At 44.2% G+C, this 121,896-nt stretch overlaps 1 protein-coding gene and 3 non-coding genes across 7 annotated transcripts; 1 reads left to right on the top strand and 3 right to left on the bottom strand.

The window, feature by feature from the left end:
* Nucleotides 1–3,283: 3,283 nt before the first annotated feature.
* Nucleotides 3,284–3,390, bottom strand: LOC143273663 (U6 spliceosomal RNA). Its single transcript, XR_013051845.1, has one exon. It is a non-coding gene; the product is annotated as a U6 spliceosomal RNA (small nuclear RNA).
* Nucleotides 3,391–13,786: 10,396 nt separating this feature from the next.
* LOC143273115 (transmembrane protein 184C-like) lies at nucleotides 13,787–106,094 on the bottom strand. Of its 4 annotated transcripts, none has more exons than XM_076571481.1 (10): nucleotides 63,313–63,584; nucleotides 53,061–53,191; nucleotides 52,933–52,969; nucleotides 50,668–50,873; nucleotides 49,463–49,537; nucleotides 48,619–48,712; nucleotides 46,391–46,503; nucleotides 43,658–43,757; nucleotides 43,065–43,236; nucleotides 13,787–17,478 (listed from the first exon to the last, which is right to left on the bottom strand). In XM_076571481.1, the coding sequence occupies exons 1-10, from the start codon at nucleotides 63,439–63,441 to the stop codon at nucleotides 17,435–17,437; spliced, it is 1,101 nt and encodes a 366-aa protein (XP_076427596.1). In that variant the 5' UTR covers nucleotides 63,442–63,584; the 3' UTR covers nucleotides 13,787–17,434. The 4 variants fall into 4 exon arrangements, with proteins under 4 accessions (XP_076427596.1, XP_076427594.1, XP_076427595.1 ...); XM_076571479.1 differs by lacking the exons at nucleotides 13,787–17,478; nucleotides 63,313–63,584 and adding exons at nucleotides 24,591–42,594; nucleotides 105,958–106,094; XM_076571480.1 differs by lacking the exon at nucleotides 13,787–17,478 and adding an exon at nucleotides 24,591–24,802 and having other exon boundaries at nucleotides 63,313–63,578.
* Nucleotides 71,420–71,524, bottom strand: LOC143273654 (U6 spliceosomal RNA). Its single transcript, XR_013051836.1, has one exon. It is a non-coding gene; the product is annotated as a U6 spliceosomal RNA (small nuclear RNA).
* Nucleotides 99,528–99,633, top strand: LOC143273651 (U6 spliceosomal RNA). Its single transcript, XR_013051833.1, has one exon. It is a non-coding gene; the product is annotated as a U6 spliceosomal RNA (small nuclear RNA).
* Nucleotides 106,095–121,896: the final 15,802 nt, after the last annotated feature.

Genomic DNA, 121,896 nt, shown 5'->3' with positions numbered 1-121,896 from the left:
GTTCCAGTTAATCAACTGTCTCACTTATCCAGAGGGCCTGATCCAGTTGGGGGCTCCTCTGCTATTGGTTCATAGTTCATGTGCTTCCACTAGTTTGGCTATTTGTCCCTGTGCTTTTTCCAATCTTGGTCTTAACAATTCTCACTCATACAATCCCTCCTCTTTCTCGCTGATTGGATTCCTGGAGCTCCACCTGGGGCCTGGCCGTGGATATCCAGAATATATAAAGAACTCAAGAAATTAGACATCAAAATGCCTAACAGTCCAATTAAGAAATGGGCTATAGAGCTAAGCAGAGAATTCTCAACAGAGGAAGCTCAAATGGCTGAATGACATTTAAGGAATTGCTCAACATCCCTAATCATCAGGGAAATGAAAATCAAAATGGCTCTGAGATACCATCTTACACCTGTCAGAATGGCTAAGATAAAAAACACTGAAGACAGCTTATGCTGGAGAGGATGTGGAGCAAGGGGGAACTCACCTCCACTGTTGGTGGGAATGCAAGCTTGTACAGCCACTTTGGAAATCAACATGGCACTTTCTTAGAAAATTGGAAATCAATCTCCCCCAAGACCCAGCTGTACCACTCTTGGGCATATACCCAAGGAATGTTCAATCATACCATAAGGGCACATGCCCAGCTATGTTCATAGCAGCATTGTTTTTAATAACCACAACCTGGAAACAACCTAGATGCCCTTCAACTGAAGAATGGATAAAGAAAATGTGGTACATATACACAATGGAGTACTACTCAGCAGAGAAAAACAATGACATCATGAGGTTTGCAGGCAAATGGATGGATCTAGAAAAAGTCATCCTGAGTAAGGTAACTCAGACTCAGAAAGACAAACATGGTATGTACTCACTCATAGGAGGATACTAGATGTAAAACAAAGGATGACTAGACTCCTACTCACAACTCCAGGGAGGCTACCTAGAAAACAGGACCCTAAGAAAGACACAGGGATAGCCCAATGACAGAGAAATGGATGAGATCTACATGAACAACCTGGACATGAGTGGGGGTAATGAAGGGCAAAGGTCAAGGGAAAGAGAGCTTAGGGGAGCGGGAGATCCCAGCTGGATCAAGAACAGAGAGGGAGAACATGGAATAAGAGACCATGATAAATGAAGACCACATGAGAATAGGAAGAAGCAAAGTGCTAGAGAGGTCCCCAGAAATCCACAAAGATACCGCCACAATAGACTACTGGCAATGGTTGAGAGAAAGCCCAAACTGACCTACTCTGGTGATAGGATGGCCAAACACCCTAACTGTTGTGCTAAAACTCTCATCCAATGACTGATGGTTGCACTTCCTGTTTTTATTTTTTATTAGGTAATATCATTTTCTTCTTGGATCTCTGAGGGAGTTGAAGATTAGTTAGTTAGAGTGGAAGATTAGATAGTTATAGTTAAATTTAGATAGTTATAGCTTTCCTTGTTAAGAATTTTAGAAAAGAAACTCACTAAAGAGTTAAGTGTATAAATTTGAAAGACATTATAAGATAGTTCTGTTAGTAATATAAGTTAGGATAGAAAGTGAATCACATACATTTTGGACTTACCAAAATAGGATAGATAATGGAATTATTTTCTCTGAATTTGTCAAATGCAAATGGACTAGACATTGTTTAGGTATTTATTGCTTATATATATATATGTGGTATATAGTTATTGTACTTTTGTATATAGTTTTTCTTATATTAGTTATAACTTTTTTCCTTTTATTAAAATAGAAAAGGGGACATATGGTGATATTTTATTTGTACTGAAATGTGATTTTATTTGTATGTTAATAAATAAAGTTGCCTGGGGTGCACACCTTTAATCCAGATCACATGACAGACAGATTTCTGTGTGTTCAAGGATACAGCCAGCATGGAGACACAACACCTTTAATCTCAATACCAACCATAGAAGACCTGGAGATCTGTATAGACAGGTAGTAATGAGGAGGTCATGTGGTTGGGTTTACAACCAATAAGAAAGCAGAACAGAAAGTCAATAAAAAGACAGACACACAGGAAGTAGCTTTCTTGCTGAGGGGAAGGACAGCAGCAGCAGGAAGGGTAAGAAGGCAGTTTTTTAAGTCTCAGCTCTCAGCTGCTGCTCTGACCTCTTGGGCTTTTAACTCTGCATTTGGCTCTGTGTTTCTTATTTAATAAGACTGTTCATCTACAAACCCAAGCTTGAGCTTGCAATAAAGGCTCTTTGCTTTTGTATATGACCTCAGACTCCTGGTGGTCCTTGGGGTGTGTGTGTGTGGTGGTATTGTGTTCCCCAAAATATTGTGTACTCTAATAAATTTATCTGGGGTCAGAGAACAGACAGCCACTAAATACAAAGGCTAGAAAATGGTGGCACTCACACCTTTAATCCTAGTATTCCAGAGAGAGAAATCCCTCTGGATCTCTGTGAGTTCAAGGCCACATTGGAAATAGCCAAGCATGGTGACTCACACCTTTAATCCCAGAAAGCCAGCCTTTAATCCCAGGGAGTGGTGGTAGAAAGCAGAAAAATATATAAGGCGTGAGGACCAGAAACTAGGAGATTTTGGCTGGTTAAGCATTTGGCTGGTTAAGCATTTGGCCTGGTTAAGCTTCAGGCTTTTGAGAAGTAATTCAGCTGAGACCCATTCCGGATGAGGACTCAGAGGCCTCCAGTCTGAGGAGACAAGACCAGCTGAGGATCCGGCGAGGTGAGATAGATGTGGCTTGTTCTGTGTCTCTGATCTACCAGCATGGACCCCAATAACTGGCCTCGGGTTTGATTTTATTAATAAGAACTTTTAAGATTCCTGCTACAGGGGTGTCTCATGATACAGGCATAACAAGCCTCCTTGGGTTCCGATGAGAACATAGGCCACATTTGGGCACATTGCACCAAGCTATGACAACCCGTAATACCCCTGCTTTAAGTGAACCGCTGGACGAGGACAAACCGCGGCATCTGGGCCAGCCCATCCACTATCACTGGATGGGCATAAGCAGCAAAGGCGTTGCTTGGAGACGGCCAAGCTGCGGAGAAAGCACTTTTGGTTGTGGAAGAAGCCCACACTGTTGCTATTCGTCCTTTGAAAAGCTGCTCTCAGCTCACTGCTGGGTCCTGATAGAAGTGAAGCGTCCCACCTGGGGACAGTAAGTGACTAGGCAGCCTGAGCCACCAAAAACCAGCTACTGTCACTAAACCGTAACACTGGGCACACTCGCCAACACTCCATCATAAAACAGCAGCAATTAGACAACCCCGGCAGGACCAGAAGCATTCTTTTTATTTTAATATGGAACGCTCCATGAGTTTGTGTGTTATCCTTGTGCAGGGGCCATGCTAATCTTCTCTGTATCATCCCAGTTGTAGTAAATGTAGGGCTGAAGTGAGCACCAGAACGTACTCTTAAACACACAAGCAAGTATGTAGACTCGGGGCTTGTTGGGAATTGATACAGATTCAGAAATACTCCAGCTTAAAATATCAGTCACTACAGGCTTTTTACGTACAAGTTGGAAGAGAAAAAAGCAATAGCTGAGGAACATGCACCATAGCTGTTCCAACCCTCCAGGTTGACTGCTTCAGGAACTTGGAACCCCCAGAGGATGCATGGTCATTTGTGATACGGTTACTCTCCATCCCTGTGCAGCTCCAGGTCACATGGCTGCAGTGTCCCCAAACATCCTGCTCTTCCCTTGAAAGATTGCACTTTCACGTGCCCTTTGCAGTGGGGACTGCCCTGTGCTTCAGGCCATGGGATCTGAGGTGAATGACAGGTGCTACTTTCAGGCTAAAGTATTTCCTCGATGGTGTATGTATTCAAACCTCTGTCAGGGTTTGAACTGGAAATGCCAGTTTGGAATGTTTGCCCCTCACTGGTGGTGCTGTTGATTGGGAACCTGTGGAGCCTGTAGGAAATAGAGCCTCTCTGGTAGAAACAGGTCATAAGCGAGGACCTTTGGAGGTTATACCTGCTGCTGGTCTCTGCCCTGCACCCTGTGTCTCCACCACATACTTCTGATGCCATCAGCTAAGCTGTTCTAACATGCCTTCTGTGCCCCCGATGGATGGAAACACTCAGAACCATGAACCAAGCCTTTCCTCCCTGGAGTCAATTCCTTCAGGCTTTGTGGTCACAGCAATGTGAAACCCTGAAAGATCCTCCCGGCACTCTCTTCCCGCACTCCAGGAAGCCATGCTAACTAAACAGCTGGTTCCGCACTGAAAGCAGCCAAGCCCTGACATCAACTTCACATAATATAGAGGAAAGAATTTATTTTATTTTTTATGTGCGTTGGTACGTTGTCTGCAGGAATGTCTGTGCCTGCTGTCCATGGAGGACAGAAGAGGGCACTGGATTCCATGAATCTGGAGTTAGGAATGGATGTGAGCTGCCATGTCATTACTGGGAGCAAACCCAGGTCCTCTGGAAGAGCAATCAGTGTTAACTCCATCTCCCCAGCCCTGGAGGAAAGAACTTAAAGACTAGGAAGAGAGAGACACGGGAGTGAATTTTTCATGTGTTACTAACCTAGGCGTCAAGTTCTGACCTTATTTCTGCAAATGGAGTCTGAGAAAAGCATTGGTAAAAGAAGTGCTGTGGCCTTCACACTGCTTTAGAGGTCATTTCCTGTGACGTGGCTGCTACTGGAGAGCAGTGTAATGACTATAGGCTCTCTAATCATGGAGAGCAATGTAATGAGTATAGGCTCTCTAATCAATGAAGGCCGGAGGACAGACACAGAAAAAACCAACGAGAGACACTTCATGGCCCAGAGTATCTAGAGGGAAAGTGGTTACAGTTGTATAGGGCAGCAGGCCTGATACAAATGACCCAACTTCAGGATGGAAACTAATCAAAGGATGCCATTGGCTGGCAAGGGCTGTGAAGGGCATGAGATAAGACTCCGTGTGCAAGCTGCTGTAGTTTGAGTGATGAATGTCTCCCAAAGGCCCCTATGTTGAAAGGCTTGGTCTCTAGGATGGTGCTACGGGGCAGTGGTGGTAGGTCCTGAGGACCCGGGGGGCCTGCTCTCAAATGGGCCCCTTCCTGTTATTGTTTGCTCCTTGGCCATGGGATCAGCTGTTTTCTGTGCCCTGTGCATCCTGCTGTGGTTTTATCAGCAGTGTCAGAGGCCTCTGTTATGTAGTGGAATCTACGGGTCCACTCCATCAGCCTTGTCATTTGTGAGCTAAGATATGCTCTTTCTTCTTATTAGTTAGTTATCTGGGGATTTGTTATAGTGACAGGAGGCTGACCGACACTTAACTTAGCAGTTTAGCCTCCTACAATCCATAGGTGTTAGCAGAAGACATGAAACACAGGCCACGTTTACTCATAAGACAGCAGTCAGAATGAACAGGAGCGGCTTGCATTAGCTCCCCATGTCTTTCAAGTCCCAAAGGCCATGTGAAGAGGCCACTTGTATGCTTCAGGTACAGTGGGCATAGCTGAGAAACTCCAAGCTTAGAACTTCCAGTCTTCTCTGGTGAACCACGAGCTAACCTGACCAACCATGTCCTGGAGGGAGACATTGTCTTCTCTTACAGGTTAGGAAAATCTGTGCTCCCTGCCCAAGGCTGTCTATAAACACCCCTGAAAAAATACTCTAGAATAAAAGCTGATAGAACCCAGGTAACATTGTCCTGGGAATTGCCTCCCAATAAGAATTAAACTAGCCTAACTGGACATATAACCCAAGTAGTAAAACTAGGACTAAAACTAACTGTAAATCATTTTCAACAGTAATTATACCCCTATCCCAGTGTTACACCAATATGTGTCCCTAACCCTAACCATATCAACTTTAAATTTAATGTTCACATGGCTCCATTTTAAGTTTGTATCTAACCCTATTTCTAACACCAGCTCTAAGTTTACTCTAAGTCTAGAACTCACCATAACTAAAATCCTAGCACTAATACTAAAGAAACAAATTAAAAAAAGAATTAAACTAAAAAACCAGACTTACTTGCTTCTTCTCTCTCTTCCCCCCCCCCCTCTCTCTCTCTCTCTCTCTCACACACACACACACACACACACACACACACACACACACACACACTACAGTGGGTGGATAGAAGACCAACTCAGGTCAATCTGGCAAAGTTACTTGTTTGTTCCCTATTCCTCAAGACAGCGCATAAACCAAGAGTCATTTTAATAAAAGTGAGGCCGTATAACTTTAAAGAAGAGTTGAGAGATAGCATCAAAGTCTGTACCCCTTAGGCTTGTCAAGGAAACCATTAACAGAGTAAAGAGAAATAGTCACACTTCTTGTTACTGTCCAACAACTGTTTTTTTTTTAAAGATTTATTTATTTATTATGTATGCAGCATGTATGACTGCAGGTCAGAAGAGGGCACCAGATGTCATTACAGATGGTTGTGAGCTACCATGTGGTTTCTGGGAATTGAACTCAGGATCTCTGGAAGAGCAGTCAGTGCTCTTAACCTCTGAGCCATCTCTCCAGCCCAAGATTTATTTATTTATTATGTACATAGAAGAGGGCACCAGATGTCATTACAGATGGTTGTGAGCCATCATGTAATTGCTGGGAATTGAACTCAGGACTTCTAGAAGAGCAGTCAGTGCTCTTAACCTCTGAGTCATCTCTCCAGCCCCAACAACTGCTTTTGAATGGACACTAATTGTCCCACAACCTGAAACATGATTTCTGACTATTTCATTTAGGATTCCAGCTAAAAACACATGATAAATTAGATCAACTGAATAGAGGAGAGTTCCGTGGAGGGAGTATTTACAAAAGGTGTCAGCAAGGAACACAGAAGCCATTTGGGACAGTTGTGCAATGTGTCACTAGAATGTGGAGTTAGACAGGCAGTGTGCAAGGCCATCTGAAGACAGGCAGTGTGCAAGGCCATCTGAAGAGAGGCTGTGTGCAAGGCCATCTGAAGAAGGCTGTGTGCAAGGCCATCTGAAGACAGGCAGTGTGCAAGGCCATCTGAAGACAGGCTGTGTGCAAGGCCATCTGAAGACAGGCTGTGTGCAAGGCCATCTGAAGACAGGCTGTGTGCAAGGCCATCTGAAGAGAGGCTGTGTGCAAGGCCATCTGAAGACAGGCAGTGTGCAAGGCCATCTGAAGACAGGCAGTGTGCAAGGCCATCTGGAGACAGGCAGTGTGCAAGGCCATCTGATGAGAGGCTGTGTGTGCAAGGCCATCTGAAGACAGGCTGTGTGCAAGGCCATCTGAAGACAGGCTGTGTGCAAGGCCATCTGAAGTCAGGCAGTGTGCAAGGTGATCTGAAGACAGGCTGTGTGCAAGGCCATCTGAAGACAGGCTGTGTGCAAGGCCAACTGGAGACAGGCTGTGTGCAAGGCCATCTGAACAGAGAGTATTGACCTGTTCCCAGACACACCCACCAGTGGAGTGGAAACAGGTCATTCTCTGGTCTTTTCCACCCATTCTAGCTCTCTGCTGGTGAGATCTAGTAGAATCCAGAGGACAAGGGAACCTGCTGATGGGCCTGGAGCATGGGAGAGAAGAGTGGGTTTGGCATGTCAAATGGTAGGAACTCAGCCCAGCACAGCAAAGCCAGGAGTATTAGAAGGAATCCTTAACCTCCAATATTCTGACTCCCCACCACTTCCATTACTGGCTAACTTCTTTAAATCTACTATTATGGGGAGGAATGAACTAGAAGTCAGGTGTTTGGGACAGAATTCTGCCTACATTTATACTATACAGTATTATTTACTTTTATTCCACACCTGTATAAATATTAATGTTTTACATTTTACTTGCTAGTGTCTTCTGAAATTGGTTGATGCACTACCATCCTTATTCCCATTTTATACAGAGAGAATATGTTCTGCTACAATTTTTTAAATATGCCCTCATTTGCATTGACTACTGAACCAACCCGATGCAGCCTTGACCCAACTATTTCAGCCATATTTATTTATTTATTTATTTATTTAATCTATCTATCTATCTATCTATCTATCTATCTATCTATCTATCTATCTATCTATCTATCTTAATGCTGAATGCCATTTATTGATGTTTTACAATCTTGCATCTAAGCTGTTAAAGCCCAATATGCAGAATAGACAGACAAGGAACTTCCCCTTAAGCATTCAGGAGGGTGGAACCCAGCAGGGAATTAGCATAGGGGGGATATCAAGGTCAAGGTCAGCAAGCAAGGCAACAGTTACCCAAAACGGGGGCCAGGGCTCTACAGGTGCCCCCTTTTACTAATAAATGAGCTTCTGACTTAGGTTATGTGGGATGTCATCAGGTCACCTTACCCGTCATGGAGATGCCTGACCAGGCCACACAGGAACTCTGTCTTAGTTTGGTGAGCTCCCCCCATGGATTACCCGTCTCTGAATACTCATTATCATACAGGCTCAATCGTGTGTGAGCTGCAGAGTTAACTGCTACCAAAGATATCAAAGTGGTGCTGGGCTTGCAATCTGTGTTTTCAACACAGAAAAGACCAACAGAAGTCCTAACCCACCCATAGCCAGTAGGCTAAAGGCAACTGAGCCATTCACTTCCTTAACGAGCCTTACTGCAAATTGGAGTCCTTGGAAGATGGTATCCCAAAAGCAAATGGAACTTGAGTTCTGAATTTATAATTTTCAAAGCCAATTGAAATGTATATAACTATTGAATTAAATTTATCATGCCCAATAGAATGAAAGATTAACTAACTGTGGTAGCTACTTTTGCTGCCAGGGTCTCCACTGTGCTGGCTGTAGTAAGCTGTAGATATAAGCAACCGTCTTATTAAATAAGAAACACAGAACCAATGCAAAGAAGAAAGCCAAGAGATCAGAGCTAAGAGCCTTACCCACCTGCTGCAGCTAACCTTTTAAGCCAAGAGACCTCTCCGAAAAAGAGCTGCTTCCTGTCTGTTTGTGTTTATATAGTCTTTCTGTTCTGCCTTCTCATTGGTTGTAAAACCAACCACATGACCGCCTCGTCACTGCCTGTTGTACAGCCCTCCAGGTCTTCTATGGTATTGAGATTAAAGGCGTGTGTCTCCAATGCTGGCTGTATCCTTGAACACACAGAGATCTACCTAGCTCTGCCTACCAAGTGCTGGGATTAAAGGCATGCACCACCAACGCCCAGCTTTTGCTATGGCTCTAATAGCTCTGACCCCCGGGCAACTTTATTTATTAACATACAATTAAAATCACATTTCAGTACAAGTAAAATATCACCATAGTAAGCAATTATGAAATGGTAATCCCAGAAACAGTAGCAGTGGTGGCCGCCACTGTTATAACAGCAATAACAGCAATGTCAAATTCTCTTCTGGAATGTGTGGGCATCCACTGGCACGGACACAACTCTCAGAACACAAACCACCAAGGCCCATTTTTCTTGATCCCAGCACGACTTAAGCTGGCAGCTCTGCAAAAGAACAACTAAGAACCATAAAGAAAAAACAGGCAGCTCACAAGGAACATAACTAATGGCCTTTTTTTTTTTCAATTTAACTGAGCAATTTATTGAAGGCTTCACAAATAACTATAATATTCCTTGATCTGATTCACATCATTAAATGTTAATAAATGTTCTGATTAAGCATAAAAGAAGAGGAATGTAATGAAATGACATTGATTTACTGCTTATATATTCATTCGTTTAACTAGTAATTTAAAAAGCAATGTGTGTACACAAGGCTATGCACTAGGTTTAGGAGTGTGAAAGAAACTGTTATACTCTCATGAAATTTACATCGTAAAAAGAAGAAATGAACAAAAATACAATACAACTTAGATACATTCTCTATATATTCTCTACTAGGACTAAGATTCTATTAACAAATATAAAGCATGATAACAGTGTTCCAACAACCTGTTTGTATTCGTGGCAATAGTGGTAATTAGTGGTAATATTATATTGTTAATCTAGGTAGATTTGAGTGGAGACATCATGAATGTATTTGAAAGATTGCTTTTAAGTTTTGAGAATCTTAGAGAAGTTCCTGTGTATATACACATATGCCAACAAACATGTCCTTATTCACACTCAAAATCAAATTACTGCTTATCAGTTTTTGAAATTGTAATCCTTCAGGGGACAAAAAAGGAAATGGACATCAAAAAACTACACATCAATAAATATACCAGGTGGATCTCTGCTCAAGTCATATCACCTGTCATACATTTATGAAATATAAAAATAGTTTTTTATTCACTTAAGGGAAAAGCTTTCTTTTTATTTTATTCTTAAAAAAATATGGGTGAGACCTACCAGAGTTTTATGTTGAGAAAAATCAGGCTTTAGAATCAGATTGGTGTGAAGACAAATCTTGGATCTCACACCTATACTTGTTACTCTTCTGTGTTGAAACCAAGGTTGGATAAAGCACAGGGACAAATAGCCAAATGAATGGAAACACCTGAACTATGAACCAAAGGCTGAGGGGCCCTCAACTGGATCAGACCTTCTGAATAGGTGAGACAGGTGATTGGCTTGATCTGTTTGGGAGGCATCTAGGCAGTGGTACCAGGTCCTGGGCTCACTGCATGAGATAGCTGTTTGAAACCTGGGACTTATACAGGGACACTTGGCTCAATCTGGGAGGAGGGGACTGGACCTGCCTGAACTGAGTCTATCAGGTCGATCTCAGTCCTCGGGGTTGGCCTTGATCTGGAGGTGGTGGGAAAGGAGGGTGGGCTGGGGGGAAGGGGAAGGGGGCATGGAAGGGAGAGAACAAGGAAATCTGTGGCTGTTATGTAGAACTGAATAGTATTGTAAAATAAAAGAAAAAAAATAAACAGGATAAAAAAAATGATAGTCTTCCTGCCTCTTCTAAAATACCTCAGATAACAATAAGCTACCAGAACTCACAAAGGTAAGATGTAAGTAAACTAGGTTTGGCACAGATCATTTGGGCTTCTTTATGTGGTAGAGTTTGCAGACACTTAGGAGGTCTTTTGTAAAAATACAACTGACAAAGTGTAAGGCCTGGTTGTCATAAGGAGCCACAATAGAGCTGAGAGTGAGAGTGCACTCAGGAGACTTGGCTCTCTGAGACAGAACCCACTAACACCAATTGGACTAAGCTGCTCCCAGAGAAACAGAGCCCAAGAGCACTGATTTGACCAAGAACTCCCAGTGGACCAAGACTATCAATTGGAACAAGAGAGGCACTCTCAGACACAGACACCACTTGTGCTGACCGAAGGAGAGATGAGTAGATGCCAGTGCAAAAATACAGGCAACAACATAAAGACCTATATGACACCATCAGACACTAGTGATTCTACACCTGCAAGACCTGAACATACCAACACAGAAGCAGAAGAAATCAATCTTAAAAATGACTTTAAGAAGATGATAGAGGCCCTTAAAGAGGAAATAAAAAACTTCCTTTAAAAGGAAATAAAAAACTCCCTTAAAGAGGAAATGAAAAATTTCCTTAAAGAAATGGAAGGAAAAGCAAACAAAAAATTGGAAGAAATCAAAGAAAGACAAGAAAAAGCAATTAAACAGATGGAGGAAACAGTTCAAGATTTGAAAATTGAAATCGAAACAATAAAGAAGATACAAACTGAGGGAATGCTGGAAATAGAAAATCTGATAAAACCAACAGGAACTATAGATGTAAGCATAACCAACCAAATGCAAGAGAGCGAACAGAGAATCTCTGACACTGACAACACGATAGAGAAAATAGATTCGTCAGTCCAAGAAAACACTAAAACCAAAAAGTCATAACACAAAATATCCAGAAAATTTGGGACACCATGAAAAGATCAAACTTAGGAATAATAGGGATAGAAGAAGGGGAAGAATACCAACTCAAAGACACAGAAAATATATTCAACAAAATCATAGAAGAAAACTTTCCTAACCTAAAGAAAGAAATACCTATGAAGATACAAGAAGCTTACAGAACACCAAAATAAGCTGGATCCAAAAACAAAGTCCCCTCGCCACATAATAGTCAAAACACTAAACATACAGAACAAAGAAAAATATTAAGAGCAACAAAGGAAAAAGACCAAGTAACATATAAAGGCAAACCCATCAGAATAACACCAGACTTCTCAAAGAGACTATGAAAGCTAGAAGATCATGGACAAATCTTATGCAGACACTAAGAGATCACAGATGCCAACCCAGACTATTATACCCAGCAAAACTCTCAATCACCATAGGCGGAGTAAACAAAATATTCCATGATAAAACCAGATTTAATAAATACCTGTCCACAAAGCCAGCCCTACAGAAAGCACTAGAAGGAAAAACCCAACCTAAGGAAATTAAATACACCCATGAAAACTCCAGCAATACATGATCCCACACCAACAAATACCAAAGAAGAGAAACTCAACACGACCACACAAAAAAAAAAATAATAACAGGAATTAACAATCGTTGGTCATTAATATCCATCAATATCAATGGTCTCAACTCACCTATAAAGAGACACAGGCTGGCAAAATGGATACAAAAATAGGATCCATCCATCTACTGCATACAAGAAGCACACCTAAAATTCAAAGACAGACACTACCTCAGAGTAAAAGGCTGGGCAAAGACTTTCCAATCAAATGGACTTAAGAAGCAAGCTGGTGTAGCTATCCTAATATCTAATAAAACAGACTTCAAACTAAAATCAATTGAAAGAGATCAGGAAGGACATTACATATTTATCACAGGAAAAATCCACCAAGATAAAATCTCAATTCTGAACATTTATGCCCCAAATACAAAGGCACCCATATTTGTAAAAGAAACATTACTAAAGCTTAAATTGCACATCAAACCCTACACCCTAGTAGTAAGAGATTTCAACACACCACTCTCACCAATGGACAGATCTACCAGACTGAAACTTAACAGATGTTATGACTTAATGGACTTAATAGCTATATACAGAACACTCCACCCTAACACAAAGAAATATACCTTCTTCTCAGCACCCCATGGAACCTTCTGGAAAATCAACCACATGCTTGGTCACAAAGCAAATCTCAACAGATACAAAAAATTGGAATAACATCCTGTATCTTATTAGACCACCATGTCTTAAAGTTAATTTTCAACAACAACAAAAATTATTGAAAGCCTACCATCTCATGGAAATTGAATAATGCTCCACTAAAACACCAATGGGTCAAGGAAGAAATAAAGAAAGAAATGAAAGATTTCCTAGAATTCAATGAAAATGAAAGTACAATATAATCAAACTTATGGGACATTATGAAGCAGTGCTAAGAGGAAAATTCATAGCACTAAATGTACACATAAAGAAGTTGGAGAAATCTCACACTAGTAACTTAACAGCACACCTGAAAGCTCTAGAACAAAAAGAAACAAACTCACACAGGAGGAATAGACACCAGGAAATAATAAAATTGAGGGTTGAAATCAATAAAATAGAAACAAAGACAATACAAAGAATCAATGAAACAGAATTGGTCTTTGAAAAAAATCAACAAGAAAGACAAACCCCTATCCAAATTAACCAAAAGGCAGAGACAGAGAGAGAGAGAGCACTCAAATTAACAAAATCAGAAAAGAAAAGGGAGACACAACAAAAGAAAATGAGAAAATCCAGAGAATCATCAGGTCATACTTCAAAAAACTGTACTCCACAAAATTGGAAAATCTGAAAGAAATGGACAATTTTCTGGATAGATCCCACATACCAAAATTAAATCAAGAACAGATAAATATTTAAAAAGACCAATAACCCCTAAGGAAATAGAAACAGTCATTAAAAGTCTCCCAAGCAAAAAAAAAAAAAAAGCCCAGAACCAGATGGTTTCAGTGCAGAATTCTACCTGATTTTCTTTTTTTTTTTTTTTCCAGAGCTGAGGACTGAACCAAGGGCCTTGCACTTGCTAGGCAAGCACTCTGCCACTGAGCTAAATCCCCAACCCCCAGATTTTCAAAGAAGAGCTACTTCCAATACTCTTCAAATTGTTCCACACAATAGAAAGAGAAGGAACACTACCAAACTCTTTTTATGAGGCTACAGTTACCCTGATACTCAAACCACACAAAGAAGCAACAAAGAAAGAAAATTATAGACCAGTCTCCCTCCTTAACATGGATGCAAAAATACTCAACAAAATATTGACAAAATGAATTGGAGGACTCCTATTGCAAATCACCCTCTGGAGCGATGGAAGGATCTTTCTACTGGCACTTGGAGGGGACCCAATCTGGTGTTGGTGTGGCCCGGGGTTCTGTTTATGTCTTTCCTCAGGACAATAAGGTTCCTCTTTGGATTCCTGTGAACTGAGTGTGCCCTGTGACTGCTGCTGAAGCCCAACATGGCAGAGACCTATTGGGCCTTCATGAAAAACTCTCCCCTTCTGATGCCAATGGGGATTGAGAGCCCAATATGGCCAGCTTTGGCAAGCATTAATGTAAGCCTAGGAACCGTAGCCATGTGGTTGGATTCTCCAGAAGGTAATGTATGGTAACTGCCTTTTCAAGTATGTTTGAGAATGTGTCACCCAGATACCTTGGAGATTAAGGATAACCCTGAAGGTCACTGACCTCCATTTGTTAACTGTAGCATGCCAACTAAGCCTTTTCATTTTCAAAATCCTCTTCAAGCTGGTGTAGTACCTACTTTTCAGGAGTGGCTCTGGGCAACATTTATTGGCCTCCTGAAATTTATTTAGCCCCCTTTGAAGATACCTTAAAATTTATAAGCCTAAATGTAGCCATTATAAGACCATTAGTTAAGGAGAGAGAAACAGGCAGAGCTGGCAGCCAGAGAGGATATATAGAAGGAGAAATCTGGGAGGAGAGAGATCTAGGAGCGAGAGGAGGAGGAGGAGGACATCAGGGGCCCACCACCTAGCTACACAGCCATCAATGGTGTAAGAGTAAAAGTAAGATTACAAAAATAGAGAAAGGTGAAATCCCAGAGGCAAAAGGCAGACAAGTTAATTTAAAGTTAAGAAAAGCTGGAAAGAAACAAGCCAAGCTAAAGCTAGGCATTCATAATTAAGAATAAACCTCCATGTGTGATTTATTTGGGAACTGGGTGGCAGGCCCCCAAATGGACAAAGAGTAAGAAAACAAATAACTTTAAACCACTTACGTTTTAAATTTTTTTTTTGACAGGGTTTCTCTGTGTAGCTTTGCGCCTTTCCTGGAGCTCACTTGGTAGCCCAGGCTGGCCTCGAACTCACAGAGATCAGCCTGGCTCTGCCTCCCCAGTGCTGGGATTAAAGGCCTGCACCACCACCGCCCGGCAATGTTTTAAAATTTTTAAACTTAATATATCGAACATTTGCCTGTATATATGTATACGTGCCACCTGTGTGCAGTAAAAGGGACCAATATCGGCTCAGGGTACCCCAAGACCAAGTTCTCAACACAAAGGAGACTTATTTGCCCCAGAGGAACAAAGGGTGGGGAATAAGAGACAAAGCCAGGAGAGAGAGGACAGGGAGAAGGGGAAGGGAAGCAGGGAGAGGGGAGGGGCATTTATCCCAAGGGGAACATAGGACCACCTCTGGATAGAGAGGAGGCAGATGTGTCCAGAGGCAATTGGTGGTTTATAAAGGTAAAGGGTGAAACCCCATGTTAGGATGAGGTGTTTAGTTTTAATTGGGCATGTTCATTAGGTGAGCCAAAGGGGGCTTTTGATTGCTGGACTTCAATACTTTGACAGCTGGAACTTGGTAGTCAGCCTCAGGGGCAGGAAGTGGCCAAATAAGGGAACAGACCTTGGTGACTAGTTTCAGGAATGTACTCTAACGGTTCTTAGCAAGGCAGAGGGAATGGGGAGAAGGGCAAGGCCTGCCAGAGCCATGCCTGCTATGCTCAGGCTGGCCAGTCTCTTCATGTAGGTGTATCTGAGGAGATCAGAAGAGCACATTGGATTCCTTGGAATTGGAGTTATAGCCAGTTGGAGCTGCTATCTGGGTGCTGGGGAGCTGATCCTGGATCTTCTGCAAGAGTAGCAAGTACTCTTCTTTTTTTTTTTTTCTTTCCCTTTGTGAAACAAGGTTTCTCTATGTAGCTTTGGCTGTCCTCAAACCGGGCTGGCCTTGAACTGAGAGATCTGCCTGCCTCTGCCTCCCTAGTGAGTGCTGGGATTAAAGATGTGCACCACCACCACCCAGCACAACAAGTACTCTTAACTACTGAACCATCTCTGCAGCTCCATAGCTGTTTTATTTACTTATTGTTGTTGTTACCAGGGACCAAATCCAGGGCCTTAAGCATCCTAGGAAAGAGTATTCAACCACTGAGCAATCTGTTAACCTAGAGAACTCTTGGTCCATTCATATTTCTAGGTATCTAGAATATCTGTCATATATATAATAGAATCTCCTTCATTATCCTTGTCTTCCTAGTAAACTGTTGTAGTTCAGTTTTGGATATTAACTCTTATGTGTAAAGTTTATCGTCTTGAGAAGTGGAAAGTCTGGGCCTGCCTTCTTTGCATAGTGCAATATCATGGAAAACAGATGCAGGAAGAGGAGACTGAGCTCGGTTGGCAGTGAGAGGCAATTGCTGCACTCCATCAACTGACCAAAGGTCAGGCTAGCTGTAGCCATAGAGATTGTCAGGAAGTGGCAGCTTTAAAGATAGTGGAGTTAGGATGTTTTATGATAAAACTTGGGGGACACAACGTATGTCTACTCGCCCCAGATCTCATGACAGACCAAAATATGGATACCATCGAAGTCCAGCTTAGTGAACCATTGAGTTTATTGGGGTTACTTACAGGGACAGAAATAACTTACAGACAGCTGTGTCATCCAAGCCCACCCCACCGTGGATGACAGTCGCAAAGCTGGACACTGAACACTGCACAGCCTGCTGGGAGCCCACCAGACGGGAGAGTATCCTTTCCCAGTGACTCTGCTCTAAACCTCTGCCAGGCAGCCTGGCTGGTTTCTGCTTGTTCCAGGCAGTTGGTGTGATCTCAAGAGTCTCCTTGCAGCTCAGCTTGTCTGAGTGACGCTCAGCACTATTATTGTTTATAATCATAACAATATTATGTAATATTTTTATATTGGGGCATAGTGAACCTGGTCTGTTTCAGGGACTTCCTGAAGCTATCTTGAGTTGTTTATCTTCTGTTTTAAGGAGCTTTTCTGCAGGATGGAATGTTTTAGTCTCAGAGGAAACTTATACAGCAGGGTAGCAGTAAATAGTGACTTTGTGGTTTGAGACTGAATGATATTTTTATAGCCTGTGAAGGGAATGTGGTGGGGCAGTTGAGAACATTTTGAACTTTTTAAAGATTGTTAAATTTCTGCCTACAGGATTCTGTGAGGATAGCAGCAAAATTCACGTTCCTCATTGAGTTTTAGTTCTAGTTCTTTGCTTATTGATTGAAGAGATGACTGGAGACCCAGTGCCTGACTGGTAGAGACAGCCAGAGTCTGAGGGCCAGAAAACAAGGTCTTAAGTAGACATATACATGTTGCATCATTAACACATACACGACAGTGCACTGTACACTAGGGCTGAATAAGAGGCCAAGGACACTCCTGGTGCGCAGCTCCTGCAAAACACAGATAGGAGAGAGGCCGCTAAGAGCAGATGTTTACAGAAAGATCACACTGCCTAGTTCTACATGTCATTATTATTATTTTCTGCATGTGCTTATTTGGTATCTCAGTCTCTGTTCTATTGCTGTGAAGAGTCACCATTACCAGGGCAACTCTTATAAGAGAAAGCATTTAATTGGGGTCTTGCCTACAGTTCAGTGGTCATCATGGTGGGGAGCATGGCAGCATACATGGCACTGGAGCAGTAACTTAGAGCTACATCCTGATCTGCAAGAAGGGAGGGAAGGAAGGGGTGTGGGAGAGACAGACAGACAGACACTGGTCTTGACTTGGCTTTTGAAACCCCAAAGCCCACCTGCAGTGACATGCTTCTCCAACAAGGCCACACCTCCTAATCCTCAAACAAGTGCCACTCCTTGGGGACTAAGCATTCAAATATATGAGACTACGGGGGCCGTTCTTATTCAAACCACCACATTTGGCAAACAGTCTTTATAAAAATTATCAATTTCAGGTCATCATTCATTTCCGCTATAGTTCCATTTGCTGGACTCTTCAGCTAGAGTTGTGTGTTCTTCATTATTGTTTACTAATTTGTACTTTTTTCCTTGTTTGTAAAGGAAACTTTTCAGTATACACTTTTCAAGTGGGCTGAAGAGCTTGATGCACTCAGTCGAATACAAGACTTACTTGGTTGGTATGAGCAGGCCTTGGAACTATTTCCTGATGATGAAGTGATTTGCAATAGTATGGGAGAGCATCTCTTCAGGTTTGTAGTGACTTAACTATTACTTGTTGAAGATTATTCTTTATCAATCCAAAGCAAGTATATGTTATGCATTAACTTACTTTGTTTGGTTTGAGATGAAGTGCTGTGGGATGGTCTGTATGTTAAATTTCTCTGATTGGTCAATAAATAAAACACTGACTGGCCAGTGGCCAGGCAGGAAGTATAGGCGGGACTAACAGAGAGGAGAATTGAGGGAACAGGAAGACAGAGAGACACTGCCAGCCACCGCCATGACAAGCAGCATGTGAAGATGCCAGTAAGCCACGAGCCACATGGCAAGGTATAGATTTATAGAAATGGGTGAATTTAAGATATAAGGACAGTTAGCAAGAAGCCTGCCACAGCCATACAGTTTGTAAGCAATATAAGTCTCTGTGTTGACTTGGTTGGTTCTGAGCAGCTGTGGGACTGGCAGGTGACAGAGATTTGTCCTGACTGTGGGCAAGGCAGGAAAACTCTAGCTACAATGGAGTCTTACCACCAGCTCAGTCTGGGCTGGAATTTGTGGGCTTACGTGATATCTCAGCCAGGTACTACATGTATACACCACTATGCCTGTAGATAGAGTAATTTAAATAGGGAAAGTTTATTGTACATAATTAACTATAACAGGATTGGAGGAATGAGTGATTAGTTGGTAATAAGGAGAACTCAAAAGAATATAGGAATAGTAAAGATGGCATGTAATTTAAAATTGGGTTTATTTTGTGTGTGCACATGTGGGTATGTGTGCATTTGTACATGTGTGTGGGTAATGTGCCATGATTTGCATGTGGATGTCAGAGGACAACTTTTGGGACCTGGTTCTCTCCTTCTGCCATGTAGACCTTGGGGACTGAACTAAGGTTTTCAGGCTTAGTGGCAGGAACCCTTACCTGCAGGGCTATGGCAGTTTTACAGTATGTTATTTAAGAGTCATACCCTTGGGACTGAGGAACTGTCTATCAAAGGGAGAGGTTTCTTTACTGGACTCAGATCCAGTCCTTGTTTGAAAAGGCACAGCTGTGGTTCACAGGATGCCTTGGCAGAAAACTGGTGCATCTGTTCTTTAGAACTTGCTAGAATTTTTCCTTTTGGGGCAACAGAGAAGGCCTAATGGGGAAGTATATATTTGGAGCATACTGTTAATGAAACTCCGCTGGGCGGAGTCCTAGGTAAGCTGCCACCACTGCTGCTGGCGCCATGCCCTGGGATGCTCTTGCCTCCCATGCACCCAGGGAGCCTGAGCACAGGGGACCAGAACACTTCCCTTCTGCGGTGTCTCCTGCACCTTGTACTGACCGGTGGCTGTTACAGGTCAGATATGCTTCCACATTGCAGGCAAAGTGGGTGCGTTTGGTCTTAAGTCAGGAACTTAAGTCCTGGCTGTCCTGGAACTCACTCTGTAGACCAGGCTGGCCTCCAACTCACAGAGATCTCCCTGTCTCTGTCTCCTGAGTGCTGGGATTAAAGGCACATGCCACCACCACCCAGCTTGATGCAACTATTAGTATTGTACTTTTTACTATGATTTTACTTATCAAAAGTTCAAGAAAACTGAGAAAAACTTGGGGTTATTGAAACTCTGAATAATGAATTTTAGAGTATTTTTTTTATATCAACATTTTTGTGGAATCTAGAAAGCCTATTGAGCAAACTTCTTCCTAGTTGTGTCTTAATTGTGTGGATGCTGAGCCGGGTGTGGTAGTACTGCCTTTAATCCCAGAACTTGGGAGGTAGAGGCAGGAGGAGTTCTGTGACTTTGAGGCCAGCTTGGTTTACACAGTGAGTTGCAGGACAGCCAATGCTATGTAGAGAGACCCCGTCTCAAAAAGCCAAAAGCAAAAAGCAAAACAAAACAAAACAAAATGTGTGGATGTCATTTTTTATTGAATGATTTGTTTTTAAACAAGTATGTTAGTTCATTCTTTCTTTTTATTTATTATTATGATGATGCTTATTACTGTTTTTCTTTTTTTGAGACAGGGTTTCTCTTTGTATTCCTGGCTGTCCTTGAACTCCCTCTGTAGACCAGGCTGGCCTTGAACTTACACATATCTGCCTGCCTCTGCCTCCTGAGTGCTGAAATTAAAGATGTGCACCGCCATACCCAGCTTCATTTATTATTATTTTTTTATCTTGATTTTTTTTCTTAGACCTTTTTGAGATAGTGTCTCACTATGTATCTTTGGCTGTCCTAGAACTTGCTATGTAGCTGGCCTTGAACTCACAGAGATTCACCTGCTTCTGCCTCCTGGGTGCTGGGATTAAAGATATGCTCCACAGGGGGCTGGAGATGGCTCAGAGGTTAAGAGCACTGGCTGCTCTTCCAAAGGTCTTGTGTTCAATTCCCAACAACCACATGGTGGCTCAGAACCATCTACAATGAGATCTGGTGCCCTTTTCTGGCCTAGAGGCAAATGAACAGGCAGAAAACTGTATCCATGATAAATAAATAAATCTTTTAAAGAAAAGGTGTGCTCCATCACTGCCTGGCCTAATTAGATTATTATTAATCTCTCTCTCTCTCTCTCTCTCTCTCTCTCTCTCTCTCTCTCTCTCTCTCTCTGTGTGTGTGTGTGTGTGTGTGTGTGTGTGTGTATACACGTGTGCATGTGCAAGCCAGAAGTTAACTCTCAGGAGTCACTTTTCTCCTTCCACTGTGGGTTCAGGGATTGAACTTGAGTTGTCAGACTTGAGTGGCAGATGCTTTACCCTTTGAGTCATCTTGCTCGCCCAGATCTTTAAATGCAGAAGAAATGATCATTGTATTGAGGAATGGAAGGAAGATCTCGTGTTTGAAGAGTCATAGTTTTGTTAACATTGGAAGTGTTCACAGTGGGTTCTTTTCTCTTGCAGCATGTTTGCTATAAAAGCTGGTGCGCACTCCGTGTACGCCTGCGAAGTGTCCAGGACCATTATACGAGCTCGCCTGTGATGTTGTGGCTGCAAACAAGATGGACACTGGGATTCAGCTCCTCCATATGAAGTCACTTGATATAGAGATTCCAAAACACATTCCTGAAAGGTGTGTTTATAACTCACCAGAAACATTAAGATGCATTTCCAGCTTCTTATGTTAAAAAAAGTATTAACATCCTCATTTTGTGGTACGGTTATCAGCCAGTTTAATAAGATATAGGATTTTATAATAATGTACTTTTTAAAAAGTATCTAAAGAACTCAAGAAAAATTGATACTGAGAAAGTTAACAAAAACCCTTCTTTAACACCTCACATAAACTCATGCTTTTTTGTCCATAAAAGTAGATAAACTTCCTGTAGGTCAGCAGTGTTAAGTAACTGTTTAAAGTGTAAACAGTTCACACTGAGCAGACATCACATTTTCATCACTATCCTTGATTAAAATGAAAGTTTAGAAGTGCCAGTTGACAAGAGTATCTTCCTGTGGCCTTCAGATACTGTATGTGCAGTCTGAGAAGCCTTATGTTTTCATCTGCATCTCACTGTGGGCAGGAGAGCAGTGGAAGATTAGAACTAGAAGGGATTTGAACGTCCTCTGGCCCATCATTTTTAAAGAGCTTTCCTTTTTAAAAAATTTTTTCAAGACAGGGTTTCCCTGTGAAACAGTCCTGGCTGTCCTAGAACTCACTCTGTAGACCAGGCTGGCCTTGAACTCACAGTCACAGAGATCCACCGCCCCCCGGCTGAACTTTCCCTTTCATAATGTAACACTTGTGTTGTAACTGCCTGTGCTGTCTGTCTTGTGGCTTACTTAAATGTAGTCTACATGTAAAGAAGTTTTTGGTACTCTATTGTTATTTGAACTCTGATTTTTAAGTCTTCTTCTAGTTTTAATAATGTGTGCATGGTACTTACACTTGTCAGTGGTGTTTGTTAGAGAAGAAGTTTATCATGTTAATGCAGGTGCATACTCACTTTATACAAAACAGAAACGTTGTCCTAAGTTGTCTTAGGAGCCTAAGATCACAGAATTTAAACACCAGGCACATAATTTTTCAGGTAGGGCTCCTCCTGGGTGCAGTTGGCTACCTGTTCTTTGTGTCCTCATGGGACCTTTCCTGTGTGTGACTTAATGCTAGTGTTGGTTCTTTCAGTAGGACACCAGTCCTGCTGGATTAGGACCTCACGTTGGTGACTTCATTAACCTTAATTGCCTCCTAAGGGCTCTGTCTCCAAGTATACGATTAGGGCTTCCACATAAGATTTGGACTGGCATGAAGCTAAGGTTACTGTAATGTGTATTTTCCTCACGGAGTGCTTTTGAAGCAGGTGAAATAGATATTTCAGTTCAGACTCCTACTTGTTCACTTTGACCATAAGCAAATTTCTGGACTAAGTTGTAGGACTAGACGATTGAGGTACTTTTCATATTCTAAGTGTATGCGGTTATAAATAGTGAATGTTTTCTGTCTGTAGATAGTTGGGTCTAGGTACCGTGGAGGATACCCAAGTCATCCCTACCTCTCAGATGCCTCCACATCTGGAGAGGAGCATAAGGGCTATTATGACAGTTTTGTACATCTTTAGATACAGAAGTGAACGGTGCCAGCAGTGAAAGCTAGAGAAGTTCAGAGAAGGGGAAATCTTTCTGAGAAGGAATGAATGAGGAAAGGAGCGGACCTCTGGGGTAGGTTTGTGGAGACTGGAGAAGGGGTAGGAGAGGCGTAGTCAGATACGTGTAATGTAGACGGTCAAGATGGAATTTTGGGAGGGAAGGTTCTTGTCAGCATTAAATGTTATTTGCATATCAAATCATAACTGGACTGGCAAGGTGGCTCACTGGGTAAAGACATTTGTTGCCAAGCCTCATGACCTGAGTTCAGTCCCTCAAAACCACAAGGTAGAAGGAGAGAACCATCTCAGACATCCACACGTGCATTATGGTACACCTGTACCCACAGAAATAGTGTGTACATGTATTCACACACAAAACAAACATGTTTTGTTTTTTTTTTTTAAAAAAGACAGCTGAAAAAATTCATTCCTGGTGGGGTGGTACACGCCTTTAATCCCAGTACTTGGGAGGCAGAGGCAGGAGGATCTCTGAGTTTGAGGCCAGCTTGGTCTACAGTGTGAGTTCCAGGACAGCCAGGAATACACAGAGAAACCCTGTCTCCAAAAAACAAAAACAAAACAAAAATTCATTTTGAGAAGGGTCATTGATGGTAGAGAATCTGGATGTATTCCCTCCTTGATTTGCTTTTGCCTTTTATAGTACAGGGTTCCATGTAGCCCAGGCTAGCTTCAAACCCACGATGTAGTCAAAGATTACCTTTAACTTCTGCCTGATCCTCTTGTCTCCACATCCCAAGTTCTGGTTGGGAGAAAAACATTTGTCTGGGGTGTTAGAAGCTCAATAGTTGATGTTAAGGGACTAGTAAAGATGTGGGTACCAATTACTCTTAAGGACTTAGGCAGGGAATGAGAGTCTGAGAAGGCAACCCTTTTATGCCTAGATTAAAGAAAGGGAGCTGATGAAGAAGAGAGGAGCCCAAGGGACACCTCAGGATTCAGGGGAAGATACTAAAATAAAATGTATCAGGAAAGTTTACATAGAGATTTTCTGTAACATGTTTGCCTTTTTTCTCTTGTCTTGACAGCTTTATATATAAATAGCATGTCATTTTACTTACATGTATCTTTAAAACATCATTCTATAGAGTGTCCCTAGTTGTAACAGAAACTGTCGATGCAGGTGTGTTTGGAGAAGGAATTGTGGAGAGTTTAATTCATGCATGGGAGCATTTACTTCTGCAACCAAAGGTAAGCTGCGTGAAAGCACTCAAATCTGATTAAGTATTTATTATTTCAAGAGGCCCGAGAATGTTCGCAAGACCGGAAATATATCAGAGTATGTCTGTGTACCTGAAAAGAAACAAGAGAAACCATTCAACAGCACAGAAACAAAACCAACACACTCCTGTAAGTCTATGTCCCATCTGCTTTATACTTTATGCAGTTCTTTAAGGAGATTGAAGTTCCTGGGAAGTTGGAACAGGAAGTAGGTTTTTCCCCCCACTTCTCACAGGGCAGACAGACCCTGGGTTACCTCCAAGCAGCTAGCCTAACATCCTAGCTCTGGTCTAGCCAGGCCTATCTAGTTGGCAGTGGGGATTCGGGCACAGAGTATTTTAATCTTTAGCCCTGGTGGTCCCCAGATGTGGCCAAGAGCCTTGCAAGGCAGAAAAGGCGCTCAGGGCAGGCCCTCACCCCAACCTTCACCAGTGATGCTGGGGTTCAGAACGGGGAAACCTCCATGTTCCAGGAAGGGAAAGTTTTCTCTAGATGAGGACTCTCACCATGCCTCCCCGCCCCAGCAAAGCCCTCAAACAGAGTCCAAGGACTGCTCCCCTGAGGTTCACCATCAGTCTTTAATGCTGTCACACTGCATAATGACAAGTCACACACTTTGGTCTCGTGTTGGCAGTGGCAACTTACAATGCATCGAATGTCAGAGCACCGGGCTAGCTTCAAAGAACAGACACCTTCACTCCCAAGGTCTGACTCCATCACAGCCCTGGACAGACAGCAGAGGTTGACAGCTTTCATCTGAGTGCACAGCAGCTTTGAATGGAATTATAAAAACATATTTACAGACGTTCTACAGTGCTCCTTTCATCAGAAGCAAAGACCCTTTCATATAAAGGGATTATATCTAGGGCTGTGCAAAATTCAAAAGGATTAGATCCTTTTGAGAGTTCAGAGTCCATTACACACACACAAAAATCACCTGGGCCTGAGAAGTCCCAGGTACGGCCAAGGACTACCTTTGGACCGACTAACAAATACTGTGGCCATAAGCCAGCCATCTGACTTCAACAGAGCCAGAGGTCCAGGGGATCTCCTGGCTGTCCAGGTCCCAAACCTAGAGGGAGGTGGCAGTGAGATTTGCTCACCTGTGGTCCTGCAACCAGGTATTGCTTGTGCTACTGAATTGGAGAGATTAAGCCAGTCATGACCACAAACCATTAGCCCAATGTCTCACTTTCAGCTCTGTTCACTGTGGCTGGTAAATGTTCTGTCACTATGTTACTGTTCTGTTCCACATGTTTAAGGGGACTGGGTCCCCCCAATGAACTGAGATAAGCAGGTAGCTCTTGCCAGGTGTGGCTTATGTATAGCAAGAGAAGTCATCTGTTAGACGGGACTGGTGAGGCCATTGTCTCAGTGCTGATGTACAGGACTTATGTCTCTGTCAGTGTTACTCATTTCTGCCTACTAATCTTCTTCGTTCTCCTGGAAGAGAAGGAGGGAAGGCATGTCAAGGGCCGCCTCCCTCCGTCTTGCTATGAGGCCTGCAACATGAATGGAGCTGGTCTTGGCCAGCAGGAGAAGCCTGCAGCCAGCCAGCAGCTCTCAGAGGGTGAGGGTGTGCATTCTTGGAGCAGAAAGGGCAGAGACAGAAGCTGCAGATGAAGTGGCAGGGAGTTCGTTCCTACTATTGGCAAGCTGATCAAACGTTGAAAAGAGAATCTGATGTTAATTGGTAATTACTAGAGTAAGAAAAGTTAACAATTTTTTTTTCAGTAACACTGGCAGCCAAGGATACACTCTGTACCTCCTTTCCTTTCTAAGCCAAGTTCTTCACTGTGATAACATCAAGGTCTCTTCTGCTGGCCAGCAACTTCCAACTTTAACCCACCTTAACCCTTCTCTGTCCTGATACTGCTTGAGAAAAAAAAATGTTCAATTACCAGCCTGCATACTCTGATGTTTTGGAAAAAATTATGCTTTTGCCTCCACAGGAAAAGAAAAAATACATGGATTCTGGTCATTTGAGTTCAATGGGTTACAAATACTTGTCATCATTTAAGAGAATTGATTACAAATTATTATTGATTAAGATAAGAAAAACTTCTGCTAATCTGAAATGTTTCACATTGATACAGGTTTTTAATATATTAATGCAAAAATAAGGTTTTTGTTATGATATATGCATATATCTACATGTTTCTATTCTTGTTTGAAATGTTATACCTATGCAATGTTCTAAACTGCTGAAAAGAAACCACAAGAAAAAGAACTTTGGTAGAAATTTGCATGTTGTTTGAAAAGCAAGAGAAGGTGAAAGATTGGAATAGTGGTAGGAAAGGGAAAAAGGAGTTTGTCTATGTCAGGCTGAACCAGAAGAGCAAACATAGGGAAGGGCCTGACCTGAAGGTACATGCTAAGTTGTACAAGGTCAGAGGGGATGTGAACTATGCTGAATGTGAAGGGAAACTGTAAGATATATGTGGGATTTAAACATAATGTTAATTCTGGTTTTCTTTATATTAAAAATAGCTGATGATTCTTCATTGAAAAATGTTTATGTTAAAAATGGAAATATATACATGTGTGTATATATGTGGACATGTATGTGATTTATGGGTATGAATGAAAGTTGGATCCAACTGTGTGTATGTGTGCATGTAACTATTGTTTAATTTTAAACAGCAACCACATGGCTTTCCTCCATCTTGGCTGGTGACCTCATCATGAAGTGGGCAGCCACATGGTTGGCAACAATCTTTAAATAAAGTTAAAGAATCTGTTCATTGTATCTCCTTTTAGACTAAGGAGGCAACAATCCTTAAATATTTTGGATTGGGATAGATTTCTATATGATATTTCATGTCATAAAAAATAAGCTTTAAGCTGGGCGGTGGTGGCACACGCCTTTAATCCCAGCACTCGGGAGGCAGAGGCAAGGAGGATCTCTGTGAGTTTGAGGCCAGCCTGGTCTACAAAGTGAGTTCCAGGAAAGGTACAAAACTACACAGAGAAACCCTGTGTCGAAAAACCAAAAAAAAAAAAAAAAAAAGGTTTAATAAGATAGGCTTAAAGCAATGTTTAATAAAATATTAAAGCTGCACCTCAATGCTTTTATACACAAGAATGCACCTTGCTCTGACAGGTAAACTTTGCAATTTAAGAGTCTCCCAAATGATAATGGTCTTAAAGACATGAAGTGATCATGAGAAACAGCTGAGGGTTATGGATCTTAACAGTTATGCCAGGTGTTGGCCATGAGAAGCATGAGTCACAGGAAAATGGAATGGGCTTGATTCTAGAAGATATTTTGGAAAGGAACCAAATGTAGTAAATGTTCCATTTACTAAACAACGAACTGGTGGGCTATTTCAAAATAATGGTTCTTGGGCAATTCCTTTTGCGTCCAATTGATAATCATTATCCTGCTGATCAACTATTACAGTTTGCTCAGATGCATTCTTTTACTTTTCCTAAAGTATTAGTATATACTCCAGTGAAAGATGCTGCTTTGGTTTTTACTGATGGTTCTTCTATTGGGAAAGCAGCTTATTAATGGTGATTAAAGGTGAAGGACATGTAGTTAAAACTATTCCTGATTCAGCTCAAGTTGTTGAGCTGTTGGTTTTTCAAGTTCTTAAAAAAGATAATTTATTTAATTTATATAGAGATAGTCAATATATTTATAGAGCTTTTCAAGCTATAGAAACATTCTTATATTAAAACTATTAATGAGCAATTAAGAATGTTATTTCAACAAATTCAGGATACCATTTATTTAAGAAAATTGCCATATTTTGTGGAACATATAAGAACACATTCAAATCTTCCTGGTCCATTGGTTAAAAAAAATGCTTTAGCTGATAAATTTATTCAGTTCATCGCTTTATCAGTTGATCGCTTTATCTGAAGTTGAGCTTGCTCAGTGATCACATGGCTTGCATCATCAGAATAGTAAAGCTTAAGAAAACAATTTGGTTTAACAAGAGGAACTGTTCACCAAATTGTTAAAGAAATGTGGTACATGTCCTCAATATTTGACTGTACCTCACTTTGGAGTAAATCCTCAAGGTCTTCTTCCTAATCATTTATGACATTTCGAATATAAAACAGGCATTCCTTATAATCCTCAAGGACAAGGTATTGTTGAGAGAGCTCGCAGCAGCCTCAAAATACATCTTCAAAAATTAAAGAAGGGGGAGTTATAACCCCAGTCACCACATAATGCTTTAAATCATGCCTTATTTGTTTTTTAATTTTTTAAAATGTGGATGCTGCTAGAAAATCTGTAGCTGATCAATTTTGGCATGAAGGCACCACCACAAAATTTGCTCAAGTTAAATGTAAAGATCCTTATACTGGCTTGTGGAAGGACCCCATCCCTGTTTAATATGGGGACAAGGGCATGTTTATGTTTTCTCACAGGATGAAAATGAAACTTGTTGGTTGCCTGAAAGATTGGTGTGGTGTATGGAGCAGAGAAATACTGATCCTGGTGTTGCTGATGACCATCCAGAGATGCCAGAGTGAAACCTATTGGGCCTATGTTCCTGATCCACCAATTTTACATCCTGCAACTTGGGAAGGAAAAGAAATTGTGGTTGCAATTAATGATACCAGGCTTTTAGATCCACCTGCCACCCAAGAGTTCCAGATTGCTCACAATTTTCTTGTTTTGGATATTGGTAAAGGTATTCCTGTATATTTTACAAAAAATATTACTTTGGAGGGATGTCTTGGATTGCTTCCTCAAGGTAAATGGATAAGTAATATTTCACCCCCTCAACAATTTCCTCCATGTACAAAAGAACTGCGAGAACCTAACAGAACTTTGTTATGGAGATGATGTACTGGCATTATTCCTTTAAAGTATAATATCACATGGACAGAAGTATATTCTTGATTGGTCTGGAAATCAGGACATTATAGTGACTCTTATACAGTGTCTACAGAAGAATCTTGGGACCAAGGATTGTCAGCTGGAATTTGGTATTCCAGTACTAGATCTCCACAAACATCTGTTTGGAAACTTGCTGCTGCCATGGGAACAGTTGCAGGACACTTCAGTCACTTTAAACCTGTTTGTTCTTTAAAAGGAACTATTTTAGCTTATGTCAAAATGCCCTATGTTCTTTTAGTTGGTGAAGCAAATATTTCTATAAATGGTTCTATGTTCAATGTATCATGTCTTAATTGTATTTTAACCAATTGTATGTCTCAAATGGATAACTGTATTCATGTAATGGTATAAAAATAACTTTCTTTTGTAATATTGTCAGTATATACGAGTGATCCATGGTTTGAGGATAAAAGGTTACAAGTGATTGAAGAAATCAAGAAAGCTTTAAGCAGACAGAAGCATATTGCTGCATTAGTTATAGCAGGAATTTCAGCTTTTGTTACTACTACAGTGGTTTCAGTGGCTTTGTCTCAATCCACTCAGACAGCAGGTTTTGTTCCCAAATAGCAGGGTTTGTTCACAAATTGTTTATGAATGTCTTTATGATATTAGAGATTTAAAGAGATATAGATGTGAAAATAGAACATAAATTGAATGCTTTTTAAGATGTGATACAGTTTCTGGGAGATGAGCTCCAAAGCCTGAAAACTAGAGTACATTTGAAATGTCATGCTAATTATGAATGGATTTGTGTTATATCTTCTGTGTATAATGAAAGTGCTATTGGATGGGAAAGAGTTATGGCACATCTTAAAAGGAATTTGGCATGATTCTAATGAATCCTTAGATTTGGCTAAATTACATCAAGAGATTTAGAGAAATGAAAAAGGCTAAATTGAATTTTGATGCAGTTAAAACAGCTGAAGATATTCTAGAACAATTCAAAAGGGCTATCCCTTCACGGTCATCATTTACTTCACTTTTAAGTAGTGTTGTAGCTATTGGAGCATGTAGTAGGCATAATCTGTTTGCCTATGATTCTTGCTCTGCCTGCAGGGCTACAACGGGTTCTTGACCACCCTAAGGAGGGAATGTAGGGACAGGAGATACAAAGGAAAATACATCAAGTCTGGATTCTGATCAAGGTGCCACTTTATTTTCTCCAGAAAGGTTTATATAGTTCCTGCAGGGTCGGGGGAGCAAGAAGCTGTCATCTGCATAAGGGGGGGCAAGCTAACAGGATGTTTTTATAGGATGTTTACAGGGTGAAAGGGTCAAGGGCTCTGACTCAATGTCCTGTTGCTAGACAACCTGACTGTAAGCTGATCTAGTTCCCTGTCTTATCGGGGGTCTGTATTTTTCCACTAACTAGAGATTCTGTCCTTGCCCCTGACAGATTCTCAAGCTGATTTTGAACTTGTTATGGAGACTGGGCTCAGAATTCCATGGAATAAAACTATGCACATTCCTCTGACTTAACACCAGATGCTGGTAGCCAAAGACGGGTAAGTTTTCTTTACTTCCTTTCAACCTAGGACAGGATGTGAATGATAGAATTCATGCTCACATGATGGGTAAGATTGGAGTGTGATAAGGAAACACCTAAGACAGGCACAGTCATCTGAGAGACTCAGCGGAGTCTTAAAATAAATAAAAAGGAATAGTGGGAGCCCACAACTGACTCAGTTTCCTAGTTTGAATCTGAAGTCTATTCTGAGTCAGTAGAGTTCAAGCTTGTGTGCTCCAGGGCTGTGAGAAAGTTTTGATTAGCCCACAGAGCCTCCTTGAAGGGCTGTGAGAAAGTCCTGATTATCCTACAAGAAGGAACACATTATCTAGCTAGATGCAGGCTGTCCATGCCAGCCAGAGGTATATTGAGATAGAAAATGAAACTGCCTGCTCCTTGATGCAAGGCAGGATAGACTGTTGCTGAATGCCTGTGCTGTGCATTGTTCTACCTCTGTCCTTCAAGACTGTATATAAGCTGGCTGTGAAATAAACTCGGGACTGTCTAGCATTGACCAGCAGACCTCTTGACTCTTTTCTGTCTTCTTCATTGTCTCTTCAATCCGCAAGGCTCTACCCAGCTACCCAGCTGACTGCCGGCAGGCCTGACAGATGTGCGTGAGCCACTGCCCACAATAGAGGGAACTGGGTCCCCCTGACTGAATTGAGATAAGCAGGTAGCTCCTGCCAGGTGGGGCTGCTGTACTGTAAGAGGGGCTCACTAGCTGCGAGTGAGGCCGTCATCTCAGTGCCGATGTTCCGGCACTGGATTGTCTGTGTGAATGTTATTTGTTTCTGTCTACTAGCCTCCCTCTTCTCCTGAAAGAGGAGAGAGAGGCACAGCGAGGGCCACCTCCCTCCCTCCCTAGCTCTCTTGCTATCAGGACTGCAGCAGCCACTCGCACAGAGGGTGTGCTCTAGGTACAGGCGGGCAGAGATGGGAGCTATGGGCAGGGGGATGGGGACTGCCTGCAATTGACAAAAACTGTGTGAACACTGAACAGAGAATCTGATTTTAGTCAGAGGAGTTAACAAAAACTTTTTTCAGGAACACTGGCAGCCAAGGACACACTCTATGCCTGGCTGCCAACCCCGCCCCCCTTCCTTCCTAAGCCAAGTTCTTCACTGTGATAAATTTAAGGTCTCTTCTGCCAGTCAGCAGCTATCCTTGTTAACTCCTCTCTGTCCTGATATTGCTTGAAAAGAAAAATATTAAATTAACAGTCAAAGATATATGGGTTTTGGTCATTTTGAGTTCAATGGGTTACAAGTACTTGCAATCACTTAAGAGAATTGGTTACAAATTATTGTTGGTTAAGATAAGGAGAAAAAAAAACCTGTGTCAAATTCCAAGTAAAGGATAGCTCAATGAATTAAATAAAAAAAGTTGTTTTAGGTTGTAATGTTTTTATAAGAATATAAAGGCTTGAGATATGAGGATAAAAGTTTGAATAAATGATGTTTTGATTTGAGGAAGCAGTTTAAGGTGTAAAAATTTGAAGCCTTAAGTATGTCATGCAGGTTTGAGTATATGATGTTTTGGGTCTGAGAAAGTAGTTTGAGGTGTACAAATGTGGAACTTTAAGTGTTAGAATTCTGCCCTCACTCCAGCTACACGACTGCACATGTGCCGTTCAGGGTCTGGCGTCTTATGTCATCAGTGGGCGCTGGTGACTATGTATGCACAGCATGGTCACACATTCTGTGCCTTAAAAGCCAGACGCAGACTCCACGCTCCCTCTGCTCTCTCTGCTCTGCTGCCCTCGCCCACCACCTCACCATCTTTCTCTCCTCTCTCCTCTCCCCCACTTCCTTCCAATAAAGCTCTCTGTAACTCTGCTAGTCATGGCCATGGCTTGTGACTTTTCCGTTGGTAACCAGCACCGCCACCAGTGCCGCACGCTGCCACCAGCACCGTTTATCATCCTGTCATTAAGTATTTTAAAGTTTAAGTAAGTTGTGAGGTTTGAGTATAAATAAAGTTTATGTAGGGTCTAAGATATAAATGTTTTAGATATAAGAATATAAGAAATGTTTTGGGAAGAAGGAAAGTATGTAAAATGCAAGATATAAAGATCTGAGGGTAAAGAGGCTTAAGTAATGATAAAAAAGTGACTTAAGGTGTATAAAAGAATGAAGCATGTTTCAGATTCTTTTTCTTGCTATTCTGCTGTTACATTGAGTCTCCAAAGATTCATAATTTTAAAAATGTCTGTCTACTCCATAGGTATGTGTGGGGACCTGCCCCACCGGGAACTTAGGTCACCTGTGAAGAAGTGGCCTGGAACCAAGGAAAGGCAAGTGCAGGCCGCTCGCCCATTTCCCAGCCTCCCTCTTACCCGGAGACACAGCGGGGAGTCAAGTCAAGCAAGAACTCGTTTATTGATGGGCAGTAAGCCTCTTTTCTACCAGAAAACCTCAGAACCCTAAGAGGGGGTGAAGGAACAAACCAATCATTTTAAAGGGCACCCTATTTACAAGTTGTTTATGCCCTGACATCATCTGTTTTTAGTATCTTATCTTAGCATAAATAACTTGAGCTAACTTTTTCTCACCATTGGTCTTTAATCTCCATACAAACAACCCAAGCTAACTTCCTTTTGTCATCCTTTGTATCTATTCTCTGTACAAACAGCTTAAACTAACTTCCTCTGGTACCATTTGTATCCACTCTCTGCGTAAACAGCTTAAAGCTTAAGCTCTATTTATCTGAATTTCTCTCAGCACCCTTTTTGCAGCCCATGTATGCCCCACAGGTATGGATAAAAATGTGGCCACGTGTATGTTTGATTTTGAATATATGAGTTTGCATGTCCTCTTTGTTAAGGAATACAAGTTAATGCTAGTCATCCGGCTATCCAGGTACTAGTTTAAAGCATGTACTGTTAATTCTTATTTAATTATAAGCTATTTAAATAAGAAAAAAACAGAACCTGAGAGGTACATTTGACTAATATATCTACAGATAACAAATTAGCATGGTTATTGTTACCAAACTTAGAGATGTTTTCAAGATTAGGCCTAGATTTTTTTGGCTCAGATATATTTAATAGATAATGATCCTCAAACCCATCAAAGATCTGGTGAATATGGTATTTAAATTATTTGATAAAAAGCTTACTATAACATACAGAGACTCCCAGCTCCCAGCAATCCCAGGATCTCCAAAGAAGATATGGAACAATGACAGGAAGGTGTCACCTGAATTGGTGATAACACCAACCACTGAGCAAGATGCCCCAGCTCAACACCTGCTGCCAGGGATCTGGCCCAGAATTCCCAAATGAGACACTGACAAGATAAGGTCAGTCTTTCCCAAGTTGCTCCTCCACAGGGAAAATTTCACGTCATGGGCCCAGCAGCCAAGGTTGATGCTGTCCTGACACCTGTCCTGCCAATGCTATGAACACTACAGGAGCCTGGGGTGATGGCGGTCTGGGTAATGGATAGCCTGTCATTTTTTAATAGATTTGGAAGTCTGCACTCAGGTACAATGTATCCTTCTCAGGTCTCTGATGGCACTGACGGGGCTAGCTGTAGCTCTGTCAGCTTAGCAACATCAGTCAGCCAGAGTCTTCCACAAGGTTGCAGCCACCTTATTAATTAATTGATCAATGCATTAATTAATTAAAGCTACTAAGTCTCTTAAAAAAGAGAGAGAGAAATAGGTTCTGAATATAGACTTATAGATGCATTTTTTCTTTAAATTTTTTTTAGAGCTTTATTAGGAGGGAAAGGGGAGAGAGGAGAGAGAAGAGAGAGAGAGAGAGAGAGAGAGAGAGAGAGAGAGAGAGAGAGAGAGAGCACACCAGGGAGAGAGAGCCGGGGAGAGACATAGAGAGAGATATAGAGAGATAGATGCTGTTTATTGGGCCAAAGACATATCAGTCCAATCTATACCTGTCTCTCTAGATAGAAAACACAATATAGATTTCAATGCAAATTGATAATACTACAAGTACTGAGACTATGAATCTGAATGTTCCAAATAAGTTCATGAATTTTAGCTCCTGATCCTAGTTTATATCTCTCAACAGGTTTCCACTTGGCTGACAGACACATCCAAGCATTGTTTCCTGGTGACAACCTACTCCAAATGATTGTGAGCCCTGAACTTGCTGAAAGCTGATATTAACCAATTCAGCCAATATACATGCCATCTCTTCAGCTGATCAATAAAACATTCCCTCCTTGCCTTTGACTAACATTCCAGCTTTCCAGGGCCCTGACAACAATGTCCCAATGTCAGCAGGAAGTAATTACAGAAGTGAAAACGTTGCCCTTGTCCCCCACCTGGAATGTTAGATCAAAAGGGAATTTCTTGTCATAGGGAGCCTGAGATAAAGTAATAACTGGTCCCCATTCTCATTTCCAAGTTCCTTCAGGATAAGGAACTGTCAGCCATCACAGGGCTTTTGGCCCTTGTGCTTCTGCTAATTACTGTTGGCTCTTATGTTACTGATGTCTTAACTAAGTGAAGATTCCTGTCTGGGTACCACTAAACTGAGGATACTAGAATCCAAATATCAACCCTTGAACCCACGACACACTTGCAGATGGCAACAACTGAATAAGGGGAGACTCACTTTGCCATTGATAATGGGAAAACTCTTAAGTCCTGATCCAATTAGTCTCTAAAATGATCTACTACTCTGGTGATAAAGTCTTTTACCAAAAAGAAACATCTCCAAGATTGGAGATTATATACCACTCAAGGGGGCAATGAAAGGACCAAGCAGATGCCATAGCAGGCTGTCAGTCTTCTCTCAGAGGTCAGGCCTCAATTTCAGTTTCCTGAGACTTGAGCAGCAGTTTCAGGGCCATGACATAGTCCTTGCAGTAGCTCCCTTTCTGCACGTACTCTGACTGCTCAAGGTTCAGTCAATTGTTTACTGTCTGAGACTCTTCACCAACTTAGAGCTATATGCATGGGTCAATGTGAACATGCCAGGCCAGCCAGCCTCCATGGCAGCTCAAGGACAGAGCCTGGAACTTGTCCAGGCCTGTCCCAAAAATGATAACTGTAACTCCTAACCAGTAAATTCAAAGATTACATACCCTCACCCAATCATATGAATCCAAGGCTTGTACCACCCTGCTTGCGGTTTTTCCCTTAAAAAACCCCTCACTCTGAGAGCTCAGGGCTATCCTCCTCTATTCTCTGTGTTGAGTGTTGGACACAGACCAAGCCTGGGCTTGCTTGTTATCAATAAACCCCTGTGTGTTTTGCATCAGATATTGGCTCTGTGGTGGCCTTGCTTGGGGGTCTCCCAATGTGGCCACAAGAAGGGGAGATACAAAGTATCAGGTAATATAACAGCCCAAGCTCTTAGGAGGCTGACACAGACCCCACAAACCAGTGGAGCCTGGGTGCTTTGAGAAAGAAAAAAAAAGAGTAGCTCTAGAACAACAAAACTGACAGGATAAATGTGGATAAAAAGGTAACAGCATAAGAGTTGTCTGTCCTGTTGACTGGATTCGGTCTCAAGTCTTGGCACGTTTTTCCTGGTTTCCAGAAGCCTGACATGCTCTTAGGTATTTCATGGCTAGGTCTTAGCTATTGGTCACAGTGCCCTGGGTGTCGTTCCCACCGCCCCCAAGGATCTCATTTGGAATGCTGTTCCTGCTTCTGGGCTTCCCTTTTGCAGGCTGGGTTACAGACACTGAGGTCTCAAGTCTAGTTAAGCCTCCAGGAGGCTGTTAGCCAATGTTGACCCTGCTGTTGTATATCCAGTGTCCAGCATGCTGTTTAGAGCCCAGCAGACTCTGGCTCTATCCTGGTCTCCAGGTCACTGAATCCAGTGAGTTTTTGTTCCAAAGACTTCCATAGTCTAGAAGTATTCTGCTGGCCAGGTTTTTAGTATGACTGACAGTTGATGAATTTCCTCAAGAGTATGGTTCACAGCATGTCTTGGGTTGCAGAGACCCAGAGGCAGCAGGGGCCTTAATTTGAGATAACCCCACAGCTGCTGATTGTGTCCAATCTGCACATTGTCCTGGGCAGGGGCTGCACTAAAATCGACAAGGAAGCGAGCCTTGATGTGGGACCTGGCTGGAGCCAAGTGCACAGCTCCCAGTGGAGACAGAGTGAAGGTCTATGGAGGGATGCAGTCCTGTGGTGTGGTGGCAGGAACATGAAGTGGCTTGTCGTATTATGTCCACAGTCAGGAAGGAGCAGACAGCACCTGCTGGCCATTTTTGTCTGCTTTATTGAAATGTTTGTTCAAGATTTTTCTAATTTGTAGCAGGGCTGCTCTATTACTGAGCTGTATGAGTTCTTTATAGGTATTAGCTCCTTTTAAGCTAGATATTGTTTGCAAGTCTTTTTCCCAGTAGGTAGGCTGCTGCTTGAGGTCACTGATATTTTTCCTTTGCTCTGCAGAAGCTTTAGATTGATATAGTTGTCCTATCCTTACGGGAGCTCTAGATATGGCAACTAAGACAGTGTAGGTGTTTTGTGTGGAAAGTATAAACAAGAAAAGTCCGTGTCCAGCACAACTGCCATCTCCCCAGGGCTTTGTGACCTAGGGCTGTGTGCATCAGTGGGTGCACAGGTGCCATCTGTTGTAGAATGTGGCAGATCAAGTCCTGCTCACTCATGTTTTGTTTTTGTGGGCTAAACTTATGGTGTGATCTTAATTTAATTTTCTTTTTAGAATATATTTACAACATTTCTCCATTTCCTTTTCTCCTTGCAAAGCCTCCCATATATCCCTCCCTGCTCTCCTTCAAATTCATGGCCTCTTTTCTCATTGTTATTGCATGGTTATAAGTATACCATATATATTCCTAGATATAGCCTGCCCAGTCTGTATAATGCTACCTGTATTTATGTTTTTAGGAGCTGAGCATTTGGCACTAGACAACTAATTATTATGCTTTTTCATGGAAAAGACCATCTCTCTGACGTCCAGCTTTCCTCAGTTGCCTATAGTTCTTTGTGTAGGGTTGAGGCCTGTGGGCTTTTCCCTTGGTATTGTCCTTGTTCAGCTCACATTTGGGCAGTCATGTTTGTGAGACTTTAGGGGGTGTAGCTTCTGACATTACTAGAAGACACAATCTCACAGCAAAGTCCCTGATCCTCTGGGTCTTACAATCTTCCGGTTCCATCTTCTGCAATGTTCCCTGAGCCTTAGGTGTGGGAGTGTTTTGTTGATGTGTCCACTGGGACTGGGCTCCACAACTCTGCATTTGGCAATGGTTTTCTGTAATGGTCTGTTGCAGATGTTTCCTTGATGAGGGGTAAAATCTACACTTATCTGTGAGTATAAGGACAGATGTTTATGGATTGTTGTTAGGGATTATGCTGGTTTAGTAAATTAGTGGTTGTAGATTCTCCTCCAGTAATCACTAGCACTAAGGAGTTAGCCAGGCTTCCAGTCCCAGGCAGGTTTCCTCTTGTCGAGCAGATCTTCAGTCGTTAGAGCTGTTGGTTACGGCCAAGGTGCGCATGCCGCTGTTGCGCTTTAGGGTCGTCACGGCATGCGCGTTGTTGACGTGGTTCTGCCATAGATGTGTAGGACTTTGGAAGCTTGCATGGTACCTTCTGGTGTGGTGTTCTGAAAGTCGCTGGCAAAGCCAATGGTTCAGGGGCTTCTCTTAGTTTAGTTACAGGCCTCACATTTGTGTGCCTTGCACAGTGAGTTGATTTTGGGGTCTGGCGTAAAATAAGGGTCTGGTTTCATTCTTTGGTATTGGAATCCAGACTTCTTGGGACAATTCACTGGGTGGAAGCTATTTTTTCTTAGTGCGCCCACTTGGTGCTCTTGTCAGCAATTATTCCGACTTTCCATTTTGTTCTACTTGTCTGGTTTTTGTTAGCATCCCACTTTTTTTCCTTTAAACATTTTTATTTATGTGTTTGGGTGTTTGGCCTGTATACAAGCCTGTGCACCAGTGTCATGCCTGGTGCCTGAGCTGGTCAGAAGAGGGCACTACGTTTCCCGAACTACAGTTACAGATAGAGTTACCATGTTGGTGCTAGAAGTCAATCTTGGGTCCTCTGGGAGAGCAGCCAGTGTACTTGACCACTGAGCAAACTCTCCAGCCCACCACCCTGTTGACCATTGTAGCTTTGTAACAATTTTTTCTTAAGACATGGGGTATTGATTTTTGACAAAGAAGCCAAAACTATACAATGGAAAAAAGAAAGTATCTTCAACAAATGGTGCTGGCATAACTGGATGTCAACATGTAAAAGATTGCAAATAGATCCATATCTGTCACCATGCACAAAACTCAAGTCCAGGTGGATCAAAGACCTCAACATAAATCCAGTTACACTGAACTTGATAGAAGAGAAAGTAGGAAGTACTCTTGAATGCATTGGCACAGGAGATCACTTCCTAAATATAACACCAGCAGCACAGACACTGAGCACAATAATTAATAAATGGGACCTCTTGAAACTGAGAAGCTTTTGTAGGGCAAAAGACATGGTCAATAAGACAAAAAGACAGCCTACAGAATAGGAAAAGACCTTCACCAACCTCACATCTGACAGAGGACTGATCTCCCAAGTATAGAAATAACTCAAGAAACTAGACATCAAAATACTGAACAGTCCAATTAAAAAATGGGCTAAAGAGCTAAACAGAGAATTCTCAAAAGAAGAATCACAAATAGCTGAAAGGCATTTAAAGAAATGCTCAACATCCTTAATCATCAGAGAAATGCATATCAAAACGACTCTGAGATATCACCTTACACCTGTCAGAATGGCTAAGATCAAAACTACTAATGACAGTCAATGTTGGAGAGGATGCGGAGCAAAAGGAACACTCCTCCACTGTTGGTGGGAATGCAAACTTGTATAACCACTGTGGAAATCAGTATGGTGGTTTCTCAGAAAATTGGGAATTGATCTACCTCAAGACCCAGCCATACCACTCTTGGGCATATACCCAAGGAATGCTCAATCATACCACAAAGATACATGCTCAACTATGTTCATAGCAGCACTATTTGTAATAGTGAGAACCTGGAAACAACCTAGAGATGATGCCCTTCAACTGAATAATGGATTAAGAAAATGTGGTACATATACACAATGGAGTACTACAGAGAAAAACAATGACAGCGTGAAATTTGCAGGCAAATGGATGGAACTAGAAAATATCATTCTGAGTGAGGTAACCCAAACCCAAAAGGACAAACATGGTATGTACTCACTCATAAGTGAATACTAGATATAAAGCAAAGAACGATTAGACTGCAACCCACAGAATCAGAGAGGCTATATAGCAGGGGGGACCCTAGAATGACTGTGGCTTATAATAAGTTTTGGTTTTACTCAGGCACTGGGCAAGCCTCAGTGAAACATTTCACTATTAGGATAAGAATTTATACTGTATCAAGCTGATAATAGGAAAAAATAAAAATGAAAAAAAAAACCCATATGTATTTTTAATTTAATTGTCACTCCATCCCTAAGAGGTATACATTATTTTGTTTCTTAACTTATAGATTTGAAAATCAAGGTTTGGAGACATTAAATAATTTGCTTAAGATTTCACAGGTTATTAAGTCAAGATTGGAATTTCCATGAGAAGACATGTTTGCTAATTTTCAAAAGACAGGTATATATTTTACCCTTGGACTAAAAGAAAGTAACTACTATGGTATGAGAGAAAACCAAAGGTTTATGTTTAGAGAAACTATTTGAGACTGAAAATAAGAAACTATCAGCAGGAACTAATTCATAATTTGGCATATTAGAACAAAACAATAGAATTGAAAGCTAAATCACATGGTATACCACCTTTCAATCTATTAAGGAAATAAAAATGAAATCAACCCAAGGTGCTACTGTATACCTAAAACTAGCAAAGATTTTTAAAATTTAATTCTTTGCTTTCACTACATGAGATCTGTCTAGACGATCAGATACTTTTATACAATAATAGCACTGTAAGAAATGTCTGGCCAGCTGTGGAACCTGCATGGGACTGGACTAGGCCCTCTGCATAAGTGAGACAGTTGTGTAGCTTGATCTGTTTGAGGGGCCCCTGGCAGTGGGATCAGGATCTATCCCTGGTGCATGAGCTGGCTTTCTGGAGTCCATTACCTATGGTGGGATGCCTTGCTCAGCCTTGCTGCAGGGGGGAGGGGCTTGGTCCTGTCTTAACTGAATGTACCAGGCTTTGCTGACTCCCCTTGAGAGCCCTTACCCTTTTGGAGGAGGGAATGGGAGTGGGAGGGAAAAGCTAGGGGGCAGAGTGGGAGGAGGGGAGAGAGGGCGATGTGTGGTTGGTATGTAAAATGAATAAAAAAGTTTCTTAAAAAAAAAGACATGGGGTATGTGTGTGTATTATGTTGCTCAGGATAATCTCAAACATCCTATGCTAGGATGACAGGCCACGAACCATGGCACCCAGCTTGTATTTCAAATCAGGAAATGCCATGTGTCCAATTTTCCTCAGAAGTGGTCTGGCCTTTTAAAAAAATATTTCTATATGAATTTTAGGACTGTTCTTTGCCTGAATCATGCCACTAGGATTCTGACGGCAGTTACATTGATCTATATGTTCCTGTTCGTAGTGTGGACATTCTGATAAGATTTATTCTGAGTCACAGGGTGTCCTTCCATTTAGCTTCATCTTCTGTTTCTTTGACCAATGTTTTGTTTTTTTGGTTTTGGCCTAGACCAGACTGGCCAGGAACTGCCCAAATCCCACCTGCCTCTGCTTCCTGAGTGCTGGGTTTAAATGTGTACACCGTTAAGTCTAGCTCAAAAATTTAAAAAAATGTGGACTTTTAATCAAGCAATTTTTGTTAAAGCGTTAAGAATTTATGTTTAAAGAGTAAGACACAGCCAGGTTGGTGGTGGTGCATGCTTTTAGTCTGATGGCACAAGCAGGCTGCTCTCTGTGAGTCAAGGCCAGCCTGGTCTACTGAGGGAGTTCCAGGACAGCCAGGGATTTACAAAGAAACCCTATCTCAAAAAAAAAAAAAAGAGTAAAAGAGTAAGATACGTAAGAGTTTCAGAAAATGGTATTGCATTTATCGAAAAACATGTAATTGAACTATAATTATGTAAACTTAAATCGCACATGATGATTATGATTAAATTAATCTTAATTTTGTATTTACATTTTCAGTCCAGATCATTACATTCATGCAGTGGTAAGAAGCTCTGATTTTTTTTTTTTTCAAATGTCCATCCTCTTGAGAAATGCAAGAGAGTTCAGCTGAAGTTGTTATTTACTGTTTGAATATATGATACTCTAACAGTTTAAGAAAACCAAAGCCTAGGAAATTTAAATGTTATTTGTGATATACAAAACACACAAATATATATATTAACATGTGTGTATTGGCATTTTATGTGTGTTTATTATATATAGTAGTTATATCTGTTTTTTGCCTGTCTTTGAATTTTTCCAACATTTTGAACTGTTCAGATCTTGAGCCTACACACAAAGAAGATTGTGGTAGCTTTAAGAGTCCATTGATGGGTTGGGGGCTCCTTCTGCTTTTCTGGGATATCAATAATGACATCTTCACATCGCTTGGCCTCAGAAAGTGTATCCTGTGAAGCAACTGTGTCTTCCAAGTCTTGATGTTGGCTTGTATCAGGAGGTTCCTGCTCTTCTGGGACATCAGTGACAATGTCTTCACATAACTTGGATGCAGCAGCTGCATTCTGTGATGTAATCGTGTGTCCAAAGCCCTGATATTGGTCCTGGGGCAAGTGAAGATGGCTTTGAACCTGCAGAAACTGCATCTTGTGACGACGAGGAAAGCAGACTTGTGTGTTCAGAATGTTCCGAGTCTTCAGGAAAACTTTTTTTTCTGATACCCTCACATTGTTCTCCCTTTAAGATAATATAAATTTATTAGCCAGGGGGCTCCTTCTGCTCTTCTGGGATATTAACCATTACATCTTCACATAGCTTGGCCTCAGAAAATGTATCCTGTGAAGTATCTGTGTCTTCTAAGTCTTGATGTTGGCCTGTATCAGGAGGTTCCTGCTCTTCTGGGACATCAATGACAATGTCTTCACATGACTTGGATGCAGCGGCTGCTTTCTGTGAAGTAATCATGTGTTCAAAGGCCTGATATTGGCCCAGGTGTGAGGATGGCTTTGAACCTGCAGAAACTGCATCTTTTGATGATGAGGAAAGCAGACCTGTGTGTTCAGTCTGCTTCGGGTCTTCAGGAAAACATTTTTTTTTCTGATACCCTCGCATTGTACTTCCTTTAAGATAACATAAATTTATTAGCCAAAAGTTATTTTTACCATTCTAAAAATAGTTCCTCTCTTTATTCTCCCCAGATTTGAAGAGCCTGTATCATGGTACTGCTTTAAGTATGTTCTTATTTCTTAAATTACTAGAGTAAATCTTATGTATTTGGGTTGGGGTGATACGGCAGTCTGCAAAGTGCTTGCCACACAAGAATGAGGACCTGAGTTCAGTCCTCAGCACAGGTCCCAAGCTGGGCAGCTTGCAGTCCTGTGCTAGCGACAGAGCTGGATCCTGGGGCCTTTGGACAGCGATCCCAGATCAATCTGTGAGCCCCAGGACAGTGAGAGGCCCTGTTCCAAACCCCAAGCTGAACAGCTCCTGAGGGACCACACCTGAGGTTCACCTCTGACCGTACCTGCACACGCAGACAACCCCCTATATATACACTCACACCAACAGAAGTTAGATAGCTGTTACTTACCCATGTGTATTATTTGGTCAGAAATATCATCTGTGATATCTGACACATCCCACATAGCCATGAAAGAGTCGAAGCACGAGCCTTCCTCGGCCTCTCGAATGTAGGGTTTGTAGGAGAAGAAATGGTAATGTGCAATGGCCACAAGGAACATTTCAAGGCAGATTATGAAATCCTACAATAGCCACAAAAATATCCATCATCTTTGGCTTTAAATCTAGTTTTTCAAAATGCTAACATTTTCAAAGTTACATAGGGTGTCAACTTTTAAAATATAATCCAGATTATATTCATTTTTCAACATTTTTTCCACTTCAAACATGACAAGCCAAGGTTTACATTTCTTTTGCCCTCCCTCAGTCAAATATTTCTTAATCTGTTCCTCGAGGACTGTAAGGAAACGTGCAGATATATGTGGACCAGGAATAAAACATTTACCAATCAGTACCTATGGGCCATTTCTCTAGGGTTCCCGCTCCTCTTCATGGAGTAAGCTAACAGTCTTGCCCATGGTTTGCACGATGCAGGTTTAGGACAACACTGTGTCAAACAGCTTAAACAGTAAAAGCCCTTGATTCATTGACAGCACTACTTACCTGCAGGCCCATGGCCACAGCTTCCGCGCTCTGCCATTCCCACGTACGCTTTTCAGAAATAACACCAACCTTCACCAACAGTGCTATAAGGACTGCTTGCCTGTATGTCAAGAAAAGGTAAAGGTCAGATCTAGATCATGAAATGACCAACTGTCTATGCAATTAGGGGCTCTGGAGGGGGCTCAGTGTGTAAAACACTTGCTGCACAAGTGTGAGGACCTGAGTTAGAGTCACAGAAGCCAGGGAAGGCTGGCATGGTGGTGCACATCTGTAAACCCGGAGCTCCTGCAGTGAGCCGAGAGGTGGGGTAAGAGAATCCTGGGAAGACTGCAGGCCGGCGAGCCTGATGTGTGCAGAGTGACAGTTAAGAGACCCCATCTCAAATGAAAGGCGAGGACCGATACCCAAAGCTGTCCTCATTTCCACATGCACACATGGCATGGACGTGTGCCACTCACACAATAAACACATGCATATCCTATACACAAAGAGATTAAAACGTGCACCTAAAAACAGTGAAGGCCTCAATGTACCCCAGGACCCACCACTGCTCTGCCTTCAGGGCATAGTCCCAAACAAGGTCTGCTTATATGAAATATACTCACCTTGCCTCATGAATTTATTCTACTAGCTTCATAAGATGAATTTCATTATGTATTCTCAGACCTTCATCATTTGGCTCATATATCATTTTTGCTTTGAAACTATGCACAAACAATTAGATTCTAAGTTCTAACAGCTTGTAAGTAAAGGGCTGGTACTCAAGTGTATTTACATGTGTAATTACTAGGATTTGATTGTATTATTCATTCATTCATTTAGATACAGGGTCTACCAATGGAACCCTAGTTTTTCTAGGACTTGCTATGCTGATTGACCTGGCCTTGATCTGGCAGCCTCTGCCTCCCAAGTGCTGAGATTAAAGGTATGTGCCACCATGCCTGGATAATTACTAGGACAAAAAATATTTATTTCTGGCTGTGTGTGTGCACACATGTAACATGTTGTGTGTGTGGAGGTCAGAGGCCAGCCTGCAGGAGTCATTTCTTTCCATCTACCTCGTGGGCTCTTTGATGGAACTCCAATCGTCAGGTTGGTGACGGCAAGCTTTTTTTTCCTGCTGGTCCATTTCACTGGCCCTATTAATTTCAGTTTTGATTTCTCTCCCTTTTTAAGCCTTACTTCTTATGATTAGTGTGGCAGGGTGCCAGAGGACAGGTTTGTGGAGTTGGTTCTCTACTTCCACCTATACAGAGGTCCTGGGGATTAAACTCAGTTCATTAGGCTTGCATAGCAAGTGCCTTTCCCCAGGGAGCTAGCCTGCCAGCCCACAGAGTATCTGCATTATAATGCCATCGAGTCCCAGAAGTCTCTGTAGCATATGATGTGTGCCTTCAACTGCTAATGATTACTTCTGGCAGTGCAATTTCATGAATTCCTTCTCCTCTGCCCTGCTGAATTGCTAAACTGGATCGGATTGTTTCTATAACTCTTAGTATCTATCCTGTCCTAACACCATGGCTAGTTTGCTGTTTGCTTTGTGACAGTGAGGACAGACAGTAGGGCAGTGGATACACCAGGCAGACACTGTGATGGATCTCCAGCCCTACCCTGTGTTTTAAAGGACACTCACTGATAAACATTTCCCTGTCCTTACATGTTTTCTCCCAAATTGATAGCTGTTTTAGTTATGACAGATTTTAGGTAATTTGTTCATTTTGAGACAGGGTCTCACTATGTAGCTGACTGGCCTCAAACTTGCTATGTAGACCCTGCTAGCCTTGAACTCAGAGAGAGTCACCTGCTTCTGCCTGCCCGGGGAGTGCTGGGATTAAAGGTATACACCACCACACCAACATCAAGATATTTAGGCTATCTCAAATTATCTTCATCTTTTAAATGTCACAGTGGCCATCTGACTACTTCTTTGATTGTTCAGATACAAGATAACACAATGTGGCAGAGGCTGGTCCACAACTTGCTTTATAGAGCAGGCTGTCCTCAAACTCACAATGTGAGATTCTCTTGCCTCACCCTGAATGCTGGGTTACAGGTATGTACCACCACACATGACTAAGATTATTTGTTTTTTATCTTTTTAAAACTATTTAATATTTATTTTAATGTGCATGCATTTTGCCTGAATGTGTGTATATGATGCATGTGCAGTATCTGCAGATACTAGAAGAGGGCATAACCTGGATCTGAAGTTACAGAAGGTTGGGAGCCACTAACCTTGTTGGTGTTGGGAACTAAACCCAGGTCCTCAGCAAGAGTAGCAAGTGCTCTTGTCCACTGAGCCATCTCTCCATCCCTGTTTCTGTAAATCTTACAAGACCTGAAGGGATGGCTTTTTAAAAAGATGTTCTTATGTGTGTCTGACTGCAAGTCTGTGCATGTGCTCACAGAGGCCAGAGGAGGACTTCAGACCCCTTGGAGCTAGAGTTCCATGAGGTTGTGGGCCGCCAGGCATGGGTGCTGGGGACCAAACTGTGGTCCTCTGGATATGCAGCACACTCTCTTAGCTGATGAGCCTCTCTCCAGCCCCAAAGGCATCTTCCTAGTTCAGGCTGGCCTTGAGTGGTAGTCCTGCCTCAGTCTCCCAAGAGCTGGGATTACAGACAGGCACCACTGAGCCTGGCATTGTATTCACCTTATTTAAAAAAACTCCCTTAACCAACAGTTTTATTGGCATTTATAAAATGAGGATATTTAAGAACAAGCAATACTTACCAGAACAATACGAAAGCTACAAGTTTGACACAAAGAAATTTGCCAACAGGTTTTATAGGGCTGAGCTCTTCCTTTAGCACTGTGTAAAACAGCAGGAGGCAGTACATGGCGAACTAGAAACAAAAGCAACATTCAACATTCTGCAGCAGGAAGACAGTGACAGAACCTTTCCTTAAAGCTGAAACCAGAGTCTACTGACGTTTTAGTGCTTTTAATATGTTGCTGAAGATGCATATATGTGAGATTTCTCAAGACAGGTACGTAACATTTTTCCTGAATATGTTTCTAAGTGTTCACATACTGGAACTCAAAGCAATAAACAAATGACATGAACGGAAGGTTTCCTTCAGTCAAAGAAAAAGGCAACACAAATTACCGCCACTTTTATAAAAACAGATTCTTATTATTAGCTAGTCTCTTGTGTAACATTCACACACACACACACACACACACACAGAGAGAGAGAGAGAGAGAGAGAGAGAGAGAGAGAGAGAGAGAGAGAGAGAGTTTATAAGGCAACACGTTAAATAAGTACAGTTTCAGCAAAACTGTGATCATGAAATCTGCATCACACAAACCATTTCCTTGAGAGCAGTGTGTAAGTCCAGCTGGCCTTACTTCTTAAAATAAATGCCCAAGTTTAGAGTCAGTTACAATAACCAACCAGCATTTCAACAGCAAGAAGCATTTCTGGAAGCTTACTTTCCCCATTAAAACCAGGAGATACTTTATGCTAATTTAAAATACTTCAGGATATGAGAGCAGTAAAGGAAGAACCGAGTTCAGACCTTGCACTGGAGCAGGGCCACCCAGGGTGCTTGTCACACACTCCCGGGCCCTGGGTTCTAGCTCTAGTACCACTAAAAACAAACAGACTCTTAGCACTGAGCCGTTTCTTTGTACATAGGAACTGTGACCCTCATGCTGGGATCTGACCCAGGGCTGTGTAATAGGCAAACACTCCAGGCGTATTCCACAGTCATAACCCAATTTTCTAACATCTGTCATGAACTAAAATGAAATTTTGTCCCCCAATATCTTTTTCAACTGAAAGTAGCTAACTTTTGTGTATGTTTCATAAGGTTTACTTTTAGTATCTGTCTAAATGCCAATGGGAGGACCAAACTGTGCCCACCGGGTTTAGAGTGTTTCCAGTCCTTTCTTATAATGGGCATTACATCCCAGAAGGCTAAAACACTTCTACCATTTCTTTAGACTACATTCCCAGAAAAAGACTGCTGGTCATGGAGATGAACATGAGAGAAAGCTCTGGAGACAGACCCCATTTATTTCCATTATAAACTTCCTTCCTTCCTTCCTTCCTTCCTTCCTTCCTTCCTTCCTTCCTTCCTTCCTTCCTTCCTTCCTTCCTTTTTTTTTTTTTGGTGTTTTGAGAAAGGGTTTCTCTGTGTAGCCCTGGCTGTCCTGGAACTCACTTTGTAGATCAGGCTGGCCTCAAACTCAGAGATCTGCCTGCCTCTGCTCCCCAAATTCTGGGATTAAAGGCATGCAATGCCATGCTTGGCTCCATCATAAACTTCTAATAATTTATGTATTAGAAGTGTTTGTTACTATACTGTAAAAAGCACTATCCAAAGACTTTAGATGAAATACACATCAGCTTAAGAGAGCCTTTCAGTGCCTAGAACAACACTCATTTTTTTTTTTGGGAAACAAAAGTCATTTTTAATTTTCCTTTAATTCTAAATATAGATCAGAGATTTAAATTCTTGCTGTTTTGTTTGTTTATTTTTTTGGTCTTTTGAGACAGGGTTTCTCTGTGTAGCCATGGCTGTCCTGGAAATCAATCTGTAGACCAGATGGCCTCAAACTCAGAGATCTGCCTGCCCCTGCCTCCCAATTAAGGTGTGAGCCTCCACCACCTGGTGAACTCTTCCATTTTTATTTAAACTCTCTCCTCTCATGCCAATTAGACTTTTCCCTCTTAATGAATAGGTCTATTGCATTGTTTTGTTTATTTAGAAGGCACACCATGCTTATCCTCACAAGGCTGTGTGGTCACAAGAGCAAACAGCTCTGCATGTAAGTCACCAAATCATTCATGAACATATTACTGTACTTCTATATTGTATAAAGGTATATATTAAAGCTGTTTCAAGTTCCATGTACAAATTAAAAGGTAATTTTTTCCTCAAGAAATAGTGTCTGATAATATTTAGCAACAGAAACAAATTTAGTACAATTGAGAAGAATGATGATTTACTTACCAGTTCTGACAAATTATTTATTATAACCAAGTAAGTCCTTGCATTGGAGAAACCAAATTTCCCTTCATCGTAGACACCAACCAATTCACATATCCTTAAAAATGGCAAGAATAAACTTTATGACTGACCAAGTAAACCAGTATCTTAATATGTACCCTTTAGAGACTTATTTTATGCATACAAATGTCTTACCTGCATGTATACGTGTGCACAATGTGCATGCAATGCCCTTGGCGACCAGAAGAGGGAACTGGATACTCTGGAACTAGATTTCACTAAACCTCTGCAAGAGTACCAAGTGCTCTTAACACTGAGTGCTCCACTGAGTGCTCTCCAGCCCTGAACACGTTCTTAAGGTGTAGTGGTAGCAACACTTAAAATTTAGAGTCTGTTTACTTTAGTAAAGCCTGTTTACTTCAGTAAGTCTGTTTATTTTAGTAAGCCTAATTTTGGTTTTTCTGATGTGTTGTACATTCTGCTCTCAAAGAATGTGAAAATCATGGCAATCCTTTGCATTGTTCATCATAATAGAGTCCGGCTTTTATATATGTATTTACACTATTAATCAACATTGTTCTTCTACTTGTTTTTTCCATTTAAGAACATCAACTGTTTTTTTTTTTTTTTAAGACAGGGCCCAGTCTGGCCTTAAACTCTCAATTCTCCTGCCTCTACCTTCAAGTGCTAGGATTATTTGCCATGAATCACTACACTTGTTTTCTGTCATGTTGAGAATTAAACCCAGGGCTTTGTGCATACAAGGCAAACACTCTTATCAACTGAGCTATATTCCCAGTTATGTATCATAAAGATTTAAAAAAAGCTAAAGGAAGGCCATACTTACAATGTTATAAGACTGATAATTGGTCTGATCACAGTGTACTGCAGCACTCCCAGTTTGCATCGAAAGAGCAGCATTCTGCAGAAGAAAGAGAACATAACATCTCAACTATTCAGTGGCATCAGAACATCGCAAAGCCTCCAAATTAAAATCACGTTGACAGCTGACACTAATTATATTGATTTCTGCCAATTTCATTCTCCTAAATGATAGTAGGGTAAGAATGTGGTGGCAACACGGAAATCTGAAGACCACTTTGAAATTATTTAGTAACTTTATCTCCTAAAGCCTCCCTTCAGCTCCACTATAGTGCAACACAGAACAGAAGGAACAGAAAAAGGTGCTGGGATCTTGGTCTTTTCCTGTTTCCCACTCTTGCCCTGATACACTGCAAATCAACAGGACCAAATGAACTGAGTCTGTGAGTCAAATAAAACCGATTATCTCAGGAGCTTTGCTGTTAGAACTGATAGTGATGGCTCTAACTAACACAGGAGAAAAACGGAGGCACAAATGAACTGTGAGCTTGTGCACACGCACGTGTATAAAGCATTGACATTTAGGATGCAGCTTCCTGGTGAATGTGTTTACAGAAAGATTTCCTGGGACAGGCAAACTACCCTGAGGGTGGGCGGCGATCCACAGGCTGGGGCCCTGGACTGAACACGAGGCAGTGAGCTGAGTTCTGGCTTTTCTCTCTGCTTCCTGACAGCAGATGGAGTATGACATCATGCACCTGCCACGTGCCTTTCCCACCATGAGGGACTGCACCCTCAACTGTGTTCCTAAGTTGCTTTTGTCAGTGACTTTGTCTCAACAGGGAGACGAGTACAAGACAATTAGCTGTATGATCACGTGCACAATCATTTAGGCTCCAGTTCCCAACTGAAAAAAAAATGCTGATTAAATATTTCCTAATACATTGATGAACTTTTCTATTGTGGTAAGCAATGTAAAAAAATAAAAAAAAAAAACCCTCTCAACATGTACATTGTAATAATGTATTTTATTATCTTTCAACATGTACATTGTAATAATGTATTTTATTATCTTTCAACATGTACATTGTAATAATGTATTTTATTATCTTTCAAACTGTATTATGTGCTACATAGGGTAAGAGCTCTGCCTACTGTCCCCGCCCCTTGCAGAGAGCTGACTGATATTTCAGACCCACACAGAGGCCCGTTAAAACCAAACACACTTACTCTCCCATCGCCCACGGCGGACAGCAGAAGAGTGGAATGAGATGCTGTTCCTGCTCTTTTGCTTCCAGGTATAACATTACATTTGGGATCCGAATTGTTAAATAATTGGTCAGGAAGATCATAAAGTTATAAATGGTGTAAGCTTCATAGCAGTCTCTGCAGGTATCGGCATAGATTCCAACTTGGGGGAATTTTAAGGCCAACCACTATGGAAAAGCACAGATGTTAAAGAGAAATGCTACTGATTCAGAAAATGCTACTGAAGGCATTTTTTCCTTTTTTCTTTCCAGATAGGGTCTATGTAACCTGGATGTCCTGGAACTTACTATGTCCAGCAGGCTGGCCTCCAACTTAAGTGTTCCACCTGAGTGATGGGATTAAAGGCATGCAACACCACACCTGGCTAAAGCCATTTTCTTTAGTTGTGTCTACTGTGGAAAGTGTTTTTTCCTTTTATTTTCTTTTTTTGGGGTGGGGTGGTGTACAAATAAAAGACAATAACTAAAAAGCATGATAGCGAACTATCAGCATCCTTATGAGAATCTGCATCTATGGGTTCAGCCAACCCTGGAGCAGAAATATTTGTAACAGCCCCTGACCCCAGGTCTGCATTCTGGAACTCATTATACAGACAAGGCTGGCCTTGAACTCACAGAGGTCCCCTTACCTGTGTATGACACTGATATTCTATCAGGTGTCATAAGCCATCTAGAGCTGACCGTAAGGACAGGGGAGACACACTAGTCCATATGCTGATGCTAACCATTCTATATAAGGGAACAGAGCATCAGCACATTTTGATGCCTGGGGTGGGAAAGTATTCTCTTGTGGCTACTTATTGAGGAGGGTAATTACAATATTTCATTATTTAAAAGATTAAGAGCCACTAATCTTAAATTTAAGCAACTGAGCAAAGAAAACAGCTACACATTAAAATGTCTGAAACAGGGCCGGAGAGATGGCTCAGGGGTTAAAAACACTGACTGCTCTTCCAGAGGTCCTGAGTTCAATTCCCAGCAACCACATAGTGGCTCACAACCATCTGTAATGAGATCTGGTCCCTCTTCTGGCCTGCAGGGATACATGCAGACATTACACTGAATATATAATAAATAAATATATATAATATATATTTAAAAAATGTCTGAAACATCTGCATTTTTCACTATATTATCTTCCTCACCAACACTAACAACATGTGAACTTGGCCAGTTGCAGTGGCGCACGTCTTTAATACCAACACTCGGGAGACAGAGGCAGGGGGCTCTCTGTGAGTTCGGGCCCAACCTGCTCTACATAGTGAGTTCCAGGACAGCCAGATCTACGTAGTGAGACCCTATCTCAAAAATATAAAGACAAATAATAAGTAAAAACAGAAAGAAAGAAAAAGCTGGGTTGTGATGGCGCACACACCTTTGATCCCAGCACTCAGGTGGCAGAGGCAGGTGGATCTCTGAGTTTGAGTCCAGCCTGGTCTCCAGGGTTAGTTCCAGGACAGCTAGGGCTACACAGAGAAACCCTGTCTCAAAAAAAAAACCCAAAAAACAAAAACAAAAACAAAAAAACCCACAAAAAACTATGAAAAATTTCACTATTAATCTCTTTTTAAAAGTCAATATTATGTGTTTATTACTTTATTAAGCTTTTTTTTTTTTCTTTCCGGAGACAGGGTGTAGTTTTGGTGCCTTTCCTGGATCTCACTCTGTAGACCAGGCTGGCCTCGAACTCACAGAGATCCACCTGGCTCTGCCTCCCGAGTGCTGGTATTAAAGGCGTGCACCACCACTGCCTGGCTATTAAGCATTCTTTAGTAAGCATAGTTGTGTCAGAAAAGAAGCAAGGTGGTGGTGGCACACGCCTTTAATCCCAGCACTCACTGGGGAGACAGAGGTAGGTGGGTCTCTGAGTATGAAGCCAGCCTGGTCTACAGTATGAGTTCCAGGACAGCCAGGGCTACATGGAAAAACCCTGTTTCAAAAAACCAGAAAAAAAAGGTGTCCTAAAACATTTTTTAAAAAGATTTATTTACTTTATTATTTTATGTGCATAAGTATTTTGTCTACTTGTATGCATATGTGCTATGTTCATGCCTGGTGCCTACAGAGATCAGAAATTGGATTCCCTGGGACTGGAGTTATAGTTGTGAGCTGCCATGTGGGTGCTGGGAATTGAACCTGGGTCCTCTAGAAGAGAAAAGTACTCCTTACCACTGAGCCATCTCTCCAGCCAAAGAATTCTTAACGAAATACAATAAAATATACTTACACTATCTAAACTGTATATTGGGACCATCCAAAGAATCCTACAGAAAGTAAAACATAAAAAACACTTAATATCATCTTTATGATTTAAGTCAGTCAATAGTAGTAATAGCAAATACATTAAGATTTGACCTCATAATAGGTTTTTGAAGTTCGGGTTGTGTGTAATGCATCATGTGTTGCAGAATCCCCCAGAAGGACACATGTACCGTCAACAGCATAAAGATACCAGCAATAAGCCATGCTTTAGCATGTATTCCAACCTTGAAAAACAAAAGAACACATTGGTTTAGATTCTGATATTAAAACTATAAAGATCAATATTTTTGTCTTAAATTTTCATTAGATTACTGATACTGCTTGGTATTTCCCAAATAATTAGTAGCAATTAAAAAAAGATTTACTTTTTAAAAAATTCTATGTATGTGTGTGTCTGTGTGTGAATATGTGCTTGTGTGAGTGTGGGTACCTGCTGAGGTCAGAAGAGGGTGCTAGATTTTTGGGGCTGGAGTTACAGAGTGTGGTAGCACACACCTTTAGTCCCAGTAACTTGAGAGGCAGAAGGGTCTCTGTGAGCTCCAGGACAGCCTGACAAAAGAACCCTCCTCCTCATCCTTCTCCTCAAAGACAAACAAAAAGAACATTTGCATAGTATCTCTGCCCATTCCTAGTGTGTTATTTGCTTTCTGTATCCGATTCTCGTTTGCTGTTTATGAGCTAAAATTTTGAGGAAATGCCCCAGTTAAGCCTCTAACCTTGAACACAAAAACAAAACCTTTCTTTGATCTTCTCAGTCCCCTCTACCTATTGTGCTATCATTTCTCGGCTCCTTCGGAGTCAAAATCTTCAAAACTCATATATTCTCCGGATTCTAAGTTTTCACCACACATTCGTACTTCAACAATTCTGTTCTGGGTTTGGTCCTCCCAGCTCCAGTAATCACTAAGCTCCCACTGACCTTTCTCCTTGTGAAGAGTGATAGGCAGGTTGGCAACAGTGCACACTATTCAGAATGTCCCCTCGAGACCCTCCTCCCGGGCATTCACTTCATTGGTTCCTTGTGAATTCCTGGGAAATGCTGGTGCCAGGTCCCTTGCTGCTCCTTCTGTGTGTCCTTGATCTCAAGCATTCTTTAACTGCGGACACTGTCTAAAGTCTGACCATTAGTACCTAGGTGTGCTCCCCTTTAGAGGTCGGAACTTAACCCCTATTGCAAACGGCCATATTTGGAGATAAGGCTGATGGGAAGTGACTTAGGTGAAATGAGGTCATAGTCTCATAGGGCTGGCGATCTCAAAATGAGATCGTTCAACCACCTGAGGATTCAGCAAGGGCATGGCCATCTGCAACCTGAGAGTACCTTCCCTAGACAGCAACCCTCTGGTCCCCATGATATCTGACTCCAAAATAGTTTTCAAGACTGAAAACACAAATTCCTGTTGAAGGCACTCAGTTCATGGTATACACATGTGCTTCTGTGTGTGTGTGTGTGTGTGTGTGTGTGTGTGTGTGTGTGTGTGTGTGTGCAGGTGTGCATGTGTGGAGGTCAGAGGTCAGCTCTGGGGAGTCAGCTCTCCTTCCAGCTTAGGAACCAGGGCGTCTCTTGTTTCTGCTGCTGTGCTGCAGAGTGGAGGCAGCTGGCTGGCGAGCTTCCAGGCAATTCCGTGTCCACCTCCCATCTTGCCATAGATGCCAGTCAGGTGGGTCACAGAGAGGGAACTCAAGTGGTCGGGTTTCCTGGTTATTGCTCCACCTGCTGAGCTGTCTCCACGGCCCTTTATTATGGCAGAGAGTAGATTAAACAAGACGTGTACCTGCAATTGAAACTGTTCTGAGGTCCAGACTTGCATATCCAAGTGCATTTTTTGACAGGCTCACCCGCACATCCTCCATTAAACATCCCTGTCAGAACTTGAGGGACTCAACTTGGGGAGTTAGCAGTTTACACTGCAGATTAGAATTGGTCTTAAAGGTTCATGGCACTTTCAAACTGTTATGCCCAGATTGTGACCCCCCAAAGAGTCCACCGTAGACCTTTGGATGTCCAGAATGCAACAGCAAGGTTTATTCTGCAGATACAAGTCTAGACAGGGGCTCATTCCTACACGCAATACAGTGAGGCAGGGAGGAGTGCCTCTTTCTTGGGGAAGTTAGTTTTTATAGGCAAAACCCATAAAATTTCTTAGAGGGGAGGGGGTTAGTACGGGTCCATCCTTGATTGGTCAAGTTTTTCCCGGGCCTGGACTTTATCTTATTTTAGCTTGTCTGTTTGCCTTGTCAGGAGTTTTACAACTTCTCTCCGGGGTCAGGTCTTGTTATCTCTGGAGAGGGGCATCTCGTGGTTAATTGGTTACCATCAGACATCCTGACTCTGTTCTTTTGTTCCTGGGGCTGGCGCCATCATTTCTGGGGACTTGAAACTGGCCTGGCCTAAATCACAGTCCCCAAAGCCCCCACTGAAGACCTTAGGTACAGAATGCAAAAGTAAGGTGTTTTCTAAGTTTACAAGTCTCCAGGGAGGCTCTTCCAAACCTCTCACTCACAGCAGGGAGGTGGGAAGGAGCTCTCCCCTTTCTTTGTGAGGCTAGTTCTTAAAGGCACAGACCATATAATTTATTTTAACCCGCCTCCCTTTTTAGTCTTTTGGTCGAATATCCTGACTGTTTTCCAAAGTCCCTGTAGCAGATACAGCCACCTGGGGAAAAGGGGTCTAAGTTCTTATCTACACTTAGGAATCCTGGTTTAAACCTCTCTTTGTCTGTAGGGGATAGAGTGGGGGATTTTACTGAGGTATCACATTTCCCCCCTTTCTTTGTTCCTAGAGGGGCTCAATCATGAGCCCCTAACTTGCTCTAATTTAAGAGATTCCCATGTCCTCACTTCGGGGTCTGCATATGACTCATATTTGGTGGTCCTGACTTGTGTATAACTCCGTTGTACCATGAGTTATATGCTGCCAAGCCTGTTTTATAAATTGTACTTGTCTGTTAAGGGTATAGGGCCTGAGTAAGATAATGAGGATCATAGTGGGCCCTATTAGACTTGCCTCTATGTTAGGGAGCTTTTTTTTTGACCCAGCATTTCAGCCTTATTGAAGAGGGAAAATGGACGAAGTGTTTTCTTCTGGAACTGCTTCAAGCTGGCACTGGGGCGCAGTTGTCGGGCATGGGGCAGAAAGCTGAAATGCTGGTCAAAGACTGGGCAAGGGGCATTTGTCAGAAGCATGTAGCTGCCTGACCCCATAGGGACAGGGAAGAATCATGTTAGCTGGGCTGGTCCATGTCAGCTTTTAGCAAGTCTGGAGCTCACAGTCGTCTGGAGCAATGCAGTCAGCAACTGAAGCTTGGAGGTGACTGCCAGCCAAATGGAGATCTGTTGAGACAAATTTAAACTAGAAACAGAAGTTAAAATTTATGAACTTATTTGGAACCCCTAGGTCCATATCTTTAGTAATGGGAAAAGCACTAGTCCCAAAACTATGAGAGAGGAAAATACTATCTTTAGGAATACTTATCTGGGGTCCTTCCGACCTCTGTGAAGTGGGTCTAGGTTTTATGACTCTTTTGATCCTTTGAGGCCTACTTACAAAATGACATAAAAGTTTTAGATACGTTAGTATTACTAATTTGTACTGAAATCTATATTGTAAACAAAGCAGGTAATGGGTATCTGTAAAACAGCAGAAGTGGACTCATACCTTTGAGTCCCAACAAGAACTACAGATTTGGGTTAAAAGCTTGTGCATTTTTCTTCTGTCCAGAAAGCCAGGTATAAATTGGACAGAGATTTTTGGCCTCATGAGAAGCACTTTTAGGTTTATATTTATATATATTTAGATGACATCTAAAACAAATTTAAAATGTTGAGCTTGTAACTGAACAATAAGTAGTCATTGCTCTACCAGCTCATCAGGGCTCCTAAATGTTAAGCTCTGAACCATAGAACAAGAGAGTAATCTGAAATATATTTTATCTTAAATCATTTTTTTTGAGATCATCAAAGCTTAGAAGTTTTTTTTTTTTATCGTAAAAGTGAACTAACAAGCTAGTTATCTCCTTGCAGAAGGATCTGATTGATGCTCCCATGCTGACAAAGTTGGAGCTAGCCTAGCCATCAGTACTATCAGAAATCTGAGAAGGATAATATCTGAGTGCAGACCAAGAAGCTTCCAATCCTATAAATTACAGGGACCAATCCCTACCCAGGTCTCTAGAGCGTTGGAGGCACCAGTCAGAACAGCATCAATCTTCTTTCACCATCCAGCCCATTACGATCCTGTTTCCTGACTTCAGCACCAGCAGTTCCATCACAAGCTTCCCATCAGTTCCTTTACCAGGCTCTAATGTGACCATCATTTTTTTATCAGGCTGGGGGATGCTTCGGAAGAGACAATGTTGCTCCCAGATGAACTGTCCAGTCAACTTGATATCTACATCTACCTGGCCAACCCTGGTGACATTATCTTTGATATGGTAGGGAAGACATTCAGATATCAAGGGGTCCTCATTTAGATTTACCAGGTAGGGAGTCTTTTACAGTACAGTACCATCCTCTCGGACAGCCATGCCCATCTTAGCCAGCAATGTTTCTCTCTCCATTCTGAGGGCTTTTGTCTTAGGAGGATTTTTTTTTTTAAGTCTCATTTATCTTGGCAATAATCTTTTTCGACTCCTGTAGCCTCTCTATGGCCTCCTCAGGCCCAATCTGGGGCTCAGCACTGGGGGAGAAGGAGGGCTCCAGCTCCCCATTGTGTGGAGGAGGAGACTAGGGTGAAGCTGGGGTGGGAGGAGATGATACCACTGACAGAGCATCTCCAGGACTGTTCTCTTTTACCTTTAGACCTCTTAGGGCAGAGGCTGAGAGTCCTTGAGTCATCAGCAGCTCCCAAAAATGCGCCACCTCCTTCTGCAGCTCTCGGGTAAGCCAGGCATTGGGGCATCTTGCCCTGTGGTCAGTGTAGCCATGATCCAGGCAGAGACGTTGTGGTGCCTTGTATGTAATCTTCTTTGGAGACCTTGGGTCACTGCTAGGATTGGAAGCCTGTCTGATATAATAAGCTTTTAGATCAACATTTAAATGCCATATTCTGCAGATCTCTGAAGTATGAGGGCTGTCCAAGTGTATCTGAATAGACAAACTTTGATTCTAGTTACTTGTTTCAAGCTCAACCCTGAAAACATATGCAAAGGACTGAGTAAATAAGTAAACATATCCCTGTAATATTATATCAGTATTTATTTATCCTGATTATAATTTTAAAAAAAAAACTCAATTATTTATGACTGACTATTTATGTTCTTTAATAGTCTACAAAAGTAGCCTAAAAACAATGCTTTTAAGTTGAAGCTCTTCTAGCATCAAATACAGGTTCAGTAAAGAAACCAAAATAAAATATCATTATATAACATTCTGAAGCCTGAACATACCTTGGGTAAGAAGAAACATTTTTTTAAAAACTGTTTTTAAAAGACTGAGATCTCTCAAATGTCTTTCACCATTGCAACTAGACTCTTTTTGGAACTCTAGTCCTGCCATACATTTGCAAATCTCAGCTGTTTCCTATGATTCCTTTATGTTGCAAAGTTTGGGTGCCAGAGCAAGGTATATTCCTGTATATAAAAGCATTGATGTGCAACTTTAATATTAATCAAATACCTTATTTATTAAACATATGTTTCCATCTATTTAAATTCTCTAGAAACTTGCTGTTGAACACTTGGTAAGGACATAAGTATTAGGTATTAACCCGAGTAGATCTTTATAACCTTAGTAAAAGATGGCTGCCAGCCACATGGCTGCCCATGAGGTCACCAGCCAAGATGAAGGGAGCCACGTGGTTGCTGTTTAAAGCTCGTTTTTTTTTTAAACAATAACTTGCACGCATACACACAGTTGGATCCAAGTTATATACATACATACATACAGTTAAAGCTTGCTTTCATTTTCAAGTCACATGCCTGTATACATACATACATAAGCAGTTTGCAGAATCATTAGCCATTTTTAAGATGAAAACAAATAAGAATTAACTTTTAAATTCAGTATTTGCAGGTATAAGAAACCATAACAAACAGTTTACATCACATCCCCTCTGACCTTCTACAACCTTCCATGTACCTTCAGTCCATTCCTTTGATCCCTCAAACATTTACGCTAGACAAATTTTATTTTTTTTTCCTTTAAAACAGAAACTCTTACCAAAGTCCTTCTTGTGATTTCCCTCAGTACTCTAGAATATATTGTAAAGTTGCAATATTTTAAACAAGAACAGAAATACATGCATATACCATAACAAGAAGAACTCTGAATTTGCATCAGCACTATACCATAAACAAGAAACTGTTAGTTAAACTTATAACATAGCCATGGTAGCTTATCAATCATAGGCAGTGACATTTTATTCTTGGAGCCAGACCTTTATAACTTATTTTAATAGCTTGCATTTTATATAAAATCTTTATATCTTAGACCCTATATAAACCTTATTTAAATCTTATAATTTATTTAAACTTTAAAGTTGAACTTTAAAGTTTTATATTTTTATATCTTTTAACTATTTATTTAGACCCAAAATATCATATATTTAAACCTCATGACATGTTTAAGCCTTTAAATTTTTATATCTTAAACTGTTTTTTTTAAATCAAAAATCATTTATTTAAACTTTTATCTTAACCAACAATAATTTGAAACCAATTTTTTAAATGATGGCAAGTATTTGTAACACATTGAACTCAAATGACCAAAACCCATGTAAATTTTTGTTTTTCCTGTGGAAACAAAAGCATAATTTTCCTAGTATCTTGAACTGGTAACCTTTTTTTTTTTTTTTTTTTTTTTTTTTTTTAAGCAAAACCAGGACAGAGAAGGGTTAACAAGAGAAATTCCTGGCTGGCAGAAGAAACCTTGAAGTTATCACAGTAAAGGAAGGGAGGGGGAACAGTGGTCATAAAGTATGTCCTTGGCTGCCAGTGTTCCTGAAAAAAAAGTTTTTGTTAACTCCTCTGACTAAAGTCAGATTCTCTGTTCAGTGTTCACACAGTTGTCAGTTGCAGGCAGCCATTGTCTTGTCCAGAGCAGGACATGAGAATCTTAGCCCGCCTGTACCGAGAGCACGCACCCCCACCCTCGTGAGAGCAGCCAGCTGCCTGCAGTCCTGATAGCAAGAGAGCTAGGGAGGGAGGGAGGTGAGTAGCAGAAACAGATGATCTTTACACAGACAATTCAAGTACCAGCACATCAGCACTGAGATGATGGTGGCCTCACTCACAGCAAGCAACCCCTCAATTGCGGCTCGCACATCCTTCTGGTGGGTTAGGCAAAGGTCTAGTGGAGAAGAAGGGGACTGTCCCATAGCGTCCGTCACAGTCAAGTCAACAATGAGAACAGTTAACACACTACATACAAGACCAAGGGCACACGAAAGAAAAACTTTGCCCCAACGAGACAACCAACAAAGCTCCAAGAACAATGACAGCCTGATGTGCTCTGTGGAGAGTGATCCTCCAGTCTCAATCACACCATAAACAATCCAGACTTGAGGATCTCTGTCCTTGATCAAACAGACATCAGGGGGCTTTCACATCCCTGTCAATCAGACATGTACCTTATTTCTTGGAAGAGAAACAGAGTGTAAAGTAACAATGACCATAATAAAACATACAAAAAACCCCACAAAATGGCTCTAACAATTTCCCGGGACAAAATACAAAGTGGCACTTTTTCCCACCATGGGGAAAGGTACCCAAAGATGCTCCTCTCCTAAGCACTCCCTGGAGGAGACTCCCAAAATCAAATGGTCACCTCTGAGGTGGCCCCAAATGGCTCGGGACTAGGGGGTCCCTTGCCCAAATGAGGGAATGAGACGTATCTCTTTCCCTCCCAGGATCACTGTCCGGACACGTCTGTCCCAGTGAGAGCCTGCAAAGTACAAATCGAGCCCGCAAAGTACAAATCCTTCAAAGTACAAATCAGTCGACCGGCGCAAAACATAACGAGACAAGACAGAGACAGAGACAAGACAGAGAGCGCTCTTACCGGTAGATGTCAATAAACCTCTGGACCCTTGAGGGTCCCGGTGGGGTCTCTGGGGTTTCCCGGCCAACGCACCAAATGTTATGCCCAGATTGTGACCCCCCAAAGAGTCCACCGTAGACCTTTGGATGTCCAGAATGCAACAGCAAGGTTTATTCTGCAGATACAAGTCTAGACAGGGACTCATTCCTACACCCAATACAGTGAGGCAGGGAGGAGTGCCTCTTTCTTGGGGAAGTTAGTTTTTATAGGCAAAACCCATAAAATTTCTTAGAGGGGAGGGGGTTAGTACGGGTCCATCCTTGATTGGTCAAGTTTTTCCCGGGCCTGGACTTTATCTTATTTTAGCTTGTCTGTTTGCCTTGTCAGGAGTTTTACAACTTCTCTCCGGGGTCAGGTCTTGTTATCTCTGGAGAGGGGCATCTCGTGGTTAATTGGTTACCATCAGACATCCTGACTCTGTTCTTTTGTTCCTGGGGCTGGCGCCATCATTTCTGGGGACTTGAAACTGGCCTGGCCTAAATCACAGTCCCCAAAGCCCCCACTGAAGACTTTAGGTACAGAATGCAAAAGTAAGGTGTTTTCTAAGTTTACAAGTCTCCAGGGAGGCTCTTCCAAACCTCTCACTCACAGCAGGGAGGTGGGAAGGAGCTCTCCCCTTTCTTTGTGAGGCTAGTTCTTAAAGACACAGACCATATAATTTATTTTAACCCGCCTCCCTTTTTAGTCTTTTGGTCGAATATCCTGACTGTTTTCCAAAGTCCCTGTAGCAGATACAGCCACCTGGGGAAAGGGGGTCTAAGTTCTTATCTACACTTAGGAATCCTGGTTTAAACCTCTCTTTGTCTGTAGGGGATAGAGTGGGGAATTTTACTGAGGTATCACAAAACTACGCTTGAAGCTCACAACTAAGAGAATACTAAGTGAATTAAGTACTCCAAGGAATATACTAAGTGAGGAAATTATATTTATATTACGATTGCTATACCTAAATTTGGGTGGATATATTTTAAATGGCAAAAAACTTAACAAATGAGAAATACTTAATGTTATATTATAAGAGTCTTAAATAACTATGTGGACTATAATAAGAAAAGCCAACAAAAGTTTAGTGAACAAAATGACCCTCCAGACACGTTTGGACATATTGTTTAACTAAAATATTTTCCACACTCAAAAGGGGGGGTCATGTACATGGTATGTCATAACTCTTCTAAAATAATAAAGTACTTTCCGGTTATTATTATTAATAATTCTAAGTTCATTTTATACATATATTACGGATATGTTAGGTATCCAGCTTGTAATACTTTAGTAATGTCACACGACGTCATGTTGTGACATCAACAAGTAACAAAAGGCAGCTGGAGAGATGACTCAGGTAAGGGGCTTGCCTCCAACACTGCACTGATCTCTTGAGCTCAGTCCTCACTCAGCACTCATGATGGAAGGAAAGAACAACTCCCCTAACTGGCCCGTGCTCTGACCTCCACAAGTGGGCCATCCCATGAATACACCAACACCAAATACATTAAAAAAAAAAAAGAAACAAATACACGAGGAACTTTTGTAAAACTTTTGTTTTGACTGAGGAGTAACTTCAAGGGGCTGAGGAGTAACTTCAAGGGGCGAATGTAGCTCAGTTGGTAGAATGCTTGCTTGCCTCAAGTGCTCAAAGCCCTGGGTTCCACCCTCAGTGTTGAATAAACAGAAGCCCTGAGAATGTGGAGGTTGGAGAACCATCCTAGGCTACAAAGCAAGTTCCAAAACAGCCTGGTCTACATGAGACTTTATCTCATTAAAGAAAGAAACAAAAGATGGAACTTCCAACATAAAAACAATTAGCAAAGTCCAACTAACGGGAATCTTTTCGTTCCAGGAAGCAGGCTAAAAGCTTATAAAATCCAGAACGTAGCTCTCAAGGTAGTTTATCTGATCTGGTCAAGCCCAGTATCTGCACAGCAGATGTGATTTCAAGAATAGTTTTTTTTTTTCTCTGTGTAGCTTTGCGCCTTTCCTGGAGCTCACTTGGTAGCCCAGGCTGGCCTCGAACTCACAGAGATCCGCCTGGCTCTGCTTCCCGAGTGCTGGGATTAAAGGCGTGCGCCACCAACGCCCGGCAAGAATAGTTTTCTGGGAACTGATGGGTACCGGCGAAGCATTCTAAGCAGCAACGTTAACTGTTTTTCTCCACCAGGTTCCACCTGCACTTGTAGCGGCAAAGTGAAATCAGACGGGTCTGTTTAATGTTCAGAGATGAAATGTTTTTCTGACCCCCCAAGCATTAAAGGCTGACAAAGGGATCCTGCCAAACAGACTAAGAAAGGGTAAAGGTGCTGGACCCTCTTACCTTCACATTGTGATATTTCAAAATACACAAGGTAACCAAGATCAGGATGCTAATTATATAAATGAGTATGACCAGGGGTTGGATCCATCGCCTCCAGTTTTTCCTGTTGCTCGGACAGGCCATTTTCATCAGTGAAAAATCACTGAACAGCCAAGAAAATGAACCAAATCAAGATTTTGACACTTTCTCTTCTTTAGCTGTTTTCTGTGAAGTCAGACCTCAGACCTTTATGATTGGGCAGCTACGGAGGAGGGCGTGACTGTAACCAAGGTTACTGAAGGGCGTGGTGGGAGGGATGCAGAGGAGGGTAGTGGAGGATTGTTGGCTTCCCTAATTTGGCTGGTCTTAGTGGATCATGAGGAGGATTCCGGAAGTTGTAGGGACTGGGGACGGTTCAGAAACACGTGCTGCATTCTTGAGACTTTGTTCCATCTAAAGGAAAGCCTTAGTGAGGGACAGAGCAGAACTTGAGACAGGCTTTTTTTCTGAAAAGGCTCCCTGGTTGTCTTTAAGGATGGAATTAGAAACTGGCTGGAAAAACACAGAATAGGAAACCTTTGCTTAGATTTCAGTCATTTGTTAAAGTTTAGAGCCCTCAGGAGGGGTTTCACTGCATAATTCTGAACCGAGTAGAAGAATCATTCTAAAACATTGCTTATTTGGAAGTAATTGCCAATATGAAATGTTCACATTTGGAACTTGTGTTAAAAAGTCCTACTCATTTAGAATTGAAAAGGTTGGCATTCTGACACCATATTCTGTGCACTCAAAGCTTTTAGCTGTATAGGTTTGCAGAGCAAACAAATGGCAAATGGGATCATAAGGTCTCTCTAAATCAAGGGAGCAAGCAAACATCTGTGTCTCAATTAGACACGTGAATATATATGGCCTCTATCATTTTCTGAAATCAAACACCGTCCTACGTTCTTTACCTACAAGGGTTAGTTTTATGTGGTGCTGTGTTATTCATTAAGCAGCACTGTTTACTACGAGAGAAAAGCCAGGAGGTATGACAAAACCCACCGTAGGAGTTTATTAGGAGAAGGAACAGAGGGGGATGTGCTTTAGGCCTATGGGAGGTTGTGTATGGAGAGAGAGGAAGAAGGAGAAGGGGGGAGGAGTCTGTGACCTGCTTTTTATGGATGCCCCCGCACGTGCACATATGGGCTTAGGAGCTGTGCCATGCATGCACATGGACTGCGTGATCACACTGTGTAAATTACACCGCCATGCAGCGCAGGGATTATGTAGGACATAAGGGGTGACTAAGCCTCTTGCTTGGCTGCTGAACATGTGTGGTCATGTAGCAACACTATAAGCTGATCTGCACAAAAGGACCGAGAGACAGGCAGTTTTCTGTTTCACAGATGAGAAGTTTCAAGTGATTGATTTGCCCAAACATTAGCTGTTTGCTCTGACCTTGGAGTCTGCTTGATGTTTAAATATTTGGTTTGTCATCATCTGCAACCAGGGAAATTCTGCCTTTTGGCCATGTGGGCAAAATGCTGTGGTCCCGAGTCTCCCAGAGACACAGATGGAATAGCGTATCCTTGTCACACTGTGACCCAGAGCCTGGAGACTGACTTCCACAATCTCTCCCCTATTCCTCCATGATCTCTATTTCGCAACTTTCCTTAAAGGGGCACTACAAATTTTGTTTGGTTGAAACTAAAATAGCTGGTTAGGGGGAATGCCTAATCATTAGTGAATACCTTGTGTATTGTTAAAGTTCTATAACCAAATGTCTTTACTGTTTACTTCTGGAAATGACAGTCTAACAGGGCTGTTTCTGTATGTTCAGCCACACACCCATTGCTGCCTACAGTCATCTTCCCCATTCTTTCTCATGGAAACCTTTTTAACATAATTTCTGAAATCTGTCTCAAATGCTCTAGCACCATACTTCATGTTTTGTTACAGCCATTAAATGTTTGTCTGTTTTCCTTAGACTGTGAGTTTCTCAAAAAGCTAAAATTCTTGAACCATTAAGAGCCATTATTGAAAATCAAGGCAATGAAGAGACAAAGGTGTCAGATGCAGATGTGACTGCATTTGTTTTTGAGCTGGAATTCATTTTTGGTGAAACTTCTAGACAGCAACAGAGAAATCAGAGATAGTGAGTTTTTCATTTGAATTTGCTCACTCATAAAGGCTCTGCTTTATATTGAAGATGTCCTTCCTTCCTTCCTTCCTTCCTTCCTTCCTTCCTTCCTTCCTTCCTTCCTTCCTTCCTTCTCTCTCCCTCCCTCCCTCCCTCCCTCCCTTCCTTTCTTTCTTCCTTCTTCTCTCCCTTCCTTCCTTTTTTAAATTTCTCCTTTTCATTCTTGACAGTCTCTCTGTGTAGTCCAGACTGGCCCAGAACTCACAGACACCCACCTGTTTCTGCTTCCTCAGGGCTAGGATTAAAAGTGTGTGCCACCATGCCCCACAGTTGATAGTCACTGATTTTAGAGCAAGATCTGCTGGCTTTACAGGGCTCTGCGATGAATCCAGAGAGAGAACAAGGGCCTGTAAAGCCAGGGCTGAGAATAAAGGCCTCAGCTGTGTCACTCGGTATGGAGAGGCTGGAGGCCCTGGCCCCTTGCTTTTGTTCTACTCTGGTTTCCATGAAATCTTCTAATTCTCACCTGAGTAGCTGCATCTTTGCCCTTGCCTAGCATGTTTGTAATGTAGAAGTTCTGATCCCCCATATCCTCAGGAAAGAAATATTACACACACACACACACACACACACACACACACACACACACACACACACACACACAGAGAGAGAGAGAGAGAGAGAGAGAGAGAGAGAGAGAGAGAGAGAGAGAGAGAGTCTGTGTTGGCTGTCCTGAAGTTTGCTCTGTAGACCAGGCTTGCCTTGAACAGAGATCTGGCTGCCTCTCCCTTCCAAGTGCTGGAATTCAAGGTGTGGAATTACACCCAGCAGTGATAGCAAAGATATCTAACTATTCTATTTCTTAGGTATGCATGCCCACACAGTTTAATTGTAGACATTTGTGTATTCTGTGACAGCTGTATCTGTTTTCAAAAATATTTAAGATATAAATTAAAATATCTCAGACACTTCTGTGAGCTCCAGCAGCCTGTGTTCTGTTGGCCCACACACTGGGAGCTGTAATCCTAGGTCAGTCGCCTGTGTTTCTGACCTGGATTTATGCTTCAACTTGGTCTTGATTTCTTCATTCCAGACACTATCCCCACATTCACAGTACTTATCTGAACAGTTTTTGATGGCTCCCTATGCTTTACAAGCTTTACTTTTCCAGTTTTTACTCTGGTTCACTGCCCTGGCACACAAACTTTTACCCTGGGTTTTGTTTGTTCCTTGGTTAAACCACTGAGATAAATATTTAAATGAATACTTGAATTTCCCTTGCCCTTATCTTCAAGGTGTGCTACTAGAGATACTGGATCCATGACTATCGGCTTCTCTAGTTTCCTCACAAGAAAACTGACAAAGTGCCTTCTCCTGCCCAGTAGATTTCTGTAATGAAGGTGATTAGCTGAGGATGGAGTACTGTGAAGGTGTAAACAACCTATTGTAGTAACAAATCACCTCATGTAAAAATTAGTACTCTCTAGATGAGCTTTCCAGCCTTCTTCCTTCCTTCCCTTCCTTTCTGCTCCTGTCCTCCCCCTCCCCTTCCCCTTCCCTCCTCTCTCCCTCTTTCTGGCTCTCTTGTATCCCAGGCTGACCTCAAACTTGCTACATATCCAAGATCCTTGAACTTCTGATCCTTCTCTATCTCCCAAGTCCTGGGGTTACGGGGCTGCAGCGCCAAGGGCAGTTCATGCAGTGCTGGGATTGCACCCGGTGCTTCATGTGTGCTGGACAACTGCTTTACCGACGGAGCACTTCCTACAGCTCAGTCTTTACTTATTTCCACCAGCGTTTTGTTTTCAGACCGATTTAAGTGACACTTGTCGAGCATCAAGGTGCAGGCTAAAAGAAGTGAAAATGAAACCCCTGACCCCCTGTGTGTGTGTGTCTTGAGATAGGGTCTCATTCTGCATCTCAGGCTGGCCCCAAGCTTTGTAATTCTCCTGCCTCAGCCTCCCGATGGCTGGAATTGCAGATTTGAGCCATCACATCTGATTTGGGAAAAATCCTAGTAACTTAACAGAAATTGTGTTACCTAGAAAAGTTGAGAGGAAAAGTTTTTGTGGCAAGGATGATGATTCTGTATATTATAAAAAAAAAAAAAACAACATGAGAAATGAAAAAGATATACTGAAAATTTTTATGATTTTAAATAAAAATGAAATGTTATTTGTGCATTTCATGATGATCCCCAAAGAAATTTTTCACCTTTACAAGGGGAGATGTTAATTCTGTCAGATGAGAATAAGACCACTACCACAATTTTGAGCCAAATTTGAAGCAAGCTTTAATTAGACACTGACTAGGACAATGGACTCTGGCCAGGTCCATTCCTGAATTTTCAGAAAATGGCCATGAGTCATATTTTGCAGAGACTTAAAAAGACAAACCCATAAGGCCACAGTATTTCCCATGAGGTCCAATCAGGGGCAATCATATAGCTTGACATACTACTTCCTTTCTGTGTACCTCTTGCCTACATCCAACCAGGGCAAGCATGCATCCTGATGCACTTCCTGTCTGCATGCCTCTCGCCCACATGATCAAGCACATCCAGTGCAGTTGGGTCAACCAAACTTGTTTAGGGGATGAAAACGTGGTTTGTTACCTCCATAAACAATAGCCTCCAGCATTTCAGAAACCATCTGTCCTTGGGCAAGAGGCTTGCAGATGGGAGGCGATTTTTGTTTCATGAGTCTCTTAGGCAGAGTAATTAAAACTTAAAATGGACAGCGGTGGCACAGGCCTTTAATCCCAGCACTCAGGAGGCAGAGCCAGGCAGATCTCTGTGAGTTCAAGGGCAGCCTGGTCTACAGAGTGAGATCCAGGACAGGCACAAAAAAAAAAAAAAAAAAAAAAAAAAAAAAAAAGCAAAACCAAGAATGTAACTTTGGCTTCCACAAAAGATTAGAGGGAGGTTTTTGTGCTAATGTGAAGAATGAGTTTTGTCTTCAACTATGAGGAGAATGCTCTTTGGAGGTGGAGGTTTTGCCTTTACTTTTCTCACATATGTTGGGCTGTTGAGTGCCCTTGTGTAAGTAAACACATAAGCATGCATCCTGAATGGTCTCATTTACGTGACACAAGTGTGTTCACATGTGTGGAAGTGAGTGCTCTGTACGTTCCATGCTGTGAATGGAGTCCACCAGGCTTAGCTGGTGCAAGCAGTACCTGTTTATGTAACATCTTCCCTCTGTAGATAAGGGTTGAATTTGACTCCTCCTCCCCCTCCCCTCTCTCTTCCTTCCCCTCCCCCCTCCTCCCCCTTCCCCTCCCCTCCTCCTCCTCTGTTTTTGAGACAGGCTTTCTCTCTGAGTCTACTTGTCTTGTTTCTGTAGGAAATGTGAGTGAATAGGCGCTCCCCGACTGGCAGTGCTGCAGTGGGAAGCTGTGGAACTTTCGGAAGTGGAACCTGGCTGGCGGAAGTAGGGTGCTTGGGGGCATGCCTTGAGGGTTACACTTCTTCCCAGTCTGTGTCTCCTCCCTCTGCTTCTTGATGTTCTTCCCGAGTTCATGGAGTCCAGCAGCCATGGAACCCTCAGAAACTGTGAGCCAAAAGCTTTCTTCATGGTAAGTCTTTCTGCATCAGGATTTTGTTGCAGTCATGAAGAAAGAATATCTTGTACAGTATACATTCTGCTGTGTACTTTCCATGTTCCTCTCCTGGAAAAAGAGGAAAAGAGAGGAACACTGGCTTGTGTTTTCCATTCCAACTTGGTTGTTTCCTGGAACCATCTCTAGGTCAGGATAAGAATCAGGCGGAGCTTTCAATGCTCCCACATTCTCAGAGTTGTCCCCAGGAAGAAAGACTTGAGGGACACAGTGTCTTGCTTGCTTGTAATTTTTTTGCCGTCATAATAAAAACCATAGACTTAGTGGCTTAAGTGTTTGTTCATTTTATTTCCTTGTTGAAGAAGTCAGAAATCTGGGGCAATGGGTCTCAGAGGGCTGAAAACAAGAGGTTATCAGCACTGTGTTATTTTCTGGATGCTCTAGGGTAGAATTCCTCTTCTTCTTCACTGGGGTCATTGTTAGAACCCTGTCCCTTCCTTTCTGGACAGCAGCTGGAGACAGTTCAAAGCTTTCAGAGGATGAACACACTCCTTGTAAAGAGGCCTAGCTTAACATTAGTGCAGCCATGACAGGCTGCAGACTAGCAAACAATACTGGGACTCGGCCTCACCCTTACAATAACCAGGAAAAGCCACAAACTGTACCCTGCAGGAGACCAATCAGAATTGAGACAAACAAGTACTAGATGCTCCAGAACATTAAGGAGAGCTCACATCACTTGTATATCATTTCCTTTATTATTAACATTGTTGCTAATTTCCTTGTAGCAATGCCAGTACCAATCCCTGATTGACAAGACTTCTGAGCCCCACTCCTGCCCAATCAGGAGTTCAACCCCCATCTGAGTCTGGAATTACCACCCCCCCCATCCTTTACTCCTTAAAATCCCTGCCATAACTGAGCTCAGGGATCTCCTTGATCCAACCGCTGTGTTGGAACAGACAGAGAGCCCAAGCTCAAGCTCGCAATAAAGGCTCTTTGCTTTTGTTTATGAACTCAGGCTCCTGGTGGTCTCTGGGGGGCTCATGACGCAGGCATAACACTTGCTATTGATCTCTCCTCTCCAACTTTGAAGCCAGCAACAGGAGATACTTATTCTCCTTCCATCTTAACACTTTTTTGTTTTTATTTTTGAGACAGGGTCTCATTATGTGGGTCCTGGATATACTGAAACTCACCACAGAGACCAGGCTGCCCTTGAACTCATGGAGATCTACCTGCCTCTGCCTCTTGAGTGCTGGGATTAAAAGTATATGCCACCATATCTGGCATTTTATTTATTTATTTATTTGTTTGTTTGTTTGTTTGTTTGTTTTATTTGTGTGTATTATTTCCATGTGCCACAGTGCATTGATGGAAGCCAGAGGACAACTTGAGGGGACTGGTTCTCTTCTTCTGCTATGTGGATCCAAGGATCAGACTGAAGCTTGGTGGCAAGTGCCTTTATCCTGGAAACCATGTCCCTGCTTCATATCTTGAGGTTCCTAATCAACCTGCAACGTCCTTTTTGTCCTGAAAGATAACATAGTCACATGTGCAGAAATCTTTGGAGATTCAATGTTCAGTCCAACACACCTAGTGACATTCAAAATGATGTGACTCAGAAACAGTCTTCAACTTCTACCCCTCTGTCAGCACTCAGCTGTATATGTGATGCATCATCATTCAGGCTCTGTGCCCTGTGCATTCACTGGGAAGTGTCTGGGGCTGGAGAGATGGCTCAGCCATTAAAGGCTAGGCTCACAGCCAAGAAGAGAAGTGTCTAAAGACAACGCTTTTATAGCATACAGGATAAGAGGAGGGACACAGTTAAAGGGAACGGAATGAGTAGAGTTTTCTTTCTTCTCCCTAAATGGAAGAATACAGCAACTCATGTGGTACAGAGAAAGAATGGTAACATCTCATTGGCTATGAAGTACGATCAATGACTGGCCCAATGAGGATCCAACTTTCACAGGAGAAGGAATAGCTTGAGATCTGCCTTGTAGTGGCTAAGAACTAAGCACATGTATAGACAGGTGATGGCCAGATGCTACTGCTGAGGAGCCCTGCACACATACACATGTGCACACACTTCAGACACACATGTGTATATACATAAATGCACCTGCAGCTTACCAGTGGTATATCAGTTTGATTTCCTGCTTGTGGAGGGAGGGTTATTATGAAAGGAATAACCATGTCCCAGGGCCTTTAAAACTCATTCCAGAGGGCTAGAGAGATGACTCAGAGGTTAAGAGCACCTCTTCCAGAGGTCCTGAGTGAAGTGAAGCGTCACACCTGGGGACAGTAAGTGACTAGGCAGCCTGAACCACCATAAACCAGCTACTGTCACTAAACCGTAACACTGGGCACACTCGCCAACACTCCGTCATAAAACAGCAGCAATTAGACAACCCCAGCAGGACCAGGAAGCATTCTTTTTATTTTAATATGGAAAGCTTCATGAGTTTGTGTGTTATCCTTGTGCAGGGGCCATGCTAATCTTCTCTGTATCATCCCAGTTGTAGCATATGTGCCGCTGAAGCGAACATCAGAACGTGTTCTTAAAAACACAAGTAAGAAGAGTTAGTGAAAACAAGCTCTTAATCAAGAGCTTAGAACAGGGACGCCTTTAATCCCAACACCTGGGGAAGAAGCCGTCTCCCTGGGGTGAGACCAGAACGGATCTGAACACTCTGTCTGAGGCCAACCCAGGGCCCAGCTGCCGATCCTATGAAACCCAACAACTTGGAGGTGTTGGTGAGACTACCCTGCTCAGCTGAAATCCATCCAGGAGAGGATTCAGAATCCTACAGTTTGAAGTCTGAGGAAACAAGATCAGCTGAGGAGTTGACGAATGAGCAAAATGTGACCTGAGAACACAAAAGAAGAAGCTGCCCAGCCACCCAACCAGATCACTAGAATCTTAAGTATACACTTCACCTACTGAGAACAGGTAAGCTCCCATCTACAGATCTACAGATCAGGTCTCTAGCCCCTAGGCCCTACCCATCAGAGTCCCAGCAACCAGACAGCTACCTTTCCCTGCTCCACCATCAACCTCCCCCCAAAAAACAAAAAATAAACATAAAAAACTAACCCCTACGAACCTAACAACCACTGAAACCATAAGCACACCCTACACCAACTGGGAACAACTGCTCCCACACACAGAACCCACTAACACTGATTTGACTAAGCTGCTCCCAAAGAAACAGAGGCAACAGCAACAATTTAACCAAGAACTCCTAGTGAACCAAGACTAACAATTAGAACAAGAGAGGCGCCTTCAGACACAGACACTGCCTGAAGAGATGAGTAGAAGCCAGTGCAAAAATACAGGCAACAACATAAAGACCTATATGACAACATCAGAACCTAGTGATTCTATACCTGCAAGATCTGAACATACCAAGACAGAAGAAACAGAAGAAATCAACCCTAAAAATGACTTTAAGAAGATAATAGAGGCCCTTAAAGAAGAAATACAAAATTCCCTTAAAAAGGAAATAAAAAATTCCCTTAAAGAGGAAATGAAAAACTCCCTTAAAGAGAAAATGAAAAACTCCCTTAAAGAGGAAATAAAAAACCCCCTTAAAGAAATGGAAGAAAAAACAAACAAAAAATTGGAAGAAATCAAAGAGAGCCAAGAAAAAGTAATTAAACAGATGAAGGAAACAATCCAAGATCTGAAAAATGAAATTGAGACAATAAAGAAAACACAAACTGAGGGAATGCTGGAAATAGAAAACTTGACTAAACGAACAGAAACTACAGAAACAAGCATAACCAACCGAATGCAAGAGATGGAACAGAGAATCTCTGACACTGACGACACAATAGAGAAAATAGATTCGTCAGTCAAAGAAAACACTAAAGACAAAAAAGTCATAACACAAAACATCCAAGAAATTTGGGACATCATGAAAAGACCAAACCTAAGAATAATAGGGATAGAAGAAGGAGAAGAATACCAACTCAAAGGCACAGAAAATATATTCAACAAAATCATAGAAGAAAACTTTCCTAACCTAAAGAAAGCAATACCTATGAAGATACAAGAAGCTTACAGAACACCAAATAGGCTGGATCCAAAAAAAAGTCCCCTCGCCACATAATAATCGAAACACTAAACATACAGAACAAAGAAAAAATATTAAGAGCCGCAAAGGAAAAAGACCAAGTAACATATAAAGGCAAACCCATCAGAATAACACCAGACTTCTCAATAGAGACTATGAAAGCTAGAAGGTCCTGGACAAATCTTATGCAGACACTAAGAGACCACAGATGCCAACCCAGACTATTATACCCAGCAAAACTCTTAATCACCATAGACGGAGTAAACAAAATATTCCATGATAAAACCAGATTTAGTCCACAAATCCAGCCCTACAGAAAACACTAGAAAGAAAAATCCAACCTAAAGAAACCAAACACACCCATGAAAACTCAGGCAATAGATAATCCCACACCAACATACACCAAAGAAGGACAACACAACCACAAAAGTAACAGGAATTAACAATCACTGGTCATTAATATCTATCAATATTAATTGTCTCAACTCACCTATAAAAAGACACAGACCACCAGAATGGATAACAAACAGGATCCATCCATCTGCTGCATACAAGAAACACACTTTAACTTCAAAGACAGACACTACCTCAGAGTAAAGGGCTGGGCAAAGACTTTTCAAGTAAATGGACCTAAGAAACAAGCTGGTGTAGCTATCCTAATATCTAATAAAACAGACTTCAAACTAAAATCAAACAAAATAAATCAGGAAGGACATTACATATTTACCACAGGAAAAATCCACCAAGATGAAGTCTCAATTCTGAACAGACCCTGAGCACAACAATTAAAAGATGGGACCTCTCAAAATTGAGAAGCTTTTGCAGGGCAAAAGACACAGTCAATAAGACAAAAAGACAGCCAACAGAATGGGAAAAGATCTTCACCAACCCCACATCTGACAGAGGATTGATCTCCACAGTATGTAAACAACTCAAGAAACTAGACATCAAAATACTGAACACATCAATAAATATACCAGGTGGATCTCTGCTCAAGTCATATCACCTGTCATACATTTATGAAATATAAAAATAGTTTTTTTATTCACTTAAGGGAAAAGCTTTCTTTTTATTTTATTCTTGAAAAAAATATGGGTGAGACCTACCAGAGTTTTATGTTGAGAAAAATCAGGCTTTAGAATCAGATTGGTGTGAAGACAAATCTTGGATCTCACACCTATACTTGTTACTCTTCTGTGTTGAAACCAAGGTTGGATAAAGCACAGGGACAAATAGCCAAACGAATGGAAACACATGAACTATGAACCAAAGGCTGAGGGGCCCTCAACTGGATCAGGCCTTCTGAATAGGTGAGACAGGTGATTGGCTTGATCTGTTTGGGAGGCATCTAGGCAGTGGTACCAGGTCCTGGGCTCACTGCATGAGATAGCTGTTTGAAACCTGGGACTTATACAGGGACACTTGGCTCAATCTGGGAGGAGGGGACTGGACCTGCCTGGACTGAGTCTATCAGGTCGATCTCAGTCCTCGGGGGGTGGCCTTGATCTGGAGGTGGTGGGAAAGGAGGGTGGGCTGGGGGGAAGGGGAGGGGGCAGGAAGGGAGAGAACAAGGAAATCTGTGGCTGTTATGTAGAACTGAATAGTATTGTAAAATAAAATAAAAAAAAGAATTTCTTTAGAAAAGGAACTAAGCACAAGCCTTCATTTCTCACTTATTCCTGACAGTGAACTCAATGGAATGAGTTACCTCACACTCCTGTTGCACTGTCTTCCTTGTCAGGAAGGACTGTACCCTCAAACTCTAAGACATAATAAACCCTCTTTTCCTCAAGTTGCTTAACTAATGGTCTTATAATGGCTACATTTAGGCTTATAAATTTTAAGGTATCTTCAAAGGGGGCTAAATGAATTTCAGGAGGCCAATAAATGTTGCCCAGAGCCACTCCTGAAAAGTAGGTACTACACCAGCTTGAAGAGGATTTTGAAAATGAAAAGGCTTAGCTGGCATGCTACAGTTAACAAATGGAGGTCAGTGACCTTCAGGGTTATCCTTAATCTCCAAGGTATCTGGGTGACACATTCTCAAACATACTTGAAAAGGCAGTTACCATACATTACCTTCTGGAGAATCCAACCACATGGCTACGGTTCCTAGACTTACATTAATGCTTGCCAAAGCTGGCCATATTGGGCTCTCAATCCCCATTGGCATCAGAAGGGGAGAGTTTTTCATGAAGGCCCAATAGGTCTCTGCCATGTTGGGCTTCAGCAGCAGTCATAGGGCACACTCAGTGCACAGGAATCCAAAGAGGAACCTCATTGTCCTGAGGAAGGACATAAACAGAACCCCGGGCCACACCAACACCAGATTGGGTCCCCTCCAAGTGCCAGTAGAAAGATCCTTCCATCGCTCCAGAGGGTGATTTGCAATAGGAGCCCTCCAATTCATTTTGTCAATATTTTGTTGAGTAGTTTTGCATCCATGTTAAGGAGGGAGACTGGTCTATAATTTTCTTTCTTTGTTGCTTCTTTGTGTGGTTTGAGTATCAGGGTAACTGTAGCCTCATAAAAAGAGTTTGGTAGTGTTCCTTCTCTTTCTATTGTGTGGAACAATTTGAAGAGTATTGGAAGTAGCTCTTCTTTGAAAATCTGGGGGTTGGGGATTTAGCTCAGTGGTAGAGTGCTTGCCTAGCAAGTGCAAGGTCCTTGGTTTGGTCCTCAGCTGTGGAAAAAAAAAAAAAAGAAAATCTGGTAGAATTCTGCGCTGAAACCATTTGGTTCTGGGCTTTCTTTTTGCTTGGGAGACTTTTAATGACTGTTTCTATTTCCTTAGGGGTTATTGGTCTTTTTAAATATTTATCTGTTCTTGATTTAATTTTGGTATTTGGGATCTATCCAGAAAATTGTCCATTTCTTTCAGATTTTCCAATTTTGTGGAGTACAGGTTTTTGAAGTATGACCTGATGATTCTCTGGATTTTCTCATTTTCTTTTGCTGTGTCTCCCTTTTCTTTTCTGATTTTGTTAATTTGAGTGCTCTCTTTCTCTCTCTCTCTCTCTCTCTCTCTCTCTCTCTCTCTCTCTCTCTCTCTCTCTCTCTCTGTCTCTGCCTTTTGGTTAATTTGGATAGGGGTTTGTCTATCTTGTTGATTTTTTCAAAGACCAATTCTGTTTCATTGATTCTTTGTATTGTATTTGTTTCTATTTTATTGATTTCAACCCTCAATTTTATTATTTCCTGGTGTCTATTCCTCCTGCGTGAGTTTGTTTCTTTTTGTTCTAGAGCTTTCAGGTGTGCTGTTAAGTTACTAGTGTGAGATTTCTCCAACTTCTTTATGTGTACATTTAGTGCTATGAATTTTCCTCTTAGCACTGCTTCATAATGTCCCATAAGTTTGCATATGTTGTACTTTCATTTTCATTGAATTCTAGGAAATCTTTCATTTCTTTCTTTATTTCTTCCTTGCCCCATTGGTGTTTTAGTGGAGCATTATTCAATTTCCATGAGATTGTAGGCTTTCAATAATTTTTGTTGTTGTTGAAAATTAACTTTCTAATAAGATACAGGATGTTATTCCAATTTTTTGTATCTGTTGAGATTTGCTTTGTGACCAAGCATGTGGTTGATTTTCCAGAAGATTCCATGGGGTGCTGAGAAGAAGGTATATTTCTTTGTGTTAGGGTGGAGTGTTCTGTATATAGCTCTCTTGTGCACAAAGGCCCGCTCCTTCTATAGACAGTGGAGTTAGGACTGTCAGACTCCAGAAATGAATACTTTTTTAAGATTTATTACATCATAGTGTGTGTGTATGTATGGAACTGAGTGTATTTCAGTGCACCACATGCATTCAGGGGCCCACAGGGCCCAGAAGAGGGCTTCTGGTCCCCTAGACGGGAGTTAGAGATCTTCTCTAGTCCTGTATGTGGTGGGAACTGAACCTAGGTCCTCTGGAAAAACAGCCAGTGCTCTTAACCACTGAGCCATCTCTCCAGCTCCCCCTTGTTTGTTTGTTTGTTTGTTTGTTTGTTTGTTTTTAATAATCACAACTGCATATTCAAAATGATGTCTACTGTACAATATAGTTTAATATCATGGAAACCAAAACATCTAATTTTTGTTTTGTCTTGTTTTTTGAGACAGGGTTTCTCTGTGTAGCCCTGGCTGTCCTGGAACTCACTTGGTAGCCCAGGCTGGCCTCGAACTCACAGAGATCCGCCTGCCTCTGCCTCCCAAGTGCTGGGATTAAACGCATGCGCCACCATCTCAGGGGTTAAGAGCACGGGCTGCTCTTCCAGAGGACCTAGGTTCAATTCCCAACAACCACATGGCAGCTCACAAGTGCCCGTGATACCTGTTCCAGGGGACCTGACACCCTCACACAGACATCCATGTGGACAAAACATCTAAATTTTAAAAACACTTTTGATCCAGACCCTCACAGTACTACCACGAGTTCATAATGCTTAACTGTCTGAACTCAGAATCTCAAACGCCCACCGGGAACAAACCAGACACTGCTGAAGAGCAGGGAGCTCCGTGGACGTTATGAACTGAAGGAAGAGTCCCCTGAGAGAGTCTGGACTTGGAAGGCAACAGTCTCGAGGATCACACATCAGCAAACCCTGACAGCCTTCGGCAGCACGCAGCAAAAGTTCCGGTGAACCCTTACCACCTCGCCACACCGGCTGGTATTGCCACTTTACCCACCGAAACCAAAATGTTTACTAGGGACATCACACACCTAAATTTAAGTACTCATTGGGAAGAAATTTTAAAACAACCTGCTCCCTTGCGCACTGCTTATGGGACTATAAATTAGTATGGGGTGGGAGGAGTTTAAACACCAGATCAGATACCTCATTGAGCACTCCCTGGCCAAGTAAAATGAGAGGCCATACAGCAAGGTGTGTGTGTGTGTGTGTGTGTGTGTGTGTGTGTGTGTGTGTGTGTGTAACTATATTAAATACACATCTATAATACACATTAATGTCCACGGATTAGGGCAATGGGTCCACAGCTTAGAGCACTTGCCACACAAACCTGAGGACCCCGAACACATGTAAGCTGGATGCTGCAGCACACGTCCGTAATTCCAGGGATCCTGTAACAGATGGGAGGCAGACAAGAGAGAACGCCTCAGGAGGTCAAAGGTGAGCTAGCCTGGTATACAAAGCATCGAGATACCCCCTCTCAAACAGGGCGAAGGGTGAAGCATGACACCTGAATACCTGCACTCGCATGCATGCGCACGTGCACTCGCTCAGATTCTTTCAAAGGATTCCTTCCACAGCCCGCTGCTCACCCCAGTCAGCTGACAGCGGTATGCACACAGGAGAATGGTACTCAATGAGCCAGAGTCAATGGGACAACTGGGTTCTTCACACTAACAGTGGACAAGGACAGGCCAGGGACACCAAGGGGCGGCTGAGCAGAGAGCACTGAGGCCTAAGGACCCCGAACCCTCGTCAGAATGGAGGAAAGAACCAAGTCCTCCACCCAAACACCACAGCAAGGGTATCCACACATATACACAGCAATTTTTATCCAAAATATAAAGAAATGCAAGGCCTAAGTAAGAACGGGCACATTTATATGGCGCGCTGGCCTGCGCATGGGAAGATCGCCAAACAGATACCCAAGTCACTACTGTCCATCGTCCACTCCTGGAGGAGCTCCCAGAAAACTCACAGCTAATCATCGTGTCTCTGCTAAGTGGAGGGCAGACAGGGCAGCAGCATCCACAGGGCAAACACGAAGCCCTCTGTCACAGACAGAACGGCACTGCTCAAAGTCCCAACGGCTGCAGGCTGCCAGGACCTACACCACACCTGGTTGATATTCCACACACAGAAGGGAGCTGGAGGGGAGACTAGACAAAGTCAAAAACTACAAAGCCAAAATTCCACAAAAACAACTCCCTGCCGAAAGCCGGCTTGCGGAAGGCCTGCTCGGGCTAAGTCCATGCCTGGCTCTAGGAGTGGCGACCTGTTCCCAAAGTGAGGTGCTCCGTTTCTCAATGAGCTAAAGTGCAGGCCAAGCGCCCCCCCAACCCCCCAACCCCGCTTCTTTGACTGGACTGATTTCCTTTTTAAGTGATGAAATAGTAATAATAACAGGCAACAATCAGTGGAGTGTGGCACGAGAGTAAAATCTTTAGTTAAGGTAGTTATGAAGTGCATTAAGCATGCTTAGAGTGGCCAAGCCTCTCACTGTGCCCCAGTTACAAAAATAATAGAGCACACAACATAAGAAGGAACAGAACCTAATTACCTGAGACATCTGGTGGCCCAAGTCAACCTGTGAGGTCACATGACTCAGATAATCTAGTCTTTTCTTCACTGAGGCTGAAGACATAAACAGCTTGATGGGCAGGTCTCCCAGCTCACCTGGCCTATCTTAGATCTTTGTACCCCAAGGCTTTTTATGGAATAGCAATAGCCCATCCATTAGCTCTAAACAGCCTCAGGTAGAAGTGCTTGATGCACACACCCAGAAGACATATTTCTGCATTTAGAAGGTTGGAAAGAAAGATCTTCTTTCAGGACCAAGTTTCAGTTCCCAGCACCACACAGTTCATAACCATCCCATCCATAATTCCAGTTCCAGGGGACCTGACGCCATTTTCTGAACTCCATGGACACCAAGCACGTATGTGATGCATATGTACATGCAAGCCAAACACGCAAGCACATAAAATAATTAAATCTGCACACACACACACACACACACACACACACACACACACACACACACACTGAAAGGCCAATGTATGTGTGAAAAGATAATTACTGCTGCTCCCAGCCAAAATGCACATTCAAGTTAAAGCAGTAAGCTATAACCTTTTCCCCACCCCGTCAAAACTGCCAACAGTTAATATTAAGTATAAGAGAAGACGCTGGTCAGTGACATCACACGTTATAGACTGCTGCTCTGTAAAGCAATGCATACCCAGAGAAACACATCTGTGTGTATCAGCAGCTGCATGGAAACATACCAACAGGATCCCTAGTGAAAATTACAAACTCACAGTAAGGACCTCAGGATGCATTTTCCACTTTTACCAAAACATTTGCTGAGACGGTACAGAGTATTTATTAGCCACTGCTCAAATTACACACAGAGAACTCTGCTGAGTGCACAGAGTGAAGGAGCCGGCCACCGAGAGTGAGGTGGGCGGGCCTGCCCTTTGTGCCTCTGCGAGGTTGGCACACACAGGCACCTCAGCATTCCTTTATGCTTTCACGTGGCTTTGGACAGGCTTCAAAGTGCCTCTCTAAAACCAAAAACAAGAGCGCAGCGCTGGTGTGCGATCCTAGAGGTGTGTCAGGCTCGTGGAGACAAGAAAAGACACATGTTAAAACAGCCAGTAAACCCTGAAGTAAATTCTCGCCAAGTGTGATGGAAGGACATCGTTGGGTTTAAAATGGACTCTCTTATCTCGAACCCTATCAAAGGCAGGGTCTTCGTGCCCTTCCTAAACCACAGCCCCTCAGTCCAAAGACCTGTTCTTCAGGCTATCCCAAGGACAAGACCGTTTCCCAGAAGGAAGTATGGTCACTCTACTATTATCAGTGTGCCTGCTATCAGAACAGTTAGGGCTGTCACCGGCTGGCTCCCTAGGTCGTGTACACAAGGTGACAAGATTTAATGGTCACTGGCCACGGGGCCAGGAGGCCCTGGTGAAGAAGAAACTGGTCCTAAGAGTTGATCCCAGGGAAGCAAGGAGGCAGTAAGCTTGAACATGAGACAAAATGCCCTAGAGGTGGTACTGAGGTGAGACCAGATGAGATTTACCTCATTCTATTCCCGCACACCAAACTACTGCCCTCCCGTCCCAGCCATCAGGGCTCACCCTCTGCCTGGTGAGCTCAGCCCCCATTCCTTAGCTGCTATTCGCCCCTGCCCGCCACTGGCTCTGCTCCCGCCCCGCCCACTCCCATCACTCCACCCAAGCCAAAGGATGATGATCCCTGTTTACCTCTCCAAGCTCTGGCTCCTCCCTCTGCTGATGTTTTACTCTGGAGGTTTCCAATGTTGAAACTCTTCCTTCTTAATCCTGTTTACACCCATCTTTACTCACTGAAACATTCTGGGCCAAGTGTCTCTCAGGAACCAGTTAGCAAAAGAAAAAAGAAAAAAAAGTAATAGTACTTCCCCTGAAAGGTATCCCACCTGGCCCTGCAGCCTAAACTCCTCTCTCAATTCCAGAACTCTGTTAGAGCCTCATCGGCTTTCATTTTGGCTACTGGTTAAAGAAAGAGGTGAGTGTAGTGAGCAAAAGCTTAAACTTCCCGGGCACCGGGATGAGCACCCCAAGCCCTTCCGGCCGTGGAAGAGGGCGCTCAATAACAAAGCAGTGGCTTACAGCGCAGCCGGTTCTGCCAAGAACTGAAGCCAAGCAGCTAGTGTGCACAGCACTGAGTCCAGGGAGGTCAGGAGCATGACCTTCGTGGGGACAGCATCAGAGCGGGGAGAGCCGAGCAGACTCTGGGGGTCAGGAGGCGAGGGAGACAATCATCAGATGCGGACTGTGTCTATGCACCAGTCTGAGCAGACTCTGGGGGTCAGGAGGCGAGGGAGACAATCGGATGTGGACTGTGTCTATGCACCAGCCTGACTTTGAACTGGTGACCATCTGACTCGCTTCAGTCTCTCACACCCCAGTGCAAGCATGCACTGCCAGGCTCGGCCTTGGTTTTGTTTTTGAAATGGAGCCCTCCTTAACACGGCTGAAACTGACCCGGAATCCTCAAAAACCTGGGCCTTGGCCGGGAGTGAAGCTGGGACTCAGGACTCCATGATAAAATCCGGCTTCAAAGGCTACAACTCCTTCCTACTGCTGTTTCGTGGACTACCCCCGCTTCTGCTCCCAGGGATGGGAAAGTATCCTGGTTCAGAGAAGAAAGAGTAACTGGAAAGAGAAGAAGAAATTCCTCCCCACTACCACAACTCAGCTTGTTCCAGTCTCGGGTGGGCTGCTGGCGATGCAAGGTGGAATGCTAGTGTTTCCAGACTCGGGAATATGTGGCAATCAGTGACGTGCCTGGCCTCTACTCCCGCCAACACCAATGCAGAGCAGCTCTCTGACAGATGAAGCTGCTCGCATGCTCCCTGGCTCTGTCCAGGGTCTCTCTGCCCTTCTCTGAACAGGGAAAAATAGGGAGACAAACCTTTCAAATGATCCACACCAGAAAAATGCTTGCCAATAAATATGGACAAACTGATCTTAATCTTCTTTCTTTCTTCTAAGATTTACTTTATGTGTATAAGTGTTTTGCTCGTGTGTGTGTCTGTATCCCTCCTATGTGCCTGGTGCCCATGAAGAGGGGATCAGATCCCCGGAACTGGAATGAGACCAGCCTCCACACGGGTGCTGGAAATGGAACCCGGGTCCTCTGCAAGAACAAGTGCTCTTAACTACTGAGCCATCTCTCCAGTCCATAACCTCAATTTTCAAAATGCCAGAAAACAAGTTTGTCCAGTAAAAGGAGTTCGTACAGTTTTTTTCCTAGTAGCTAGACTTAATTTTTATTCATTGATAAATTGTGAAAAGAGGGAGTGGTTTGCATACCTAGAGGTTAAGGAAATAATCGTCATTTAATAGTCACCTATGAGTCAAACCTCTGTGATGATTTCATGGGGCACAATCGTCTACATATGAAATGACAACCAACTCTCCGCACTGACCATCAACGTATGGAATGACTGTCCACACTGACCATCACGTATGGAATGACAACTGTCCACACTGACCAAAAGCAGCAAATAAAGATAGAAGGAAAATCGAAGTCCTATCCTCCTAGGGGTGAATGTTTTCATTAGGATTTCATACAACTGTGTTTATGGGAAAGACATTATGTTTAGGTGGCTTCTAGCCCATGCCATTAATGTCCTTGGATGTCATACACATACATCCTTTTCAGGAATGGCCAAGGAGCACCTTAACTACCAACATTCTCTTTACAATATTCCCATTCTGAACATTATACACCACTGATCTCAGCCTTTGAAAACAGTTGGGAGTGGGATGCGGCAATGAAAACCAACTGCAACTCCATCAGTATCTGGGACCAAAGAGCAAAAAGATGCCCAAACCCAGTACAAGGAAGGCAGGCAAAGGCCCACACTACCATCTAAAAACCAAGAGGGATACTGGGGTCCTGTGATTTTATTTTTAAATTATGTAATACTTCAAAAGGCATAAGCTCCGATACCTCAATCTCATGACTTAATCCTAAAAATCTTGGGACTCAAACAGGTCCTGTCACTCCTCCCCTTTGGCTTGGTGCATTTATTTCCAACTATCAGGAACGGATTATCAATAAACTTTATTATCTGGGAACCAACTGCAGTGTCTGGCATACATAACAAAATCTTCTGTGTCTTTAAATAATTCAAAAATGTGCTCAAAGCAACCAGGAAGTCTCTATACATGAATTTCCCAGAAGTCTCTTCTGTCCTGCTTGCAAACTACTCTGGCCCTCTGAGCAAGTCCCAACAAATTCTATGCAGAGCAGGCATGCTGCAATCAGATTAGCAATGGTGAAGCCAGTGAGGACACACAGCTTTATAAGGCCCTTCCAGCCATCTGACCCCAAGACCGATTCCACACCTTCAGTTCTTGCGGAGGTGAGAATTCTTCTGCTGACAGCCATTGCCACAGTATTCTCTCGGGAGCAGCCACAAGAAGAACACATTCCTGGAAATACACTTAGTTCCATGCAGATGATAAAAATCCATGTGCCACATCAAAATGCCACCAGAACACCTCAGGTGATGTCATACCTCCATGAAATCATAAGGAATCACACTCCTCATGATCAGGATTAACACACCCAAACCCTGATCCTTTAACGATTATACAAACTTCACAAAGAACAGTAATTTCAGAGCCAAATCTTTCTATGCCCACAACCTGCTCACAAAGTGCAAAACAAATTTCCTAATCCAGTTACCACAGGACATTTGCAGGGCACTAGGAGAAAGGAGGGAGGCAGGGAGAGAGGCAGGGAGTGAGGGAGGGAGGGAGGGAGGGAGGGAGGGAGGCAGGGAGGGAGGCAGGGAGAAGCAGGGAGAGAGGCAGGGAGAGAGGCAGGGAGGGAGAGAGGCAGGGAGGGAGAGAGGCAGGGAGGGAGAGAGGCAGGGAGGGAGAGAGGTAGGGAGAGAGGCAGGGAGGGAGGGAGGGAGGGAGGGAGGGAGGGAGGGAGGGAGGGAGGGCGGGCATTGGAAGCTATGGCTTCAGCATCTTACCCTCTGTACTTCAAGGTCACAAAGAAAAATTAAGCAAGAAAAACTATTCAGTAACTTTTTCAAAATTATTCACAGTACATCAAAACTGCTATCACCAAACAGCCAGTTTTTTACCTCAGAAATTACATTTAAAACAGACACCTAGAATTTGGCAGTATGTATGAGGAACTATACAAATCTGACCTGGTTTTGTATTTCTAAAAACTTGGCTTCAACTGAAAATAGCCAGATATTTATTTTGCTCTCATATACAGTAGCAGATGGCTCATAGGGAATCTAGAGTAGTAAGTTTATGCCAACTGGTTAAGAAAACTCCTTGGAGATGAAACACAAGCCATTAATAATATTTTCTTTAGTGAAGTAGTTAGCATGTCAAAATCATTCTGATACATCAAGTCCTGTTACTGTCTTGTTTAAGAAGGAACACAGAAGGGCGGGCCTCACAGTAGCAGCACAGATGAGCTCTGGGCAAGAAGCTTCCAAGTTGTAAAAGCTGTTCCCTGTCCCTTAACGCACGCATTCAGACCCCCCAGTGTGAAGGGAGAGCCCACATCAGGCCCACTGTGAGCAGTAGCCCAGAGTGGACAAAAACTAAGCATTCATCTGGGCGTGGAGAATCAGGAGACTCATCGCCCACAGCCTGGGCTGTCAAGATGCCTCCACAGGTAAAATGCTTGTTACAGTCTGAGCTTTGATCCTGGAAAGATGGAGAAAACTGACTCCACAAAGATTTCCACATATGTGCTGTGGCATGCACATACCTGTACATGTTCACATGCCTGTGCGCGTGCCTGCACAAACACACACACACACACACAGAGAGAGAGAGAGAGAGAGAGAGAGAGAGAGAGAGAGAGAGAGAGAGAGAGAGAGAGAGAGAATAAATTAAATGAAAAAACATGTTCATGGCTAAGAAACCGAGGCAGGCTTCACCAGCAAACTGTTCCCTAATCTTGTGGGATCGGAGTGTCAAAACTAAGATGGAAGCATTCCCTTTATTCCCCTCTCATTCTTCAGAATTCCCTAAGGTGGAGGAGGAAGGCTGACCCCATACACAACCCACGCTGCTTTGTGTCCCTGCCTCTACAGGTTCCACAGCACAGCAGGCCACTGCTGGGCTCCCTCAGAGTGAGCCTCACAGGCAGCCTCTGTGGGGCATCGGCTGGCTGCACCCTGCCTCAAGCCTGGCCCTGCCTCTTGTCATCCTGTGTGAAGTTCCTCCCTGGCTGCAGCAAGCCACAAGAGGCTGACCTGTCACAACTTCAGGTACTTCCTTCTCTCTAAAGGACACACAGTCACTTCCCCCTTCCGTGGTCCTCTCTACAGATCCCTGTGGTGAGATGTGGTTCATCTGAGCAATTCTAGCCTCCTCCTTCCTGAAGTCCATCCAAGTGCATTTTGTGATAAGCTTACATTCCACCAGGTCAGGGTCTCTTCCCCTGACTTTTTCCTCCCAGGAAGGAGGTGCAGCCAGACACCTGGTTACTAAAGAATTTGTCATCTAAGTCCTCCTGCTGGCTTACCAAGGAATCCTAGCCAAGATCCACCGCACTCTCCAATGGACTTGGAGCCACAGGAAGGACTGAGTGAAATAAATGTCAATGTTAGAATTTACAGGTAGTTCACAAAACCCCTCCCCCCCTGGGTGCCAGGGACGGAACATGAGGCCTCACGCAAGCTAAATACACACTTTATCAACAAGTTTTAGCTTTCAATCTTATAGTTATGCTCCAAATCTTCTAAATGATTCTGCATCACTTTGAATAATAGGGAAGAAACTAAGTGTTATCTATGACCATTCATTACAAAATAGTTACAAACAGATAAGGGGACAGGACATGTGGCAATATACTGCAACCCCATCACCGAGAGGTACGGAGCTCCAAGTCTAAGTGACTTATAACAATATGATCTCACTTTTAGTTCGGCAAGACTGTAAGGGTGAAGGACCTAAAGAATTTCCATGAAGTTACTAGTGTTTTCAATAAATACATCTATATTGTTCCATTTAAACTACAGGATAGTAGGAGATTAAACTGGGAAACACAAGATTACAATATTCAGACTCATGTAAAGCTCAGACATTCAAAGCAATTAAAAGGCTGGGCATGGTGGTACATGCCTTTAATCCTAGCACTTGAGAGGCAGAGGCAGAGGCAGCCTGGTCCGCACAGTGAGTTCCAGGCTAATGCAGGACTGTATAATGAGAACCAGTGGAGGGGGGGAGCATTAAAATTTAAAGATATAAAAAATTACATGGAGCTTTCTTTACAACACAGGATACACAATAACTTCTTCAGAAGGAAACTGCTTGAATTCAGTCTAAAAACTGAGGTCTTCCCCAGAACAGTTTCTGTCCATGGGGTCTCCAACTCCAGGCTACAAGCTGAAGGAAGCCCAGGCCACATGGACAGCCTTCCTCTTACCACCTTCCTGGGTGTGCACACACACACAGCAGCCTGATCTCACCAGCATGCACTCCTAACACAAGCCGCTGCGCGCGCACACACACACACACACACACACACACACACACACACACACAGCAGCCTGCTCTCACCAGCATGCACTCCTAACACAAGCTGCTGCAGCCTAAGCCACGGCTTCTTCCCCACAGTTGTGTTACCATTCTTGGTAGTCTCTCCTGATCAACAGTCATCCCTGCCTTCCCACTGCCCACGGTGGAGTCCCTGCCTTCCCACTGCCCACGGAGGAGTGAGTGCCTGCCTTCCCACTGCCCACGGAGGAGTGAGTGCCTGCCTTCCCACTGCCCATGGATGAGTGCCTGCCTTTCCACTGCCCACGGTGGAGTGCCTGCCTTCCCACTGCCCACGGAGGAGTGCATGCCTGCCTTCCCACTGCCCACGGAGGAGTGCCTGCCTTCCCACTGCCCACGGTGGAGTGCCTGCCTTCCCACTGCCCACGGAGGAGTGCCTGCCTTCCCACTGCCCACGGAGGAGTGCGTGCCTGCCTTCCCACTGCCCACGGAGGAGTGCCTGCCTTCCCACTGCCCACGGTGGAGTGCCTGCCTTCCCACTGCCCACGGAGGAGTGCCTGCCTTCCCACTGCCCACGGAGGAGTGCGTGCCTGCCTTCCCACTGCCCACGGTGGAGTGCCTGCCTTCCCACTGCCCACGGAGGAGTGCCTGCCTTCCCACTGCCCACGGAGGAGTGCGTGCCTGCCTTCCCACTGCCCACGGAGGAGTGCCTGCCTGCCTTCCCACTGCCCACGGAGGAGTGCCTGCCTTCCCACTGCCCATGGAGGAGTGAGTGCCTTCCCACTGCCCACGGAGGAGCGCCTGCCTTCCCACTGCCCACAGTGGAGTGAGTGCCTTCCCACTGCCCACGGAGGAGTGAGTGCCTTCCCACTGCCCACGGAGGAGTGAGTGCCTTCCCACTGCCCACGGAGGAGCACCTGCCTTCCCACTGCCCACGGTGGGGTGCCTGCCTTCCCACTGCCCACAGAGGAGTGAGTGCCTGCCTTCCCACTGCCCACGGTGGAGTGCCTGCCTTCCCACTGCCCACGGAGGAGCGCCTGCCTTCCCACTGCCCACGGTGGAGTGCCTGCCTTCCCACTGCCCACGGAGGAGTGAGTGCCTTCCCACTGCCCACGGAGGAGCGCCTGCCTTCCCACTGCCCACAGTGGAGTGAGTGCCTTCTCACTGCCCACGGAGGAGTGAGTGCCTTCCCACTGCCCACGGAGGAGCGCCTGCCTTCCCACTGCCCACGGAGGAGCGCCTGCCTTCCCACTGCCCACGGTGGAGTGCCTGCCTTCCCACTGCCCACGGAGGAGTGAGTGCCTTCCCACTGCCCACGGAGGAGCGCCTGCCTTCCCACTGCCCACAGTGGAGTGAGTGCCTTCCCACTGCCCACGGAGGAGTGAGTGCCTTCCCACTGCCCACGGAGGAGTGAGTGCCTTCCCACTGCCCACGGAGGAGCACCTGCCTTCCCACTGCCCACGGTGGAGTGCCTGCCTTCCCACTGCCCACAGAGGAGTGAGTGCCTGCCTTCCCACTGCCCACGGTGGAGTGCCTGCCTTCCCACTGCCCACGGAGGAGCGCCTGCCTTCCCACTGCCCACGGTGGAGTGCCTGCCTTCCCACTGCCCACGGAGGAGTGAGTGCCTTCCCACTGCCCACGGAGGAGCGCCTGCCTTCCCACTGCCCACAGTGGAGTGAGTGCCTTCCCACTGCCCACGGAGGAGTGAGTGCCTTCCCACTGCCCACGGAGGAGCGCCTGCCTTCCCACTGCCCACGGAGGAGCGCCTGCCTTCCCACTGCCCACGGTGGAGTGCCTGCCTTCCCACTGCCCACGGAGGAGTGAGTGCCTTCCCACTGCCCACGGAGGAGCGCCTGCCTTCCCACTGCCCACAGTGGAGTGAGTGCCTTCCCACTGCCCACGGAGGAGTGAGTGCCTTCCCACTGCCCACGGAGGAGCGCCTGCCTTCCCACTGCCCACGGAGGAGCGCCTGCCTTCCCACTGCCCACGGTGGAGTGCCTGCCTTCCCACTGCCCACGGAGGAGTGAGTGCCTGCCTTCCCACTGCCCACGGTGGAGTGCCTGCCTTCCCACTGCCCACGGAGGAGTGCCTGCCTTCCCACTGCCCACGGAGGAGTGCCCACTCCTGAGGCTCGTCAGTGTTTGTGCAACAGGACAGCACAGTACACATGGGTGCATCCTGGCTGTCTGAGGAACACACCGACTCTGCTCCAACAGTTTCAGCTCTGTGTTTCAGTTTCAGCTTTTCTAAGAGGAACCTGTAGAGCAGCAGCATCCATATCTCCAGGAACTTGCTAGAAACGTTCCTTCGAGCACAGACCAAGAGGAACAGCTGGGCTAGCAGAGGCTCTGAGACAGGAAGAAGACAAGAATGCCTATCCTGCAGACATGCTCCGGGCGGACCTGCTCAGTCCCCAGAGCGGAGTCTGCACCTCCTCCTCCACCTCTGTGTTCAGAACCCTCCCCTCAGCTACCTAATCCCTACCTGCCCTTAAAGCCCCGATGATGAACGTTCCCTTTCCTCCTCCTCCAGATCTCTAAATGTTCCCCATCATCTTTCAACTCCACCTGAACTCATTCCACATATTTGACGCTAACTAAACAACAATGGAGCTGACAACATACAGCACCTTAGGCCAGGGCTACAACAGACTGCAGAAAGATCCAAATTTAGGCAAAAAAGAGAGGCAGCCATGAACCTGGTGCTGAAGAAGACTTCAGCACTCTAAGGCTACATGCCTAGGCCAGGAATTTTTCAATTGGGAATGGCCTCTCAATAGTTCCTAGGAGAAAGCAACTGCCAAGTACTATGAACTTCTCTAGGACAGCATTCCCAACCAGTGGCCAACCACCCTTTCACGGGGGTGGCCTAAGACCATTAGAAAACACAGATACTCACATGATGATTCATAACACTAGCAAAATTACAGTTATGAAGTAGCAACAAAAATTATAGTTTTACAGTTGGGGGTCAGCAAACATGAGGAACTGTATTAAAGGGCCGCAGGGTTAGGAAGGCTGAGAACACTGCTCTAGGGTTTGCATCCAGACACACAGAAAAGAGACTGCTGCAGACTGGACAGACTGCCGCCAGCACAACATCTTATTGCTGGTGTTTTGGTTCTCTCTGTCTCTCTCTCTGTCTCTCTCTCTGTCTCTCTCTCTTTCTCTCTGTGTGTGTGTGTGTGTGTGTGTTTGTGTGTGTGTCTCTCTCTCTCTCTGAGACAAGGAAGCTTTACACTGTCACCAAGATGGGCCTAGAACTCTTGGATGCATCAGGCTGGCCTTGAACTCCGCTCATTTCTTACGATCCTGCTTCAATCTCCAGGGAGGCAGGATTACAGGTATGATCTATCAAGCCTTGCCTGACACCAACTTTTTTTTTCAAGGTCTTACTATGTTAACTCTGGCTGGCCTAGAACTCACTATGCAGACCAGACTGGCCTCAAATTCACAGAGACTGATTTGCATCCGGGTCCTGACTGCTGTGCTAGGCCACTATGCATGGACAGAGACAGCAACTTTTAACCAGTGTCCTCATGACAAGTTCTCGGCAGTCACAGCGGAGTTCCATCGATTAGGTCAGAGTGGTAGCACACTGGAAACGGCAAGCATATGTTTTCCCAGAATCCCAGCTATACTTATACCAGGACAAAAAACTTACTGTCAATCAGAATTGGCGACATCCACCATATGACAAACAATACCCATCACTCACTCTCTTCACGCCAACTTAAGGAAACTCATTAGATTAGCTGGCTTTCTACCACTGTCACAAAATAACAGGAAAATCAAGTTAAAAGGTGATTTATTTTGGCCATTTCATTCCAGGGTTAGACTGCCCCACTGTCCTTGGTCCTGTGGCGGGACAGAACACCACGGCAGAAGAGAACAGAGCTGACCCTGGGGCAGCCCGAGGCAGGCCACTTCCTCCAGACTCTCCACCTGCCACTCTCTATCTGCCCTCAATGGCTTAATCCACGCGTGAGCTTAGAGTGACCCAGCACCTCTGAACACTGCCGCCCAGAAGCAAGCTCTGGAGACAAGACTCTCACTCTCAACACTCACCAAAACCATTTCAAATCCGGGTTTTGTAAATGCCTAAGCCAGGTCCGTAAGACACAAGTCCACCCGTTTCCGATCATTTTGCTCCTCTTGGGCCCCTAGAGGACCTCCAGGATCTCCAGGCCGTCTTCACTACTGAGGGTCTGAACCCCAAAGTCCTTTACGAGTTCCAAGATTTCCACTTCTCAAGACTCCTCCTGGCCTAGAGGGAATAAGTCTTGTTTTCAGAAACAGGTTTGTTAAAACACAGAAACAACCATAAGAGCAGAGGCAAAAGAGGCCATACACTAGAAAAGAAATCCAAAGCAGAGAATCCTCCCCTAACACCTCACAATTCATCCTGCCAGTGAGAGAAGCAGGTTGTCGGTGTGTGAAGGAGTCGCCAGTACAGCCCTGTCAGAGGCTACATCTCCAGGTCTTTGGGTCAAGATGAGGAGAAGTTTGAAATGCATTCCATCCAGCCACAGAGCTCTTAATTCAACCAGCAAAGCAAGAAAACCCAGTGTCTATGCTAAGGAACATGAGTACAGAACCGAGACAAGGCCGCATCCATGATCAGCAGTTTGACACCAGTGCTGTGCACGCACACTCAGGGCGGCTGACACCAGTGCTGTGCACGCACACTCAGGACGGCTGACACCAGTGCTGTGCACGCACACTCAGGACGGCTGACACCAGTGCTGTGCACGCACACTCACGAGGGCGGCTGACTACGACAGCTGTAAGTGCATCACACACTCTGTTGCCAAGTCAAACTCTGCAGAGTTTTTCTGGCCTGGCCAAACAGAATCTCAACGTGACTGCAGTCAACAGGCAGGGAGAGAAGACAAGCTTCTGACCACACACACCACACACCAAGCATTCACTCAGGTATCACTGCCCTTGTGGATCAGAACAACCCCAAAGCGTGCTTTTGGCCTACAACAGCAAGCGTGAGTCTGGGTTCTGATGTAGTCTGTGTCCCTGAGCTCCCCAAAACACCATCACTCCCAATGAGGAGCATGTGCTTCCTATCAGCCCAGCAGCTGCAGCACAGCCCCAAGTTAGCAAGGCCCAAGCAAGCGTAAGCAAGAAGTGAAGGGTCTGGAAAGCCTCCCTTTCATCATTTATCAACTACTCCACAGCATGGCGTCCCAGGCCGCGGCTGTCTGGGAACACCACAAGGCATTCCTGAGAGGGGAAGCAGGACTCACGCAGGAACATCTGTAAACATTTGCCAGCGACATCTGCAAAAATCAACTTTCTCTGTGCAGTCTGCATCTGTGGCCCAGGGGCAGGTCTACAGACAACAAAGCACCCGCAACATATAAAGTGCTGTGCAGAGACCTAAAAGGGCAGGAAGAGGCAGCTTTATATGATGAAAAGTATGAGAAGTTGCCAAAAACTTCTCCATCAGGGAAACTCTGGAAAATGACATTCAGGGCCTAGATTCAAGTCTGAGTTTTGGGTCCAATGTCACTGTGTTCAGTTTAACTTTTCCGTACATTGGTTCCCTAATAAGTAAAATGGGTACTGTAGCAATAGTATGGACCTAACAAACGTACTACATACACCTCAAGACAATTCCTAATGCACAATAAGCATTCTATTAGGGTCAACAATGCCACCAACTTCAAGACTGGAGGTACTGCATTTGACAAGGTGTTTTACATCCTTTCCCTATATGCAGAAGGGAGCAGAGACCCATGTTCCACGGGAAGTCTAAAGCTTACTGCTTAGCTTATTTGTAGCCAATGAGCCACAAAGCCACAATTTAAGCCCAGGTAGATACCTGGAACTATCTAGACAACCAATCTAGTCCAATCAGGGAGCTACAGGTTCAGGGAGAGATCCTGTCTCAAAAATAAGGTGGAGAGCTACTGAAACAGACACCTGACATCAACCTCTAGCTCTACAAATACATACACACAGGGACATTCTCATTCATATTCATTCTCTCTCTGTCTCTGTCTTTGTCTCTGTCTCTCCCTTCCTTCCCACCCCCCATCCTCAAGCAGGAAAGGGCTGTGGCAACCCACTAAAGGACATATAGGTAAGTAAGTAAAGGACATGTAACCAAGTACATGCTGTTGAGGAACTCTGTAATGACAAAATATTTATTGTCTCTGCCTCTGTGCACTCTGAGGAGAAAGCACGCGCGCGCGCGTGTGTGTGTGTGTGTGTGTGTGTGTGTGTGTGTGTGTGTGTGTGTGTGTACACACACACAAAGCATCATGTGAGTTTATGCAATCTTCCCAAACAAGCTCTGTAACTCCTAGGTGGCCTCAGGCCACAACACAAACAAAAGCGTGGGCCAAGAAGGTTGAGAATAAATAAATATGTATGCAACAGAATGAAGAAAATTAGAAAGAAATAAGTAAAGCTGTGATCTCAAAAATCCCTCGAATGGAACCGTCATCCTAAAGCAGACACAAACTCAGGCCAAGTCCTCCTCCTACACACTGTTATGTGCACAACAATGCATCAAAGGACACTGGCTATCTGAAGCAAGGAATGTGGCCATGTAGACTCCACTAAGAAGAGCTCATGCTTACCCAGCCCGGTGAACTTAAGATCTGAGCTGGAGAACCCAGGACAAATTATGTCAGGGATGGTGAGCAGGAACGGAGCGTCTGCTGGGTCTGACCAAAGAACTTACGCCAAGTTTACGAGAACAGTCCATACCAATACAGGACTAATTCCTGTCAGGTGTGTCATATGCCTAGAGACAGTAACTCACCTCATTCCCACAACCACTTGTAAATGCTCCTCACCCCATCTGGCAGCTAAGGACTGGGGCACAGACAGGCCAGGATCTTGCCCAAGCTCACACAGCAGACACAGCCAGCTGGGAGTCACCCAGACAGGGGGGTTCCCGGGCCCACACTCCTGGCTGATACACACCACCCAAGCAACTGCACACCACATTCCAGGCTGTGCTCTAGAGCTGACCAAGAACCACTCAATGGGTAGAAGAAAGCCATTCTAGCAAGGGGCTTCACCAGCTCCCCACTTGGCAGCATCTCAGTGGGAGGCAGAGAACAAACGCCATGCTTCTCCCCCTTCACCTGGCTGGATGGTCGGCCTATCATTCCACTGGACCCCAGGCTTTTATTACTCACAGCGAATGCTTTTTAACAGACTGTTTTAAACTTCACCAAGAAAAAACATGATTGTTTTTAAACCCTTATTTGGAAGATCACAGTAACCCTGGAAACCACATACCAGAAAATACTGCCATGTCAGTTCGCTCCATCATAATTCAGAACGGCCCACACAGGGATCTGAGCTGCTTCCTAGAACAGCCGGACAACTTAACATTGCTTCCCAAGCCAGCCCTGAGCAGCTGGGATCCTACAACAGGAAGCCTGCCACTGGCCACTTTACTATGCAGGGGAACGGATCAAGCCTGGCCAAAAGCTGTTTCATAAAAAAAAAAAAAAAAAAAATACTTCTCTTCCCAAGTGATAAACACACAGGACAGAGCAAAATTCAAACCTGGGATGAACTAGGCGGAATTACTGTGAAACTCTGTGAAGCTGGGGGGTCCTTTACACATCCATAACTAGCCACAAAATAAGGTCACACTGGTCCACAATCAACATGCGTACTTTTAGCCTTTGTGTGTGTGGTGCTGGACATCAAACCTCCCATCCGCAAAGCCATGCTCGTCTGTGGCAATCCCCGGTCTCATTCTTCTGAATGTTTTCCATGAGCCCTATTTTTCTTTTAATAACAGGATCCCATGTAACCAGACTGTCTCATTAAACAGCCTGAGAATGACCTTGAACTCCTAATCCTCCGGCCTCTACCTGGGCGGGGGCGGGATCGGGATTATAGGGAGGAGCCATCCTGTCTGTTTATGCAGTACTGGGGACTGAAACCAGGACTTCCTGTATGTTAGCCAAGTCCTTTACCAGCTAAGCTACCTACTCAGCCCAAAGGACGCTATCTTATGCTGAAAAGCACACGGCTTCCACCAACAAACCAAAGGAAGCACATGCGAAGACACCTGCCAGGTCTTGCACACGACATACTCCTTTTTCAGCCACTCAATTACACAATGGGGTCTGTCTAAATCCTTCCTAGTCCATTATAAAAGCGTCAGCCCCACCGAACTGCCTCCGAGCTGCCTTTGGAGCTCTCGTCAGCTCCGCCCACCCAATGACTCAGAGTAAAATAAAGAGATATGAACAGCTGCACTTATCCACCACACCAAAATAGCTTTCAGGAAACCAAGCTTCATTTGGAAAACTGCATTCAGTAACCCTGTTCAACTGCAGAGAGCACACTGGGAAAGTTCTAATTAATATGGAAAATGCCTGGAAACGCTCTATTTATAGAATACATATTTTCTCCCAGAAGTCAACAAGTTAAATAATGCTGTGACCATTTGTACCCTGGGAGTTCACACTGATTTTACTTAAGAGTTCTCAGAGTGATGCAGGATTGCTAAGGCTTTGTCACGAGTTGAGGAGCATTCTGGGAGGAACCAGCATCAGTCACTCACCGTCACGTCTGCGCTCAGACGGAAGCCCGCAAGCCTGTTCTCATTTTTCCTTCCAAGCGGCTTCTCACTCCCTACCTTGACACCAACTTCTGATCTATGCGTACAACTGTGGTTTTAAAAAACAGTAGGAATAAGCCGGGCGGTGGTGGCGTACGCCTTTAATCCCAGCACTCGGGAGGCAGAGCCAGGTGGATCTCTGTGAGTTCGAGGCCAGCCTGGGCTACCAAGTGAGCTCCAGGAAAGGCGCAAAGCTACGCAGAGAAACCCTGTCTCGAAAAACCAAAAAAAAAAAAAAAAAACAAAAAAAAAACAGTAGGAATAAAAGCAGAGCTAGAGAGATGTCTCAATAAAATGCCTTCTGCACAAGAAGAAGGACCAGAGGTCAGGTCCCCAGAGCTCATGTAAACCACCCCCTCTCCCGGGATGGCAACACATCTTATACCCCAGCACTGAGAAGGGACAGAGACAGCCAGCTAGCTAAAGTGATGTCTTATCTCAAAAAAAAAAAAAAAAAAAAAACTAAAGGTAAGGCTAGCGTAATGAATGAATGAATGAATGAATGTGGTTTTTAAGGGGGATTTTTTTCTCCTGAAGGAAAGGTGGAGAGCAATCTACAAAGGACACTGATATCAACTGTGGACTTCAGGCCTCCATGAGCACCTGCACAGACACACTAACAGGTACAGCACATACCAAAAGAAAAACAAACCTGGAGGTACTTGGCATGTAGTACAACTCAGTGGTTAAAAAGTTCAGCATGCTCAAAGATCTGAGTTCAATGCCCAGTGCTACCAAAACAAAACGTAGTAACGGAGGGGAGAAGTTCAGAGCAGGCCTAAGCAACACAAACTTTTCAAAAGTGCTGTGAGTATAACTCAGCACTGGAATGTCTGCCTATCACCAAGGTCCTGGCTTCTTGGATAGATGGATGAATGGATGGATGGATGGATGGATGGATGGATGGATGGATGGATGGAAGATAGATAAAGACAGATGATGACAGACAGACAGATGAATGGTAGATAGATTAAGACAGATGATAATAGACAGACAGATAGATGGATAGGATGGTTCGTGAGTAGGCAGGCGAATGGATAGTTAAGTAGGTGATAGACAGATGACAGACAGACAGATATATTTTAAACCTTGAAATCTGAACTGTCCTTTGGCAGATACATCCCACACCAGAAGAATCAGGGAGAGAGGAAGCTGAAGGTCACTACTAAACCCAGAGAGGGCTCTAGCATTCCTGTGGGCTAAAGAAGAAACGAACCTGACCTATTTTCAAATGAGAGTAGCAGGGAAGAGAGCAGAAGCATTAAAAACTTCCCATAAGAGACCCTTGAACTAGTCTTAAATTACTTAGAGGCATTGATAGGGTCAAGGAAAATTGTACAGAGGCACATACATGAAACACAAGTTCACCAACACCTACTGTTCACACATGATAGAGTGTAAAGAAAAGTGTTCCCTGACCTCTAGCCAGGAACCAGTTAACACTACGCATGCACTAAGTTTACATATCAGGGATAAAACTTTACAAAGGGGTGGAGCAAACCGACACAGCTGGAGAGGGGTGGAGCAAACCGACACAGCTGGAGAGGGGTGGAGCAAACCAACACAGCTGGAGAGGGGTGGAGCAAACCGACACAGCTGGAGAGGGGTGGAGCAAACCGACACAGCTGGAGAGGGGTGGAGCAAACCGACACAGCTGGAAAGGGGTGGAGCAAACCAAAAGCTCACCCTTTCACCAGGATCAACCGCCACCTCCCATACTCAGCCCTACTTAAGAAGTCCCCTTCTCAACAATGTCACACCAAAGTCACTTCAAATACACTGCCCTGGGGAGCACATCTAGAATATGACCCAAAGGCCCGTGTGGCTAAAAGGCCAGCTAGGCCGTGGGAGACGGTACCTTTTCAGTGGGGCCTACTGGAATGCTTGGATCACGGGGTCCTCCATGCTGGCTGTGGGACCCGGGTCTTGTCCTCTGTCTTCCACCCTGGGCATGGAAGAGTTTTCTGCTATTCCCACCATGACACATTGTGCCACCACAGGTCCAAAGCAATGAAACCGACTGGTAATGGACTAAAGCCTTCAAAACTATGAACCAAAATGTACCTCCTCACTTCCTAAGTTGATTAGCACAGGCATTTGTTACAGCAACAGAAATCTGTGTTAGAGGTTATATGAAGATTTACATCTGCAGCAGAGGAGGCTGCCAACGCTTTGACCTCAGATTTCCGTAGCCAGAAGGATGAGACAGCGACATTCTGCTGAAGCCAATCTGTCTGTCCAGGGTACTTCGCTTTGACTAAGACAAGTACTCCATGTCGCAGCTCCCAGACATTTAGTAATCTGAGCAAAGTAACAGAGAATTTGAATTCAGGCCAAAATATGAACAACTCTGCCTAATTTAAGTACTCTGCTTGGCATCAATTAAGTGTTCAATAAGTACTGGTTATACTGTTTAATTACGCCGGTGACGGAAGTTAATAGTGCTATAAAATCACAGGAATAGAGGCTAGGATGCCTACCTGCTGTGATAAACTGGAAATAAGCTCAAAGCAAGAGATGGGTGTCCCCCACGGATCATTCGCTATAACCCAAATGACGTGTGACCTGAGGCAGTGACAAGAATGCTGAGGACTGCGAGTGTGGGGACACGCCATCTCTCCAAAGTCGGTGCCGTGGTGCACGCCTGTGGTGGTGCACGCCTGTGGTGGTGCACGCCTGTGGTGGTGCACGCCTGTGGTGGTGCACGCCTGTGGTGGTGTACGCCTATGGTTCCTGCCACATGGGATGCTGAACAAGAGGATCACTTGAACCCATGAGTTTGAGACCAGCAACACTGCAAGAGCCTGCCTGAAAAATATACACAGTACACACAGTCGGCACACACGATGGTGGCTCCTGAAAACACACACAGTACACACAGTCGGCACACACGATGGTGGCTCCTGAAAATCACACAGTACACACAGTCGGCACACACGATGGTGGTTCCTGAAAATACACACAGTACACACAGTCGGCACACACGATGATAGCTCAGAACATGTTTTTCTTCTGTTTCGAGTAGGCCAGGCACTAGTCTGTAATGTGAAACATGTGCATAAAAGAATTATTTTTCAGTACACATTCTAATTATTCATCACCCAAAAATGTACTGTTTGATTCCATGCTTAGAAAAAGTTGGCAGTCACCTAAGGCGTTCCCAACATGTTCTTAGTTCCAGCCATGGGTCTATAAACCTGCAAACAGATGAAAACAGGTCCCTTGGAAGCTTCCCACAGTTTCTAAACTGAAATGATAGGGATAGAAAGCATTTTAGCAAACCGAACAAAAACGTGATCACAAACTGATGCCTAATTTCTTTTCTTTTCTTTTTTTTTTTTTTTTTTTTGGTTTTTCGAGACAGGGTTTCTCTGTGTAGCTCTGCGCCTTTCCTGAAACTCACTTGGTAGCCCAGGCTGGCCTCGAACTCACAGAGATCCGCCTGCCTCTGCCTCCCGAGTGCTGGGATTAAAGGCATGCGCCACCACGGCCCGGCTTGATGCCTAATTTCTAAACAATTAAAAGGTATTAACTATACAGCAGGAAAGCTGGGCTAAATATATCATCACTGTTGATTACACGGACTTTGTGTGTCCCCAGGGTAATCACTTTAAATACTAATCACCGCTGTGGAAAGGACCTGTCAGTCTTCAGAATGAAAGGGAGACAGTGGCAGCAGACTGGACTTCACCACATAAAGACAGTTTGGTGAACATATTTGAAACGGAATGCCGGATGTGTCGTTCATTTTTTTAAATTTTCCATCTGTTTGAAACCATGAAAAGCAGGGAAATATAGAACCTTAAATTTGCAATTATGAATTATAATAGATACTTCCATTTCTCCCTTCTTCAGTGCCTCCCTAAAGATCAGAACCATGTATGTTGAGAAACTGTCTCACCAGTGAAACAGATCACGGCTTCCTTCCAAGATCATCCCATTCTAGGAGAAATAAGGACACAACACTACACATCAGGATGCAAACAATGGAACCGTGGGCCATGCTACGGTAGTATACACCTCAGATCCCAGCACTTGAGGCAAAGGCAGGGAGATCTCTGAGTTGTGTTTGAGACCAGCCTGGTCTACATAGTGAGTTCTAGACCAGCCAGAGTTACAGAGTAAAACCTTGACTTTAAAAATTAAAAAATAAGTGCTCGCTTGGGAGCACATATACTAAAATTGGAACGATACAGAGAAGACCAGCATGGTCCCTGCTCAAGAACGACATGCAAATTCTTGAAGCTTTCCATATTTTTAAATAAAAAATTTTTAAAAAGAAACCACAGGCCCGAGGAAATGGCTCCATGTGTAAGAGGACTTGCCCGCAAACATGGACACCTGTGTTCAAGTCAGCACTCATGTCACGGGGTAAAGGCAGACATCCCGAGAGCTCGCCAGGTCAGCCAAAGACCACGTCAAGACAGTAAGGCAGAGCGACAGACGGGAAATGTCCTGCTCGGGCCTCCGTGTGCGCCCACACAGCACACTCACAATCCTAAAAGCTGTCATCAAATCCATTCAGTTCCTATAGTTTATATAATCTATCTCTAGTCTAAAATGGCAACAATATTCTTTGGTTGCCTCATGGATGTTTTGCTTGGTTGATTGGCTGGTTGGTTGGGTTTTGGGGCTCTTGGGAAGTTGTTTTGTTTTTGTCATTTTGTCTTGTCCAGCCCCCCACCCCTGACACTCAACCCCACCCCAAGCTGAGGACCCAAACAAGGACTTCTGCTCTCTACCACTGAGATAACTCCCCAACCCTAACAACATTCCTTGGAAAAACAGAAAACTTGGCTGATGAGGTCCCAGGACAAGGGGGTGGGGTGGTGTCAGTATGCTGAAGCCTCCATCTGGAGCAAAGTCAGCAAGTCAAGTTCACTAGATGCAGCTCTTAGCTAGAGAAACCGCTCTGGGGAGGGCAACCCTCTGTCGAGCTGGAGTTAATAGCAGTCTTTAGGATTTTGGGATAGTAAGTTGACCGGCTTTCTGCTCAAATCAACCACATGTTCTTCATCAGAAAATATTTTTAGACTACAAGAAAGCAATACAAGGGTTGCCAAGCTCAGCTTCATGGTCCCTCTGGCTTGAAACGGGACGGAGAACAGAAGGGGGTGGGTAGGGAAGGGCAGGGAGGGTTTGCCGAAGAGAGCCCAGCATAACTGCTCTGAGAAAGTGACTTCTGTCAAAGATCTTACTACACCTTCTGAATATTCCAGAGCCAGGACACAGGCCAGCCAAACACAACTGTTTCTTGAGGGTTCGATGTACGGCTGAAACCAGCAAAATGTCTGGAAGTCATTCTGAAACATCCAGTTTCTCAGGCCAGCTGTAGGAGGGAGGGGGCGGGGAGGGGGCGGGAAGGGGGCACTCGCTGGTACATTCCCTCTTCACGGTGGTGTGACTTCCGTCTCTGCAGCCTTCCTACACTGTTTACATTAGTCCACTTTTCAGTGCTATAATGAAATACCCTTGGTATGCTTTCACCAAGGTTTATAGAGCTCACACTTTCGAAAGCTGAAAGGCTAGGGCGGGCAGGACAGTGGTTCAGCCTCTGATGACAAGTGTGTGCAAGAGGGGAAAAAAATTACAGGATCACTGCAAAGAAGCCAAAAAGCCTGGGTGTCACCCCCAGCCCCTGGCCAGGGAACACCCCCAGTTCTAAAGCCCTCCGACTAGGCTCCAACACTGAAAGATCCACCACCACAGGAGGACTAAGCCTTACTGTGTGAACTATGGGGGCAGACCCATCAAACGGCGGCAGCAGGGTCTAATTCACCTGTCCTTTTGCTGGAGGCCCACTGTCCTGGCTTTCTGTCGTCTGCCCTGGTCCCCCTCCTCCACCGTGTTCTGTTTTCTGCTTTCGAGCTCCTGGCCCCGTCTTGCTGTGTCCTCTGTCTTCTCTCACAGAAGCAGGAACAGCCGTTTTCTTAAGGGGACTTACAGGAAGAGTTCAGCCCTTTCACGGTGCTTTTTAAAACAAGACACTATGTTCACAAGGGGACTAAGGTTTCTGTTCTGGTTTGTTTGTTTGTTTGTTTGAACAGATTCTCTCTATTTTATATAGCCCTGGCTGTCCTAGAACTTGCACTCCAGACTAGGTTGGGCTCACACTCACAGAGATCCTCCTGCCTCTGCCTCCGAAGTGCTGGGATTAACGGCGGGCGCCACCACGCCCAGCTGTACTAAATTCTGACACAGAAGGACTACAGAATGTCTTTCATGTGTGTGCTTGTTTTTAATTTATTTAATGTGCATATGTTGCCAGAGTGTGTGTATGTGCACCATGTATGTGCCTGCTGCCTCCACCCTGACCCTGGAGCCCAGAACCAGGGAAAGAAACACAGCCTGGGTCTGGGACCTGAGCCAGAGAAATGAACACTTTATCCCCAAACCCAGAACCAAGGAAACATGCCCTGGCTCTGAAACCAGTACCAAAGAAACACTCTTGGTCACTAGAATCAGTCAGTGAAAGAAATATGCCCTGGCCTTAGAATTAGAGTCAAAAGGCTAAGAAAGGCCAGTGAAAGAAACAGTTTGGCTCAGATCAGAGCCATCTCTGCCCCTAGCCAACTTACCTGTGAAACCAACCAATCACAGAGCAGGAAAGTAGCACTCTGGCCCTGGAGCCCAGAACTAGGGAAAGAAACACAGCCTGGGTCTGGGACTTGAGCCAGAGAAATGAACACTTTATCCCCAAACCCAGAACCAAGGAAACATGCCCTGACTCTGAAACCAGTACCGAAGAAACACTCTTGGTCCCTAGAATCAGAGTCAGTGAAAAGAAAAGTGCCCTGGCCTTAGAATTAGTGTTTGGAGGGGAAAAAAAAAAAAAAAAGGCCAGTGAAAGAAACACAGTTTGGCTCTGGGCCATGTCTGATCCACGCCCACAAAATTGACCAATCCCTGGGCAGAAAAAAACTAACCAATCCCTGGATGACACGCCCCCCCCCCCAAGATCCTATATAAACCGCCCTGCCTGGTCAGTTGGTGGCCGTTATCTCCACCCTGGTAGAGGCAGTCACTTTCCTGGACTCCTTCCCAAATCTCTTTCTCAAAAGAGGTTTGGGTGTGAAGATCTTCATTCACTGGCACAGTAAGAACCTTGCGGAGACATCTCACAGTGGACTAACCAAGGGGGAAAGCTGAAAAAGTAACACTTTTCTCCAGAGCCAGGAGATTGCTACATTTCTGCGGGGGTTTCCCCTTTTGCAAAGAGAAGCAAAAGAAGCAGCATCTTAGGCTAGAGAAGAAGCAGACCTCTGCTAGGAAGCCCCCTTCAGTGGGGGCTGAGCAAAGCTCCACTGTAGCGGCTCTCCCAGAAAGGGACAGGATTGCTCTGTCCTGCAGAAAGACCAGTGTGGGAGCCCGTTCTTGGGTTCCTCGTGGCGTTACCCAGCAGGTCCGCATAGAGGATGATTGGACCACGGGCCTGAGTGCAGGTGTCTGGGATGGTCTGCACTCGGCTGTGCTGTGGGGAGGTCTTTTGCTTCACTCCTTGGCATTCATTTATGTACCCTAGGGCAGAGACAGTGGAGACTGATGGATTAGGACCCAGGCCCTCTGGAGGCTATCCTGTATTATCTGTTTCTCCCCCTCTACCCTTCTAACATTTCCTGCTGCTCCTACTCGAGAGCACTCTAATGTGGGTGTCGTGGGTAGCCCCTCCACAGATGGCGCCTGAACAGGGACAAAGAAAAAGAAAAGGTAATAATAACATATTTTTATAATATTCAGAGTGCTTGGCAAAAGGCAGAGTGGGACCGGGGCTCATTCCTGTTTTGAGTGAAAAGAAAAAGTTAATAGGGCAGGGTGTTTTATCCTCAAGAGGAAAGGAAAAATTCCTGATAAAAATTTCTGGAAGGATATCAGGTGCTACAGCATAAAATCTTCTCGATATTTCTATCTTGCATTTTCTTTTCTTTTCTTTTTTCTTTTTTTTTTTTTTGTGTGTGTGTGTGTGTTTTTCGAGACAGGGTTTCTCTGTGTAGCTTTCCTAGAACTTGCTTTGTAGACCAGGCTGGCCTCGAACTCACAGAGATCCGCCTGGCCCTGCTGGGATTAAAGGCGTGCGCCACCACCTCCCAGCCTGTCTCTCATTTTCTATCTATGAAAAATTAGGAAGGTTGAGAGTAGTGAAGTAGGGAAAATATAGGAAAATAGCACAAAGAAAACTCAAGTTAGGCAACTAGACAGAAAAACTAAGTCTTCACTTTGGGGCTATGAACACCAACTGGGAAAAATCTATCGTCTTTGAGTTTATCGGGTAGGAAAAAGATTCTTATGGAAGCTTTTGCCATGGGGGCAGCTAAAATGCTAAGTCCAAGCAGCAGGAGAAAGTTATTCTCCCTGAAGCAAAATGTAGGTGTAATAAGTCAAAATTTAGAAGTTTGGGAATGAACTCGATGGTGTTTCCCTCTCTTGGGAAAAACTTAATCTTTCTCTCAAGCTGAAAGCATTTTTTTTTGGGGGGGGGGAAACTTGGTAAAATCTCGCTAAAAGACTAAAAAGGCCTTTCAGAACTCTCTGAGTTTCTCTTTCGGTAAGTACAAAAATAAGATTCACCTGTTAATGACGTATACAGGAATCCACTTGTGATTCACTCTAAGGAAAAACAAATCTTTAGAGCAGGGTAAAACCTCTCTTCTGAGCTCTGGCTTTTCTAGCCAGGCGAGCAGCAGACAGAATCCCCAGAGGAAATGTTTGGGAGTACGAGCCTTAGCCACAGAGCGTCAGTCAGGGGGGCAGGAAACTGCTGACTCGGACGCATGCAGCAGTAAAAACGGAGCCTCTCCGCGGCAACCCTCTGTTAGTGTTGCACTGAGCGGCAACCCTCTGTTAGTGTTGCACTGAGCGGCAACCCTCTGTTAGTGTTGCACTGAGAAGCCGCGAGGCAGCACCTCGGAGTTTGGGTGCATTCCAGGATGCGGGATGCGAGGGTTCCTGCAATTGTCCAGCATGGAGCTGGAGGGACATTCTTCTCTGATGGGAGGGGCTGCTGGGGAAAGCAGTGAAGCCCAGCTGCAGAGCCAGGACAGAACTGAGAACTTGTGGTTTCTGATTCCCGGTGAGGAGAGGGTGACGCCCTAGAGGTTGTTGACTCCAGGAATAAGCCGCTGTCTGAGAGTGCACGGAACCCGCTGGGTGACTGGGTCAGGTGAAATGTAGGGAAGTACACCTGTCCTAATCCAAGCTTAGGGAGAACAGAAACCTCCCTTAGTGACAAGCAGAAGGAGATATCTGTCTGGGAGAAAGTATCTGAAGGAGCTGCGGGAAAGCTCTGTTTTATTAAATGCTTTTGTTTCTTTTCACTGACTAGGGAAAATGCACAATGCCCCGAGAAAATTTTAGAATCAGGAGTGCATGCCTTGATGCACGCAAACAATGCTGATCTGGGACCAGATCCAATGAAATAGAAACACCTATTAGGGCCACGTCAGGGAGAACAGGAAACCTTTGACTCAAGAAAACTCCCATAGTGAGAATAAGCTCGTTTACTCTTTTTAATGTGAAAGCAAGCCTAGTAAAAGGAAACAGGAAGTTTCCCAGACCCAAAAAGAACTATGGGAAATGTGAGCTACTTTTCTCACTCCCAACAGTGGGCTGATGAGAGAAATGCATTCTGGGAAAGGTAGTTTTTCAGCTAAAGATGACAATGTTGCCCAGAAAAAAATTTTCATTTTCACCTTGAAAAGTCGCTAATCGTAAACTTAAAATACAGCTTTGAAAAAAAAAAAATTGGGGGACGGTGGTGGCCCACGCCTTTAATCCCAGCACTCGGGAGGCAGAGGCAGGCGGATCTCTGTGAGTTCGAGGCCAGTCTGTTCTATAGAGTAAGTTCCAGGAAAGGCACAAAGCTACACAGAGAAAAAAAGAGGAAAATCGTCTAAGAGTTTGTTGAATATTAGTTCCAAGCAAAAATTGTAAGAATACAGAACTGCATTCTGTGAAGTAATCGTGCGTGCAAAGGCCTGATATTGGCCCACGGCTGAGCATGGCTTTGAACCTGCAGAAACTGCATCTTGTGACAATGAGGAAAGCAGACTTGTGTGTTCACTATGTTCTGGGTCTTCAGGGAAACTTTTTTTTCTGATACCCTCACATTGTTCTCCCTTTAAGATAATATAAATTTATTAGCCAAAAGTTATTTTTACCATTCTAAAAATAGTTCCCCTCTTTTTTTCTCCCCAGATTTGAAGAGCCTGTATCATGGTACTGCTTTAAGTATGTTCTTATTTCTTAAATTACTAGAGTAAATCTTATGTATTTGGGTTGGGGTGATACCTCAGTCTGCAAAGTGCTTGCCACACAAGAATGAGGACCTGAGTTCAATCCTCAGCACAGGTCCCAAGCTGGACAGCTTGCAGTCCTGTGCTAGCGACAGAGCTGGATCCTGGGGCCTCTGGACAACGATCCCAGATCAATCTGTGAGCCCCAGGATAGTGAGAGGCCCTGTTCCAAACCCCAAGCTGAACAGCTCCTGAGGGACCACACCTGAGGTTCACCTCTGACCGTACCTGCACACGCAGACAACCCCCTATATATACACTCACACCAACAGAAGTTAGATAGCTGTTACTTACCCATGTGTCTTATTTGTTCAGAAATATCATCTCTGATATCTGACACATCCCACAAGGCCAGGAAAGAGTCAAAGAACGAGCCTTCCTCTGCCTCTCGCATGTAGGGATTATAGGAGAACGAATAATGATGGGCAGTGGCCGCAAGGAACATTTCAGTGCAGACAATGAAATCCTACAACAGCCACAAAAATATCCAACATCTTTGGTCTCAAATCTAGTTTTCAAACTAACATTATCAAAGTTACTCAGGGTGTCTATTTTTTAAAATATACTCCAGATTATATTCATTTTTAAAAAATTTTTCCACTTCAAAATATCACAAGCCAAGATTTACATCTCTTTTGCATTTTCTCGGTAAAATATTTCTAAATTATTTTGAACTGTCCAGATCTTGAGCCTACACACAAAGAGGATTGTGGAACCTTTAAGAATCCATTGATAGGTTGGGGGCTCCTTCTGCTTTTCTGGGATATCAGTCATGACATCTTCACATAGCTTGGCCTCAGAAAGTGTATCCTGTGAAGCAACTGTGTCTTCCAAGTCTTGATGTTGGCTTGTATCAGGAGGTTCCTGCTCTTTTGGGACATCAGTGACAATGTCTTCACATAACTTGGATGCAGCAGCTGCATTCTGTGAAGTAATGTGTTCAAAAGCCTGATATCAGCCCATCGGGGAGGATGGCTTTGAACCTGCAGAAACTGCATCTTGTGAGGATGAGGAAAGCAGACCTGTGTGTTCAGAATGCTCCAGGTTTTCAGGAAAATATTTTTTTTTCAGGTAGTCTCTTACTGTTCTCCCTTTAAGATAATATAAATTTATTTGCCAGGGGGCTCCTTCTGCTCTTCTGAGAAATCAATTATGACATCTGTGAACTTAGCTCAGTTGGTAGAATGCTTGCTTGCCTCAAGTGCTCAAAGCCCTGGGTTCCATCCTCAGTGTTGAATAAACAGAAGCCCTGAGAATGTGGAGGTTGGAGAACCATCCTAGGCTACAAAGTAAGCTCCAAAACAGCCTGGTCTACATGAGACTTTATCTCATTAAAGAAAGAAACAAAAGATGGAACTTCAAACAGAAAAACAATTAGCAAAGTCCAACTAACGGGAATCCTTTCGTTCCAGGAAGCAGGCTAAAAGCTTATAAAATCCAGAACGGAGCTTTCAAGGTAGTTTATCTGATCTGGTCAAGCCCAGTATCTGCACAGCAGATGTGATTTCAAGAATAGTTTTCTGGGAACTGATGGGTACTGGCGAAGCATTCTAAGCAGCAACGTTTACTGTTTTTCTCCACCAGGTTCCACCTCCACTTGTAGCGGCAAAGTGAAATCAAACAGGTCTGTTTAATGTTCAGAGATGAAATGTTTTTCTGACCCCCCAAGCATTAAAGGCTGACAAAGGGATCCTGCCAAACAGACTAAGAAAGTGTAAAGGTGCTGGACCCTCTTACCTTCACATTGTGATATTTCAAAATACACAAGGTAACCAAGATCAGGATGCTAATTATATAAATGAGTATGACCAGGGGTTGGATCCATTGCCTCCAGTTTTTCCCATAGCACACACAGGCCATTTTCTTCAGTGAAAAATCATTGAACAGCCAAGAAAATGAACCAAATCAAGATTTTGACACTTTCTCTTCTTGAGCTGTTTTCTGTGAAGTCAGACGTCAGACCTTTATGATTGGGCAGCTACGGAGGAGGGCGTGACTGTAACCAAGGTTACTGAGGGCGTGGTGGGAGGGATGCAGAGGAGGGTAGTGGAGGATTGTTGGCTTCGCTAACTTGGCAGGTCTTAGTGGATCCTCAGAAGGGTTCCGGAAGTTGTAGGGACTGGGGACGGTTCAGAAACACGTGCTGCATTCTTGAGACTTTGTTCCATCTAAAGGAAAGCCTTAGTGAGGGCCAGAGCAGAACTTGAGACAGGCTTTTTTTCTGAAAAGGCTCCCTGGTTGTCTTTAAGGATGGAATTAGAAACTGGCTGGAAAAACACAAAATAGGAAACCTTCACTTAGATTTCAGTCAGTTGCTACAGTTTAGAGCCCTAAGGAGGGATTTCTCAGCATAATTTCTGAACCCAGTATAAGAATCATTCTTAAAAATAGCTTATTTGTGTTAGAGTCGGCGCTGACAAGAGAAGCTGCACTCCGATATTGAGTCACTCAGAAGCAGTTTATTGTAGGTGTGCACACGGGTCAACAGTCAAGCTGAGGACTGAAGACCCCGAAGCTCCAGCTTATAGGCTTTTTATAGGGCAGTTTCACACGGGTGGGGTAGAGGGGTTACTCAGGGTCTGGGTGGTTTTGGGTGGGTAACAGCAGTTTCTGGGAAATCTTGAGTACATCTCGTAGTAAATGCCTTAGGCCATATTTAGCTGGCCGTATTTCAGTGAAGTCCACTTCCCAGTGTTGGCCCGGTCGACTCCCTCGTAGTCTCTTTCCAGGAGCCACCCGACCAGGGTATGCATTAACCTGCTGGCAGGCTTGGCAGCCTGCCACCACTTCCTCTGCCATCCGCTTCCTTTCAGACGGGGAGTGGGTTTTATTCTCTGCTGTGAGTTGGACTAACTTCTGGCTACCCAGATGGGTCAGCTTGTGGATTCGTTCCAGAGTGTCCTTCAGAGTCTCAGGGGCCAGAGGCTCTTCAGAGACTGGGCTTTTAGAGGGTGACAGGTGGACTGTCAGGTGCCTGATGCCTCGGAGAGCTGCCTCCCTTGCTTCCTGGTCAGCCCTCCGGTTCCCAACCGCAACTGGGGAGTCGCCCTTCTGGTGTCCTGGGCAATGTACGATGGCCAGCTCACGAGGCAGCATGACGGCATCTAGTAGCGCCTCGATTTTTTATTTTTAACTTCCTTTCCTGCCGATGTTAATAGTCCCCTCTCCCTGTATATGGCTCCATGCACATGCGCGGTTGCAAATGCGTACCGGCTATCTGTGTAGATGGTGGCTCGCTTACCCGCTGCCATGGTGAGGGCTTGGGTGAGCGCAATCAATTCGGCTTTTTGAGCCGAGGTTCCCTCTGGGAGGCTGCTAGACCAGATGACCTTATTCTTGTCCACCACTGCCGCTCCCGCCTTCCGCTGCCCCTCATTAGGAAACTGCAGCCATCCGTATACCATATCAGGTCCGGGTTGGCCAGTGGTTGGTCCGTTAAATCTGTCCGGACCCCAGTTTCCTCCGCCAGGATGGCACCACAGTCATGCACTGGCTCTCCCTCCTCTTCTTGTTGGGCAACTGGGAGGAGGGTGGCTGGGTTAAGGACGGATGGGGGCCCGAAAGTGATGCGGTCCCGGTCCAGGAGAGTTGTCTGATAGTATGTGGCCCGAGCATTGCTGAGCCATCGGTCCGGCGGACAATGCTCTCCAATGCATGGGGAGCTATAATAGCCAGATGCTGTCCCAGAGTTAATTTATCTGCGTCCCTCACCAGCATGGCGGCTGCTGCCACCGCCCGGAGGCAGGTCGGCCATCCCCTGGCTACAGGATCAAGCCGCTTTGATAGATAGGCAGTCGGTCTATTCCATGGACCAAGGGCTTGTACTAGGACGCCGACCACCACCCCACCCTTCTCATGTAAGTACAGGGTGAAGGGTTTACTTACATCCTGGAGAGCAAGCGCCGGGGCTGACAGGAGTGTCCTCTTCAGTTTCTCAAATGCGAGCTGGTGCTCCTTCTGCCAGACAAAAGGGGTCTTTTCTTTTAATAAGGGAGAGAAAGGCTCGGTTATGGCAGCGAACCCTGGAATCCAGAGTCTGCAGAACCCAGCTCCGCCCAGGAATTCGCGTAACTGCCGGTGATCTGTTGGAGTTGGTATGCTGGCCACGGTTTGCTTCCGGGCATCCGTGAGCCACCTCTTCCCTCCTTCCAAGGAGTAACCGAGGAAGGTGACTTTGTTTTTACAGATCTGCGCCTTTTTGGCAGATGCCCTGTACCCCAGCCTAGCCAGGGTATCTAGAAGTTTTTCAGTCCCAAGTTTGCAGGCGTCCTGAGTTTCAGCTGCCAGGAGTAAATCATCTACATACTGGAGGAGAGTGACATCAGGGGTGGTCTCTCGATACCCCCGAAGGTCTCGGTGTTGGGGAGTTCTTAAATCCTTGCGGAAGTCGAGTCCATGTTAGCTGCCCTGTCCTCCCTTCCTCAGGGTCTGACCATTCAAAAGCAAAGAGCTTTTGGGAATCTGGGTGGAGGGGTAGGCAGAAGAAGGCATCTTTCAAATCCAGAACAGTGTACCTACCAATTGCGCTCTGGAGGCAAGGTACTCAGGAGATTGTAGGGGTTGGGCACTGTAGGGTGAATGTCTATTACCCGGGAGTTGACTTCCCTCAGATCCTGGACCGGTCTGTAGTCATTTGTTCCTGGCTTCTTTACCGGTAGGACCGGAGTGTTCCACTCTGACTGGCATGGTTTCAGAATGCCCAGTTCCAGAAACCTCCTGATGTGGGGTTTTATGCCTTCCCGGGCTTCTCGACTGAGCGGGTATTGTCTTACACGCACCGGCACCGCGGTGGGCTTAAGGGTGACTACCACCGGAGGTTGTTCTTTAGCCAGCCCAAGGCCCCCTGTCTCTGCCCACGCATTAGGAAACCTGTGAATCCATTCCTCGTTGTTCGGGGAGACAGCAGCTACAGAGGCTTTAGCTGCTGCTCCATACAACCGATACTCCTCAGCGGCTGGGAGTTCTAATGTGAGGAGATGGAGGTCCCCCACTTTCGGGTGTGCAAATTTTAATTCTGGGCCCCGAGCGGTATAGGAGATTTGTGCTCCCAATTTTGTCAGGAGATCTCTGCCCAAAAGCGGCACCGGGCAGTCAGGCAGGACTAGGAAGGAATGCTGTACAGTACCTTTTCCCAAGTTGACTGTTCTCTGGGTGGTCCAGGGTCTCTCTCTGCTTCCATTCGCTCCTTGAACCAGTGACTTTTGGGTAGATAGAGGCCCCAGCGGATGCTGGATGGCTGAGTAGACTGCCCCTGTGTCCACCTCAAAGTCCACTGGGGTCCCCTCCACTTCAAATGTTACCCGGAGCTCGGGGAGGGAATCCGAACCCTGACTCCCTCAGTCTTCGAGGGCAAGGACCTGTCGACCTCGCCCTTTTAACTTCTTTGGGCATTCTCTGGCCCAGTGACCTTCCTCTTTACAGTAGGCACATTGGTTTGGTCCCAGAGGAGAGCGGCCTCCCCGGCCTCCTCCTCCTCCTCCTCCTCGCCCCCGTGGCCCTGGCCCGTCTCTTACCGCGGCTGCAAGAATCCGTGTCAAATCCCGATTCTGGCGTTTTTGTCGTTGTTTCACTTTTTCCTCTCTTTCTTTTTCCAGTCGAATCTCTTTTTCTTCCGCAGTCTCTCGCTTATAGTAGACCTTCTCTGCCTCTTTAACCAGATCTCTCAGGCTCAGCCCTTGCAATCCATCTAATCTCTGCAACTTCCGCCGTATATCTGTGGCGGACTGTCCTATAAAGGCCATGCTTACTGCTCCCCTCAATTCCTCTGACTGTGGGTCAAAGGGGGTATACCTTCTATATGCCTCCATGAGTCTCTCAAGGAAGGCAGAGGGGGTTTCTTCAGGCCCTTGAAGAACCTCACCTCCTTAGCCAAATTAGTGGGTCTTCTGGCCGCTGCACGGAGACCCGCCATTAGAGTCTGGCGATAGAGGGACAGATGCTCCCTACCTTCTGGAGTGCTCGGGTCCCAGGTCGGACGTCTCAAGGGGAAACGCTCATCAATGAGATTGGGGAGCTGGGTTGGCCGTCCGTCTGGTCCAGGGACTAACTTCCCAGCCTCCAGGAGGATGCATTCCCTTTCTTCTGTGGTGAAAAGGACCCCCAGAAGTTGCTGGCAATCGTCCCATGTAGGCTGGTGGGAATACATGATGGACTCGAGGAGCCCGGTTAGTCGGGTGGGATCTTCAGAAAAGGGTAGGTTATTATTTTTCCAATTATATAAATCTGAGGAGGAAAACGGCCAATATTGGAGGGCAGGCATGTCTCCCCCAGCCCCATCCTCAATGGTTCCCCCAATGGGGCGCAGGGGCAGTGTGACAGCACTACTTACCTGCAGGCCCATGGCCACAGCTTCCGCGCTCTGCCATTCCCACGTATGCTTTTCAGAAATTTAACGCCAACCTTTACCAACAGTGCTATAAGGACTGCTTGCCTGTATGTCAAGAAAAGGTAAAGGTCAGATCTAGATCATGAAATGACCAACTGTCTATGCAATTAGGGGCTCTGGAGGGGGCTCAGTGTGTAAAACACTTGCTGCACAAGTGTGAGGACCTGAGTTAGAGTCACAGAAGCCAGGGAAGGCTGGCATGGTGGTGCACATCTGTAAACCCGGCGCTCCTGCAGTGAGCCGAGAGGTGGGGTAAGAGAATCCTGGGAAGACTGCAGGCCGGCGAGCCTGATGTGTGCAGAGTGACAGTTAAGAGACCCCATCTCAAATGAAAGGCGAGGACCGATACCCAAAGCTGTCCTCATTTCCACATGCACACATGGCATGGACGTGTGCCACTCACACAATAAACACATGCATATCCTATACACAAAGAGATTAAAACGTGCACCTAAAAACAGTGAAGGCCTCAATGTACCCCAGGACCCCCCACTGCTCTGCCTTCAGGGCATATTCCCAAACAAGGTCTGCTTATATGAAATATACTCACCTTGCCTCATGAATTTATTCTACTAGCTTCATAAGATGAATTTCATTATGTATTCTCAGACCTTCATCATTTGGCTCATATATCATTTTTGCTTTGAAACTATGCACAAACAATTAGATTCTAAGTTCTAACAGCTTGTAAGTAAAGGCCTGGTACTCAAGTGTATTTACATGTGTAATTACTAGGATTTGATTGTATTCTTCATTCATTCATTTAGATACAGGGTCTACCAATGGAACCCTAGTTTTTCTAGGACTTGCTATGCTGACCGACCTGGCCTTGATCTGGCAGCCTCTGCCTCCCAAGTGCTGAGATTAAAGGTATGTGCCACCATGCCTGGATAATTACTAGGACAAAAAATATTTATTTCTGGCTGTGTGTGTGCACACATGTAACATGTTGTGTGTGTGGAGGTCAGAGGCCAGCCTGCAGGAGTCATTTCTTTCCATCTACCTCGTGGGCTCTTTGATGGAACTCCAATCGTCAGGTTGGTGACAGCAAGCATCTTTTCCTGCTGGCCCATTTCACTGGCCCTATTAATTTCAGTTTTGATTTCTCTCCCTTTTTAAGCCTTACTTCTTATGATTAGTGTGGCAGGGTGCCAGAGGACAGGTTTGTGGAGTTGGTTCTCTACTTCCACCTATACAGAGGTCCTGGGGATTAAACTCAGTTCATTAGGCTTGCATAGCAAGTGCCTTTCCCCAGGGAGCTAGCCTGCCAGCCCACAGAGTATCTGCATTATAATGCCATCGAGTCCCAGAAGTCTCTGTAGCATATGATGTGTGCCTTCAACTGCTAATGATTACTTCTGGCAGTGCAATTTCATGAATTCCTTCTCCTCTGCCCTGCTGAATTGCTAAACTGGATCAGATTGTTTCTATAACTCTTAGTATCTATCCTGTCCTAACACCATGGCTAGTTTGCTGTTTGCTTTGTGACAGTGAGGACAGACAGTAGGGCAGTGGATACACCATGCAGACACTGTGATGGATCTCCAGCCCTACCCTGTGTTTTAAAGGACACTCACTGATAAACATTTCCCTGTCATTACATGTTTTCTCCCAAATTGATAGCTGTTTTAGTTATGACAGATTTTAGGTAATTTGTTCATTTTGAGACAGGGTCTCACTATGTAGCTGACTGGCCTCAAACTTGCTATGCAGACCCTGCTAGCCTTGAACTCAGAGAGAGTCACCTGCTTCTGCCTGCCCGGGGAGTGCTGGGATTAAAGGTATACACCACCACACCAACATCAAGATATTTAGGCTATCTCAAATTATCTTCATCTTTTAAATGTCACAGTGGCCATCTGACTACTTCTTTGATTGTTCAGATACAAGATAACACAAGGTGGCAGAGGCTGGTCCACAACTTGCTTTATAGAGCAGGCTGTCCTCAAACTCACAATGTGAGATTCTCTTGCCTCACCCTGAATGCTGGGTTACAGGTATGTACCACCACACATGACTAAGATTATTTGTTTTTTATCTTTTTAAAACTATTTAATATTTATTTTAATGTGCATGCATCTTAATATGTACCCTTTAGAGACTTATTTTATGCATACAAATGTTTTACCTGCATGTATACCTGTGCACAATGTGCATGCAATGCCCTTGGTGACCAGAAGAGGGCACTGGATACTCTGGAACTAGATTTCACTAAACCTCTGCAAGAGTACCAAGTGCTCTTAACACTGAGTGCTCCACTGAGTGCTCTCCAGCCCTGAACACGTTCTTAAGGTGTAGTGGTAGCAACACTTAAAATTTAGAGTCTGTTTACTTTAGTAAAGTCTGTTTACTTCAGTAAGTCTGTTTACTTTAGTAAGCCTAATTTTGGTTTTTCTGATGTGTTGTACATTCTGCTCTCAAAGAATGTGAAAATCATGGCAATCCTTTGCATTGTTCATCATAATAGAATCCGGCTTTTATATATGTATTTACACTATTAATCAACATTGTTCTTCTACTTGTTTTTTCCATTTAAGAACATCAACTGTTTTTTTTAAGACAGGGCCCAGTCTGGCCTTAAACTCTCAATTCTCCTGCCTCTACCTTCAAGTGCTAGGATTATTTGCCATGAATCACTACACTTGTTTTCTGTCATGTTGAGAATTAAACCCAGGGCTTTGTGCATACAAGGCAAACACTCTTATCAACTGAGCTATATTCCCAGTTATGTATCATAAAGATTTAAAAAAAAGCTAAAGGAAGGCCATACTTACAATGTTATAAGACTGATAATTGGTCTGATCACAGTGTACTGCAGCACTCCCAGTTTGCATCGAAAGAGCAGCATTCTGCCCAAGAAAGAGAACATAACATCTCAACTATTCAGTGGCATCAGAACATCGCAAAGCCACCTCTTCCCTCCTTCCAAGGAGTAACCGAGGAAGGTGACTTTGTTTTTACAGATCTGCGCCTTTTTGGCAGATGCCCTGTACCCCAGCCTAGCCAGGGTATCTAGAAGTTTTTCAGTCCCAAGTTTGCAGGCGTCCTGAGTTTCAGCTGCCAGGAGTAAATCATCTACATACTGGAGGAGAGTGACATCAGGGGTGGTCTCTCGATACCCCCGAAGGTCTCGGTGTTGGGGAGTTCTTAAATCCTTGCGGAAGTCGAGTCCATGTTAGCTGCCCTGTCCTCCCTTCCTCAGGGTCTGACCATTCAAAAGCAAAGAGCTTTTGGGAATCTGGGTGGAGGGGTAGGCAGAAGAAGGCATCTTTCAAATCCAGAACAGTGTACCTACCAATTGCGCTCTGGAGGCAAGGTACTCAGGAGATTGTAGGGGTTGGGCACTGTAGGGTGAATGTCTATTACCCGGGAGTTGACTTCCCTCAGATCCTGGACCGGTCTGTAGTCATTTGTTCCTGGCTTCTTTACCGGTAGGACCGGAGTGTTCCACTCTGACTGGCATGGTTTCAGAATGCCCAGTTCCAGAAACCTCCTGATGTGGGGTTTTATGCCTTCCCGGGCTTCTCGACTGAGCGGGTATTGTCTTACACGCACCGGCACCGCGGTGGGCTTAAGGGTGACTACCACCGGAGGTTGTTCTTTAGCCAGCCCAAGGCCCCCTGTCTCTGCCCACGCATTAGGAAACCTGTGAATCCATTCCTCGTTGTTCGGGGAGACAGCAGCTACAGAGGCTTTAGCTGCTGCTCCATACAACCGATACTCCTCAGCGGCTGGGAGTTCTAATGTGAGGAGATGGAGGTCCCCCACTTTCGGGTGTGCAAATTTTAATTCTGGGCCCCGAGCGGTATAGGAGATTTGTGCTCCCAATTTTGTCAGGAGATCTCTGCCCAAAAGCGGCACCGGGCAGTCAGGCAGGACTAGGAAGGAATGCTGTACAGTACCTTTTCCCAAGTTGACTGTTCTCTGGGTGGTCCAGGGTCTCTCTCTGCTTCCATTCGCTCCTTGAACCAGTGACTTTTGGGTAGATAGAGGCCCCAGCGGATGCTGGATGGCTGAGTAGACTGCCCCTGTGTCCACCTCAAAGTCCACTGGGGTCCCCTCCACTTCAAATGTTACCCGGAGCTCGGGGAGGGAATCCGAACCCTGACTCCCTCAGTCTTCGAGGGCAAGGACCTGTCGACCTCGCCCTTTTAACTTCTTTGGGCATTCTCTGGCCCAGTGACCTTCCTCTTTACAGTAGGCACATTGGTTTGGTCCCAGAGGAGAGCGGCCTCCCCGGCCTCCTCCTCCTCCTCCTCCTCGCCCCTGTGGCCCTGGCCCGTCTCTTACCGCGGCTGCAAGAATCCGTGTCAAATCCCGATTCTGGCGTTTTTGTCGTTGTTTCACTTTTTCCTCTCTTTCTTTTTCCAGTCGAATCTCTTTTTCTTCCGCAGTCTCTCGCTTATAGTAGACCTTCTCTGCCTCTTTAACCAGATCTCTCAGGCTCAGCCCTTGCAATCCATCTAATCTCTGCAACTTCCGCCGTATATCTGTGGCGGACTGTCCTATAAAGGCCATGCTTACTGCTCCCCTCAATTCCTCTGACTGTGGGTCAAAGGGGGTATACCTTCTATATGCCTCCATGAGTCTCTCAAGGAAGGCAGAGGGGGTTTCTTCAGGCCCTTGAAGAACCTCACCTCCTTAGCCAAATTAGTGGGTCTTCTGGCCGCTGCACGGAGACCCGCCATTAGAGTCTGGCGATAGAGGGACAGATGCTCCCTACCTTCTGGAGTGCTCGGGTCCCAGGTCGGACGTCTCAAGGGGAAACGCTCATCAATGAGATTGGCGAGCTGGGTTGGCCGTCCGTCTGGTCCAGGGACTAACTTCCCAGCCTCCAGGAGGATGCATTCCCTTTCTTCTGTGGTGAAAAGGACCCCCAGAAGTTGCTGGCAATCGTCCCATGTAGGCTGGTGGGAATACATGATGGACTCGAGGAGCCCGGTTAGTCGGGTGGGATCTTCAGAAAAGGGTGGGTTATTATTTTTCCAATTATATAAATCTGAGGAGGAAAACGGCCAATATTGGAGGGCAGGCATGTCTCCCCCAGCCCCATCCTCAATGGTTCCCCCAATGGGGCGCAGGGGCAGTGTGACTGCCGGTGCGGCCTCATCATGAGGGCGTGCCCTCCTTTACCGGGTGCCCTGTGCCGGCCCTGAGGTGGAGACCAGAGCCGGTCTGGCGTCTGCCCCTGCTGACTCGCTCAAAAAGCTTGGCTGCATGGGAACTAGGCATGGCTTTGTGCTAGAGTGGGCTGTGAGCACTGTGGGGCCCAGATACAGCCAGCAGGTTCTGGCTGGGCTACTGTGTGGACATGGGGCAGAGCTGGCAGGAGCCAGCAGGAGCCTCAAGGAGCTCAGTGTGGGGGCTGGTGGAGAACTAACTGCCCCTCCAGGGTCACAGCTAAGGAGTGGCCTACAGGTCTATGGGCCCAGCCAGGGCGTGGAGTCATCTTTTGTCTCCATGGTGCATGCCTTCCCCGTTCTCTTCCATGCTGTTTGGTGGGGCTCCCAAGACCTGCCCTGGGGCTAAAACCTAATCAAGGTCTGGCTCCAGGAATGGAATGTCACCAACAGTTTGTCTGTGGTACAGTGCTGATGCAAATTGAGTTATTCTTGTTATGGTATGTGCATGTATTTCTGTTCTTGTTTAAAATATTGTTAACTTTACAATATATTCTAGAGTACTGAGGGAAATCACAAGAAAGACTTTGGTAAGAGTTTCTGTTTTAAAGGAAAAGAAAAAAGTGAAATTTGTCTAGAGTAAATGTCTGAGGGATCAAAGGAACGGACTGAGGGTACATGGAAGGTTGTAGAAGGTCAGAGGGGATGTGATGTAAACTGTTTGTTATGGTTTCTTATACCTGCAAATACTGAATTTAAAAGTTAGATTTTCATCTTAAGAATGGCTAATGCTTCTGCAAACTGCTTATGTGTGTATGTATACAGGTATGTGACTTGAAAATGTAAGCAAGCTTTAACTGTACGTATGTATGTGTGTAACTTGGATCCAACTGTGTGTATGTGTGCAAGTAATTATTGTTTAGAAAAACGAGCTTTAAACAGCAACCACGTGGCTCCCTCCATCTTGGCTGGTGACTTCATGGGCAGCCATGTGGCTGGTAGCCATCTTTTACTAAGGTTATAAAGATCTACTCGGGTTAACACCTAATACTTATGTCTTTACCAAGTGTTCAACAGCAAGTTTCTAGAGAATTTAAATAGATGGCAACATATGTTTATTTGATTAATATTAAAGCTGCACATCAATGCTTTTATTCACAGGAATATACCTTGCTCTGGCAGCCAAACTTTGCAACATAAAGGAATCATAGGAAACAGCTGAGGTTTGCAAATGTATGGCAGGACTAGAGTTCCAAAAAGAGTGGAACTAGTTGCAGTGGTGGAAGACATTCGAGAGATCTCAATCTTTTAAGAACAGTTTTTTACAGTTAAACACCAATGGCTTAAAAAAATGTTTCTCCTTACCCAAGGTACATTCAGGCTTAAGAATGTTGTCTAGGGCCGGGAGGTGGTGGTGCACGCCTTTAATCCCAGCACTTGGGAGGCAGAGGCAGGCGGATCTCTGTGCGTTCGAGGCCAGCCTGGGCTACCAAGTGAGTTCCAGGAAAGGTGCAAAGCTACACAGAGAAACCCTGTCTTGAAAAACCAAAAAAAAAAAAAAAAAAAAAAAGAATGTTGTCTAACCTCCTTGTATTTGCTAAGTTTGTTATATTTTCAGGGTTGAGCTTGAAACAAGTAATTAGAAACAAAGTTTGTCCATTCAGATATACCTGGACAGCCCTCATACTTCAGAGATCTGCAGAATATGGCATTTAAATGTTGATCTAAAAGCTTACTATATCAGACAGGCTTCCAGATCCTAGCAGTGACCCAAGGTCTCCAAAGAAGATTACGTACGAGGCACCACAACGTCTCTGCCTGAAATATGACAACACTGACCACAGGGCAAGATGCCCCAATGCAACGCCTGCCACCAAGACACAGCCCAGACTGTGGACAAGCAGTAGGACACTGGAATTGATTGCACCCTTTTGCCTGATCAAGGTCAGTCTTCCATGTCCCTATTCCACAGGAAAAATACTCTGCCTTATGGACCTGATGGCGGAAGAAGATGGATACTGTTCTGACTGGTGCCTCCAACGCTATGGAGACCTGGGTAGGGATTGGTCCCTGTAATTTATAGGATTGGAAGCTTCTTGGTCTGCACTCAGATATAGTTTATCCTTCTCAGATCTCTGACAGTACTGATGGCCGGCTAGCTCTAACTTTGTCAGCATGGCAGCATCAGACAACCAGATCTTTCTGCAAGGCTATAGCTTTCTTGTTAGCTCACTTTTAGGAAAATGTTCTAAGATATAAAAGTTTAAGTAAGTCATAAAGGTTCAGATATGAGTCCAAAATGAGATAAGTTTCAGATTACTCTCCTGTTCTATGGTTCAGAGCTTAACATTTAGGAGTCCTGATGAGCTGGTAGAGCAATGACTACTTACTGTTCAGTCACAAGCTCAATATTTTGGATTTGTTTTAGATGTCATATTTAAATGTAACTTGTTGGGACTCAAAGGTTTGAGTCCACTTCTGCTGATACCCATTACCTGCTTTGTCTACAATATGGATTTCAGTGCAGATTGGTAATACTAATGTATCTAAAACTTTTATGTCATTTTGTAAGTAGGCCTCAAAGGATCAAAGAGCCACAAAAACCTAGACCCATTTCACAGAGGTTGAAAGGACCCAAGATAAGTATTCCTAAAGATGGTATTTTTCCTCTCTCCTGGTCTTGGGACTACTGCTTTTCCCATTACTAAGTGTATGGACCTAAGGGTTCCAAATAAGTTCATAAATTTTAACTTCTGTTCCTAGTTTAAATTTGTCTCAACAGATTTCCATTTGGCTGGCAGTCACCTCCAGGTTTCAGTTGCTGACTCCACTGCTCCAGACGACTGTGAGCTCCGGACTTGCTAAAAGCAGACATGGACCAGCCCAGCTAATATGGTTCTTCCTTGTCCCTATGGAGTCAGGCAGCTACATGCTTCTGACAAATGCCCCCTTGCCCAGTCTTTGACTAGCTTTTCAGCCTTTTGGGGCCCCTTGACAACGGCGCCCCAATGCCAGCTCGAAGCAGTTCCAGAAGAGAATACATCACCCATGTTCCCTGTTCAGAAAAGGCTGAAATGCTGGGTCAAAATGAAACTCCCTGGCATAGAGACAAGATGGCTAACTATACATGGCCATTATTAGAGAGGGATACTTAGGAGCTAACTGTCCAAAACCCATGACTGGGTTCCATTAGGCACATGAGAAGGGGGAAATGTGAGACCAAAATGAGCCATCTTAGAAATGCTTTCACCCAAAAACTAAGGCCTAGGATTTCTCCTTTTGGGAATAGGCCATTAGTTACTGAAACCAGTCAGTTCAGATTCCAGAAACCAGGAAGTGTAAAAAGTACAGAGTCACAAGATAGTCACAAGGTAATGCCTGCCAGACTATGGAATGTCCTCTCCCTGGTTTCCAGGATAACTGATCACAGAAATGCCCCCACCTGAGGGCAGCCAATGAGAAATGGTGGCAGGCAACCACTCCCTTAGAAGTAATTTCTAGAAGTCCCTAGAAGGGAACCAATCAGAATTGTACCTGTACTAGCACCCCTAAATGATGTAACCTTGTGACTTTTCCCTTTAAAAGCTGAGCTTGCAGACAGGTGGGCACTTCCTCCAGCCTCCACTGCGTTGAATGTATTGGACAAAGTCCCTGCCTAGTCTTGTATTGCTTTTGGATATCCAGAATTAAACCTTGCTTTTGCATTCCGGCATGCTCGTCTTTGGTGGTCTCTCTGGGGGTCACGATCTGGCACAACATGAACACTTGGAACTTGTGTTAAAAAGTCTTACTAAGCCGGGCAGTGGTGGCTCACGCCTTTAATCCGAGCACTCGGGAGACAGAGCCAGGCGGATCTCTGTGAGTTCGAGGCCAGCCTGGACTACCAAGTGAGTTTCAGGAAAAGGCGCAAAGCTACACAGAGAAACCCTGTCTCAAAAAACAAAAAACAAAAAACAAACAAACAAAAAAAGTCTTACTAATCTGTACTTTCAGGAGGGGAGGATAAAATCTTTTTAGATTATGGATTAGCCTATAGAAAAATGTCTGCCGTAAATCAAAACAGTGAAGGGGAAGATGAATAGGAATCTCACTTACACAACTTTAGTAAAACATAGTTCTCTGAGCCAGGCGGTGGTGGCTCAAGCCTTTAATCCCAGCACTTGGGAGGCAGAGCCAGGTGGATCTTTGTGAGTTCGAGGCCAGCCTGGTCTACAGAGGAAGATCCAGGAAAGGCACAAAGCTACACAGAGAAACCCTGTCTTGAAAAAAACAAAAACAAACAAACAAAAAACCATAGCTCTCTGAACAGATGAAGTTAGGTTTCTTCTGTATCCCAGAATCTAATCAATATTTATATGTATAATTCAGCTGTCATTTGCTTAAAAGGGCTTATTGGGAAATGTTATCATTTTTACTATTTTCTACAGAGAAAATATTTTACTGTTTAAAATAACCCTGGACTTCTGGAATATAACCTGTTTTATGTTTAAGCTATCTGTGTATTATTTCTCCTGCAGTTATACATAAAATGTTTTTACATTTCAAAAAAGGACAAATACTATAGAATTGTATTACATGAAATATGTAGAATATACAAATTCATAGAGACAGAAAGATTAGATATTATCTCAAGATGAAGAAGAAAGGAATATAGAGCAATGATTTCTTAAGTACAGAGTTTCTATTTTGTGTGATGGAAAAGTCCCACAAATGAACACTAGTATCAGG

This window comes from Peromyscus maniculatus, chromosome 5, assembly GCF_049852395.1.
Source record: "Peromyscus maniculatus bairdii isolate BWxNUB_F1_BW_parent chromosome 5, HU_Pman_BW_mat_3.1, whole genome shotgun sequence".
NCBI classification, from domain to species: Eukaryota; Metazoa; Chordata; class Mammalia; order Rodentia; family Cricetidae; genus Peromyscus; species Peromyscus maniculatus.
Note: the sequence above shows the minus strand (reverse complement) of the source record. Positions and strands in the feature narration are given on the sequence as shown.

Bases quoted from the DNA above. Each gene is read 5' to 3' on its own strand.
- LOC143273115 (XM_076571478.1), bottom strand. From the start codon at position 63,441: ATGAAAATGGCCTGTCCGAGCAACAGGAAAAACTGGAGGCGATGGATC. The intron at 43,237-43,657 runs GTAAGTAGTGCT...TGGCTATTGTAG, and splicing joins CTGTGGCCATGGGCCTGCAG to GATTTCATAATCTGCCTTGA. The intron at 42,595-43,064 runs GTAAGTAACAGC...GTTATCTTAAAG, and splicing joins TGACCAAATAATACACATGG to GAAGTACAATGCGAGGGTAT.